The sequence below is a fragment of the Numenius arquata genome, chromosome 8 (genome assembly GCF_964106895.1).
Source record: "Numenius arquata chromosome 8, bNumArq3.hap1.1, whole genome shotgun sequence".
In the NCBI taxonomy this organism is placed as follows: Eukaryota; Metazoa; Chordata; class Aves; order Charadriiformes; family Scolopacidae; genus Numenius; species Numenius arquata.
Window position 1 is genome coordinate 60,620,660 of NC_133583.1, and position 135,746 is coordinate 60,756,405.

The window sequence follows — 135,746 nt, forward strand, 5'->3', positions numbered from 1 at the left end:
TGTCCAGCCCTGACCTGCTCTGGGGAGCATGAAATGCTCTCGCGCTCCATCATGGTGCTTCCAGCGATGTCTTGTGCGCTCCGGGTTGGAGCTGGGCTGGCAAAACTGGACCCAAAGAGCATCCCTCTCAATTTGGAATGAACTTGCTCAGCAGTCCCGTGGTCAGGCAGCTGAACACGGTTGCAGTAGCAACCTCCAGTCTATAGGGAGGGGAAAAAAAATGAATCCCTTTCTGCATGCATCCAAGCCCTTCCCGCTGAGCTGGTTTGGGTTTTTCCAGCTCTCGTCCACCAGCAGCGTGTTCCTCCGTGCTGAGGGAGGGAAAGAAATAAGTGGCTCTAGCTCTAAACCAGCAACCATCAAGCAAAAGGCTCCACCTAGACCCTGGGAATTTGGGAAATGTTTTGGGCTGGTGGTACTTACCAGTTAGAACCCATGTGGTGCCAAAGTGGTGGCGTTGAGGATTTAAACCAAAATACGAGCGAGACAGCAAAACCTGCCTTTACCTCCTACCTAAAATGATCCATAGGATGTAGTGGCTGAAGAAGACCCAAACAGGGTTTTTTTTGGGGGGAGTAGAAAGGATAGAAAATATGGCAAAACTCAGCAACTGCATGTGATGCAGGATCTGCAAAATGCTTCCTTGGAGTGAGCCCCAGTTTAAGGTGAGCCCTTGGGCATCTCGAACTGGTGCCCAAACGCAGCAGTTCGGGTTTCTCTGCCAAGGCAGAAGCTTTCTGCATGATTCATTGGCCTTATTCAAATTTTGAAGACGCTTTAGAAAAAAAAATAATTACAGATTAAATCATGTTTCTGTTCTTCTTGAACTTTCATCACAGGATCTTAAGCAGTTAAAGGTGGAAAAACATGGTTGTGTGTGGAAATACCCTTCCCTAAATGCTGGTGTTGAGGTTGTGAAGCTGTCAGTGATATAAAATTGGATTTATCCAACACTTGTGCCTGGAATCCTGACCCGCTGCTGGGATCTGAGAGGGGGTGAAGTGGAGGGAAATGTGGAAAGGAGGGAGGGGAATGCAGAGCTCCTCCCCAAACCAGTGACCTTAAACCATTTGGATGTCCAAAACCTGGTCTAGTTGGTTGGAGAGACTTCCAAAGCCACCCAAGATCCATCTGCCTTTGGAAAGCCATTGGGGGTGGGATGCTGGCTGCTTCCCGGCTTGGGCTGCGAGCAAAGCTTACGTGTGGCAGTGTTCCCACTTTCTGTGCTGGTCCAATATAGCCATTTTCTGCTTGTTTTACTTCAAGAAGTGGGTATATCTGGGTTTCTATGGGTCCAGTAGGAAGAAGTCAGGTACGTGGCTGGTGCTCCATGGGTTTGTTGGTGGAGCGGGTGGTTCACGTGCAGTGCAGTTGCCAGCTATTGAACAGCCTCGCATATTTGTTTTTAATAAAGTTCAGTCGCAGACTGACGTTTCTGGGGGCTTATGAAGGCTTTTTTGCTTTATCTGTGTGAACGACAGAGGAGTGAGGCTTCCCGTGGTTACAGCTACTTGTTTTTTGCACCTACAGCCTCACAGAATGATTTATTATAACTTTCAGTTTAGTTTTAGGTGTTTTTTTTTTTAATTTCATACATGGTCACTGGGTAACTGCTGGTGCCAGGACGGCCTCCCGGGGTGTACCTGCTTTCCAGGGAGCAGGAGTTGTGGGATTTTGGGGCCGTCCTCAGGGAACAGGGACGGAGCTCCTACCCCACCCTACAAATCCCCATCTCCTGCCCTGCACACCAGGGGGCTTCATCGCAAGAGGTGGGAGGGGGAAATTCCCTGCCACGTCCCTATTTACACTGGATTAGCACTGACAGTGATAATTCTGTTTGAAACCAGTGAGGTACCGGGACTGGAAAATCACATTTTTTGCAGCCCGTATTATGTGGGAGCTGTTCCTTACCCATCCCAGCCTTGGAAAAGCATCTAAGGCTGTGGCATGTCTGTCTTTCCACTTTAATTATGACTTTTTTTGGTGGTGTTTTGGTTCTTGGGGTTGTGTTTGTTTTTTTGTTTTTTTTTTTTTGAAGGAGAGTTATTGATAAAAAAAAAATGTATCTCTTAAAATCCTCCACCTACCTGTGGCAGGGAATTTAAAACATCAACTTGAGATTAATGTCATCGTGTGTGGGACGTGTGGGAATAATCCCGTGGGGAGGTTTGGGATGGGTTGAGGAGAGGAGGCCTTGGAAGGAGCGGGGATGCTGCGGGCAGGATTCGCACCCTCCATGGTCCGACCTCAGCTGCCTCTTCGGGCTCCTGGAGCATTTCATACACCCCATAAATATGTTGGTTTTCTAAAGTCGGATCCATAGAAATCACGGTGCCCAGTGACAGGACAAGAGGCAATGGGCACAAACTTGAACATAAGAAGTTCCATCTAAACATGAGGAGGAACTTCTTTGCTGTGAGGGTGGCAGAGCCCTGGAAGAGGCTGCCCAGAGAGGTGGTGGAGTCTCCTTCTCTGGAGACATTCAAACCCCATGTGGACACGTTCCTGTGCAACCTGCTCTGGGTGGACCTGCTCTGGCAGGGGGTTGGACTAGATGATCTCCAGAGGTCCCTTCCAACCCCATATCATTCTGTGATTAAAGATGCACCTTGTTATTAGAAGCAATAAATAATAAATGGCTATCAGGCTTTTAGGTGCATCCATGCATGTCGCTGGGCATTGGGGTATTGTGCGCTTCCCTTAAAATACTGCCCATCATTGCACCTATCACCCAGGGGGCGCAGGGGAGAGGGGCTACATCCCCTGCCCCGCTCCTGTTACAGGCACCACCGGCTTCAGGAAAAATCTCAGGTCTAAAACATCAGCTTGGATGAGGTTTTGTGATGGCTTACCCAGAATCGTAGAATGGTTTGGGTTGGAAGGGACCTTAAAGATCATCTTGTTCCAACCCCCTACCATGGGCAAGGACACCTCCCACTAGAAGCTTTTTTATCAGCTGAAAATGAAGATAAACTTGGATATTATGAGACGGTATGAAAAAAAAATCTGTATCAAAACCTTCCCTGAACCACCTCCCCGTGGCCAGGGTCTGGGTGGCCCATGGAAGGATGCAGACCCAGCTCTGCATCCTTCTTGAGGGGCTATTTTTTGGATTCACTATTGTCAGGAGCAGCACAATTTAAAATAAAAATAGTCTTCCCCCAGTATTTTGCTGTCAGCAAATAAATTAATAAATGGAATGCTGCTGAAAACAGTCCTGTAGCCATCTCGTTACTGGTGGGGTTTGCTTGGAGCTGGTGGCGTTGGTAAATACGCCTGATAATGAGCTCATCTGGGGCACTTTTAGGTCCCTTCCAAATGTCAAAGGAGGACTTAATTTTTAAGACGGTTTATTGGAGTTTTGCAGAGGTTTGGCCTGTTTTTTGGTGTTAGTGCGGAAGATGCAAAAGAAGCCTGTATAAGTTGTTAATAATAAGGTCATTTATCTTCATGTTTACCTGGCTCCTTCCACCTGGGGACCTCGAGCTCCTTCACCCGGCGTGATCCCTCTGCGGGGAGACAGATGGGTGGAAGAAGCTCCCGTCGGTTTTGTTAAACGCTGCCTGGTAATGAAGCCTTTCTTCAGGTCAGGTCTCCTGCTCTTATTTTTAGTTACACCATTGCCACGGTTAATCACTGCTTTAAAATCGAGGTATTCATTTGACAGCAGACCGTGGGAGGAACAGGCTGGTTAGAGGAGCTGGAAAGAAGTGTCTCATCACCTTTTATTTTGGGCCTAAGTCTTCATCGTATGCAAATGTAAATATTGCAGGTTTTGGGGTGGTGGTTGGGTTTTTTTTTTTTTTTTTTGATGACCAAATTGAGAGCAAGTGACGCGTTTCCCTGGCAGCTTGCCCGGAGTTGTGCCTTGTCCCCAAGGAAGTGGCTCCTGTGTCATGCAGGTGACAAACCCACACCACCAGTCCAGGTGTCCTCTTCTCCACCTGGAAAATCAGGAGTGGGAGCTCCTGGAGGGTCAACACAGATGTTGGCTGCAGCGGGGTGGCCTTGGTGGCTAAGTCATGGGGTGATGGAAGGCTGTTTCTTGGTGTCATGCCTGGACAAGGATTTTGGTGGGTTTTCTTGAGTCCTTATGTTCTGCGTAAACACTACGACTGTAAAATTGGTGTGTTTTTCTTAGGAAATTGTCAAAATAGTTGCTGGGAGTCTGTGGTGCGCGTGGAGGCAATGGGTTTTAAGGAGATGCGTTTGAAAACAGGGTTGTGAGATGGGACCTGCTGTTGGCCATGGCTGCAGCTGGGGAATAGATGTAACAGCAAAGCCTTGCAAAGAAGAGAAGAGGTTTGTGGTGGGATTTTTGGGGGTTTTTTTGGGGGGGTGGAATACCAGCATGGAGGATATAACATGTGTGGGTGTCCCCTGGATGCTCTGTGTGTGGGGAGTTGCCCCATCATCAAGCCCAATGCCCTCCTGCGTGGTGCCAGGGCAGGCATCTGGGAGCACCGTCGTCTCCCGTTCCCAAAAAACCAAAAACGCCAAATCCCCTGAAAATAGAAATCTGGGTGTCGTTTGGGAGGGAGAGCCTGTCCTGGACAACTTCTTAAATAGCACAGCAACCTTTAGAAATGCATCTGGGGTTTTTGTGTGTGTGCCAGCCCTGAATGAAAGCCACAACTGTATCCAGATTTAATTTGCTGACAATATTGATGGAGACGTTTGTGTCCCCGCATCCCTCGGTTGCCACACACCCCGGGGTCTCTGAAAGTTGGTATTAAAAAAAAATAAAATAAATAAAATCTAATTTCTAGGGAAAGCAGGCGGTGAGCAATTCCTGCAGCTGCTTCACGGAGGTTGGTGAATAACCTGTGAGCAACGATTTGCATCCTTCTGATGTCAGATAGTCCTCAAACGCTCAGCTCCGTTGTGGAGGGAAAATGAATTGATGCCCTGTGTGCTGTGATGTGTCCTGCTGATGCTGCCCTTTATTTTAAGGACAGCCTCTGGCTGCTGGCCTGGTCCCCAGGCTTTGCATCCCTGGGGGCTGAACATCCCTGTGACGAGTTGGAAAAGGTTTGGGCTCCTGGCTGCACCCAGCCAAAGCCATGCTGATGGTTGCACTGGGTCTTGCCATGGGGAGAGCCTGGACCTGTATTTATATGGAATATAAAAGTATTTCCGTGGCTCAGGGTGTGTTCCCGCGTGCTGGGGATGCAGTTAAAGGCTGGGGTCTCGCCCTGCACTGCAGGCACAGGTTGTCTGAGTTGAATTGTGCCTGCAAAGCAAAGGGGCCACTCTAATGCCCAGACACAGGTTTAATCTTGGATATATTTAAATAAGCTGGCGCGTCCTCCCTTGCTCTAACGAGTGCATACTGAGCAGGGGTTTCAGCTCAAGGGCTGTGCCATTCCCCAGCCCTTTGAACTCCTGACTCTGGCTGCCACGATGAGTATTTGGGTGGTTTGCAAAGGGAAAAAGGTGCAGACCAAAGGGAAGGGGAAAGAAGTGAAGATCCTGGAAGTCCAAACCGCTCTGGGTAGGTGGGGATGGATGCTCGCTGCTCCGGGGCTGGAGCAGAGCCTGGTAGGACACGAGGGGCAGCAGCCACAAACCCAGAGGTGGCCACTTGGCCACAGGGCTTCCTCTAAGTTCTTCTTCGCATCTAGTAGCTGGAACAGGATACGTATTTTTAGAAAGGTGCTGAATGTTAATTCAAAAACTCCTTAGGCAGAGTTCACCACAACCTGCTCAGAGACTTAATTACCCTCACGGTGGAAAACGTGACTGTATTTCTGAATCAGCCACGGGATCTTGTATTACCTCTGCACACTGGAGTGTAGATCCCTTTATCACCACGTTTCCATTCCTTGAGAAGGTGCTTGGATCCCAACACAGCCTCTTTTGACGTGTTTTTGGTGCCGTGCTGAACAGACGAAGCTCCTGCAGGTGCCCATCTCCTGCTCCTCCAGCTTTCATCTGCCCTGATTGCTCTCCCATCAACTGTGTCCCAGCTCTGGGGTCTCTCCAGAAGTGTTGGGTGCTGGGGTTGGGCACAGCAGCTGAGTAGGACTGAGCCCAGGTGTGATGCCACCTCTCTGCTCCTCTTTGGCACGTCTCTGCTTGATGGTGGGGCTTGTTTTCAGCACAAAACTCTTGATTTCCTTGGTGGTGACCAAGAGCACCGTCACTGGACCCCTCCAGTGCAAGGTGGTGTGTACCGTATCTCAAACAAGCATTATTTACAAGGCTCAGCAGCCTGGGACCTTGAGCCAGGAGTGACCACTCCTACTGTAGGAGAAAATGACCCCAGAGCAATAACTTGCAATGTTTCTTTTTATTCAGACTTATTTGTGATCTTGTTTTAGGCTCTCAAAGGCTTTTCGTCCTTCAGTGCCTTCCAACTGAAATTTCTGATGAGGAGCAAACTTCTCAGCATTTATTTTTTTTTTAAAAAACAAAATAAAAACAAACCATGACCATCCCCCCTCTTCCCCCCCCCAAGTCCACAACAAAAAAAAAAAACCAAACCCACAACAGTTGTTGCTCCCTTTTTTGTTTTCCAAGATCTCCTTTCCAAAGCCGCAGGCAAGAAGCCAACAGTGTTCTGCTCCAGCAGAGAGCAACACAAGTGGCAATGAGGCCACCATCCCATCTTCCTCATTTTTTTTTTTTTTCTTTTCATTTTCTGACAGGGAGAAACCGTTGCAAGCACTTGGAAGATTGTAGTATGTGTCTGTGGGACTTCGCTAGCCAGATAATTTGTATTTTTTCAATAGCTTGGAAGTGTGACAGGGTGGAGTAAATTCACACAGGTAGATGGTAAGGGCCTTTAACGCCTGGCTAGCTCGTTATCAAAGATGGCTTTGTTAGCCCCCTGCCGTGGCAAAGCTCAATGTAGTGGTTTAGTGGCAGTTTGCACTGGAAACTATTGGTTTACTGGGATGAAATACTAAGTATAGTGAGACCACGCGGCCCCTGGGCAGAGCTGGATGTGGATACAGCACCGTGCCTCTTCAGAAGGGACATCAACTCTTTGTTTAAAAAAAAAAAAATCACTTTTCATGTATTTTGTGGTCACAAAGCAAGAGAGTTCCAGCGGGTGACTCCCCCAGCCTTTTTGAAGGGGTTTTCCAGCAAATCTTTAGAAAAACAAATTTCCTGACTGGTTAAAACATAGACTTTGCTTGTGCAGGGAGAGTACTAAGTCTAGTCCTTACCCTGGGGAGCAGCTGGTTTCTGGACACCCACCACTCAAATACCAATCAAAATTATCATCATTAAAAGTCTTTAATTCTAAGTAAACCTTCTCATTTGAAGCCAAGGCTTGTTCATGGCTCAAATGTGCATCCCACTGGGGATTTGTGTTCTTGCTGGTCCCTTGGCCCCATCTCCAAGGGTCTGGTGGTGGTCCCTTCCCTAGGCAGAGGGCGGTGGCTTCCATTGGTGCACCTTGACACAGAAAGCTACTGTACTTGGTGCTGCTAAAGCCCAGGGGCTCTTCCTGCTCCCTGAGCTGCTGCCGTGGCACTGTCCTCTTTCATGGGGGCTTTGTCCAAGAGTGAACGTGCAGTGGTTGTAGTTTATTTGATAGAAAATACTCTGGTCTGGCCTCAGGATACCAGAGGTGTAGATGTGGCACTTAGGGACGTGGGTTAGTGGTGGACTTGGCAGTGTTAGGTTTGTGGTTGGACTCGATGATCTTAAAGGCCTTTTCCAACCTAAATGATTCTGTGATTCTCTTTGGAAAGAAGTTCTGGGTTATTTCTTTTTTTTTTTTTTTTTTGATACAAGAGGAGCTGAGCTGTAATAAATGCTTTTTTTTTTTTTTTTTTTTTTTTGTTAAATTGGTAGGAGTGTCTTCATTGTGTATTTCCTGGGAGCTATGGTCCTGGAGGATGTCCCTGTGCCATAAAGGATGGGACATCTTGGCTGGTGGAGCAAAGTGCTTGAGAGGGATGGTCCCAGCAGGCCCATAGGAGATGCTGGGGGACAGCAGTGAACCACAGCTCTTGCTGGGACAGGGAGCTGGAGAGTGTTGTCAGAAAGCGTAAAATAGGGTAATTTATCCCTGCTAGGAAAAGGAAACCTTGAGAATTGAGGGGAAAAGTGAACAACCAGTCAACTTGAGAGAGGTTTTAAATTATTTCCTCAAGGGGATAAGAAGGGTAATTTATTGACTGAGAAGACAGACATTTGGTAAAAAGACCTGGCATGCATTATTTATGTCACTTTGCACAGAGGATGGGAGCCTAAAGCCAGAAATAAATACCCTCAAATAGGGGGGAAAATAGAAGGAGACGGCAGCAGAGCAAGTGCAAAGCCATTTGCGATAGCAGGAGCCTGGCGTGAGGCTGGGAAATACAAGTGCTGCTGGTTAAAAAGTCAATCTTTATCAAAACTTGCTCTACAGAGGTAGCTGAGATGCAGAATTTTTAAAATAGGGAAGAAACCAGGTAGCGGTGGAGGCAATGGCATGTTGTTAGTTGCCTGTGGTGACCTTCAGTGGTGATGGGTTTGTGGATGGAGCCTGGTGCCTGCGGGGACACCGCAGCGGGCAGTGGGGAGCAGCAGAAGACCTTGTCTCCTGCAGGACTGACGTTGTAACCCCTGGCCATGGTCTTCAGGGCCAGGTTGCTGCAGAAGGAGCCCCTTGGGCTGTGACACGAAGGGTGCTATTGCTGCTCGCTGATGGTCCATCCTCTCTTCTCTGGAGCAAGGTCTGCAATTAGACTTGTAAATGAAGGCAGTTAAAATATTAATGGCTGTCTCAAGGCTCAGTTCCTCACCTCGTTATTAAGCCTGCTGAAAGGCTGGTAACGAGCTTTAATGCAAAGGTTGGTTTAGGTAAAGCATTTTTAATGTTATGGAGATGTATATTAATTTAATTACATATAAGGTGGGCAAAACCAACATGGACCGAAACAGCAGAGTTACTGAGACTTGACATTTCTGCTACCAAGGCCATGGCAGTTGGGAACGTCTGGTTGTTGTAATGGACCAAATATGCCCGTTTCCACATGAAATGCACCTTCGGTGCAGGCTGCTGCCTTCCCAAACCAGGGGAAAATTCTGGGCTGACCCGCAAAGAGCATTTGGGACGCTGCTGTTTTGGGTTATTTGGTTGGGGCTTGATGTGGTTACACCCTCCCTTCTCACACGTTAATTTACCATTAGACTTTTGCCTCTGGGCATGACTCGGAGAACTCAGTAGTTTTGTCTTGCCTTTGGTTTGGTTTTGCTGAGCGAAGGGAGGATTATTATTTCTTTAGTAAAGCAAGCCAACGCCGAATACAAAGTCCTTTGGCTACGAAACAGCAGCAGGTTTCCACATCCCTTGCTCCAGCGCAGTAATTCAGTAATTCCAGGCGCGGGTTTGTGTGCAGTGGGGAAAGCAGGTTCCTCAAATCAGCTCCAAGCTACGTGCAAAAGAATATCCACATAACCAAAACAAAGAAAAAAACAAACCTAATAGTGATTATTTCTTATTTTCCCCTTATTTCTCCCCTTTCTTCTTTCTCACCCCCCCTTCCCTGCAAGTACTTTGGTCTTGAGTCTCTGCACAGCAATAGATAACGTTTATCTTCATGCACAGACCAAGTAGAACTAACTTCAATTTTATTTTTTTTTCCTTTAGTCATCACAAAAGAACGTTTAAAACAAAGATTTTTCTCACTGACGTCTCTCCTGTTTGAGAGGTTTGTTGCTTCCACGAGGCCCATTTCCCAAGTGAGCAGCTCTTCCTTCAGGGTCCCCCCCACCCTTGATATTTGGGGGTCCAGGAGCAGGAGCTGCTCCCACCATCTGGGGATGGAGGGCGAGAGACTGGGATTGGGAGAACAGGGTTGTTTTTCTTCTAGAGGTGTGAAGTCTTCAGTGTAGAAAATAAGATGTTGGTAGTTTTTTAAGAACAAAGTTCAGAAAGATCCATGGCGTTAAATATTAATTCACGTTTCTCAGGTGCCAATTCTTTAGTATATTAAGGGAAAAAAAAAAAAAAGGCTAATAGTAAATAAGAGGTGACTAATGCCCCCCAATTCAGAGAGCTGCTTGTGTCTGAAGTGGGATCCCTGGCACACAACGGTTGGTTCAGCCGCGGCTTGTGGCTACTCTGAATCTTTGAGTAAGAGCGTTCGAAGCCATTTGGCTTGAGGATTAATCGCGGTACGTGAAGTTGTACCTTGGAGGGGCCGGTGGCTTTCCCTGTGTTTGGCCTTTGTGGACAAGGCTGGTCTTGTGGCCGTTGATGTGATTTTTTGGGTGTTCTTGCTTCAGAAGTAATAGCAAACAAATGACTCTGGGCTGTTGTGCGTGAGGCTCATTGAGGAAAACCTGCCGAAGGAGAGAGCAGAGGTGTCAAATACATCTGTCCTCAAACATTTGGGTCTAATCTCAAAGGATGTCCCGCTGGTCCTTGAGCAGGACAGCCGGTGCAGTGTTTAGTGCTGCCGTTGCTGGTGTTTTCTCCAGTTCATGCCTGATGTGGTGGGAGCTCTTCCTGGTGTTACTGTGCCCCTACAAAGAGCACAAACTGAACCACTGCTGAAGTCTTTCCACCGAAGGGCGGTTTGGATCAGGTACCCAGCAGCGCTCCTTGATGGGAAGAGGTGGGATTTGATCTCCATGTTAGCTGCCGCTTTAGAGAGCATCACCCGAGCGGTGGTTTCAGCTCCTCCCTGCTCCGAGCCATCCCTTGATGCCCCACATGGATATGCTCTATTTTCTTCTTTCGTACCCATCTTTGTGCCACCTCACTGCCTCTTCTCTGCTTTCTCTCCCACTTACTGTCACCTTTTCTCTTCCAGCAGTAAATCTGTCTTGTTCTGTGAGGTTCCCGTGAACCCATGGTGTTTCCATGTAGCATTCACTCTGTGGACCAAGTTCTTCTTTTTTATAAAGATGACTCTTGCCAGGACTGGTTTTGTGGCAATTCAGCTCCTAAAACCAACTGAAAGGAGACTTGAGGGCCAGAGTGTGCAGTCCCCTTCCATGCACAACCCTCAGCTCTGTCCCCCCACTGCTGATGGGGTACTTCTAGCAGCTCTCTGGGCTGTGCTTGACCACATCAAGGGAGACATGAGCTCCTCTGAGCTGCAGCCACCTGAGAGCAGAGCTGTCCTGGAAAATCATCATGTTGTCCCCCACCGAACCATGGACCTCTCTGGTGTCACCGTCAGGGGGCAGGCACCCCGGCTTGGGTGGTGGTGTTCAGTGGAGGACCCACTTCCACCATCTCTTGATAACTGTCTCCAAAGGAGGCTTTCATTTCTGTTGCGCCTTTCCTTAATATCCCTTTTTCCCCCTTAGTCATTATAATTTTAAGCAGATGGTGGGCCTATTATATAACTGAGCAGAAGGCTTCCTCACAAAATTTAGCCAAATCGGGTGCTTCTTCAAATAAGACTAAACAACAACTCGTTTCTGGGTTTTTTCGGCCCTCCCCATTCTGCTTTGAGATTAAAGTTATTCTAGGGGGTGAGATCAATGGAAGTCTTCCCTGGTTATTAATAACTTGCTGGAGCCTCGAAGAAATTATAGGAAAGCTGGAAGGCAAGACGTAGTAAAAACAAAGTTGTCCACGTCAGGGTTTGCAGGATGAGGGTTCAGCATCGCTCCCGGCTGTGTGTGCTGCCCTGAGCAGGGGGGGGATGTATGGATCCCATAGGCTGGGGGTCTGTCGGATCCCATAAGGGATTCCTTAATCCCTGACCATGTATTGCTTGCTTTGGGAAGAGGAGGGAAGCGGTTATTAAAAAAATATCCTTGCCTGGATAGCCCTTAGGCTGGAAAAGAGGGAGAAACTTGCAGAAACCCTCTCTCCTCCATCTCTTTTAGAAGTGGTGTGATGGTGGCCACTGCCCTGGTGGGCTTCGTGGCTTGTGGGGCTCCCTGAGCTTCACTTCCTGGTTAGCTCCAGCGTCGTTGGTACCAGGCATGGTTTTAAGCACTGTGCAGATTAAGAATCCCAACAAAAGATAACCAGTCTCATGGTTTAAACTGGTGGTTTTTGGTTTTTTTTTACGCCAAAGGAGGGTTTCCCCACCATCCATTAGTACCCACATGGGGCACAGCAAAGGAGTGTATAATTAAGACAGTAAGCTTAGAAATATTGACTGTGAAATATGGAGTCACACATGCTGAGATCAAGTTAATAAGTGTTAAGTGAACAAATAAAAGGCACAAGCAAATGTACAGGCTACCTGCAAAGTCCTGCTGGCAGCTTCTTGGGTTTGGGTCTTTCTTTTTTAACCTTATTTATGAATTATGATTTATGAATTGTGACAGGGGAATAAGGAACCTCTTGCAGGATTTATTTGAAGCATAATATTAATCCCGCGTTCATATTTGTGTTCCTTCTGTCCACAGGATTGAAAAAACGTACAAGGAAGGCCTTTGGTATACGCAAGAAAGAAAAGGATACTGATTCCACGTAAGTCAATGAGCTATAAACCACATTAATATATAATGATGCTGGGGAGCAGTTGATGCCGGCGTGCCAGGACAGGAAGGAAGTCGGCACATCACAGGCATTTGTCATCCTTGGATCAAGTCTTGTAATAACAAATACATTTAAGCCGTTTCCCTTGTACAGCCGGTGGCCAACAAATAAGGTATTTTTCTCGGTGGCGCTGCAGAGACGATAAAGCCGGTTGTCCACGTGTTTGCAATTTACGGTGACAGTTAGCGGTGATCAGAAGAAAATTACTCCTCGGAGAGTTTCAGCAGATTAATCTCTGCCCAAACTGCTGATTTGCCCGTCTGCTGAGATCTTTTTAGATGCAAATTCCATTTGAACAGATGCCTGTGCAGGCAGCGAGGCCGCAGTGCAGCGCAGCGCTGCATGGTTGGGGGAGGCTCGGGACGGGGCTGATGGATCATGTTCTCCTTTGGTTTTGCTTCTAGAGATGCTTTGGCTTCCTGGGAAAACATCTGGCGGGGAGTTTTTCCCCCACATCTGGCAGGGGATGCTGTGCACGGGTGGAGAACCACTGGCGGGGCGTTGAACCCAGCCTTAGGAGGGCTCTCGGCTGCTGCTGATGTAGGTTTTGGGGTAAATGTCCCAAAACAGTGTGGCAGAGGAGCCTGTGCAACCTGTGTGCTGGGGATGGAGCAGGGGAAAGGCAGCGGGGAGCCCCGCTCCTGCACCTACAGCATCCCCCAGGTGCTCAGTGTCTGGCACAGCAGAAACCCTATGGGTTTTTTCTTCTTTTTCTTTATTTTTTTAATTTGTTTTCCTGAGCTGTTTCACATCTCGGCAGCGGTGGGTGAGGTTTCCCATGCGAAGGGACAGCCCCTGCTGGGCTTTGCCCGCTGCAAAAGGGGCCCCAGAAATGTGGGGGGACATGGAGCATATCCCAAAATGGCTGTGTGGCACCGAGCTGTTGTCCTGCTGGCAGAGGAGAGCTTGTCACCAGGAATGGTGGCTGTCCATCCACCAGCCAGGTCAGGCTGCGGGACAGCCAGGAGCTCCTGCTCCAGCTGTGCATGGTTTAATTTATAATTTGTCGGACGAATGGGCAGGAAACAGGCTGCTTCCCATCTTCTGCTCATGGAAAAAAATCAATGGAACCAGGTCTAGGTCCTGCCTTTAGCCACCACTGTGACCACACGTGCTTGCAGCAGCCTGTTCTTCCTAGAGGCTGGGGAAGCTGGTGGCACACAGATAATGAATCCTGAAGCATTCGTGATGGTAACGAGCTTGAGGAAGGGCTGCTGTGGGGGAGATGCCGCAATTAGCAAGCGGCAGTGATTAGCACGTCGCGGGGTCGCGTCGCGGTCATTGCCCCAAAAGGCTTTGAGCGTTCTCCAAATCCCCCGTCGGCAGCTGGTGAGGGGTGATGGGCTCAGACAAGAACCTTTGGTCACCCCCTGCCATGGCTGGGCCACTGTTGCCCATGGCCTGGGTGGTGGGCACCATGATGTGGGGTCTCTGGAGCTGCTGGTGGGGAGATGCTGGATGTGCTGGGGCTGCAGTGTGGTAGTGAAGGACCTGCCCTTCCTTCCCTCCACCAGCTGAGGGTCTTCACAGCCGCTTCTGGCTGGGCTTTGGGGAGATGAGCAGGAGGTGGCATTCCCTGCACGTAAGGGAAATTCTGCCCCTCTAATCCACCCTGGGGAGACACTACCCCAGTGCTGCCTCCAGCTCTGGGGCCACCAACAGCAGAAGGACACAGAGCTGTTGGAGCGGGGCCAGAGGAGGCCACGGAGATGCTGGGAGGGCTGGAGCCCCTCTGGTAGGAGGACAGGCTGAGAGAGTTGGGGGGGTTCAGCCTGGAGAAGAGAAGGTTCTGGGGGGACCTTGGAGCCCCTTCCAGTCCCTCAAGGGGGGGGCTCCAGGAAAGCTGGGGAGGGACTCTGGATGAGGGAGGGGAGCCCTAGGAGGAGGGGGAAGGGTTTGACACTGAAAGAGGGGAGATGGAGATGAGATGTGGGGAAGAACTTCTTTGCTGTGAGGGTGGTGAGAGCCTGGCCCAGGTTGCCCAGAGAAGCTGTGGCTGCCCCATCCCTGGAGGGGTTCAAGGCCAGGTTGGAGGGGGCTTGGAGCAACCTGGTCTGGTGGGAGGTGTCCCTGCCCAGGGCAGGGGGCTGGACTTGGATGGCCTTTAAATATCCCTTCCAACCCAAACTTTTCTGTAAGTCTATGAAATATGGAAGCAGAGAGGATCTTTGCCACATGCACAAGCCTCTCCAAATTTTTTTGGAAAGAGATTAAACACAAGATAAGGGAGGTGGGAGGCAGACGCGTATGAATTAGGGAAATCCAAAGGTGTTATTCTGTTAAAGCAGAGCTGGACGGGCAGCAGCTCCCCGCAGGCTTTCGATGATGCCCTGAGTCAGACATTAATTTGTGGCAGATCTCTGGCAACGCATAAAACTCGGGAGCGTGTGGGAGGCGGAGGAGCCCGTCTGTTTTTTCATAAACATATTTGTCTTTTCACTAAATAACTTAGCATCCTTAGACAGCGTTTAAATACGGCGGCTGAGCCGGCCACGCCGCTTGCTGTCACCGGGGTCCAAATCCCATAAGCCGTTGGGGATTAGGATCCCTGAGGTGTCTCATCAATTTTCAAATCCATTCAAAAGAGAAGTGACTGTGCTTCTGGCGGAAGAAAAAAAAAATAAATAAGTCTCTAAATGCAATTTTTATTGTCTTCCACAAGAGGATGCGCACCCAGGGCAGGGCTGTGGGATGGGTACCACCTTCCTCCTTGGCCGGGAAAGCGTCATCATCATCAGGAACATTTTATTTAGTAATAACATTTGGTATCTGATAACACAAGGGCACGGGCACCGAGACCCTTGGGTGGGTTTCACAAGGAGCGCGGGGAAGGTAATCCAGATTTGCCGACAATTTCATAATTAAGGCCATTGCTGCTGCGGATTCGTTAAGAAAACCATTCCCACAGTTAATTAGGGAAGCGGTAAGGAGTTTGGGAACTAACGTGGCTGCTTTCCTTCCTTTGCAGGGGGTCCCCGGACAGGGATGGCATCGTAAGTATTGCACGGACCCCGGTCCCTCCTCTCTCTCCTGCTGCGGCCCCTGAAATGTGAATTTCTCCATCAGCCACCATCAGCACTTTGTGACCCATCCCTTCCTTTCTGTTTAATATAGAAAATAAATTTCAGTAAGAAGCTACCAGTCTAAAATAACAGCGGTTTCCAGGTTTTCTGCCAAACTAACATAAAGAAAATACCAACACAGAAACACCTGACGAGCGCCGTGGGCAGAGGGGCCAGGTGTCCTGCTAAAAACCCGGCTCGGCATCCTCGTTTCTGCTCCCGCTAATTGGCTTGGGTCAGACTGGCTGTGCGATGAGCTAAAGGAAAATTGCCAGAACAGCTGTTTCCAATGCCTGTTTTTATTTTCTATATGAAACTGAAAATAAGGAGATACTTGTTTCTTGAATTATTGCTGCTTTTATTTGTGGTGTTAAGTAGAAACACCCCCGCTAGATCTGGGTAGTAGAGGGACCACGTCTCCTTTAGAGGTTTAATTTCGATTTTGCAAATAAGTATGTTGGGTTCAGACTGGGACTGTGCTGGTCGTTATTTCTTGAGCAAACTCGGGCGTTAGAAGCTCACCTTAAAATAAAAAATGAGAGCCCCTCGGGAGGCTCGGCAGGGAGAGCGGTGCTGGGGTGCCTTTTACAAAGCCATACGAAAATCGAGGTGCCAAATTGCTCATTTGGAGAGATCACTCTTTTTTTTCTTTTTTCTTTTTTTTTTTTTTTTTTCTCCTTTTCCTTCCACATCTGACCCAAGATCCTTGGCTTTGGGCTCGCCCTGTGTTCGTAAGCCGCTTGTTAAGAAATAGCAATTTAAAAAAAGGAGCCTGCAGCTCAGGTAGCGCTTTGACCAAGGCTCTATTCAGCAGTAATAAATAAATAAAATGTAAGGAGGAGCCCGGAGCCATTCCCTCCACCGGCAGAAGTGCCTTTTCTTGCCGGGCATGAGCAGAGGGACCTTGGGTGAGCTCGGCTGCCCTCCCAGTTGCGCTCCTCTTGATTTTCCAGGTGGTTTGCTGCTCAAGCTCGGTGCAGGGCAGGACAGGGTCTCCAGCAAGCTGAAGGATGCAGAAATGCCATTTTTTAAAATTTTTTTTTTTTTTTTTGGGGGGGGAGGGTATAATGAAGACACTGAATGTATTGGAGGCAGGGGAATTGGAGGATGGAGACCTTTAGTATATCTCTTCCTCCTGCGACATGTTCTCACTATAATATTTGCAGCAGGAGATGGGATGGCAGCTCCTCTGACTGCTGAATAGAGCCCCATTCCCTGCCCCCACTGAAAACCACGCTTGCTCCTGATGGAGCCGCAGCTGAGCCCTCCTTTCCTTATAAAACCGTGCGGTGTGTTTGCTAATTCCTCGTAACTTATTTTTGTGTGTGGTTTTTTATTAAAAAAAAAAAAAAAATTAAAAATTAAAACCCACCCGACACTTTAACCCTTTTTCTGCCAAACCCCAATCCCTTCCAGCTGCCCAGCCCTCATCCCACTGAGCCACCTTGCAATAGCAAACCCGAGAGTGTGCGTGAAGGAGGAAAAAAAAATTCGGTAAGGAAAACAGTGGAGCTCGGTGTACATCTATGAAAGGGTGGTTAAAAAAAGAGAGTAATTTTTTTTTTTGGTTTGAAATCCAGCAGATAGGAAAACCCCATTTAGGTTCAGTCAGGTGGATGGATATGAGTTGAATAGAGATGGGGGTGAGTACAGATGGACTGGGGGTAAAAGCGGAAGCCCCACATAACTGCATCCAGATTCTGATTTTTTTTCACCTTTCTGCTTTTAATGGGGCTGCTCTGTCCTTGGGCAGCATCAGGAGGACCATTGGGTGAAACCATCCAGTGGTGAGAGCCTGGCCCAGGTTGCCCAGAGAAGCTGTGGCTGCCCCATCCCTGGAGGGGTTCAAGGCCAGGTTGGAGGGGGCTTGGAGCAACCTGGTCTGGTGGGAGGTGTCCCTGCCCAGGGCAGGGGGTTGGAATGAGATGATCTTCAAAGTCCCTTCCAACCCAAACCATTCTATGAAATGGGGAGGATGAGGGAGCTGGCAGCTTCATCCAGCCCCCGTGCCGCTGCCACCCCTGGGATGGTGTGTTAGACCCTTGGCAGGGGTGCTGGGGTGGGGGTGCTACCTCTGGCAGCTGAAAGGAACTGGATTATTATCTAATTTAGGTGCCCAAAATTGAGAACCCAGCCTAACTTCAGTCCCTGGCTTTGGCCAATTTTTTTGGGTGCCCAGAGCAGACCAGCAAAGGGTCCCGCAGGTGATGGATGCCCAAAGCCTTCTTCCAAACCAGCCCCCCCCTCTGTCCGAAGCAGCAATAACCTGTGTGTGTGTTGTCGGTGTGTCATGACGTGCACTAACATCACATCCCACCCGGCTCAGCCCAGACCCCTCTCACCACTGAAACCAGCGTGCTCTGTGCCCGTTCGGCTGCTGAATAACAGAAACCCAGTCCTTCTTTCGGTACCTTCTGCAGGAAGTGTTTATTTCCTGATAAACAGAGGTGCTCGGTGGGCATCGGGAGCCCCTGCTGCCGCCACCTCTCCCCATGGGCTGGAGCACCCTGGCACGCGGAGAAATGGTCATTTAATTTCTCTTCCTTGAGAAATGGTATATGTTCAGCTAATGAAAGTTCAAAAAAAAAACAAACCAAAACATTCTTTTAGCTCTGTGGTATGGAAGACCTTCCAGAAGTGGGAGATGCTGGTGTGCAGGGGCAGAGCAGCGATGCCCACGTGTCCCAGCCGTGCCAATGCACGCATGGGAGGCACTCTGTATTCTTGTTTCCTTAACTTAAAACTTGGAAATTTTCTTTTCCAATGTGTTGCAGAAGAAGACGAATGGAGCCCCGAATGGATTTTATGCGGAGATCGACTGGGACAGATACGTAAGTGTCCCCTGGAGCCTCCCCTCCCTCTGCCCATCTCCCAGCGGGGGACCCTGGCTGTGCTCCCATGCCGCCGTTTTGGCTTTCTGGGTGGCCATAGCCATTTTGGGTGATGTCCAGGTGTTAGTTGTGTCCAGATATGTATTTCGTATCTGCATGTTAATTAAATAGCCTAAAACTGCCCAGAAACTGGGTGGCTCCAATGCCTGATGCCCTGCAGGTGAGGAGAGCGCTGCCCGTGCCTGCAGGACATCGCAGTTACCCGGAGAAAACCCTGGGTTGCAACCAAGCATGGCAGAAAATTCTCTGCAGAAATTGAGCATTGTGAAATCTCACCTGTGGAAAATCTATCTGCTTCCTAATCCTTTGGGGTTTTTTGTTTTGGTTTTTTTTTTTTTTTTTCCTTTTTGTGTGCCCTCTTCAGAATTCGCCTGAGCTCGATGAGGAGGGATACAGCATCCGACCCGAGGAACCAGGCTATATCCTTTATTGTTGGCTTTGCCTCTCGGTTTGCAGGCCATAAGATGAGCTGGGGTTCATGGGCAGGCCACTGGCTATTTTTCTTCTTCTTCTTCTTATTATTATTATTATCCTCATCATCAATTTTCGCCCTTTTTATTTTCCTTTCGAGCTGTCACTCCACAGCTAACACTGACTCCCAGGGGGAATGAGCTGAGGCAGTAGAGCCGAAGGTGATTTTAATTGCCTTTGATGCGGTGCTGTGAAATGAGGAGGAGATGGGAGCAGCACAAGGAGCATCCCGGTGGGAATGACCTGTGGGAGTCTCGCCATGAGGGAGACCCCGATATCCCATCTCATCTGTGGGTGCTGGCCGTGCGGTGCTTTGTCACAGATGATGCTGTTTTGGGGCAGAAATGCTCTACGTGGCAGTAAAGTGAGCAAAGACCAATTTGCAGCTCCCATAATTGTGCCCCGCTAAGGGGCGAGGAGATGTTGATGGCCGGAGCCCCAGTTCTCAGGCTGGCAGCAGGTTTTCAGCTGCCTCTGCGCAGCTGGAGGAGGAAAAGCATCAGTGGAAAAGCAGAATTTCTTCCTCTGCTGCCACTGAGAAATCCTGGTGCTCTGTGGGCAATGGGCCAGGATGGTCCCCATGGGGAAGAATCACAGAATCACAGGAAGGGACCTCTGGAGATCATCCAGTCCAACCCCCCTGCCAAAGCTGGTCCGCCCAGAGCAGGCTGCACAGGAATGTGTCTGGGGGGGTTTGAATGTCTCCAGAGAAGGAGACTCCACCACCTCTCTGGGCAGCCTCTTCCAGGGCTCTGCCACCCTCACAGGAAAGAAGTTCCTCCTCGTGTTTAGATGGAACTTCTTATATTCAAGTTTGTGCCCATTTCCTCTTGTCCTGTCCCTGGGCACCACTGAAAAATGACCAGCCCCATCCTCTTGACACCCACCCTTGAAGTATTTATAAGCATTAATGAGGTCCCCCTTCAGTCTTCTGTTCTCTAGACTAAAAAGACCCAAGTCCCTCAGCCTTTCCTCATCACAGAGATGCTCCAGGCCCCTCATCATCTTTGTAGCCCTCTGCTGTACCCTCTCCAGCAGTTCCCTGTCCTTCTTGAACTGGGGAGCCCAGAACTGGTCCCAGTGCTCCAGATCGGGCCTCACCAGGGTAGAGTAGAGGGGGAGGATGACCTCCCTCCACCTGCTGGTCACACTCTTCCTGATGCCCCCCAGGATGCCATTGGCCGTCTGGAAACCCAGACAGTGATGCAGATCACTGCTGGGCTAAACCTGGGCTGCCTTTATCACTGCGAGCATCATTCCCACGTCCTCTGCCAGCACAGGGATAAAGAAATGATGGGCCCAGTGGGAGGATTTCCCCCTACGCACTGCTCCCACCCTGGGGTGTTTGGGATAAGCATTTTGGGAATGCCTAATTCTCACTTTTCAGGGAGGTTCGACTCTTTGGATGCCAAGGCTCTGCCCTGGCAGCAGAAGGAAACCTTCTTTAACTGTGCTCTACCTACCAAAGGAAAGCACTTCTACTCCTCCAGCGAATCGGAAGAGGAAGAGGAGGCACACAAGAAGTTCAACATCAAGATCAAGCCTTTGCAGGCTAAAGACATCCTGAAGAGTGGGGCGACGGTGGATGAGCTGAAGGCGTCCATAGGCAACATTGCACTTTCTCCATCCCCCGTGGTGAGTCCTCGGTGTTTCTGTCTCTTCCCCTTGTTGCAAAGCCGTGATGCTCCATGGGGCTCATTGAGGGAGCAGGGGGGGCTCTGCCTTAGGTGCCAATGGCTACGTTTGCATTTGTGTCCTTATTTATAGGGTCTAGGCTATATAGAGGCAATAATGTGACTGCAAGGAGAATTCACCTGTATTGCGGTGACGTTTCCAGTTCAAAATGTCTTTAAAATTCCCTTTCCTGCTCATAAAACAAGGCAGCTTAGATCAGCTTGGATCATTCCCTTATTTTCTCCCTTTTCTCCTCATTGTTTTTCAATGTGGTCATCATTCAAGACATAAATTGGACGGGTCTTGCCCTGATTCCCAGGACAGGGAAAGCATCCGTGGGGTTTTTCACACCACTCCTATGGGATGTTGGAGGGACACTTCTTACCCCAAGGATGAATCGGGGGTTCTGGAAGGAAAGATCTTGTCTCCTTAGTCCTTCCGGGTATAAATACCTCTGGTATTCCTAAGGCTTGTCAAGATTTCTGTCGTCTCATCCCAATCTGTTCAGCTGCGAAAAGATACGATTTTTGCCTTTCAGTGGGCTTTAGTGTGGGCTACAGTGTCTTTTGAGATGAAGCTTCCTATGGTTTATAATTAGCCTGTATCTGAAGTGTGAATGAATCTCAAACTCTAAGCGAAGAGGAAATAAAATTACTGCGTTTTATTTCTTTGTGGCAAACCAATGCAATGTCGCCGATTTTAGTGACTTGTCACAGAATCTTTCATTGTCCTTGGAAATACCAAGTCCTTCCGTCAGGGCTCTGCTTCCCCCTGATGCTGGGGGGTCCCTTTAGCACTTCTGGATGCTTTTTGTGGTGTGACCAGGGAGTTTCAAGTCTTCGAGGGCTAAAAACAGCAGTTGGCTGCATTGAGAAGCCCCCCGCCCCCCTCCCCCAAAAAAAAAGACAAAAGAAAAAAGAGGGGAAAACACCACCCAAAAAAATCAACAACAAAAAAACCCCACCAAAATTAAGCAAATGAAGGATGGGGGAGTGTTGGAGACTGGCAATTATTTGCCAAATAGGTGGATAATTTTGATCAAGAGAAGGGGAAAAAGAAAAAACCAACCCAGAATTTCTTATTGCAAAACCAAGCTAATTTTGGTCTTGCAAAATGATGGCCCCAGCAGTTTGGTGCTCACGCCTGTATATGTCTATAATGAAGGAAAAAACAATATTATTTTGGGAGGGGAGAGGAAATAGTGCAACCTTTTAAAAATAGGATGGGGAAAGCACTAAAAATCTATTGAAGGGGCCTATATTTGGTGCATTCTCCTTCCCTCCTGGCTCTTATTTCTGCATCCCCTGGTGGCAGCAGGTCCCTCTGGGCACCGCAGGGCACTTGCCCGTCTCGGGGCGCAGCTGGTGGCTCCAGCAGAGACAAGGAGTAGCCGCTCATTGATTCTGTAGGGCAGCCTGCGGTGTAGGCATCTCAGAGAATCTAGCCAAAAACCATAAAGCAACGTTGTCTCTAGCAATAAATAAAGATCTGTCAAGAAACTATCAAATGGTTCCGCTCAGCTCCCAGCAGTCTGAAGTTCCATGATTATTTTTATTCTTACTGATGTTTTTTTGTCAGTGTTGGGTTGATGGTTGGACTTGATCTGAAAAGTCCCTTCCAACCTGGGCAATTCTATGATTCTTTGATGAAATATTTGAATAGTTTTGCATATGAGGATTAGGCTGATGTGGTCAGCAGTTCTTCTGCACCTTGCCTTTTCCAGGGAGACAAAACCCACAAAATGTGCATTTTTCTAGATGTGACCCCATCCCTGGAGGGGTTCAAGGCCAGGTTGGAGGGGGCTTGGAGCAACCTGGTCTGGTGGGAGGTGTCCCTGTCCAGGGCAGGGGGTGGCACTGGATGATCTTCAAGGTCCCTTCCGACCCCAACTATTCTGTGTCTCCTCTTCTCCGTGGTGTTTTTCCCACTGAGGTCAGGGAGAGTTTTGCCATTGGTTAGGAAGGATTTAGCCCCTGTGTGTGTCAGCGTGGTGTGGTCTGGATCCTGCCCTTTGGGTGTTGGGTCGGGATGCTCTGTGCTTTCCTTGGGGGGAAATCCCTGTCCCCACCACCACCGCTGGCAGAGCACAGCCAGGGCTGGAGATGGTGCTTCCCTGTAAAGCAGAGCAGACGTGCTCTGCTCAGCCCAAAGGGCTTGGGGAAAAGCCCTGTGCCAGGCTGAACAGAAGGAGCCGTGCTGCTTCCCCAGGTCGGCATCCAAACTCCAGCATAGGGAGCCAAAGGGCGCAGATGGGGAGGTGAGCGGTGCCACCGTCGAGCACGCTGGGTCCTGGCAAGTGTCCGGGAAAGCACCAGTGCCTGAGGCAGGAGATGTCTGAAGGAGTTTTGCATCCATGGGAGGTTCCATGCTTTGCTGTCCAGGTCCCTGCCCTTGTCCTGGGCTAGTCTCCTCTCCACAACCAGCTGCAAAGCCCGGCTCCAATCCCTGCTGTGCACTGGCCTCTCCTGGGAGAGAGCAGCAGGATGAGAGATGCCATGTCCGTAGGCAGTGTCCTCCCCATCTCCTTGGGGTGTAAGTTATGGTGCCTTAACTTGAAGACAAGAAGAAAACTGGAGATACCGGTGTAAACTGGTGTCAGCTGCACCCCCTGCCCGAAGCCCAGCAGCTCAGGTCTCGTTTCTTGAGGAGAAACATGCAGGTGGTGCCACGAACCGGACCAGCATCTCCAGACCTCCCACCCTCCTCCCTGCTCTATCCCACCAGCTCCTGCCCGCTTCGCTCTTTGCTCCACGAAAACTCAGCCCCAGGAGTGGGGGCTTTGTAACGGTGTGAAAATATAGTCACCGGGCAAAGCTGATGAGGAATAGCCTTAAATTAAAGCACTTGAGGCTAAAATCATGCTTTTGACTTTTGTCTCGTATGGACTCTTCCAAGAAATGAACCAGGCTGGAAAATGGCCTTTTTCCATAGCTTTTCTATAGCTGACAGGGCCCGATAACGACAAAGCATGTGAATCCTTTCCGTAAGGGGGCTCAGATGCAGGTTTTTATTTCTGCATGTTCTCTCTCTCACTCCGATCTCCTGTCTGAACGGATGGTGGCCCGGCTGGATGCGCCCACGACTCCGCTTCGCTGTGTGTTTACCAGTTACACACCCGATGCTTCCGGTTGTGATACAAATCTTTTATTTCTCTGTTATCCCTTTGTAGAAAATATCTTATATTCTCATTTTCTTCTTTTATTTTTTCTGCATTCTTTTAGAGGAAAAGTCCGGTAAGAAATACTGTTGTTTTTTTTCTCTCTTACAATTTTTTAACACAGTCTCCTGTTCTCTTGTTTGCACGGTCCCTGTTTTGCATGTCTCTAGAGCTGAAATGTAAAATGCAAATAACAAATCTGTTTTGGAAGGCACGGTGTTTATTATTTTCCTTCTCCCTTCATTTAACGTAGAGCGTTTTAAAATAGGCTGCCTTTTGCTTTGGATGTACGTAGTCTGGGGGTGTAGTTTGGGTGAAAGAGCTGGTGGTTTTGGATAAGATGTGTAAGGGCTCAGTTTTATCTGGGCACGTTTTGGGTACATCATTGCACATCTAAAGGTATGAGAAGGCAGAAAAACCCATCGGAGGGTATGTCATACTGTCATATGCGATGGTGATGGCTTCCCCGGGAGAACTGGGCTTTGGACTGTTTTGAGCCCAAAATGGGGAAATCCACCCATTCCAGGGGGTCTGGGGTCCCTCCAGACGCGGTTCTCCCCATGCCCTGTGCCCAGGGTGACGCACCAGCCAGTGGGCTGTGGAGGAGGACCCCCCCCTGGTGCTGGAGGGGTGCGAGAGGCATTGGGGGACTCGGGGCGCTGACCTGTTGCTCTCTGACCAGGTGTCTCTTCTCTCTTCCTTCTCGCTGACCGCAGCGACGCAGCCCGGTAAGTACCTGCACCCCCTGCTTCTGCCCCCCCTGCTCCCGGTCTGGGGGTGCTCATGGGGGTCTGAGTCTCTGCTGGGGTAAAGTGGTGAGCTTAGAGGAAGGGGATTGGGGTGCCGATTCCATTAGCTACCCTCTTGTGTGACCCCAGGTGATGGTGGGACCTTGTTCCCCCCCCCACAACTGATGCAAAGGTGTCCCTGATGATGAGCATCCTCCACGATTCCACCTGCATCCTTCCATCCCTATCCTTGGGCCCCCCCGCTCGTGGTCCTGGGGTACCCCCTGCTCCCCTCTCTGCTGTGCAACCCCAGTCTGGGGGGGGGTTGGCTTTTGCTGTGTGCGGGCACGTGTGTGTTGTGCGGCAAGAGCGAGGATTTCCATTGCTAAAAATACGTTGTTTGGCTTAGATTGATTTGCGGCCGTCAAACGTGAGGATTTGGGGCTTATGCCAAGTCTAATGGGGGGAGGATGTCAGTGTCCCCCATAAGCCACCGGCCATCAGGATGGCTGTGAAGGCAGCACTGCCGGGTGGTGGCTTCAGGTGGCTCAAAACCATCTCAGTAGGGTTTTTCTGCTCCCTCTGTGCTGGGAGCAAAGGGGATTTCACAACGCACACGTGCAGCTGGGCATGTTTCAGCCACCAACAGTAATATCCCCCTAGAGCAGGCAACTCCTGCCACGTCTGCTGGGCTGCTTTGCTCCAGCTGTGTCCCTCCTCAGGTGACAACTGCCATGCGTCCGTGTCCCTCTGCATCCCACTTACCTCGTGTGTTTCTAATTCCAGGGGACGATTAAAAGGAATTTATCCAGTGAGTATTTTCTACAACCTTCAAGAAGTTATGGCAGGGGGGCGGTGGTGGGTATTTTTGGGATGGGGGGCGGGGTTTAGTGTTGCTTTAAAATGGTCCTGGCAGAAATGACGGCACCCAAATGTCTTCCTTAAAGATGGCCATATGGGATATCCTATAGAAACAGTGCGGCTCCCTAGTCCAGCTCTCTGCAGAAATAAATCTGAATTGATAAAACGGACCTTTTTCTGCCACTGTCTCCACAGCAGGCGTGGGATGGGACATGTGCTGTGCTAGTGGCACGCCTGGTGTGAGCCCTCCTGCCAACACGGGCTGGGGGTGGGCTGGGGGGGATGCTCGGGGGACAAGGGGGGACGGCTCTAACCCCACGCTGTCCGTCCTGTGCCGCAGGTGAGGAGATCGCACGGCCCCGGCGCTCCACGCCGACGCCAGACCCCACCAGGTCAGTAGAGACTCCATCAGAATAATTAATTAAACACAGGCGCATCATGCTGATGTGGTTTTGAAACATTTTGATGGGCCGTTGCACGTTTGCGCTGCTGCTGAACGGGAAGCATCTGTTTTCACCTCTGGATTTTGACCTTTTTTTCATGTCAAACCCAGAATAACGTGGTGAATTCACTGGGTATTTACTGCCGTACAAATATTGCCAACCCATCACCCGGCTCAGCTGCTCGAACCCACCTCATCAAAGATGCCACGGCAGGAAACATCGCTTTTATAACTTTTTAGGCTCGTGGGGCAGCCGAACGTTTGTGTTTTGGTGTTTAAATAAGCTGAGTTAACGTTCCGTGGGGCGGGATGCGAGGGGCACGGGGAGCTGTGGGTCCACAGGCGCTTTGCTCGGATGCCGTTGGAGTGAATAAGAAATGAGGTGATGGTGGACACACCACCCCCTCACACACACCCCCCCCGGAATCTGGCCGAACACAAACATGCAGAATCGAGGCGCTGATGGCAGCAGCACCCCTGGTTTTGGATGCACAGCATCCGTACCTGCTGTCCCATAGGAGGGGTGAGGACACCCGCTGCTGGAAGCCACCTCGAGCCCGGTGGATAGGGAGAGCTGGCAAATACCTGCTGTGGGTATATATTGGTTTAGGAGAGCAGATGGACTATTAGATACAGAGAAAAGCCAAATCTCACTAAGAGCGAGCCCTGTGCAGCCGCAGGGCTTGACTCGAGATGTGTTGGACCTGAGATTGGTCCAGATTTTGACTTTTTTTTTTTTTTTTTCCCTTTTCCATGCGGTCAGGGGTAAATCCTGAAGCAATCCCCGGTTGCTTGGGCGCTAGAGGATTTGCACCGTAGCGCTTCGGCCGGTGCTACCGCTCTCCTCTCCTTTTTCTCTGCCCGAAACCCTGTGTTTTGCCAGGTGCCGCTTAGCTTAGGACATAAACACCCTCTGAAAATTCACACGTTGGTGCTGAAATACCAGGTTTGAGTATAAACCCGAACCTCAGGGTATTCCTCTGCCCTTCTCTCGTCCCACAGCAAGAAGACCGGGGAGGACCCCGCTGCGCTGGCACCGCTCTTTGGGCCCCCGCTGGAGTCGGCGTTTGAGGAGCAGAAGTTGGACGGTGGGTTTGGGGGGGACACGGGGTGGTGGCGTCTCCTGGCAGTGACCCCCTTGGGGGATGGCTCATGGCACCCAGCTCTGCCAGCAAGCAGGGGACCCCTGGTGACCGACCCCTGGTGACCGACCCCTGGTGACCGACCCCTGGTGACCAACCCTGCTCTTAAAGGAGGGGGAAGAAACACAATTAAATCAGAACGTGAAGTTGCGTTACGGGCAGCGTGGGTTTGGGGTTTATACAGGTTATATGGAAACAGAGCAAGCGTTTAAGCCAATTAGTTAATTGTGTGGTCTTGAGACAGATCCTGAAAGACAGCAGGATGTTAATACTAATATTTAACGAATATTAAAAATATTGACTTTCAAATGAAGCCCCGGCGATGCCCGTTTACCAGGCTCCGAAGCGGTGTGTGTCTAACAGTGGCCATCATTGGCTTCCGACACCAGGGCAGCATTTCAGCATCACGCTAATTTAACTGATATGAACAGATATGTCTCTCAGTGCTTTCCAGCTCCCCGTGCCCATGAAGATGCCATCTCAATAATGACATTTTTTTTTTTTTTTTTTCCCCCAGAAACGGCATTCCCCTGGACAGGGGTATAAGGACACTTTGCTCCCCCTCAAGCCTTTTTTTTTTTTTTTTTTTTTTTTTTTCTCCCCAGTTTTCCCAAAGCGCAGCGATCTCCCGGGGCTCGTTCTCCCCAAAGAAAAACCCCATTCACCCGCTGGAGCGGTTTGTTCCCGGAGAGGTCTCCTCCTCCCGGCTCCCCTCGGCTATGGCGACATGGGCGCTGCCACTTGTAGCCTCATTATGCCTTGTAATTAATGACTCTGGTTCATTCTTTTAATCAAAACTATGTTTGTGTGCACTTCTCTACATATAGGCTAAAAAGAAAAAAAAGTGCAAAAAGTTTAAATGAGATATAGAAGAGAGATTTTTTTTTTTTTTCCCTCTACAACCTCTGTGACTATAACTGGATCTTTTCATTTTAATGCCTTGGTGTTTTTTCTGTGTATCCTAAAATTCCAGATGATTTTTTTTTGCAATTAATGCAATGTTTCCCTTACTGTAATAAGCCTCCAAACACATAAGCGGCATTGTGTTCTTTGTCAAGCAGCATGAGTGTCAAACTAATTGCGTGTCCTGTCTAAAAAATCAGGCAAGCTCGTAATTACCTAACATTACAGGAAACCCCCTGCCTTTAATTAATGAGAGGATTCTGTCACTATTTATTTTCCTCTCTCTACAAGCCTCAGACGAACGCGTCTCATCTGTGTGTTTTGGTATTTGTAAGAATATAGTTTTATCGATGCCCTTGCATGTGTATTTATTTATTTATTGATTTTTTTCAGCTACTCTAGATCAGCCTGAGATATGGGGTTCGGTCCAGCCCGTCAGCGCCAGCGTAGAGTCCCCAAAGCTACCGAGACCTTTTCCAACTGGAAGTAAGTGACCGTGCAGCTTATCATGGAAAAGAAATGAAATATATACAGAAATTAAATTCAATCTTTTACTTTTCCTCATCCAGACCCCTGGTACTGTGCAATTCTGTAACGTCTTGATTGTATAGAGAGTCAGAGGGTTTTTCTTCCCCTGGCTTGATTCTAGGGGTGGAGGAAGGGCAGGGGATGGGATGGGATGGAATGGGAAGGATGGTACCCAGGGGCTGATAAGGGGTGGGATGGGGTGGATGGTACCCAGGGTGGGAGAGATCATGCACATCCTCTGTCCGGGGCAAGCGGCTTGCATGGAGCCAGCGGTTGAACCCGCCTGCCCTTGGAGGCGAGGAATCCCTGATCGCTCGTGTTAATGATGCGGTTATTTGGCTGGAAAAGTCGGAAGCACCGGTTTCTCTGGCTAACGTAAGAAAAGGCAACGCAGCCCCAAATCCCTGCTTTTCCTTGCAGCTTTCCCCATTGCCTGGGGCAGGCGGGGGAACCGCATCCTTTCCTTCTCCCTAGTGACAAAGCCATTCTTTCCTTATTTCCCTGCTCCTTTTCCCCCCTCAGTAGCCGTTAGCACAACCTATTTGATGCCAAACCCACCCCCAGCCCTGGTGCTGCCGATGGCACCGGCAATGGACCGGCATCGGCCAATGTCCCAAGGCCAGGGCCACCTCTGGCCACATCAGGAGCTCGCGAAGGGATGGTGACACTCGTGATGGAAATGATTGCTGCAGCCACGGTGCCTCCCGGGCTGCTCCTCCAGGAGGTTCGGCCTCGGAGGCTATTTATATCTACTTTGCAAAAAAAAAAAAAAGCCCCTGTAAATCAGCGCTGGGTTAATTAACCACGGCACTCCTCCTCCCGCATCCGTGCGGGATGGGCACGTGAGAAATGTGGAGGCAGATACGTCCCTCAGAGGCTACAGGTTTTAATTAAAATGGTAATTCAGGTTTTTAAAACATGGGGACAATCTAAGATAACAATAATAATAATAACACCAAAAAACATAAAACCCAACAGAAAAGGCCACCGGCAATTGCTTTTCACTCAACGAAACACCATAAAGCCCCGGGCTGCGGGGATGCTCCTGGCCCAGCAATGATCCCTCGGCCACATGCTGCCGCATCCCCCCTTTCCAGCAAACCGTGGGGGTTTCCTAATGCACCACCACGGGTTTTGTTTTTTTTTTTTATTTTATTATTATTTATTTTTTCTTCCCCTCTGCTCTGTTTTGCAGCCCCTCCGCCGCTCCCACCGAAAAACATCCCGGCCACGCCGCCGCGCACCGGCTCCCCTTTGACGGTGGGAATAGGTAAAAGCTCGGTGCCGCGGACCCTCTCCCAGCCCCTGTAGAGCGATCCGGAACTTGGGGAGGGGGTTGGGTCCCTGTGGCTGCGTTTTGGACACAGATTTGTCCCTTTGGCATCCTCTTCCCTTTGCGTTCGCGGTGTGTCAGAGGATGCTGCGGCCGGGGCAATGCTTTAGGAGCGACGCAAAGATGCTTTTGACTCCCCAGCCAGTGTCACCCTGGTGAAATTAGGAAATTAGTGCCCTCTCCTCCCCCCAGCTTTGATATTGGTCACTTTTAGACATGAAAAGCAACACTAGCCTTAAAGTCCTGCTCAAAATTGGGAATAATTAGAGCGCTGTTACTCCCTGGAGCGACGCTGCTTATGAAATAAGGGGGTACGTGGCTCCTGGCTGTGTCGGGGGGCTGCTCCTGCCCTCCCCAGTTCCTGCTGCTGGCATGGGAGGGTGGGAAAAGCCCCCCAGTTCTGCAGACAGGGCTGGCAGATGGGGGTACGGAGGGGAGGGAGAATGGAATGTTACCCGGAGTAAAGGAAGGGACTGAAAGATGTTGTTGAGCGCAGCCGGAGGCCAGAAAGTGCTTATAAGCATAATAATTCATGTCGCTGGCAGGGTGCTGTCTGCTGGGGGGGCAGGTTTGGGGACAGATGGGTGGTCCCTGTCTTTGGACAGGGCACTGTATGGATACAGACACACACACGCCCCCCCACACCTTGGGCCGTTATTAACATCACCATGGAGAAATCCCCCGCGCTGAGCTTACTGCTCCATCCATCAGTATTTCATTCATGTTCCTATATCCTGATTTATTTTTTTTTTTATATTTATGGAAGCAGCCAGACTGGCAGGGTGTCCACCTACACACCTAGATTCAGCAACACCAGCAAACGCAGTGCACAGCCGCGTGTGAGGCTTTATTTGTTGGGTTGGGATTTTTTTGGGATGGTGGTTTTTTTGGTGTGTGTATGGTTGGACTCGATGACCTCAAAGGTCCCTTCCAACCATGAAGATTCTGTGATTTGCTGGGGTCTGGCTGGCTGCACGCTTCAGCCTGTGCAGCAAGTAAAGCAAGTGGCAGAGGTCTAGTATTTTTATTATTTTTTTTTTTCCCCTGTTTTAGCAAAACTATATTTTATTCCCTAACCGTAGAAGCACAGATGGCTCCCCCGAGCGCAGGAGCAGGAGGGGGTGGGATGTGACATGAGGAGCCTGGGGGGCACATTACTTTTAGCAGAATGCACTTGGCCAGAGCAGAGGCTCGGGGAAGAGAAATGCGAGGAAACAGGGCAGGAGAGGAAGGATGGAGGATCTCCCTCCTCTGGATGCATCATGTTTTGCTGATGGATCCCGTCTCCATGTTGGTTATGGAGTCAGATATGGACATTGAGGTGTGGTAGCTCAATTAGTGAGTAGAGCCCTAAGCTACTTTTACCTGCTGCTTGCAACTGAAATACATACACCCTGTCTGCTTCCCTGTACTGCATGCCCAGTGCCAGTGAGCGAGTGCCAAACCAGCATGTTTAAATCTATATATTTATATATATATATATATATATATAGTGGAGTGGGCAAGAGTGTTTTAGGTTACTGGGCAGAGCGCGTAATTTTATTCTCTCTTGTTAATTTGATAATTCAGAGTGATGATAATGACATAATGCTGCTATTTTGACAATCTGTAATGAAGGCTGGGAGCCAGCTGTGAATTTGGGGGAGGGTGGGAGAACCTTTGCGTGGGAGGTGATGGAGGAGGAGGTGGGCTTGGCTTGCCGTGCATGCTCTCCCTCCCGCGGTGTATGTATCTCAACCCAGCCCGGTTCATTACACATCGCACGTGACCTGGCGTAGAAACTCCCTCGCACATGAATTATATTCCCCGGCAGCTTATAAGAAAACATTTTTGCTTTTTAAAGCAGAAAGTAGCTGGCGTAGAGCCCCGTAGAGAATAGTGCGGCTGCAGCTCTCTGGGTGAATGCTAAGTGTGAAATAAACTGCTTTGACCACAGGAGGGGACCAGACAGCAGCAGAGCTCAAACGGGACAAACTTCCGTCCATCAATGACGTGGACAGCATTTTTGGCCCCGTGCTCTCCCCCAAGTCTACTGCTGCTAACGCAGAAGTTAAGTGGGTCAATTTTTCCGATCAATCCCCGGAAAACACGACTCCGGAGTTGCCAGCCCGGGAAAAAACGGGGTTGCCACCGGTGGCAGCGGGCAACCCGGCCGATGCTCCGGTGGCCGAGCCCTCCCGCCCGCTCCCCTCGCCGCTCCAGCTGGAAGAGGTTCACAAGAAGGTTTCTGAGCCGTCCCACCTTAAGGATGATAACGTGGAGCCAGTCGCCTCTCCCAAAGATTTTGGGCTGGGACAAAGAGCCACCCCACCGCCCCCTCCGCCACCCACCTACCGCACAGTGGTCTCCTCACCCGGACCGGGGGCCAGCAGCGGCACGGGAAGCACCAGCGGTACGTCCTGCGGCGTTGGGTGTGCTTTGGTGTGGCCGTGACCGCATCCGCCATCCCCTCCCGCCTGGTTGTGCCTGTGCCCGGCGCCTGCCCTCCCGCCCGGCCGTCTCGTGCTTCCACGTCCAGCGTCTGCCCTCAGCCTCCTGTGTCCTCTCCCCTCTCTGCTCCCTGCTGCGTGTCTCATGGTCGGATGAGTCCCCCTAAAGCTCCTGTGAGCCTCCCTTCCCACCTCTATCCACCCCACCACAAGGTGTGCCATAGGGTTGCCATTGCTGCAGCTCCGTCCTCAGTAGGCTTCAGAGTGAACGCAGGTGGACACATTTCAGGCAAATAATCTGAGCGAGCCCGAGACCCAGGGAGGGGTTTGAAGCTGTTGCAGACAGACAGGTCACCGCATACTGTCACCACGTAACTCTCACCTCAGAGGTGGCACGGGTCTGTGAGAGCCCAGGAGGCCCAGCTGGGGCTGGAGAAATCTCTCACCAGGGCAGAACTCCATAAGTCTGATAGGTTTGTCTGGCAGGTGCTGCCTGCCTGGCTTTACCTGCTTAATTATAAATGCTGCCGTGCTCATTAGGGTGAAGGAGCTCGTCGGAGGTCAGCTTACACAAGCTGCCCCATAGCGTTTGAAAAGGTGCAACCTGATCGTATTATTTTAGAGGCTGACCCCAGGGCGCTTATTGTACCTGTGCAGCCACAACGTGCAAATCCTCGTCCCCACCAGCCACCGTGCTGCCATCCTGCATCCACGAGAGATTGTTTTTGAGATTATTACCCCCACAGAGCCTTGCAGGAACCTCCACCCCTGCAGGGAGATGATGGGTGCCCAACCACTGTCACCAGCCTTATGTGAGCTTGAGAGCCGTGCCATCTGCTTTGGGGGGTTTGCCACCTCTGGGGGGGGTGAGTGGGTCTGCTGGGGGTGTTTCCCCAAGCGTGGCTGTCGCTTCAAGTGTGGCTTTGCTTCCGTGGTGGTGGCTTTTCTGTGCCGGCTGTGGGGTGGGTGGGTTGGGGTCTGTGCAGGGCTGGTTGCTGGGGGCTGCAGTGTCTGAATCCTTGGTGGCACTGGTCGGAGCTGGGACTTCTCCAGGACATCAGCAGCAGGAAACCTCAAGTTTGTTCCTACACTGCTCTCCACCTCGACTTGCTCTCCACAACTGCCTTGTGTGAGCAGAGATCTGCAGGATGGGGATGTGCCGGTGGTTCCATGTGGGGATGGATGGAGAAACCCAGGGAGTCAGGGGCTAGATGGAGCCAGGTTCCTGTGGCAGAGCTGCCTGCTTAGGAAGATCCGCATCTCTTCCCCAGAAATCATCTCCCGTCTCTGCTCGGCCTGCGATGCAGCCCCCTGACACCTCAGCCTTACCCTGCCCAGCGTGGGACAGCGAGCTGTAAAAATGCAGAGTGTTGAAATACTCACATAAAAATCACGTACATCCCGTGGGTGTGCGATGTGGGTCCTACACCCTTCCCACTCCTGCCCTCTCCACCCTTCTGAGGCCCCAGTTGCTGCATTTGGCCCCGGTGGGTGACCGGTTTTGGGATGCCGTGGGGCAGAGCCATCCCTGGACACCCCCCTGCCATCACATCCCACGGTAGCCTGGGCTCCTGGGTGCCACCGAGGCAGGGCTGGGGACCAGCATCCCAGCAGGCTCCTGACTTGGTGCTGATTTACAACACGCTGCCACAGTTTCTTGCTGTAGAAAATATCTAGAGGTACATCGGTCTTCCAGGGACCTCAGATACCTGAAGAACAAACCTTCTTGGATGAAAGCTGATGTCTGGCAGGGCTTTGGCCAGCTGGTGGCTGCTCCTGAGCCGGGGTAGAATGCACCCTCAAAGTCTCCGTCTTGTGCCACTCGTTCAGTGCTGCTAGGTCACTTTCCCTGAATAATTCCTGGTTTGTCAGGCTTTTATTTGGATAAGGAAAGAAAAAATTCAAACTTTGCTTCCCAAATTAGGCTTCTAAATAAAAACGGCTTGAATTTTGGAGTTGTGCAAATGAACAGCCAGGATTTACTCTCTTTAAACAAGCCCATCTCTCACCTTAGCCTTCTGTCATTTACCTCTCCCTCTCGTTTCTGTAGATCTCGTGTTGGAATTTCCTTAATCTGAGCTATCACTGGAAAACCTTAGGTAGCTGATTCTCTTGTAAGCGGGGAAAATAAAGCTAGAGACATCACCTTATGGTCACTGGGAGCAAAACACTCTGCTCTGCAGATCGCAGTGCTCTGCTGTGCTCCACGGAGGCTGTTGGCAAAGAGCAGCTCAGCCTTTGGGGCTGCACAAGGGGGTCTGCACCCCCCCCAGCTCCTGCCGCCCCTCTTGTCTTGGTGAAATCTCCAGCTGCTCTGTACAGCCCCAATTATTGCTGGATTTACCCCAGAAGGAATTTCTGTACGTGGAGGAAAATATTCTGCTGGGTGTCCTCTTAAGTATCTGTAAAATTTCTGTTTAATTGCAAAAAGTCCCCCTTTGCAGCAAGGCAGCAGCTGATGGGGACACGTGAACTCCAAGGAAAGTTCTCTGAAACTCTTCCAGAGGGTTGGGAAAGGCTTGGTGCTCCCAGAGAACCGGATAACCTTGGTCTTCCACCCTTCCTCTGCTTCACTCGGACAAAGCTTTGCCCCTCTTGCTGGGACCCCTCGTTCCCACGGTGGGGACCGACCCTGCTGGCCAGCTGTGATGCTCGGGGACCTGTGGCATCGGCCCCAGGTGCTGCAGGGCTTAAACTCCTTCTCAGCACGTCATTTTTCACCTGCCTACGTTGCTGGTTTTTAGATAAAACTGGGAGATTCCTCCGATAATAATTTGGGGGGGGGGGGAGCCAGGTGCCCAGCAAGGAATGCATCAGCATCAGCAATCCCGAAAAACTCTTCTCCCGTGCAACGTGACCGATGTGGAGCAATGACCAAGGAGACCTTGTGCAGGGTGTGCGTGGCCACCAGGCTCCTGGGGGAGAAGACTTTGCTTCCAGATGGGGGTCTGGGCAGGGACAGCCGTGGGGACCAGCCTGTGGCATGCTGATGGCTCCCGTTTCTTGCAGGTTCCTCCTCCCCGGCTCGTCCCGGCACGCCGCTGGCCGCGTGTGGCACCCCACCGCCGCCACCCCCCCGGCCACCCTCCCGGCCCAAGCTGCCCCCCGGCAAGCCCACCGTCGCCGATGTGGTACGTTCACCAGGGGAGCGTGGCGTGGGGGGGGTCTGTGCATGGCCGGGGTGGGGGGTGAGGGGGGTCTGCACTTGTGCAGCCTGGTGGGAGGGATTAACGGAGCGGGGCAAGTCATTAAGGGCGAGTAACCAGCGGGTGCTGCCTGGGCTGGCTGGAGTTTTCTATAGTTTGTTCACAAATTACATATGGAAAAATGGTGAGTGGTGGTTTGTGGTTACGATAAAGGCGGAAAATGGGTGAGAAAAGGGTGGGAAGGGTCCATCCGTGCCTGGCCCCCCAGGGTAAAGCACTGCGGGTCTGCCCTGGGAAGGGCATCGGGCTGGGGGTGCCCCAGCTGCTTCAGGTAAGTTGTGGAGAATTTTTATATTGATGTTATGGATATAAAGTTATAGAATCGTAGAACAGTTTGGGTTGGAAGGGACCTTAAAGACCATCTAGTTCCAACTCCCCTGCCCTGGGCAGGGACACCTCCCACCAGACCAGGTTGCTCAAAGCCTAGTCCATCCTGGCCTTGAACCCCTCCAGGGATGGGGCAGCCTCAGCTTCTTCAACTTGACCAGGTTGCTCAGAGCCCTGTCCTTGGATGTTTCCAGGGATGGAGCATCTACCACCTCTCTGGGCAACCTGTTTTCCCCCAAAGCATCCATATTATCCCTGAGGGATCTATAAGGACCCAGTGAGCTGCCCCCGAGTGAGCTGGCACGTGGTGGGCACCACTCTCTTCCCAATGCCGGGTGCATTAAATCCATCCCATGGCCCCTGGAGCTCCCATCCTTGGTGGGGATGGGGACTTCAAACACCCAGACCTGCAAGATGCTGGGAATCATCTGCCATATTTCTCAGTCCAGACTAAAACGCCCTTGGCGCTAAAAGAACCAAAGTTGTTCAGTTTTGCCCCAAGCCAGCGGGGCTGGAGGTACAGAGAGTTACAGCTTTCGGGCAAAAGCTTCTGTTTGTTTGATGCAAATGTCGCTGTGCTTATTTTCTTTAACCTTTTGTTATTTTATGTTTTTCTACAGTCCAGGCCTTTTAGCCCTCCTATTCACTCATCCAGCCCTCCTCCGATAGCACCTTTAGCCCGTGCTGAAAGTACTTCTTCCATATCTTCCACCAATTCCCTGAGTGCAGCCACCACTCCCACCGTTGGTAAAAACATACAGCACTGCTGTTCTTTCACCTTTCCTACCTCCGAGCGTCCTCTGAAAAGATTCCTCCAACCTTTGCCTTTGCTCGATTGTTCTCCGGGTTCACGTTCGTTAATTTGCATCAGGTTTTTAAAGGCAAAAAGGGGTTTGAGGAGGGGGGTGATGGCCCAGGAACAGGATGCTGCTAGGGGAGCTGTCTTTGCGGCAGCTCCAAATGTTGGGAACAACGAATGTCTGGTGAAGGTAGAGGTTATCGCTAAGTGAAATGTAATATAAAACGTGCTTATGGTCTGTAAATTCGGTCAAAATAAGCTTTTTTTTTGCGAGGGGTGCTTGTGCCCTGGAGGGGAGGGGGGCTGGAAGCCAGACCTTGGGATCCAGGAGACAACTAATATTAAATCTATTTGAATGTCTTAAATTCATACTTCCCCTCGAAGCGGTAGCGGGAAACGGGGTCTTGGAAAAGGCTCTTCCAAACCCTTAGCTTAACGCGTCCTAGACCACAACAAAGTGCTGCAGTTTTCTTTTGGAGGAATGTCCTGAAAAACATGGGGTTTGCCAAAGCCCCCCAGGGCCTGAGATGAGAAATGCAAATGAAGTCTGGCTGGCAGCTCCCAGGCTCCACCAGCTGGGTCCTCCCCTGTCCTCCCTCCTCCGTCCCCTCTCCGTCCCTTTTGTCCCCTCCGTCCCGGCTGCCGGCGCTCCCTCCATCCCTCCCTGCCATCCCACCCCGCCCCACCGCCCCTTGCTTCCCGCAACTCCATCTCCTACCAGGAACATCCCTCCTCCTTTTTTTTTTTTTTTTTTTTTTTTTTTTTTTTTTTCTTTCTTTTCCGTGTTTTTTATTTCTTTTTGGGCTGAGCACGCCCGGTTTGCGTGGCGGGGAAGGAGCTTTGGCTGCCGTAGGGTTGGCAGATGGGCTCTGCGGAGGGAGCTGAAAACACAGCCCTCCCAGAAAACCAAACCTGGCTGGTGTTCCTGTCTGCTTGGCCACCGTCCTGGCTGCGCTCACCTCGGGCAGCAGCAGCATCGCCACCCCAGCACCATCTTTGATGGCTGGAAGAGGATGGGGGCGGTGGGTGCTGTCCCCGTGGCGCCGGTGGCCACGCGTGCCCACCCAAACCCTCCCCGTAGGTTTGCTGGAGTTTCCCACCTGCGTCTCCATCCTGTTGTTGGCTTCACTCTGGAGGTGTTGTAGATGCTGTAGATGTACCTGTTCGCCGGCTGTTGGTCACCGTCACGGCATGCTGCTGGAAAAACAACAAAAAAAAGATAACGCATTTTAAGCAAGGGGCTGGCCAGCCCCGAGCGTCCCCGGTGTGTCGGCTGTCGGTCCTGTCTGTACCCGCTGTCCTGCAGCTCCGGCAACGAGCCGCTGGTGGTGGCCTTGGCCAGTGCCTGTGGGCATGGTGGCCACGGGGCACTGGGAGCCACGGTGGTAAACAGGGTTTTAGCGGAGGGGAGCAGCCAGGACGAGGACAGGGGCGGTTGTGGGGGCTTCAGGAGGTCAGGAGAAGTGATTATGAATCGGGGGGCTGCGTGCCGGTCCTGAGGGCTGAGCAAGCGATGGCTCCCTTAGGCTCTCGGTTTAAAATTTATCTTTTTTCCTCTCTAACCCATATATTTCAGTGAAGCAAAATTGCTGCTTCATGTTTTTAATGACCTACCTAAGCGGCGGGGGGGGGCGGTGAGAAGCTGTGCCCGCTGGCCCCAGTGGCTGCCACCCTCTCCACAGGGGCTTTCCTTAAAAGAGAGATGAAACCAGGGCTCTCGGGCCACCCCTGGGGAGGGGAGCGGGATTTTGCAGGGATTGCAGGCTTTGCACTTCCAGCTCCATGCAAACCGAGCGGTGGGTGCCGCGTTGCCAGGATTTGGCCTGGGAAAAGCCGGCTTGGGGGGGGGGAGGGAGTGGGGGGGCAGGCAGGGGCAGAGTGGGGTTTGGGAGCCGCTCTGGGAAAACCCAAGCATCTCCCTGTTGGGCAGGGCGAGGGTGGCCACCGGTGCTGGGCGAGCACCCACCAGGCTGCAAGTCCCATATCAGAAAAGGGAGCGCTTCTAATTCCTGGGTTTGTCCTGCAGACGTAGGAAAAAGAGAAGTGAAAGGTGTGCAGGGCAGAGGGGGGGGCTGGGGGCAGGTCTAGGGGTACAGCAGCGGGTTGGGGACCACCAGGGGACCCATGGGACTGGCACAGGGCTGGGAGACCCCGGCCAAGCCCTTGTCCGTCTCCACCACGCTCCCCGTCTCTCGTGTCTCCTGTGGCAAAGTCCGACGGAGTTTGTCCAAGAGCATGTGGAAAAGTGGTTTATTTGTCCTCCGTGCTGTTCTGGTTCGCTTTCCTTGTGGTTGCATGTGCAGTCTGAATAATTTATCGTAAAGAAAGAAGCTGTTATTTCTGTGTCAGCGCCCCTCCCCTTATTTTTCTCGTTAAAATCCTTCTCTGTCTTTTTTTTTCCTTTTTTTCCCCCGTTGACACAGTGCGCTGCTTGGTTTCCTTTGGGAGTCGTCTTTTCATTCTTTTTCTTTTCTTTCCTTTGCGTTTCTTCTGCTTTGTGTTATCAGAAGATGATGCTTTTGTTGACAAACTGCCCGCGTTTGAAAGGCGCTGTGAAACGCCGGCAGGTACTGTACTAAGCAGGGCCTTCTTCTCCAGACCTTTTTTTTTTTTTTTTTTGGCTCGGGAGCGGGTGGCCACGGGCGCCCCGAGTGCCCCGAGCCCCGGCACCCCCCGCTCGCAGCACCTTGCATGACAGTTTCTCAGTGGCAAAAAGGACCGCGAGGTGAAAGGCTCATCACCTCCTGAATCCAAAAGGGTCGATTCAACAGCTCAAAAAGCTAATTTTTTCCACCACCCCCCCCCCCCCACCCCGTCACCCCTAGTTATTTCCTCAGTGCCTGATGTCTAAGTGGCTTTGGAGGCGGCGCGAGCGCAGGGAGCTGGTGGTTGTACTGGGAAAGGGAGAATTCCAGCCAGGCATCTCCTGCTCTGTGTGCCTGTGTCTGTTTGTGTCCTGAAAACGCAGCAGAAAATACACTTACGGCTCATCGCTGTCACTTATTTTGCACGCCGGCGTGGGATGCGGTGGCAGCATCCTGCCGGGGACACGCTCGCTGCCGCCGCTGTGGGACGGCAGAGACGTCGCCGGAGACGAAGAGGAGGCGGCGCGTGTGCCCGAATCAGTGCAGTTAGAATATGCTGGCGGAGCGCGTGGCCCGAGAAGCCTCTTCCACTCTAGACCAAAAAAAAAAAAAAAAGAGAATACCCCCCCCCCCCAAAAAAAAATTCTCCAAAGTACTCTTCCATCTGGGCTTCCATAGCTTTGCTTTCTGCTTTCTGTTTCCTAAGCCAAAACCACAGTTTAAAAGCCACCCCCCCCCCCTCCTTCTCCTTGCACGTGAACGGCTTGCAGCGCCTCGTCCCCTCCCCGTAGCGAGATAAATGACCTGCTCTGTGACTCACACTGTGTCCTTCTCTCTCCCTCTTCCTTAACCTTTCCCATCCCGCTTCAACTCCTGGCCATACAGAGAATGAACAGCCTTCCCTCGTTTGGTTTGACAGAGGAAAGTTTTATTTGACTTTCGAAGGTAAGTAGCGCATAGCAAACCCGGTAACGACTTGCTCCCCTTGCTCTTTGCTCTCTGACTCCCGGGGTTTCCTCCAAAAAAAAACAAAAGAGGCTCCAGTCCGGCTTCCCCTGCGAAACGCTATGGCTACTTAGATGACATCGCAAGTTCGACCAGAGTGATTTGGATTTGATTTGTGCCATTTGTCCCGATGATCCGTTTCCCTGTTTATTTATTTAAAAACAAACAAACAACAACAACAACAAAAAAAAACCAAACAAAAACCACAACAAACCTCAAACAAACCAAAACCCAAAAGAATATTCTCCTACCGAGGCTGCGGTGGACACCAGAGAGCGAAACCGCTTGCACTGCCGAGGAACTTGACTCTGTCAACCAGGGCTTCTTTCTGCTCCCCCTCGCGAGCTGCTCGTTAGCCTGAGCGGGCTGTGGCACAGTGCGGTTAATTAAAAACCAAAGGGCGACGGGTTCTCTGCCGAGCCGGGGCATCCTTCCCCACCTCCCCTCGGATTTTTCGGCGGCGGGGGGACCGGCGCTGCCGGCATTGATAGTCGAAATGCCACCGGGGTGCGGTGGTCGGAGGCGTTGCGGGTTTTGGGGTCTCTCGTTGATGAGAAGGGGCGCTGGGGAGGATGCAGGGTCGGGGGGGGGAGCTTGTTTCGGGGTGGACGGCAGCTCCTCTGAGCAGCAGCACATCTCGGGGAGGGCAGGGACAGAGGCGATGGGCGGATGGCCTCGCTCCGAGAGCCCCGAGGCTTCGGAGGAAGCCTCAACTCGGACATCGTGCCTATATTTTTCTTAAAAAAAAAAAACCCCAAAAGCGAAGCGGGGAGGTTTGCTTGCGGCAGGAATAGGTGCTTTACATCCCGCTGTGAAGCTGCTGTGGTGCTCGGAGGCAGAGCTGGGCTGGGGACAGCCGGGGACGCTGCTGGCTCGGGGCCTGCGGGAGCACGGTTCCTGTGGGGATGGCTCTCCAAATGTGCCATCCGTAAAACGTGTCCCCTCCGGAAAACAGCCCAGTGGCCCGGGACTGGGCCGCCTGGCCACCGAGCATCAGCTGCTTGTGTTTATGGAGCCAGCCCTGCTTTGGTGAGCGTGATGCCGCGGTGGCAGCAGAAGGCAAGTGTCATGGTTTGAGGAATCCGCAACAATTTGTTGTCGTTTGGACAATTATTCTCTCACCTGATGGCCCCTCCCCACGCAGGAAGGGGAATCAGGGAAAAACAAGGAAACCTGAAGGCTGGAATATAAACAGGTTTAATAGAATAAGAGTAGATAATTAACATTAATAACAGTAAAGAACCAACGTTGATCCCGATATTGATATAAAACACCCCAGGACCATCCCCAGCCCATTCCCCAGCAGAAGCCGTGCGCTCCCCGCAGGGACAGCCAACGTGGGACCCTTTGGGAGGAAGGGAAGGGCTCAAGGCTCCGGCACCGGGGCAAGGAGTTCTCTGGATCCCAGCCATCCAGGGGGAGAGAGAGAGAGAAAACTCCTCAGCAAACTTCCTAATTTCTCTGGAATGTGCCGTTCATGGTATGAAATAACCCTGTTGGCAGCTTGGGGCCAGCGCCCGGGTCTCGCTCCTCCTCGTCCCCGCACCCGGGGAGCTCGAAAACACCGGGACCTTGGAACCCGCACCCCAGAACTGGCTGTAAAGGAAACAGTGTCACAAATCCAGACATTAGAGTCTTCTAAAAGTGCAGTTTTCCCAGGCATTAGAAGATAAATTAGTCCCGTGTCACTCAAACCAGGACATCAAGGATGGAGGTGGTGGTGATAGGGGAGGGGCTGGTTTCTTCTTTCTCTCCTTCTTGCCTTTTAATCGGCCGCAGCTCCTGAACCCTAGGGTCCCTGCTCCGATGGTCCCTGCTCCGGTGGTCCTCATTCCGATGGTCCCCACTCTGATGGTCCTTGTTCTGACGGCTTAGACTTTGGAGGGGACTGTGGAGGAGCCGCTTCCTCCTCACTCGGTCCAGCAGCAGCACGTCTAGTGTTCGGGGGGTTTCTTGCAGTTTTTGCACTGTTAATGTTTTTAAGAGGTACATTTGAATTCTTGGGCTTTGTTCTGGTGGTGGGAATGGTCTGGAGCAGGGGGAGGTTTGTCCCGGCTCCCCAGCTGAGCCCTTGGGCAGCGTGGGAAGCGCTGGACGGCACGGCGACGGGGCTGCAGGAGCGTGGCACCGGCTCCAGGCTCTTCTCACAGCCCGGGAATGAGCTATTTCGCTTCCACAGGCTGGATTTCCTGATCCAGCCCTAAATCTTTGAGTCCAACTTTAAAAAAAAAAAGCTAAACTTCAACGTTCATCTCGAGAAAGATCTGCTGAGTGTGGCTTCTGTAACTCAGGGCGTGAAATGACAGAGAGGAATTATCTTTTCTTTCTGAATTTGGGGGTTTTTTTCTTCTTTTGTGAAGTTCCATGTGTCAGCAGAACGCGGGGTAGTCGGTTCGTGTGTGCAAAGACGCGATGCAGCTTTGGTGATGCTCTCCTGGGTGCACGGGCAGGGTCACTGGCACTCTGCGATCTTTTTCCACCTTTTTGTAGGAAAAAAAGGGAAATGAACCCGGTGCGCCGCTTATGGCTGGATCGAAAGCTCCATAAAGGGGATTTTTTTTCCCCAGCATTATCAGGTCATTTTGCCGAAATGAGAAGTTTCTGAACACGACTTCTGAAGCAGTCACTGGAAAGCCAGATTTTTGGTGGAGGCGTGCCACAGTATGGGTTTTAACTAGACTTGTCTCTCAAGTTTCTGGAAAAGAATTTTTGGGCTTAAAATAGAGAGAGCATACTCTTCTCGTTACATTAAAGTTTTTAGTGAAGAAGCTGTTTAGTCTCTGAAGCCATTAAGAGAAGAATATATAGATTCATGGGGGAAGAGCGGAGGGAACCGAGAACCCTGAATGCCAACTACATCCCTGTGATTTTTATTCAAAGCCGGATTAGAAACGCGGAGGATGTTTTGTTGCTGTTGGGATTAACTCGGATTCTCAAAGGCCATCTGAGCCTGGTAACAGAGATACGGTTTATCCCTGTACGTGTGATTTTTTCCTCCTGGAGAACGAAGAAGTCTCATACACGTACAGAGAAACGGTGGAAAAAAATGAGAGAGTGAAAATGAGGGCTACGGCACGTTGGTGTGATACACCTACCCCTCGTTCGATGCTGCGGTGCAGGGTCTAGGCTAAACCCGGCTGTAGTTGGAGTGTGTATGTTTGGAAGGTGGTTTTTTTTTTTCCTGTCCTAAAAAATAATGATTATATTACCAAAGATTGCGGGTCGCTGCTGCTGGTCGGCTCCCCTCCCCTGCCAGGAGGAGTCTGGTGTTCCTCTGCCCGGTGGTACCTCCAGTTTCCCCCCCCCCTCTAGCCAGTCTGCATTGATGTTTTTGAATTTAATCAGTATTTCTGAGTGGATGGGATGGGAATATTCCATGGCTGGATTCGCTGTGCCGGGGCGGGGTGGGGGGGCGTTAATCTGGGTGTGGGGAGCGAGGATGCGCTCTCTGATATCCCAGCAGTGCTGTCTATAGAAAGAATTTATTAAAATAATATATTACCCTCCCAGTCTGTGGTGCTGCCCCAGGGCCCTGCGTGTCCCCTCTGTCGCATATCGCAGTGGGGCTGCGGGAATCGGTGGGTTTGGGGGAGCACTGACCTGGGCACCTGTTTGCCCAGTCCCCGCTGCAGAGCTCGGGGCTGGGGCCTCAGAAGCGGAAGGTTTAGGGACCCCCACGCTGCTTCCCCTGGGTCATTAGGATAATTAACGTGCGTGTGGGGATGGGTCTGTGGTGGGCGGGTGAGATGCTCGGTCTGTCCGTCCCCGGCGCTGGGACAGACGGACGCGGGGCACTTACTGAGCATCGTTATTCCGGGCTGCGGCCAGAATCACTGATTCCCCTGAGTCTCTTAAGAGGGCGACGTTAATTTTTTAGGTCCTTTTAGGCTACATGAGACATTTGCAGGGAAAATCCCAGCACCGGAGAGGCTCATCGGTGGCTCTAGGAGGGAGCGGCTTTGGTTTGACGCATTAACGCGCTGCCTGCACGGGTGCTTTTGTGAGGGGCGAGGGATCTTCAGCTGCGAACGCTGCATTTTTTTTCCACAATTAGTATCTCAAAAGTCGAAGTGTAATTTAAGTGACAGAAGTGCTTTCCCCAGGAGACGTTGCGAATCCTGGTTTCCTGCACCCAACCTCCGTTATTTACTCTCTGAAAATTTGCAGCAGCAAAGCCAGGACCTTATTGCCCGGCGCACAAAAGCCACCGCCGATTGCTTAGATCTGCCCCAAAACGCGACAGGCAACGGGGCAGCGGCGGGAAGCGGCAAATGAAGAGGAGAGGGGGTTATTTTGGAAGATAAGGAAAGCAGAAAAGCGGGAGCTCAGCAGAAACAGGCTGCGTTTGGCTCGGTCGCTTCGCTTTTCCCTCGCTCCGCTGCCTGCGGAGGTGCTGCCCGTCCCCAGCCCACGGCTTCGGCTGGAGCTGGTACCCGCTTGCACGCTCTAATTAAAACCCTGGGCTGAATTAAGAGCCCGTTTCACCTCCCCTCATTCAGACCCTGTAAATGAAGGTAACAGAGTAAGGGGGTGTCGGGGTCTGCTGCCCCTCCGGAGACCTTTGCCATTCTATCTTAGCTGGTTTGGGGGCAAAATAATCCTTATGGATGGACTGTGATTTAAAAAAAAAGGTTCCAAAACGATGTGTTGCAGGAAAAATAGATCAGGCTGAACTGGTGGTGGCAGGGCAGGGGGTGGTGACCTCTCGAGGACTTTTTTGGGTGCCCGAGGGCTCGGCACCTTGTTCGTCGGGTGGGCAAGCAGACGCTAACCCTGGTGTTTCTGGTCACCCTCTTTTTTGGCAGGGAGATGCGAGAGCTTTGCTGTGCCAACAGCCCCCGCTCGCTCTCCGCTTGGTAGTGGGGATGGGGAGTGGGACATTGTGTCCCCCCCGCAGGGTTTCCTGGGGCTTGCAGCCATGCTTTCATCCCCAAATGTTTTTCAGAGACGGGCATTCCTGGCCAGCAAAGGGAAACCTGCGTGTGAACACACAGGGATGAATTATTTCAGAGCCTGGGTAGTGTCTGTGGACGCACAGCGTGACCAAAGCTTCCCCCCCCGCTGCTTTTTTTTAATTTAATAATAAATCATGGGTTGATCCCAGGGGTCCCTGCAGGTCAGAGTTCCCACAGGCAGGAGCTCAGGCAGCGTCGGAGGGGGCAACACGGGGACATTTCCAGCAATCCCGTGTTCCCTCTGGCTAAGGGACAAGGAACCCCCCCGAAACTTCTCTTACCGGGGCCCAGAAACCTACTGCAAAAACTGTCATGCAAAGCCTGCCGTGTGGCAGCCCCCCCAGAGCCATGCCGGGGAGCGGGGGGTGCCCCGCATGCTGCTCGTGGCCGGGGCTCCTCCGTTATTTTCTTCGCTTGCTTTATTTTTTGGGGAGGGGAAATAAATAATTTTAAAATGTTTGTAAAGCCGGGGGGAGTTTTTTCTTAATATTTACCCCTAAAGCAAGGCTGGGGGTGTTGGTGAGCACCCCCTTGCCCCAGCCCTGGGAGGGGGAGTGGTGCCATTTCTCTCTGCACATAAGAAGTGGAGGTTTTTGCTGTGTTTTAGGCTCGTCGCGGGGACCCAGCCCCCTCACCATGGGGGCCCAGGACACCCTGCCCGTCGCCGCCGCCTTCACGGAGACCGTCAACGCGTACTTCAAAGGGGCCGACCCCAACAAGTAGGTTCCAACTGATGAGGTCCAAGTGTCCATATGGGGGGGTCCTGGGGTTGGGACAGGCTTGGGGGGGGGCCGTCAAGGCTTTGGTGAGCATCTCGAGAGATGGGGAGGGAGGAAAGCAAGCTGGTTTAGTGGGAGGGGTCCCTGCCTGTCACGGCAGGGGAGGTGGAACTAGATATCTTTAAGGTCTCTTCCAACCCAAACCATTCTATCATTCTATTAAGCGAGGTGGTCTGGGCTCAGCACATGTGTGCTGGGGTGTCAGTGCGCTGCACCGGGGGGGTCGAAGGTCATGATGCTCTTGAGATGTCCCCATGAGCATCAGTCCCCAAGAACATCGGTCCCCATCCCTAGCAGGCTGCTCGCTCTGCTTTAGGACCACAAGAGGCTCGTTCCCCCGACACGTTGGGTAGGAAGCAGGGGGGCTGTCACCACCCCATCCCTGGCACGAACCCTCCTCTCCTGCTGCATTTTGAGCCCTCCTCCATTTCACACACACTCCCCCGCGTCCGGTGCTGCAGGTGTATCGTGAAGATCACGGGGGAGATGGTGCTGTCGTTTCCCGCGGGCATCACCCGACATTTTGCCAACAACCCGGCTCCGGCGGTGCTCACCTTCCGCGTGCTGAACTACAACAGGCTAGAGCACGTCCTGCCAAACCCCCAGCTCCTCTGCTGGTAAGTCCCTCCCCCTCACCGGCATCCCAAAGGAAAATTTCCAGAAAAACAGGGTGTTTTGCAAACACACATGGCCTGAAGTATCTTCCTTGAAAACCTGCCCTGATTTTTGGGAAGGAAACTCTCAAGCCCTTAAATGTTTGCCTCTGAGAGCAGCCCCTTTGCCAGGCTGAAGGGCATCAGCAGAGAAGAGCAAGTGCTTTGATGGGGTTTTGTGCTCGTTTTTGTGCTCGTTAGACCTCCTGTTTGCAAAGCGGTGACCTCCAGGGTTGCCTCTGCTGTGCCTTCCTGGAGGTATCTGAGGACAGGCCAGAGATGTGTGGGAGGGAGGCGAGATATCTCTAAATGTGGGATTCAGCCCAGAAACCCCCCGCACCCTGGGCTGCATCCCCAGCAGCGTGGCCAGCAGGGAAAGAGGGGGGGATTCTGCCCCTCTGCTCCGCTCTGGGGAGACCCCCCCCAGTGCTGCCTCCAGCTCTGGGGCCACCAACAGCAGAAGGACATGGAGCTGTTGGAGCGGGGCCAGAGGAGGCCACGGAGATGCTGGGAGGGCTGGAGCCCCTCTGCTGGGAGGACAGGCTGAGAGAGTTGGGGGGGTTCAGCCTGGAGAAGAGAAGGCTCCGGGGAGACCTTGGAGCCCCTTCCAGTCCCTAAAGGGGCTCCAGGAAAGCTGGGGAGGGACTCTGGATGAGGGAGGGGAGCCCTAGGAGGAGGGGGAAGGGTTTGACACTGAAAGAGGGGAGATGGAGATGAGATGTGGGGCAGAAGTTCTTTGCTGTGAGGGTGGTGAGAGCCTGGCCCAGGTTGCCCAGAGAAGCTGTGGCTGCCCCATCCCTGGAGGGGTTCAAGGCCAGGTTGGAGGGGGCTTGGAGCAACCTGGTCTGGTGGGAGGTGTCCCTGCCCAGGGCAGGGGGTGGCACTGGGTGGCCTTTAAGGTCCCTTCCAACCCAAACCATTCTGTGATTAAATCATAGAATCATAGAATCATAGAATGGTTAGAGTTGGAAGGGACCTTAAAGATCATCGAGTTCCAACCCCCCTGCCATGGGCAGGGACACCTCCACTAGAGCAGCTTGCTCAAAGCCCCATCCAGCCTGGCCCAGCTGGACCATTAAACACGGTCCCAGCTTGTGGCTGGCACTGCTGCTCTGCGTGATTTGTAGAAAAGCTTTCTTCCACCCAGGCGGGTCACACGAAGGGTTAATTCTCCCTCTGTGCAGTGACAACACACAGAGTGACGCCAGCACGAAGGAGTTCTGGGTCAACATGCCAAATCTGATGACTCACCTAAAGAAGGTATCGGAACAGAAACCGCAAGCCACCTATTACAATGTGGATATGCTCAAATACCAGGTAGGGGTTTTTTTGGTGAGATAAAACCGTGCCAAAAATGCGTGCTGAACTTATAGACGTAAAAGATGGTATTTCCCTAGTGCAGAGTGGAGATAACGTGAGTTGAGGGCATGCTGTCCCGCTAGTCCCTTCTGTCTGTCACTAGATTTTTGCCTGATTTTTGAGCCCGGTACAGAACTTGCTGTGAGAATACGAGGTGTTGTCGCCTCTGAAACCAAATGCGATGACCGCGTTCTGTAAAATGGGATTTCTCCCTTCACCCCTACGGAAACTAAATGTTTTTTCTGTCATTTTGGAAGGTATCTGCCCAGGGTATTCAGTCTACTCCATTAAACCTTGCAGTGAGCTGGCGGTGTGACCCTGCAAGCACTGACCTCCGCATTGACTACAAATACAATACAGAGGCAATGACCACACCGGTCGCTCTAAACAACGTCCAGTTCCTCGTCCCCGTCGACGGAGGAGTAACCAAACTCCAAGCTGTGCTTCCTCCCGCCGTCTGGTAGGAATCCCTCACCCCATAAAAGGCTCTTTTGCTGTCCCTGCCCTGTCCCTGCCTAAAAACAGCTCCGGAGAGGTGTCTGTGGGTGGCATTTGAGGGCATGATAGAGACCCAAAACTGTCCTCTTCTTGTAGGAGGAAGCGTGAAACCCCGCTGTGATTTTTTTTTTTTTTTTTCCTTGCCGTTCCCAGTAGCAAGCACGTGCGCAGGCGGCAGAAAAACAAACCCTTATTTCATGTTTTTGGCTTCTTTTAACCCCAAGCCCAGAAGGATGCGTGGGCATCGCTGCCGTTCGCAGCGGGGAAGGAGGGCACAGCACGGCCCCAACTGCCTCTCGCCCACCAGAGTGGTTCCGAAGGATGTTTATCAATATGGTGACAGGCGCTTTATATACATAAATATAAATATATAGAGATAATATACCTGCAATCCAAGAGCAGAATTTTCCTGCCGGGGTCAATCCCAAGGCCAAGCGCCCCGAGTCGCAGCTCTGGAGAGCGGCACCGGAGCTGCTCCCCACGCGGCCGTTAGCAAAATTCAGATGTCTCCTTCATAACTCCTAGTTTCCTACAGAAATGTTCTTTTTCCTGTGTTTTTTTTTTAAGGAATGCCGAGCAGCAAAGGATATTGTGGAAGATCCCCGACATCTCTCAGAAGTCAGAAAACGGAGGTAATCCTGCAAACGTGCACGTTATTAACTCTGAACACTGAAATTGGGCACTGACCCCCTTGGTCGTGCCCAGACACACGGGTTTCCGCCGGCGTTTGCCGGGGAAGGATGCTATTTAGAGCCAGGAGCTTTGAAAAGCAGGGATACGCGCCCCTGGCACCGTTTTGCCAACTACCTTGGCATCACGGAGGGTGTTAACACACCAGGTTTGGATGCGGTTTGTTTGCCAAGTCCTTTCCTCCGTCGAACCTCTGCATTTGAAGGCCCCACCATGCATCCCGGTGGTGGGGACCGCAGCCTCCCATGGGTCGTTTCTCCACCTATCACCCACGCAGCTCGGCCGCTTCCTATCGCTGGGGTGCCCGAAAAGTTAAAATCTGCTGGGAGGATGAGGATGTTTGCCTTTTTCCCCCACTCCAGGGGATGCTGCTGGGTTGGGTACCACCGTGGGAGCGGGCTTCACTCGCCGCGCTTTGAGCATCTCTTGGCCTTTGCTGGCAAACCTGGCCCTGGGATGCGGGGACATGCCTCTCCGGGCTTGTAAAGCGTCTCCTGCTGGGGGGGGGGGGTTTAAATCGCAGGTGTGGGCTCTCTGCTGGCCCGATTCCAGCTCTCGGAGGGGCCGAGCACCCCAGCCCCCCTGGCCGTCCAGTTCACCAGCGAGGGGAGCACGCTCTCCAGCTGCGACATCGAGCTCGTCGGCGCCGGCTACCGCTTCTCCCTCATCAAGAAGAGGTTTGCGGCAGGTAGGTTCCTCGCCGGCGGCTCCTCTTGGCATGGCAGTGTCCCCGACGGTCCCCCCCAGCCCTGCTGGCACTGCCCAGGCTGTATATTTGTTGACCGCTCAAGCCCAGAGGTGCCACCGCAGCGAGAGCCTTGAATATCATGGGCTCTTTCCTGCTCGGGGGTCCTGCAGATCTGCAGGCAGCGCTTTCATCCCATTGCAGCGGAGAAAGACGAGTATTTTCCCTTTTGCCCCATCCCTGAGTAGAAAAAAGAGTATTTTCCCGCATTCTGCTGGTGCGTGGCAGCAGCGCGGCCGAGGGTGCAGGGGCTGAGAAGGTGGGCAGCCATCCCCTGGGAATCGGGTCTGCTCCCTCCCCACCCCTGAGTTCTGATCCTGTTTCTAGGTAAATACTTGGCCGATAACTGATGGAAGCTTATGCAAGTCTATGGAAAATAATATGGAAAATACCCAAGGACTGCTGTGCGTGGAACGGGTTTTAATTACAGTTTAAGGAAAATGAACTAAATCCTGCACTCGGGACATTTCTGTTGGAAGTGTCGACAACTTTCAGCAATTTTTTTCCTTGGAAAACACCGTCTTGACCAGTCCTACAGTATTTACTTCTAGATGTAACATTGTTAATGGTTTTAAAATGTAATTATTGTATTTGTAAATTGTACTCATTCCAGTAAGGCTGTATTTTGGCAGTTAGACACTTGAGTTTTAGCATTTTACCATTCATGAAATGGATGTAATTTAAACTGTGGTATATAAATTTAATAGTAGTACTGTTGAATGGCACAATGCTTACAGAGGTAGATTACATTTTGTCAATATATACGATTTAAATACAATACTGATAGCTGTTATGAAGGGGGTGCCTCATAAAGAGAGAGGGCAGTAAGGCCGACGTGCTGATTTACTTTTTCCTTCAGTTCTCAATCTGTCTCACGGCGGTGAATAAAAAGCTCTATCTTCAGGTTTAGCTGGTTTAACTCCAGAAAAATATCGCTATAAATGTCGAGGTTCTTCATACAGTCTCCCAGCAAAAAGCAGGGAAAAAATGGCACTTCTATAAAGAGTATTTACGTCAAATTTTCGTTGCAAGGAGCCTCCGACAACGTGTCTGTGATCTCCTACAGCCGCAGATTAACGGTCGGGAGCCCCAGCACTGGCAGTGAGAGGGTCTCTTTGCCCCACGTCCTTATATTTTGCAGAGATGCAGATGAGGAAATAAGCAGGGAAAGAGGCTGGGAAGTAAATCTGAGCTCACAGCACCGTCCGGAAATGTTATTGCTGTTTTTAAGGATGCATTTTCTGAGCAGTCACCAGATTTTCGGTCGCATTTCTGTATTTTTTTGTTTGTTTTTTCAATGTATTTCCCCCATTTTTGAAAGCCCCATGGGTTTAGAAAATGCTTTAAGGACATGCAGCCCCTCCATGCCTTTCTATTTTATACCACTTAGGCAGGAAAGCCTATACATATATATATATATATATATATATGAGAACAAATGCAGCCCATGCCTGACCCTTGGTGGGACACCTGGTGCTGGGGGAGCAGGAGCAGTGCAGGAGCTGCCAAAATCCCGTGGGGCAGGAGTTCGTGATCGTGGAGATGGGAAAATGCATAAAAGTGCTAAACTGGAGGCTGCGGGGAGGGAAAAATTGTCCCTGAGCCAGACCCTCTCTGTGCATCCCCCGTGCGGTGTTTGATGGTTTTTAGGTGATGTCTCAGCCTCCTGCTGGCAACATGCTGAGAGCGTTCATGGCGCTGAGGTAGAGAGCTTGTTTTAATGGGAGAATTTGGGGATTTGGGGAAAAGAAAGAAGGGATCTTTTTGAAATTAAGTGCAGCTGCCGTTCAGGTGCACAGAGAAGCACAGGAGCGTCCGCCAAAGAGCGTGCTGGGGACTTTAGAAACGTGTAAAGTGACAAATAGTGATAATTTTACAGTCACAAATGTTGCCAGGATAAGGCTTGTGCATTCGCGTTGGAAAACTTAGGCTGTGCGCGTTGGGCAGTGCTTGCTCACAGAGCAGTTCGGAGGGACGGGAGAAACCAGAAGTCCCTGCCTATCTTAAAAGAAAATAAGGAAATCTGGAGGTTTTTTCAGTCCTGAGATGACTCCCAGGCAGAGGTGTGGGTGACGGGGCGGCTGGGCTGCGTGCACGCTCACAAAAGGCAGCGACACAGAGGTTAAAGCACAATTCAGTTATGCGACTTCATACATCTTTGCGGGTTTTGGAAGTAAACTCCTGGGTGGAGCGTTCAACTCCGTTAATAATTTTTTCCCCCTGCGATGGAAATATGTACAAACGGTGTCACCTACCCCTCTCTGCCAGGGCAAAATCTAAGAATCGGGTTTTGCGTAATTGGTTCATGCTGTGTACAATTGTTATAAAGTCATGCTTCCAAGAGAGATCTATGTCATAGTCCTGAAAATAAGGATTTTTATAATGTAAATATTACCAGAACGTAGATATTTTACTTTATATTTCATTTGAAAGGCAAGGTGTTTACATTAGCGTTGGGTTTTTAAACGCTTTTTAAACAAAAGAAAAACCCATAACCCAAAGCTCCCCAAGCTTTTGTGCTATCCCCCCAAACGGTGGCCACTTTTTCAGGTGCCTGGGGGTGCCGGGACGCAGCCCCCGTGGCCTGGGTGGAGAGATGGGAAAGTCCTGCACCTTTTCTGGGACAAACTGCCTGGCAGACCCGAGTTCGATGTGCTTGCAGCCCCGCGGGGACACTGTCCCCCTCCAGGTGACACAAACCAGCTATTCCCAGTCCGCAACCCTGGGACCAAAACCGGTGGTTTGGGACAGGATTTTACATACTGCTTTTGGTATTTTTTTTTTTGCATTTTTGTCACATTTTTTTCATGTTGAACGGCATGTCTCTGCTATCCCCCCCAGCACGACTGCCCTCCGGGGCTCCTTTATGAGGACATGCCGCTCCGCGTTGATGCTTTATTTTTCCTGCCCTGTCTGAGGTCTGAGCAGAGCAGCAGAGTGCCCCGGGGATGCTTATTTTGTCCATTTTTTGTCTTCCCATACGAGCGTGGTACCCCAGCATTACCCTTACAGCAGCCTTCCAGTCCCTCAAGGGGCTCCAGGAAAGCTGGGGAGGGACTCTGGATCAGGGAGGGGAGCCATAGGAGGAGGGGGAAGGGTTTTAAGCTGAAAAAGGGGAGATTTAGGTGAGATGTGGGGAAGAACTTCTTTGCTGTGAGGGTGGTGAGAGCCTGGCCCAGGTTGCCCAGAGAAGCTGTGGCTGCCCCATCCCTGGAGGGGTTCAAGGCCAGGTTGGAGGGGGCTTGGAGCAACCTGGTCTGGTGGGAGGTGTCCCTGCCCAGGGCAGGGGGTGGCACTGGGTGGCCTTTAAGGTCCCTTCCCACCCAAACTGTTCTATGATTCTGTGATTACCCCAGGCAGGAGGAGGGAATGGACCAGTTGCGTTTCTGAAGAGCAGGAGGCTGGTCTTCTTTCCGCCTGGCTTTGAGAAGGCGTCAGCGGAAAAAAAGATTATGGGCAGCAGCTTGGGATGTATCGGATTTAAATTTAAAGCAGCAGATAGGGATGTTTATCCCCCATTCCAGCTTCTGGAGTAGTGGCGAGAGCCCCCCAGAGAGGGCATGGGGGATGCACTGCCCTGTTGCAGTCAGGGCACTCTGCAGGCTTCACCTCTGCTTTTAGGAACGAAAAAAATGTGTATTTCCAGAGAATTTGGTGCTCCCTGCCCGCTAGCAGAGAGCAGTTATGTCAGCGGGGAGTTGAAAAGGCAGCAGCCTGTAAGTGACCTGAATTTCTAGAGCTCGACATCTAGAGGGGTCTTTTGCTAAGTCTGGCTGAGGCTAAAAAGGGGGCTCAGCCTTCCAGCACTGCTGCCCCCCCCTAAACTCAGCAGCACTCAGATCTCACCATATGTTTAAACAAAACAAAAAAAAAGGGGGGGGGGGGATAAATAAAGGAGGCATTTGGATAATAACTAGGTGTGATGCGTGCACAGAAAGGCTTTAGCTCGGTTACTTGCGTGGACCCTTTTCCTTTGGAGTGTGTCCTCAACCACGTCTGCCCCCCGAGAGGTTTTCCTCCGGGATCCCGGGAGGGAGCGTTTTTCCCCAAGGACACCTGCAAACTTGGGTCTTTAGATATTAGGAGCAGGAAGTTTTTATTTTTCCTTTTTTTCAACTGTTCTTCTATTTGTTGCACACATACATGATCTCAGCCAGCTTACGGTGCTCCTCACAGGAGGCGTTTCAGACCAGTTTTTTCTACTTTAGCAATATTTCTTAATAACGATGAATTTTCTCAGTAGAACAAAATACTACCAGATTATAAGCATTTCAGTTGGTGTTCATTAAATATCACTTCCCTGTTATGAAGCTGCTTATTTTTGCTTTAAGGCCACTGTCCGTTAAGCTCCTGTTCCTACCCTTTTGGGATTTATCTATTAGAGGGGTTTTGTTAAATTTAGAAGGAAAAAAAAAAGTTTATGTTAAAATGACATCCCTTTTCGGCCAGGCAGGGAGGGGATGGGGAGGAAAGGCAGTTTCCCAGGCAGGCTCCATCACACCTTTGCTGCGGGATGCTGTCAGGGTATCTCTCATGGCAGTGCCCGGAATTTGGGCTGCATGGGGAAAAAAAACAGAGAAATATGCTGCTTAAACTAACGATTTTTGAAGCCACACACGTCTGCAGGTCTGCCTTCTCCTTTTAATGTGATCACAGGGCTCCGGGGTAGCTGTTTAGTGCCCAGTCATAAAAAAATTGGTCAGCTCTTGCACGGGGTGATTGTTTTCCCACCTTGTCCCTGCTGACACCTTGCCGTGCTGCCTGCGCCGCCACAAGTTGTATTTGTGTTCGTTTACCTAATTCTGGAGGATTCAAACCACCACAGAGATTCCCACAGCACGAGCATCACGTAAAGAACCACCGCTTCACTTTCTCCCAGCGGAAGCCTTTTTAAATGGCTGGACTGCGATGAAAAGGAGATATATTTTCAAATGACCTAAGAGTAAGTCAAACATCTTTTAGTAAAAACATTTAGCCCCATTTATCCCTCCTCAGACCTCTCCCTCTCCTTCGGCAGCGGTGTGATTCCTGTGCCCACCGGGCACATGGTGTAGTTCTGCCTCGCAGAGGAATTCTGCTCCATTTCACCTTTTTTTTTTTGGAAATACGACCCACAGGTGTGTTGCCCAAACACCCAACATCTGCTTGAGAAAGCCACTTCAATACACTGAATATGGAGTGATATTTTTTTTTCCCCTGCCCTTGTGTTGGTTTTATGTGAAAATGTCATGGTTAAAAAACTTCATTTTGAAGCTTACCGTAACCAAAATATGTAACATCATCACATTGTACTTCCCCGGTAAGAAACTACTGTCTCAAAGATTTCATTTCATAGCCAGAATTCTTCTTTTCTTCTGTTTCTCACAATTTCCCATGGGAAGTAGCCCTTGCAGAGCCAGGGAGTTTTTATGATCATCAGTATTTTAATTCTTATTTCACTGTAAGGCTAGAAAAAGATCTGCTCTTCAAAGGTTCTCACACAAGCAGGACTTCACTGCAGGCCAAGCAGTATGGGATAAAACATGCCAGGTTTTAGTGAGGCATTTGGAATATCTTATTCCTCCGTTTGAAATCTCTTTCTTTTTCCGGACACGGGGCAAATGGCTGCAGAGAGGCCGTCCTGCTCTTGGGTCGTAATCCACCCAGCAGGGGGTTTTCCACTCCGAAACGCTCCAAGGTTGAGAAAATCACCCGGTTGCTTTGAGGGGATAAAAAATATGGAGATATTAGTCGTGGTCTGAGAGAGGAATCGGGTTGGGTTGTGGATTGAAGCTCCGCTCCCGCGGCCACGGGCTGGGGATGGAGGGCACCGGGCGCAGGAGAACCTCACCGTGACACCTCAGAACCCAGAGGAAGCCCCAGAAGTGAATCGGCTTTCCCAGGGTAGCGCCCTTTATCATTTTACAAACTCCCTCGTGTATAAAAATGTTTATAAATATTTGTGGATTAAGATACACAGGTCTATTTTTAAGATTTAAGTTAAATAAGTTAATTAATGGCTGGCCTTTTTTGCCTAAACGTGCAATGAGATATATTATACTTTTAGTCTACGATGGCCTAGGTACTGCTTAGTCTGTGATGAAAACTTTGCTGCTTACCTACTGTTCTCAGAGAAAAAAAAAACTGTAAAAGACGTACAGGTTTGTTGCACACGGACTATCGCAGCAGCAAAGCTTTGTATTTGACCACTGGTAATATGAATGTGTTGTATTGACTTGTTGAAGATAATCATGAAACAACATATTTTAAATGTTACTTGCCTTATAGATTAGAATACGACTATGTGGATATCATTTTTTTGTAAATAATGTTTTTTATAAATGTCTCTCCTCCATTCTCTCCCCGTCACCCATTTCACAAAATCTTGAATATGCAATTATTTACCATGCATAATGTTGCAACAAATAAATCCCCACGTCAGAACAAAGTTTATTAATTCTATACATAAGAACCACATTAAATACCTGATTGAGTTGCAATTTAAATGTGATTTTTTTTTTTTTCCTTGAAAATAAACAGAACCATAAAACACTATTTTTTCTGCCTGAACTTTGCTTGCATGTGCGTGGGGGGGGCTGTGGGGACATGAGGGACCGTGGCTGTGTTGTCCCTAAATGAGGGTTCTTCACCCAAGCAAGCGCCAATCAACGTGCTGAGTCGAGATATTTGGTTTTATTCCAATTCTGCAGAATCGGGTGCCGGGCATTTAACAACAGCCAGCACACCACACGTTTCAAACCGCCCAATATTTATAACGATAAAATACAGCTGATTGGTCAATAAAGATTCATTCATCACTCCTAACTATAAATATGCATCTAAGCTCATGTTTAAAACATTTATGGAGGTTACCTGATTAGCTTGCTCATTATTCACAAAGGGGTATGTATTTTAGCATTGTAATTGCCCGAGGTTAGTTTGGGTTACACTCTTGGCTCGACTTTGGTCCAGAAGTTATGATTTTTTGTTATCTGATATATAAGTCACCAACTGCAAAAGAACAGATAAGACACACCGTTTCGTGCACATCCTATTCAAGGTTAAGTACCTCCTGTGATGTCTTAACCGTGTCCCAACTGACACTGCTTGATAAAATTTTAACTTTGTTCTTCAGACGTCAGCTGTGGGGGTTGAGGGGACCCGTGGAGGCCACGGGGACATGTCAGGGCTGTAGGGACACCTGGGGGCTGTAGGGACACCTAGGATCTGTGGGGTCCGTGGGGATACACAGGGATCATGGGGACCTCTGTGGGCTATAGGGACATGTGGGGACCTGTGGATGCTGTAGGGGCACATGGGGGCTGTAGGCACAAGTGGCAGCCAAGAGGATCCATGGGGGCTATAGGGAGCTATGGCGGCTGTAGGGACCTGTGGGGGCTGTAGGCAGACATGGGGACCTATGGGGTCCATGGGGACTTATGGGGGCCCTGGGGACCCACAGGGGCCATGAAGATGTAGGGGGTGTGCAAACCCATGGGGACTATGGAGACCTGTGGAGGTTGCAGGGACCCCTCAGTGAGGGAGCTGTGGGGACACATGGGGGTGCGTAGAGGCCACAGGAGCCCACTGGGACTTGCAGGGGCCCGTGATGAGGGCCATATTGGGGTGGGGACGCACTGAAGGTGATGAGGACTTGTGGAGACGCACAGAGACCGTGGGGACCCATGGCGACTTGCAGGGACCCATGAAGGCTGTGAGGACACATGGGGACCTGTGGAGGCCATGGGGACCCATGGGGGCTGTAGGGGGCACGCGGGGGACCTGTGGAAACTGTGAGGACCTGTGGAAGCCATGGGGACAGATAGAGGCTCTAGGGACATTCAGGGACCCGTGGAGCTTGTGGGGACCTGTGGAAGCCATGGGGACCAGTGGAAGCCGTGGCGCAATGTAGAGGCTGTAGGGACTTCCAGGGACCTGTGGAGGTCATGGGGCCTGTGGGGGTTACAGGGACACGCAGGGACCCACGGAGGCTGCGGGGACACGGAGGCGGGGGGGCGTGGGTGGGTACGACGACGACATGGCAGCCTCTGCCGGCGCCACCGCCTCGGGCTCGACATGCAGGCGGCCGCCAGCACCACCCCGCGGCCGCCGGGAGCCGGAGCCGGAGCCCGGAGCCCGGAGCCGGGAGGCGGCGGGGCGGTGCCGGCCTCCTCCTTCCCGCCCTTCCGTCTCCCCTCAGCAGCTGTGCGGGGATGCATGGCGGCGCGGCCGGCAGCGACCCCCGCTCGGGTAGGTGCCGGGGCTGGGATCTTCGGGGCGGGACGAGGCGCTTTTCCTCCGCCTCCAGCGCGGTGGGTTTTTCCCTCAGAAAACCGAGCTTAACCTCATTCCTCAGGTCCCCCCGAGCGTTTCCCGGTGGCGGCGGTGGATGATATCCTGAGGGATGTGGTGGGGAGCTACCTGAGGGAGCAGCCCTACGAGCCGACCCGCTGCAGGGACTTGGCCAAGGACATGGCTGAGGTACCGCTGGGTGCTCCAGGCGGCCATTTTGTCTTCACACCTCGAGGGGGTGCCAGGGGGGCGGCTGTCGGGGCGGGGAGGCCCCCAAATGTAAATATGGAGCGTAAAACAAGTGCTGGGGCAGGCTATCAAGGTGCACCAAGGGTTGGTCTGAGATGGGTGGAGGCTTGGACGAGTTAATGATGAGGTTTGTTTGAGCAGCTTGGCTCTGGTCAAGCACACGCTTCAGTAAAAACTCCATCCTGTGGTTGCCCTGGCCAGAAATGCCATTAATAACTTTTAAATCTGTATCAGACATTTCCCTCCAGTTACGGTAGTGTCTGAGTTCTGCACAGTGACACGAGTGCAAGCTCCTTAGTTAAATCCAGCCTTACTGCTGAGGAAAGACTGTCCTGACCCTTTAGTCTTTCAGCTGATTTGGCCCAGAAGAGTGTTAAAAAAGTGGTACTGTCTGCTCTTCCTTTCCCCCCCTGTAATCAGCGGGTAACTATGAACACATATGGTGGAGAATATGGTGTTCACGTACAGTAACTCCTTACTGTGTGTGCATTTCTGGAGTCCAGCAGGAAGGTGTGCGTGGTTTTAGCACATGGAGGTGGTGGTTCTCTCATGAAAGGACCACAGCAGTGTACACGCTGCCTGCCCACAGGGCTGGGAGAGTTTGCCGTACATGTTTCAAATGCTGCAGCTCAAAGATTGTAATCAGGATTGTTGCAAGGGCTCCACAGGGCGATGCTCTCACTTCCCTGTCCCAGAAAACCGAATCCCTGAGCATCCCCTGCAAAGAGAGCTCACCATGTTGTGTCTAAACGTGTTTTTCTCTTGCAGGTTATTAAAGCTCGGGTAAAAGACCTTATGGTCCCGAGGTACAAGATCGTTGTGGTGACACATATTGGGCAGCTGAATGAGCAGGGCATGCAAGTTGGAAGCCGGTGCCTGTGGGATCCTGCGAGCGATACATTTTCATCATACGTGTTCAAGAATACTTCACTGTTCGCTCTTGCCAATGTCTATGCTGTCTATTTTGAGTAAGGAGGTAGCTGAGTTTAACAGCAGGAGTAATGAACATTCATAGAATCACAGAATGGTTTGGGTTGGAAGGGACCTTAAAGTCCATCCAGTGCCACCCCCTGCCCTGGGCAGGGACACCTCCCACCAGAACAGGTTGCTCCAAGCCCCCTCCAACCTGGCCTTGAACCCCTCCAGGGATGGGGCAGCCACAGCTTCTCGGGGCAACCTGGGCCAGGCTCTCACCACCCTCACAGCAAAGAACTTCTTCCCGACATCTCATCTCCATCTCCCCTCTTTCAGTGTCAAACCCTTCCCCCTCCTCCTAGGGCTCCCCTCCCTGATCCAGAGTCCCTCCCCAGCTTTCCTGGAGCCCCTTGAGGGACTGGAAGGGGCTCTAAGGTCTCCCCAGAACCTTATGTTTAAGGGCAGTTAAGTGTGTGCCGGCCCCTTTGAGCTCCCCAGTGTGTTTCCAGTCTCCCTGGATGCAAATTAACTCTCCAGTAGGTCAGACCCTGGGTGGATGTTACTGGAAGCAGCTGGAATAAGGAATAACTCACGGCAGCTGCCTGCCCAGCCCTGTGGCTAGTGCTGGCCCATCCTTGGTCTGCTGTGGCCACTTTGCTCTCATCTGTGCAGCCTTGGCTTTATTCTGAGCCTGGAAACAGGTTTTTAACTACCCGTATTTCACAGCTGAAACCTGCTGTAGCATTTTCATAAGGAGGAGAACAAGCATATAAAAAAATTGCTTATTTTATCACATTTTATGCACAAAGCTGAAACTAGAGCAGTAGTTAGATGGGAAGAAATGTTTGTACTCCTGACTAAAAGTTTAACCCACTGCGAACGCTTTGTGGACAACCCAACCTGCAGCCCTTCGCTGGTTTGCGCCACGTTTAACATTCAGCTTTTACTCCTTAGCGTACTCCAAAGAATAAAGCGACAATTCAAGAAGACGACTGAAATAACTGTGGTTTATGTCACGATCATTTTAATACGGGAGAGCCGTCACATGGAACCCCGCCAGCTGATGGGTTTCAGCAGAGGGAACTGATCTCTCTCTCGCTGCAGCCGATGCTGCAGCAGGACGTGGTCAGCAGTTTGGCGGCTTCACGCTTTTTTAAGGTGGACGTTTTCCTGCTGTGTCGTGAATCCCGCTCTGTCCCGGGCTGGACGTCGTGGATTTCTTCGCTGTTGGTCTCCAAGGCTGCCTGCTGAGAGGAGTCGGCATAACCGTTGTTCTCTTGTGAGAAAGGCAGGGGATTGTCACTCTCTGCCGCATCGAAACTCGAAGCTAAAAATAAAAAGTTGTGGAGTTGTGAGTAGTTGATAATATTTATCTTTACTAGAAAGACAGAGCAGCCTCCAGCCAGGGAGCTGGAAGTATTGTCCTGCGTGTTTCTGATGGGAGAAACTGAGATCTACCAGACTTCTCACCAGGACAGTATTAAACGAGATACGTGAGGTACCCATTCATAGAATCACAGAATGGTTAGAGTTGGAAGGGGCCTTAAAGATCATCCAGTTCCAAACCCCCTGCCCTGGGCAGGGACACCTCCACTAGAGCAGGTTGCTCAAAGCCCCCTCCAGCCTGGCCTTGAACCCCTCCAGGGATGGGGCAGCCACAACTTCCCTGGGCAACCAGTTCCAGTGTCTCACCACCCTCACGGTAAAGAATTTCCTCCTAATATCTAATCTAAATCTCCCCTCTGCCAATTTAAAACCATTACCCCTTGTCCTGTCGCTACACTTCCTGACAAAGAGTCCCTCTCCGGCTCTCCTGTAGGCTCCCTTCAGATACTGGAATTCTGTCATTAACGTGTTAAAAGCCCAGTAATGTATGGGTTTATATTGAAGACTGGGTTTTTGTAGGAGCAGTTGCCTTGTCGGCCTGACACCGATGTGTTTGCTTTGAAGGGTAAACCCATGGTTTGATGTGTCTGGCCCTTGACCAGGGTGTTGTGGGTTTCCTGAAACGCAGATTATTATGTCAAGGTGCCAGGTACCCCACAATTCCAAAGTTCCGGGGTGTTCCCACTTAAATTGCACACTTAAATGTAATTCGTGTGCATTTTAACTATCGCGGTACAACTGGGTGCTGCCTTGTGCGGTTATAAAGGTATAGTTATTATCTCGCTTGGTTTCTTCTCCTTTATCAGACCCTCAGGTGGGGTCTTGCAGGTGCCATCGCTTTTTATGTTGGTTTAAAGCTGCTGCTACAACAGAATTTTCCAAAAAGGCGGATGTTACTGCATGGAAAGTGTGGAAAGCGGCTGTTCCTGTCATCTGCCTCTTTTATTTTCTTTTTTCTACTTCTTTTAACCTGTCCGGAGTACAGATTTCTAGCAGTGCATCTAAGGGCCGAATTTTCTATCGGAGATTAGGTACAGATTTCTGTCTATAATATAAATACATACAGCACCATGGGAAGGTACTTAAATCGCAGGGTATATATTCAACAGACTTTTCATTATAATATTCTTAAGTTGTAATAAAGTTTCTGGTTTCTAGTGGGGAAAGCGGTGTGTCCTGCTGAAGACGGCGCTAAAAAACTTGCATTGGCTGCAGCGGAGCTCGTCTCTGGCAGAGAGATTTTCACTCATAGCCTTGGGCTTAACGCGTGCTTCCTCACGTTGGCGTGGGAAATCTTGATCTAAATGTTGTTTATTTGGCAAAATAGCACCCTAAGCTGAGCCAAAAAGCATGAAGCGGCACCACTTCGCTCGCTGGGTCCCAGCGAAGCCTGTGGTTGAGGAGCAGCGGAAGCCGAGGGTGATTTGGGTCTTCCGACTCTTTGCAGGGGGTGATGAGCGTTAATTAGTACTTACCAAACAGGTAGTGATAATCAGTCAAATGCCTTTTCCAGCGAGAGCCGCCGCAGGTGAAGACGACGGCTCGGATGAAGTCTCTCCCGCAGAGCCTGACGGTGTTCCCTTCCCCGCGTCCCTGCTGTGCCACCACCAGGAGAGCCAGCAAGGCCAGTGCCACCACCGAGCCCCTCATGCTGCGGCCACCGGGCGCTGGCGGGGCGGGAGGGAGCTGCAGGACCAGGTGGGGAGCTCTGCTGAAACCCTCTCATTTATACCCACGGCCCCTCTGCTCCGCTGGGTGACGGCTCATTCCCAGGATGACTTCATGTTTGCTAAAAACAAGCTAATCGCTCGTTTCCGGTGATGTTTTAAGTGCTTTGGGATTTGTGCTGGGATTTCGGTTGGGTATTAAAGACTTCTTAAGGCTGCGTAACTGCTTTACTATAGGAACACATGTAGTATAACAAGTTTATAGGGTATGGGCTTAGGTTAATAGCGTTAATGTGTATGTTCTGCAAAAACGAAAGGGTGTTTATTACCTGATTTGTAGATAATGGGTTCTGTCTCGTTGTGTTTCCCACACAGCCTGTTGCCCAGCCGTGCCTGTTATCACGGTGTAGGCAACGCCGGCGCTTCTCCTCTTAGTGATCCCAAACTAAAAGCAAGTTAACAACTTCCAGTGATGTCTGCAGTTGTGAACCTCTTTGTTACCCTCTTCTCTTGCCAAACAGCCCCTTGTCCATCCAGCAACGGCAGATGCTTCCGAGGAATCTGCCAGTGCCGGGCTGTTACCGCAAAATCGTGTACTGATGTTTTTCTGGCAACTGTAGGCTGGACGTGCCTTCTGTGATTGCTGCTGGGATTGATAGGATGCGATCCTGCCGCACACAGAGCGTTTGAGCACAGTGAACTGACTGTAACGAACCTGAGGGTGGCAGAGCCCTGGAAGAGGCTGCCCATAGAGGTGGTGGAGTCTCCATCTCTGGAGACATTCAAACCCGGCTGGACATGTTCCTGTGCAACCTGCTCTGGGTGGACCTGCTCTGGCAGGGGGTTGGAGGAGATGATCTCCAGAGGTCCCTTCCAGCCCCTTATCATTCTGGGATTCTGTAACTGCAGAGCAGTGGAGTTGTTTGACAGCTTGTGTCCTCTGGGGACAGGCTGAGAGAGTTGGGGGGGTTCAGCCTGGAGAAGAGAAGGTTCCGGGGAGACCTTAGAGCCCCTTCCAGTCCCTCAAGGGGCTCCAGGAAAGCTGGGGAGGGACTCTGGATGAGGGAGGGGAGCCATAGGAGGAGGGGGAAGGGTTTGACACTGAAAGAGGGGAGATGGAGATGAGATGTGGGGAAGAACTTCTTTGCTGTGAGGGTGATGAGAGCCTGGCCCAGGTTGCCCAGAGAAGCTGTGGCTGCCCCATCCCTGGAGGGGTTCAAGGCCAGGTTGGAGGGGGCTTGGAGCAACCTGGTCTGGTGGGAGGTGTCCCTGCCCAGGGCAGGGGGTGGCACTGGGTGGCCTTTAAGGTCCCTTCCCACCCGAACCATTCTGTGATTCTGTGATGTCCCTGGCAGGTACCTGGATGCAGGGAAGAAGCTCCACTGCAGCCACTGGGCTCAAGTGGTCTCTGCAGCGAGGCCTGTGGACGTGGCCCTTGCCTAAAAAGACACAGAGAAGAGAGGGAGAGGCTCTAAGCGAAGCACAGAACAGGGACAGATCAGCGTCCTGGCTGTCTTTTTCCCTCTGGCAATATCTGAAAGAGAGAAGTGGACTCACTAAAGCAGCGCAGAGCAGTCCGTGCCCTGGGACTGGGCAGGCTGGTTGTGCTGCCGTGGGTGGTGGTGGCTGCAGTTGCTGTAAGCTTCTATAAAAAATTCTTGCAATAAAATGCCTTAAGGAAACAATTTGTCAATTACGAGGTCAGAAATTCTATATTTAAGAACAAAATACATGAGGAACTTTGGAGAGCTTTAGCACTTCCTAGCACCACAGGTGTTTTCCAGCACCATAATGTCACAGTTAATTAGTTTACACCATGTGCAGGGTGAATTACGACGTGTAACAGCCTTGACAGAAAGCCCATTTTTTTTTACTGGTAGCATCCGTAAGTAAACAGTCATGACCACCGATGGAAAATATATGGTGTATTCTGTTCAGATTTGTAATAATGATTAACACATGATTCACCTTAATGGGTGTCTTTCTTTGAAATGCACAACGATTAATTTTATGCCGAGGGTAGGCTTCCCTGCGCGCGGAGGGAAGTGGATGTTAATGCATCACAAATGATCTTTAACTTCAGTGATGTGTTTAAATGTTGGAGGTTTTATTGTCAGGCTGACGAGAGCCTGGATGTTCCGTGTGTCTATAAAATAGATGTCTGGCTACAGAAGGCTTTCTGGAAACGCTTTGCTGCCTGCTCCCTGCTGCACCGTCGGGCCAGAGGGCTGGAGCCTGCGTCTTAATTACTCGCCTCTAGAGATGCTCTATATTTTCTGTGAGCAGTCTGAAAATCCTCTAAGGTCCAGCTGGTGGCTCGCTGGGTGCTTTTTTTCCTGTTTCTTCCGATCTGTCCCCAAAAAAGACAGCCTAGACAGCCTGACGTTGCCTGCTTCCAGCCAGCAAGGCAGGCCCAAGCAAGCCTTCCCAGCAGATTCGGGCTTTCCCTGCTGGGCTGGGCTGGAGGAGGTGGTGGACCTCAAAAAACACAGATCATAGAATCATGGAATGGTTTGGGTGGGAAGGGACCTTAAAGCCCACCCAGTGCCACCCCCTGCCCTGGGCAGGGACACCTCCCACCAGAGCAGGTTGCTCCAAGCCCCCTCCAACCTGGCCTTGAACCCCTCCAGGGATGGGGCAGCCACAGCTTCTCTGGGCAACCTGGGCCAGGCTCTCACCACTTCCAGAGGTGCCGAAGTCACCCCTCGCTCCAGGAGCACACTGCTACCTCCTGTGAGGAGCCGTCAGGAAAGCGTTGGTGTGGGACTGAGGGAATTTAAATGGTGATTAGGCGTTACCCTCATTTGTCAGGGGTTGAAAGGTTGGTCTCTGCTTTTGCCTGGTGTGGGATGATCTGCAGCTCACAGATCTGATGCCCCTCAAATCTCAGCTTTTCTCCTCAGCAGTGTTTATGGGATGGCAGACAAGGTGGCTCTGATGAAAAGTCCCTTGTTTCACTCTGTGATTTCACAGGGAAGATACAGACTCCATCTGGGAAGGACTTTGGGCTGTATTATGGAGTGGCCTATGCAAGAGGTGATTTTTGCCACTTTTCGAGTAACCCAAGGAGAAAAGACCTTGGGAGGAAAAAACCAAGGAGAAAAAACCCAAGGAGACAAGATGACTGAGACCTTTCCATTCCCTTATCTGTATTACAGGGAGGGCCATCTGTGTGTTAATAGTTTGTCTAATGAGGGGGGCTTCCAGGGGAAAATTTAGAGCATTTGAAGGAAGTTTCTAACCAGTATGGCTTCAAAGAGAAATTTAATGATTGGAAAAGAACAAAGGGTTTATGTTAATCCTACAATAAGCCTTTCTTGCTGTTTACCAACTGAGAAGTGGTATCGCTTAGCTACTGTTAAATCGCTACAGCAGGACCAATTATGTCACCTGGAAAAAAAAAAAAGAGAGGAAAAAAAGAGCTGTACGACAGTGTAATCGCAGTACAAGACGTGCAGAGATCCAAAATTCCTTATTTACGAACTGAGAACAGAACTGCGTGTGCAGTGAGCACCCAGGAAGCAGGCTAAGGCAGGTTGTGTTACCTCAGTCTTTGGAATTGCCTTAATACTATGCTTACCTCTAACAGTGGTCCTTGAAAATAGCACTTTTCGGCAGGCCTGTTTGCACTGCATTCGTAGCATCATACTTAGCAGCATACACACATACATCCTGTTTATAAAGGAAATCAATTCTCAATACGATACACATGTGGTAGCTGTGCTTAGATGTGATTGCCCCTGGATTCTCTCCCTTTAGGGTTAGTTGCAGCACGGAGCCTGTCGTGCTGAGCCTGGGACCTGCCCGAGGCTGGGGTTACCGGAAAGGAGAGTGAAGGAAACGGGTGATGCTGGCAAAGCGGGGCTCTGGCTAGTGAGGCTCTGTGACTTGGTGACCAGTTACGCCACGTGCCCAAAGTCTGGAATTCAGCATTGATATTTTCAGTCCTGTTCTGGTGACGTATCCAGAACATTATCCCTATATTCTTATTAACTGAAGAACTTCTCTGCGCAGAGGACTTGGGCTGCTTCGTGGTGGTTCGTAGAAAATAAATTACTGGGGTTTTTTACTAAGTTTGACAACAATGGCCTCACTTTTAGTTTTTAAGGGAAACATCTTTTTTTGCTCTGTGGTTTACAGCGCTTGGCAAATGGGGCCGGTGATTACCAGACTTTATAAATGCAGTGCTGACAATTGTGACTTATTAATCCTCCATACCCTAGGAATGAAGCTTAGGTTAACATCAGCATTCTTGTTCTCTCCAACTTCAGTGGTTTGCACCACATAACTCAGAAAGGATTTTAAAAAGTACCAGTCCCACTACAAACTGGGAACCTGTGTCCAGTAAGCCCAAGGGAATCGCTCAAAGCTGGAAGGATGAAGGGAGCAGTGCAGTTCAGTACGAGGCCACCTGGAGGAGGGATCCACCTGGGGCTGGAGGACCCTGGGTGGCACCAGGATTTCGTACCATGGAGCAGGCTTTGGTATAAATTAGCACTGATTTGTGCAAAAGTGAACAGAAGGGATTCCCAGTTGATACCAGTCAGCTTTTACAGTGCTGCTACATGGAATCTATGTGTGGGACAATGGGAAAGGAACCTGGTGGTCCAACGACGTGAGACTATCTTGTTGGTGGCCAGGAGAGGGCACGTCGTTCCTGCGTTCTCAGCAGGTGAGGGCATTCTGCCAAACACAGGCACCTGCAGACTGCATTTTAGAGGAGGCTCCACCTTCCTGCCCTTGCCCTGAGTGTCCCTCCCAAATCCAGCTGTGGGGAACTGCTGATCAAGTGAAACTTCAAGTTTCTTACCTTTTGACTTACCCATTCCTAAAATTTCTAGCAGTATGGCATGCAGAAGAGCAGGAACCTCCTCAGGTATTAATCTGGTTATCAAATTCTATCTGATTCCATTTATTTCAATATTTATTAGCTAGATCTTTAACAGAAAACCCTTGAAGTGGACCTCAGAGGTCCACCACCTTCTCCCAGCGAGTCGTACCTTATCAGTGCTGGGAGCAGCCAGGTTCTGCAGCTCAAACACACCGACTTCTCCTTTGCTGTCTCCCACCAGAAGGCAGTCAGTGTTCGTGGCAAAGAGCACAGACATGAATTTCTCTCTTGGGCTGGCAAGGCGAGAGATCACAGGGTTCAAGCTGCAACCCAGCAGAGGCAAATATTAATGGTGACAGAGGTAAATCTGCGTTTGCCTGGAGGGTAAAGTCTAGCAGTAACACAGATCTGATAAATGTTGCGCGTTTTACTTATTATGTTCTAGATTAGCGCAAAAACTAAGAAGTGAAGCAGTGTTTTATTTGGTCTCAACCAACTCCCAGCTGCTATTAACTAAGTTGCCTAAAATCTGCCCTATTGCCTAATGAGGGTGGAGGGGGGAGTCTATTAATATTGTTATTATATGAATAATTTGCTTTTTGCTACCGCAAGATTTAGCAGGCCTCCTGCTCCAGCGCTGGCTTCATGCTGTCGTTAACACCAAACAGTGCAGCCCAGCAGCAGAAGGCCACCGATTAACGTGAGATGTGCACCTACTTTACAGCAGTGGGAAAAAGCGAGAGGTATCTGAACTTCTGACCATCTTATCTTTAGTGGTTTCGTAGTAGCTCAGTTCTGTTATTTTTCCTTGTAACTATAGGAGCGGTAGAATCTATGATTTCTGCAGTTTTACCCTTTATCAGTTCCACGAGGCATCCAGCTCCTTTTCTTGTAATCGCAATTCTCTGGTAACGACCATCTGCTTTTACAGAATGAGTATTGCAAAATGCAATGCTTTCAATAACTGAGCAAGCAAAGGGCGCGGAGCTGTCATGGTCTGATAACAATACTGACGAGGCAATAATGCCTGGCCTTTGGGCCATTAAGTTTCAGAATCTTCTTTGAGAAAAGTAATTACTTACATGCTGACACCCAGATCCCAAATTTCGACTCTGCTTTCATTTGCTGCGGCAAATACAAAGACTGATTTTGGAGACCACGTAATGTCGTGGACAACAGCGGTGGTGGAATTGAAGGTTAACATGGGTGTCTGCGAATCCTGGTGCCATAAAATGATGCTCCAGTCTGCGGAGCAGCTCAGGAACATGTCCGTGCTGAAGGGATTCCAAGCGACTTTGTAGACAGGACCCTTGGTGTTCAGAAAGAAGGAAAAAAATAACTTTGTGTTGTTCTGGAGCTACAGCCTCACAGGATGGTTTTTAGTAGTGACCTTTCATGGAAATCCCTGTCCTCTGACCTTAAGAGCAAACCCAGCATTGGGTTGTGTCTACCCACAGGGAATTAGGATGTAGCAGGAGTGAATTTAGGAAATTAGAACGATAAGGCAGGAGAGAATTTAGGAATAAAAAGCATTCAGCTGCTTCTGCCCCTTCAGCAGTTGTCAGGAGAAGCTGATGCTGAAAGGGCAGCTGCTTGGGTGAAGCAGAGACTTTAGAAAAAAGAGTTAAAGTTCCATTAATGTTCTGGCATCTTTCTCTCAGAGGTAAGACTGTTTAACTGTGATTTGCAGGACAACCAAATTACCAATTGTTTTCTTAAGATAGAGCCAGAACTAAAGCTTTACAACAGTTTCTGGTACAAGTTTCCATAAATTACTTAAAAAATCCTTATAGTTTAGAAAGTAATCCTGTAAGACTGTGATGCTTTAACTATGAGAAGTCACTCCTAATATAAGAAAAATTCAAGTTTCTTTTGTTGCAGATGTTTTATTTAGTAAATATAAGTGAAGTAACTATTGCATTTGTGAACTTAATTGAACAGTTTCTGCTGTTAGTACTTTTTCTACGTCTCGCTCACCTTATGGCCTCTGTATGTCTCTAGAAACTGCTCACTGGATGAACAAGAACACTTGTGGATATAACCCTCTTCTGTTCCAGCAAGATAAAAATTAGTGTCCTGAAAGAAAGGTAAATTGTAAGGTAAATGCTGTAATTTTTGACTTCTGAAAATCTCGGACTTTCTGCGATCCACACAGGCAAATGTGTGAATCCTTCAGATGCTCTGAGGACAAAATACTCAGCTGGATGAGGAGGGGAAGCGCAGCCATCAAAGTCCTAGATTCGGGAGAGGCTGACGGGTCAAATTCTCACCAATTTAACCAGTTCACAGGGGAAAGCTGCCCTAGAGTCTGGCCCAAAGCAGATGTGAGTAACATGGCTGAGGTAGAGCTGTTCACATACAGGGATTGTTGCTTGGTTTCCCATATCATCCATTTTGGGTAAAACTCTTACTAGCTAAGAAGTGATTTGTTTCAGAACTAAATATGCTTTAAATACCAGTGCCAAGCCCCAGGTTAGTGCATATTGAAGTAGCTCCAGCTGAGGATCTCTCCCCTGCACAGTTCTCCTGGATAATACTTTAGCCAGGATGGCCTTCCTGAGCCTACCTTTGGATGGAAGTCAAAGCACATTCCAGCTGCCAGTTGAGATATCGGAGCTTCACTTTTCCTTTCTTTCTCACCCGGTAATTTCTTCCCCTCTCTTTCTGTTCGCTTTATTTTCATCAGATCTGTGCAAATAGCACGAGTTTTTGTCAAACGGGCTTGTGACAGTGCTATGAATAACTTGCGCTTCTTTGGAACGCTCAACAGCTCTTAAATGTTTTGTGTATGGTGACTGGTGTAAAAAATGTCACCTGAAATAAAATGAAGCAACTGCAATTTTGGAAAAGCCGCAGGGGAGACTGCTTACCGGTGCAATCTAGTCTTTTCTGTATAAACCACAAGGTTATTCGGCCATCTGCTGAGATACAGATTAATCTCTCTGCTTTGCCCTCTCCTGTTGCACCTCTGTCCTGTTCCACCCACCTCAGTTGCCATACAGGACCCGTGTGTTTATTTGTGGATTCACTGGGACAAAAGATGCACAGGATAAATCATATATGAACAAAAGACAAGACAATATATTTGAAAAAATAATTAACCTTTCACTTTGTAATGAACGTCAGCTCTTAGGACAGAAATTTTGTTTAGCTTTTCTTTTAAAAAAAAAAGAAAAAGAAATCTGAACATTGGCTGTTTTCTCCAGGAAAATGTTTTTTATCAAACAATTTTCGATATTTAGTTTCAGGGCACTGTTCATGTGCTGACACACCTTTCATTGATACCCGAATCATGAAATCAATCTACACCTTGGAGGAGAGTGCCCTAGGGCAAATATCTCCCTGATCATCCCCTCCTCCCCTCATTTCCTTCTTAATTCTGCTTATCCCTCACCTATTCTGATGTTCTCTCCATTTTGGGGTAAGTAGAATCAGTGAGAAAACACCAAAAGCTACCAGTAGTCTCCCATAAGGATTTATTACTTGGGGCAGGATTCTCCTAATTAGTTAGTACATGGGGTATAAAGCAATACGTGGTGGTAATTTGTTGCACTTTCTTAAAAAGTCAGAGCATAGTACTCATTTTTTCACCTTTCCAATGTGAGGAACTCGCTTTGTGTGCACAGCAACATCGCAGAGAGTTTCTTACCCCAAGTAAGCACCAGTGGTGTTAAAGCAACGTAAGCATTTATTGGCAGAAATAAGACTAGAGAATGATGGCAGTGTCTGAGGGCATTTATGCATTACCATAAATTTTTGTGTCTGCAATTTTGCTTCAGAAACATCTAGTATTTGAGAGTATTGAGTGTTCATGTGGGCATTTCCAGTCAGAACTGGAGGATACTGACCAAAGTTGGAAATGAAAAAATTGTGCAACATCCCCGAGCAATCACTTATCAAGACTCTCCCTATTCCCTCAGCTTCTCGCTTGTGGATATTCTTTCATTTGTTATTTGCGGAGACGTGAGCGAGGTGGGAGGAGGTGGGAAGTCATGGCCTTACCCGCTGTCCAAAAGCGCAGCGTCGTTACGACTCCGTACATCGTAGATTGTGACAGAACCATTGTACATTCCAACTGCTAAAAGATTGGGGCTCGCCATAGAGAAATCCAAAGCAGTAACACCGTGCTCGCACTGGAAAATACGCTCTGGCCACTGACCAGTAGAAAAACAGAAAATTATTTGAAGTTAGTTTCTTGATTTACCTCGTTCTTCTCAACACTGGATATGGAATTACCAGGCTCTTCTGGAAAATTCAAGTGCTGATGACCATAGTGACCACTTCTAGACAGAAATTAGGTACTATCTTCTAAATGGTTTGGTTTATTTCTTGCTACAAGTGATAAAATTAGGAAAAAGTAAAGGCTATGCAGAAATATGACACTGTAAAATAAGTTAGATGGGCCTACTCCAACCCAAACACCTAAAAATCAAGTTCCCTAAGATTCAGCTTCGTGAGTACAGTGGGAGGTTTTGGTTTGCTTGATTTGTGGGGTTTTGTGTTTTGTTTTTTTTAAACAAACTGGGCATTTTGGAAAATTTCTCCAGAAAGATGTTTTCTATCTCGTAATGTGAAGGAAGTGTATTTTCCATTTATTTCCAATTACAGAAATTTAGCTGAAGGTAAAATGCAATCTGATGTACGTCGGGTAATCTGTAAACCCCTGTTTTCGTGACATTTCTCTGTGCAACCAAAGAACTGATTCAGCTCTTTTCTAAGATTAAATCCTTAAAATCACTGCACCGAGCTCTTGAAATGGGAAAGAGCAGAGTTAGTTTGCAAAGAACTGTATTTTGGTGGGCATGGCCAGACCTTATTTCTTATTGTTTGGGACTTGAGGACTGTGGTGACATCAGGGAATCACAAGAGTATTTGCTTGTTGACATGATAAATACGCATCAAAGACTCAACTCTGCATAATTTAAATTAGTCTAATACACAATTTTTGGCAAGTGAAATTCATGGAACAAATAAAACTGAAGTTGTGTAACTTGACAGCAAGCAGGTGATTTTTACTGTGTTGCTTTGTAATTGAGATTTCCAAGATCTTTTTTAAAATGGCTAGTTTAAAAAGTGTCACTTTTCAGATGGATTTGCAAAGACGTAAATGTTACATTTATGAAACCTACTGTCTTTTTGACAGCATTATGAGAAGTTAGATTAGATAATTATATTTAATTATATACTTTTTAATTGTGATCTTCAGCCTAACAGAATTTAATGGTACAACAGAAAATGGGTTGGAAAGGATAATCCTTAAATTTAAAATACCAATGTTGTCTGTAATGAGAGTGTGGAAGTATTGAACAAATGGTCTATAGAGTTTTGGAAAACAAAAGATAAACGGATTTATTTTCACGTTTGATGTGCTCGAGACTTTTCCAGTCTAAAAAGTAATTTCTACGCAACTGGGTCTATCCACAGTAATAACAAAACAGATTTACAGCCTTGGCTGTAACCTTTACTGCAGTCGGAAACAATTTTCCAGAAATGCGTGGTTTGGGCTAGCAAATTCAGCGTTACTGGCTAGCTCTTGCTTTTTGAAACAGGAAGAGGGAAAGCAATAAAGCAGAAAAATGCATTGAAGGAAAAAAAAATAATAAGAAACCAAACTGGCTGTTTGTTACCATGGGGTTCTTCAATGACCAGCAGCAAGCCAGGCCTTTCTTCTGTTCTTTAAAATCAAACGCTCCATAACCAACAGCTAAAAGATCCTAAAAGCACAGATTAAGAGAGAGAACTTGAAGTTCAGTTGTGTCTTTCTAAAAGGCAACTTTCTGTTAACAGTGACTCTCAGTGCAAAGTCTGGAAAAATAATGCTGGTGTCATATGCAAGTAGAATAACACACAAGAAGAACAGCATTTCAGAATTTCTAGAATACTGGTTTGAGGAGAAGTGCATTCGTGGTCACTATCAGTTGGGTTTACAATCTCCCTGCCCTGGCCATCATAAAAATATGGCCCTTTCCAGAGATTAATGTACATTATTCTTCTATAACCGTATTTTAATGTGCAGCATTCAATGGAATACATAATAATACTTCCACCGCCTCAAACTCCTTGCTTTTAGCTCTCTATGGTGGGGTCCAATGAATTCCGTTCATTCCTTTCCACAAGCAAGAGTGAGAAATAGCAGCAAAATTTTAGTCTTCAACTCCATTAATTTTTTCTTCCTGCACAAAACAACTTGTCTGTGAAACTTTAGGTATTTGTTTGCCCTATGATTCTACAACTGAAGTCTATAAGTGTGTCCAACTTTAGAATATCCGGGGATGTACTAACTGAAATGGTCTTTATTTTCTCTCTTGTTTTTTCCCTTGGGGCAATCTTTTGTGTTTCTCATCCTCAGCTGCTTTTTACCTTCCTTCCATTCATTATTTTTGTATGGCAATAAGAGCTCTGTTGGAAAAACTGAGCCTTATATTACTCTGCAAGTGGAAACATCTGGGTCATTCTCGCCTCCCCTGAAAGTGAATTAAATAAACTTGGGCCAGATGCTCAAAATCTGTGCCTGTTGTTGTGTATCTTATCCTAAAAGTTTGATGAACGCCACTTTCTTGGGATCTAAATGGTATCTAAACTACCATTAATAACTTCCATCAATGGTGATAAAGCTTAGTAGTAGGAGTTTAAAGTTCAGCTTCTAATTCTGTTGCAGACCAAGTCTATTATCTTAACATTGTTGTTCAGGTAATGGTAAACTGACTTATTCTGAACCAATTAAAGCTGTTGTCACCCATCTGTAGGAAAAGCCTAGCGCAGCTGTAGAATAACATACCAATACTGTTACCTGGAAGGACAAAATGCAGAGAGGGGGATGCAAAGACAACCCACCTGACTGTAGGGATGGATCCATCCCTCTGAGATCCTTCCCGACAAAGTACATCAAAATCAGGAGTTTTTCTACACTAACAATTGCTTATACCATTTTTTCAAACAGTGTAGAGGCAGTGATTTGTTAACTCACAGGGTTTACTTTGCTCCAAGCCATACTGCTCACGCTGTGACCCTTCGTTAAATCACAAATATATGACCACAGTCGTTCCAGTCTGGGCGGTACAACTTCTTCTAGGCTTTTATTTACGTCTGACAGAATTGATGGGTTAATGAACGCTTCCTTCTGCTCTTCCTTGTCCTTCTTTTCCTTGCCCTGCTCTTTCTGTTTAGCTTCTTTCACGGCTGCTGCTGTACCTGTGTCTGAGGTAACCTCGGGATCTAAAATGCACAAATACGGTAAAGTCTGAGGAGTAACATTTCACTTGGGTAACTCCAGGCATTCACATCAGAAGAAAAACTTGCCCTTGCAGAAAAAAAAAAAAAGAAAAAAAAAAAAAAAAAAGGATGATTTGAGGAATTAAGATATCCTAACTTTAAAACTGTGGCTAAAATGTTGATAGGGACATAAAAAATGTATGTAGCCAGTTAAACTCCAGGTGTTTCAGGTGTTTAATGAATGGATTTAGCTCCTCAGCAACAAGTTAGGAATTTATATCCACCCCCCACCAGGAACGTTTCTAATCTCTCATATTTAAAATTCTTGTTTAAACAGGGATTTTTTTTCAAGTTATGTTCTAAATTTTAAAGAGCCACGCTTAAGTATTGATGCTGGAACACAGTAGCTAAGTTACGTGATGCTGTAATAAGTTCATTGTCTGGAAAAATTAAGTGCGGAGAGTATTTTTAGACTGCATTTGCGAAGCATTTTGTTTGTTTGTTTGTTTGTTTACTCACCCCTCTATTTTATGTAATGTGCAATTCATAAATTTGTCTCAGACCACTGTTAACAAAATAAGAACACTCTAATTGCCAGATTGTCAGACCAAAAGCCCTCCTGGCCAATTTGGAACTCCTGTAAAAGGTAAAATATTACTTAGCACTTGGGACCAGATAATGGCTCTTACAGTCTGCAGTGAACGTACTTTATGTTAGACACCGAACATGTATCAGGCTAAAACTTCTGTTTGCTATCAGTCTCCTTATAAAAATAAATAAAATTGTAAAGGGCATTCCAATGCAAAAAAATGGTTGGGAGAAGTAGCAGAATTAATCTGTATCTTAATGGTCGGGAAAGAAAATATTTTCCTAATATTTTGAGTAAATTTCTAATTTCCCCTGACTAATATTTTGAGTAAATTTCAGTTTCTCCTGAAGGAGAGGTGGGCCAGCTCAGAACCCTTTCATTCAATTCTTCCACCAAGCATGGTAGGGATGTCGGTTAAAGTGAGGGTAAAACTGCAAAGTTCATGTTGAAGTCTCATAAGCTCTCCTTTCTTTTGTCTATTTCTTAAAGAACGTGAAGACATTCAGTGAGGGACATAACTCCATGACTTTGAATATCAAGCAAAAGCTTGTGCTGGAAACAGGGTACCAATAACAAACAAACCTCTAAGGACAGGAAACTGCCGATAAGCTGCGAGTTTGGGTTGAAAAATGTTCTCCATGAGAATCCTCTCCATGAAAAATAAATCCCGCTGAAAGTTTTCCGATGTTAATATAGCTCCTGAATGGCATTCCTCATCTTCATGGACAGAATTTTCCAAAACCACTGTAGGAGAAGTTGTGCTGTCTGACAACAGATAATATGGGGGAAAAAATCCAGTTTTAACATGATAATACTTTGCATAGAAAAGGTAAAGGGATAAGAAGTCTCATCCTCCTGCAAAAAGCATAGAAGAATCTATCCTCATCAAAAATTACTTCCACTATGAATTTCTTCTTGCTTTATTTTATTTTCTTTTATTGATGATGAGATACTTCTGGAGTTCTTCACAATTGGCGTTTTGCTTCTACTGTCTTAAGTTAGTACCAGCAGACTTTGTCAGTGACTGTTTATCTTTATAAAGACCATTTATGACAGCGTTGTACAGAAAAGGTCTTGGTGCAGAGCTGTCCAAGATTCTTTAGCAAAATCGTGTAAGTGCCAGCCAGGCAGGCCAAGCACTTTCTTCATTTTCACCACACAACACAGTGATATGCACAGTTTAGAAGGATGAAAACGTGGCAGAGAGGTAAACATGGAAAAACTTTACCTGTGTCGGAAGAGACAGACGCGGTCTGATGGTGCTCTTTGGTTGTATGAAGTTTGCTGCTTTTCCCAGTTGTGGCTCTGGTACCTTCTGCTTTGGACGTAGGTTTTATTTCCAAAACGTTAAATGAATCATACAAGTCCCAGGAGGTGACCGTCACCCCTAGAAATGAATCCCACTGGGTTACACAGGTCTCTGGTTTCAATACATTATTATAAAGCGCTGTGTGCAGCTGAGCAAAGATTCGCTTTCTATACTACAGCCCAACTCTTTGGCAGAGGGGCTTTGGAGCCGAGGGAGGGTTGGACAAGGCTGTAGCAAGGCACACAAAAAAAAAGGGGAAGGTATGTTTTCAAAACAGATTAATATCTATTTTACTTCTCCTTTTGATTTTTTTTTTTTCCCACTCATTTTACATACGTTAATGAACACAAAGGAGAAACGTTTGGAACAGCTTTCCCCATAGTTTTCTTTGGCCTCCTACACAAAAGAAACGTCCAAAGCTCAGCATGTCTAAAACCTAGATATTCCTCTACAATTTTTTTTCAGGTCGAACATTTTGTAAAATTGCATCTTTCTTGGGAGAATGCCAATATTTTCTGCTTTCCCCAAGATTTTGCATCTCATAACAGAGGTTCTCTTCTTTGCGTTATGGCAAATAGAAACCAGCGTCACCGAAAAGTTAAGGGGAGGAAAAAAGGGAACTGTGTGCTTTCGTATTTCAAGAGAATAGTTGAGTATTGAGTGAAGTTCTGCCTTCTAAGAGGCCCTCTCTGCTTGCAGAGTGCTGGGACAGGCAGGACACGGCAGCTCTCAGGGGATTAATGACTGTTTTACTGCAATGGATACAGAGTACTGGTACCGATATTCAAGTATTGAACGCTGGGGACAGAAAAGGCCACCACAAATCACAGGAGCCTGTCTGAACTTAAAGCTTTGGAAGTGAAAGTTGAGGAAACGTCTTCTCCTGCTTAGAGATGAAAGGAAAAACCCTTTCCTCGGTATCCAACCTGTGTGCGGGGAGTCTTCTGAGGTCCAATGAGCTAGCTGTATGCTAGAGTTTTCCCAAACAAATATTTAATAAGTAAATTAAATGCAATAATAAACCCAAGGGTACAATGTAGTAAACGAGAGCCCATTCTTATTAAATACCCTTTCCTCTGTGGTACTCGGGGGGTTTACCTTTATCTTCCATGATGATTCGGTCACATTGCACTTCCTTGCTCTTTGCGGCTCCATTAATGGTTTGCATCATTTTTTCTACAAAGCGATCATTGCCGGGTCTATTTTTGCAAATGTCAGCATAAATCTTATTCCGCTCCCTTGATAAGAGAAAAAGAAGTGTATATGGACTTTCTGAAAAACATTTGCATTTGAATTCTCGGTGTATTTAACCACAAGTTGAGCAGGAGAGGATACTCCATGTCATAAATGTACTGCTTGGGATTTTTTGGATTGCTGGATTTTATTTCACTCTCTGTAATGTCTTTCAGCAGCTATTTCTGACCTTCTGATGCTGTTCTAAACCAGAAATGGCCTGTAGAGGTAGCAAAAATCCCTACTCCAACTACCTTTGGAGTTCCGAAATATGTATTTCTCATCACTTGGGAGCGAAAGGCAGTGCATCCAAGAGACAAAAATGAAACTAGCACATTTCTGTTTCCTCCAGCCCTCAGGAATGGTCAGTGGGAATTGTGAAACTTTTCTCTATTATTTTTATTTTGATATTGTAACAGCAGACACGGATTATACCCAGTCTTAGCCCAACAGCAGGTTGCTGTTCCTATGCAGTTGGCAATACATGCTGCGTACGCCCTCTCCATCTGATTCGTAGGATGCTCTTCCTCTTCCTTCTTCCCCAAAATCACACCAGTGTGATTCACAGACAGTGGGGGTTGGAGTCCCACCGTGAACTTTGTGGCTATACAGGCAGAAAAAACCTCACTTATCTAAGTTGTTTGACTTGCCAACTGCAGTAGGCTGCAGCGCAGGCTTTGGGGCTTAAAAAAGCTGTGTGACAAGTCTGACATCCACCGTGAAGAGAACTTTGCCGCGCTCTGTCCCAGTCAGCTCCTGGGAATAAGCCAAAAAACCTGTGTGTTCTGGGTTAACTCCCTACCAAAGCTCATGGTAGTCCAGGGAGGGGGGTCTGAAGTGGAACCACGTGAGAAAAGGAGGCTGAGGGAAGACCTTCTTGCCCTCTACAACTCCCTGAAAGGAGGGTGTAGCCAGGGGGGGTCGGTCTCTTCTCCCAAGGAACAGGCGACGGGACAGGAGGAAATGGCCTCAAGTTGCGCCTGGGGAGGTTTAGGTTGGATATTAGGAAAAATTTCTTCACTGAAAGGGTTATCAAGCCTTGGAATGGGCTGCCCAGGGAAGTGGTTGAGACACCATCCCTGGAGGTATTTAAAAGACGGGTTGATATAGAGCTTAGTGACATGGTTTAGTGATGATTTTTTTATCAGAGTTAGGTTGATGGTTGGACTCGATGATCTTAAAGGTCCCTTCAAACCTGGGCAATTCTATGATTCTATGAGATGCAACAAAGGGGAGACACAATATTTTAACAGCCACGGTCATGCATGGTGGGGTGAGGTTTCTTCTAGCTGGATGCACTGAGAAGAGCTTCTGAGGAAGCCAAGGCCTGTCTAGTTTATTTATATCTTCGTTATTAAGAAATGATTAGCTGTAAAGCTACGCACAAGAATCAGTGCAGGGGTTTGCAATTTCTCACTGTTTTCATTAAATTAAATGGTGTAATTCATGTACACTGTGCTGCATCTTCCCTTCCCCCCAGCCCCTGCATGGTTTTTTTTGTCACCATCCCCTGCTTTTGCTAATCTGCCTTGATTTATCAGTGAAAGAATGTATGAATTTAATCAACAAGATGGAGCTGCAAGGAATTTGCTGAAAGAGGGGAGATGGAGATGAGATGTGGGGAAGAACTTCTTTGCTGTGAGGGTGGTGAGAGCCTGGCCCAGGTTGCCCAGAGAAGCTGTGGCTGCCCCATCCCTGGAGGGGTTCAAGGCCGGGTTGGAGGGGGCTTTGAGGGACCAGGGTAGGGGGTGGCGCTGGGTGGGCTTTAAGGTCCCTTCCAACCCAAGCCATTCTGTGATTCTATGAATTTAGGCTCTCAAAAGAGAGACCCAAGCCCAATATGGCTTTAAACGGAGGTGAAATGGCAAATTGTAGTAGTGAGACCATTGAACCACGTGTGAGCAGCCTGTTCAGGGCTGTGTGATGAGCAGAAACTGGGTGTGCTGAGCCCACTACACGCGTGTACATGACTCCTGACGTACGTACAGAATTCTTCCAGCCTCTTCTGATTCTACAGACACCACCACAGATGGCACGTCCAACATCCAGATAGTTTCCGTCTCTGTGAGGTAAAGATCCACACTCCTGTCTAAGTCTTCTTTTGTCAGTTCTTTTTTTATCCCCTCTGGCCTCACCTGCACATCTGTAAAATTACAGGAGGTTAACAAGTGAGACCTTTTCTGCTCTACGTTTAAAAGAAGACAAATTAATTCTAAAAGTAGCGTAATGATCAGGAGCCAAAACTTGTGAAGCACTGAGTTCCTTTGAAGTGCTGAGCATCTCACATCCACTGACTCAGTGTCTCACAAATCACAGTGCTCTGAAGAACAGTTTAATTCTATAATTACCCAGTGTATGTTCATTACCAGACGAGGTAACAGTTGTATCTTGTTGAGAGCCAGGTTCTGCTGTTTCATCTAGTACGGACTCGGTTGTTGATGAGTTTGATATAGAAGTGTGGCTGCTTCCATGTGTCCTTTGGCGACAAAGAAATAAGCAGAAATCGTATGTGAGGGTCCAGATGTGAGTTAGCAAAGCGCTACAAAAATAGCAGTGTTGTTATCAGGATAAACCCCAGAAGGCTGTAAGAGCACGCACAGCGATGCCTCCGTTGCAAAAGAAGTCATGAAGGCTTAGGAAAAAAAATAATGAAATGGTTCGAAAAAGACATTCCTCTGACAGCATCTCCCGAGGCATTAAAGAGCTGATGGAAAAGCGGCTATTGAGCTCTCGGATTCATTCTAAGCATATAATAACGCAAAGTGTCGGCTACCTACTGTGTGATCAGCGCTATCTGTGGGCACATGTTTTCTTGGACAGAATTTAGGTCCTTTGGTGCTTTGCATGTGCTCAAACGTCATTGAAATGCACAAGAAACTCATTTGGAGGGATTAGCTCGTTTAATAAAAAAAAAAAAGCGATGTTCATAGAGGGGATAGCTGTGATAACTAGAAGTAAAACTCAAACCTTAGATACAGTTGGGAGGTTTGTCAGCAGATTTTCTCTTCCTCAAAAGTGAAGTGTGAGCAATAATAAATACACCAAAGGCATTTGAAGAGGACAATTTTTAACATTTTTAATTAAAACTAACATTAAATAATTTCATTTTGTCTTTTAAATGAAGAGCTCTTGTCTCCAAAAAGGATGTGTTCAATTTTCAGGAGATCTTTTGTATTTTTAAATCTTTTTTTTGTGTGTGTGTGTATTTGCTCCTGGTTAACATCCCTCCCTCTGGGATTATCCTTTAGAATAGCCAGCCTAGGAAACACGGCAAAAAGATAGTTCTCAAAGGGAAAACTCTTCTCAGAAATCACAATGGCATTAACTTTGCCGAAGAAAACAGTAAGTAATATTTTTCTTTAACTTGTATTTTTTTCCAATGCTGACCTTACTAGTCTTTTAATGCCTTTAACTAAATAAGTAGCATCTCCTCTCCACGCGATTTGAATGCACACACACCATTTGACAGTGGTATGGTTCATTGTTTTTCATTTTGAACACAAATACTTATTTACCTTCTTTTGCATGACTTAATTGAATTTGTCAGCCCGAAGCTAAAACGGCTCAAGTCCATTGACTTTGTTTATTCCCTCTGTACCCAAGGTTTGGAAATGAAAGCTGGTAAGTAGTGAAACACGTAATTTAGCAGTTTTAACTCAAAAGTTTCTGTATAAGAACAATGTTTGAAGTGGATGCACATGATCACACAGAGGTAACTTACTTAGATTAGTTTAAAAGAGAGGATTCTTATTATATTAACAATATTTTGATACCTTAACTGAAAGAGTCAAGTTTGTAAAAGGGGTTGTCTGTACTTGGTAAGTATCACTGCAACAGACAAAATACTTTAAAATAAATTTGTAACTCTTTGGTGAAACCAGGCCTTTTGTTTCCAAAGCATTTTTCCATACCCACAGCTCAGAGGATATTGATATACTCCAGTTTTTGAAAAACAACCAAGCTTGGGGAAGGCAGAAAGCATCTCGGGTAGCAAAAGGGAGTATATTAATGAGCTGCAAATGCCGGTTCTCGGCTGTACAGCCTTGCTCAGGCACCCAGAACACAACCTCCTCTGCCTTTAGGACAGTGTTTTGTCACATATCTGTGTAGAGGTTTCTGTATGTTGACAACAGAGTATAATTATTAGCCCTGCACAATTACTCCAGCTCTGAAGAGCAGGTGCGTGGCCGCTGCAGGGTAGGAACCCTGTGAGACGGGGTTTAAGAGACAGCCCATTGACTTACCTTGAGAAGGCACCTGAATTGGCGTTCTCTCCCCATGTCCGGTGTGTGAAAAAGGAGTGAAACCCAGCTCCTGTGGCCCCAAAGTGTGTGCTGGATGCTAAGGGCTTGCCCTGCCTGGGTACAGCAGCGTTTGGGTCTGGATGGAAGAGCGGATGGGGCGTCACATCCTTTCCTTTGTCATCAAACACCTGAAGGAATATTTAAATAGTGAGAATAGTTTCACTGTGTTCCCAAAGCAAGCGACGGTGATGACACTAGTCTCATCTGGAAGAAAAAGAAGACCCTGAGCCAGGCAGGAACCTGACAGAACAGGTAGGTAACCCCTCGCTGCTGCTGATGCCCAAGATACACGAGGACAGTGGCTGGGGGAGGTTGAATTCCTGCTTTCCCTTTCAGGGTTCAGCCTTGAGAAGGCTGTCACCTTTGCCTGGGACTTCTTTGGAGCTCTCTGTATAGAAATGGCTGCAAAATACCTGGAAAAAACTACATTCGTCTCACTATCTAACCCACTTCTTCTTGGTCAACCTTGTTGTCTTTTCTGGCTTATTTATTCTATAATGACTGCCAAGAGGGGCTTATTGACTGCGACTACTCCTGTCAAATTACCAGTACAGCAAAAGCAACGAGGGAAACAATTATACATTTTTTTTTGTTACACTGCTCAAAAGATTTTATTGTAAGAAGGTATTCAGTAAGGTCTTTAAACGACAGATTATGTTTCAGGAATCTTCTACTCTTTAGTTAGAGACACACAGGTGCTACAGTCAACGTATCTCAGATTTGAAAGCAAGTAGTTCTCAGATTAGGAGGAGAACTGTAATTCAATTTTTTTTTTCTCATTCTTGCAGATTGTTTTTGGACACAAATCACCCTCATTTCAGAATGGATGAAGCTCTTGGATCACTTTCTTTCTACACAGCTCTCCACCTTCAGAGAGTTCTTTGGTCCTCCCTCTCCCACTTCTTTTCCAACAACTTTTAGCATCTGCAATAACTCACATTTAAAGCTTTTCAGGAATAGTGTGAATGGCTTCTCACCCGTATGGTGTACTTGTTACCCAGGTGGGACACCCTTTCCAAAGTTCTGCTGTCAGAACCGCTGGATTGGCTTCTGCAACTCGCTGCTCTGCTTGCAGAGATGACACTCAGGATGCTCACTCGCCTTTGGATACCAGAACTTGCTCCCGATCCTTTCCTTACCCTGAAATCAGCCATAGACATTCTGTTTCAATCAACAAAACACAAACAACTGCATACAATCACCATATCGCTTACCCTCTAACTTTCAGGAATGATTTAAACCATTCAGGATGAGAATCCTGAAATAGCACAATTCCTTCAGAAAATCTCTGTTCTGCTTCTAAGGAGGCTTGCTTTCTCTGAGGGAGGTGATTCTACTCCTCTGCTCTCATGAGACCCCACCTGGAGTACTGTGTCCGGCTCTGGAGTCCTCAGCACAAGAAGGACATGGAGCTGTTGGAGCGGGGCCAGAGGACGCCACGGAGATGCTGGGAGGGCTGGAGCCCCTCTGCTGGGAGGACAGGCTGAGAGAGTTGGGGGGGTTCAGCCTGGAGAAGAGACCTTGGAGCCCCTTCCAGTCCCTCAAGGGGCTCCAGGAAAGCTGGGGAGGGACTCTGGATGAGGGAGGGGAGCCATAGGAGGAGGGGGAAGGGTTTGACACTGAAAGAGGGGAGATGGAGATGAGATGTGGGGAGGAACTTGTTTGCTGTGAGGGTGGTGAGAGCCTGGCCCAGGTTGCCCAGAGAAGCTGTGGCTGCCCCATCCCTGGAGGGGTTCAAGGCCAGGTTGGAGAGGGCTTAGAGCAACCTGGTCTGGTGGGAGGTGTCCCTGCCCAGAGGACTGGGGGGGCTTTAAGGTCCCTTCCAACCCACACCATTCTATGATTCTTAAGTGGTTATGTGGAGGAATAAGGTGGACGTGGGTGGGGGTAACGCGTGCTGTAAAACAAAAGCCTACAAGGCATTTTACTGGTCTTCTGAGGTGAAGCTTACAACCGGGAACTGATGTGGTGATAAAAGAGGGGAGAGATGCTGTGGCCGTTCCAACCGGCACACCGGCGGGGACTCCCCCCCACACCCCCGCGCCCCCTCCTCCCTGCCTGCCCGCCTGAGGGAGATCCGGGGGGCAGCCCCCGAGCCGGGACAGCCCTTGCCGGGACCTCGGCCACTCACGGGAGAAGCCAGCGGCCGCCGGCGGGGCCCTGCATGGCGGCGACGCTCGGGGCCGAGGAGGGGGATGCAGGGCGTCTCTCGGTAACCATGGCAGCGCGCCCCAAGACGCGGCGCGGCGATTGGCTGGCAAGGACGGCGCCGCCGATAGGCCCCCGCCCGCCTGAGGAGGGACCCCCCGCGCCTCACCCGCGGGGCCGCGGCCTCCCCGTCCCCGGGCCCCTCTCCGCGCCCGGCGGGGTCCGGCCGCCCAGCGCCCGCCTCGCCCCGCCGCCACCGCCCCGGGGCGCCCGCCCCCTGCCCAGCCCGGGGCTCCTCCCCTGCCCCTCAGGGCCTCGGCAGACCCCGCTCCCCCTTTGTCACCGAAGCACAAAGGTCCTGGGCGGCCCGGGGAGGCGGCAGCTCCCTCCGCCCCGCCGTAAAGCTCGGGCCCCGGTGGCGGGGATCGGGGCAGGTCTGGGCCTTTTTTTTTTTTGGGGGGGGGGGGGTAGGTTTAGGGGTATTGGCGTTGTTTGGGTTGGGTTTTCTTTCGAGTCAGCAAAGTTGCATGCGTGGGGGATTTCTTTCCAGTGTGTGAAACGCGCTTCGTTGGGAAAACGGGTCGCAAATGAGGTCTGAGAGGGGGGCGAGCGGCCTCCCGGGCCGGGCCAGAGGGACGAGAGGCCCAGGCTGTGCCCCGGGAACGGGGCAGGCTTTCCCCCGGTATTTAACGGGCTGTATGTAATCTCTATATCGCCACTTTTAAGAGCAATTAAAGAGCACTTTTAAGGAGCTCTCCCCATCGCCCTGCAGGGCTCTACCTGCCCATCCCCCAGCCCTAGGGCAGCGCTGAGGCTGGGCGGGCGAGACAGCCGGGGAAGGTTTTAGGGGAAAAAAGAGGCAGAATCAGGACTGGGCATCTGTTTTGTAGGTTGGGGTTGTTTGGTTTTTTTCTTCCTCCCTTTACCTAGCGTTGTTGGTGTTATCCCACCCAGTGTCACGCACGGCCGGAGCGGGCCCAGGGCTGTTCCCCGAGGACCGCGCTGTGTGCCTGGCCGCCGCCGAGACAGCTTCCGCGCTTCCCCTCGTGAGTACGACTGCCGGGCCGGGAGCCGGGGGGTAGGCGGTGGCACCGGGACCGATGGGCGGCCGCTGCCGGAGCCGTGAGGGGCCGGGGCGGGCACGGGGAGCGGAGCATGGCCGGGCGCCTCAGCGCTGACAGGGCGGGGGCGGGGCCCGCGGCCTGAGTGACAGGGGAGGGGGCGTGGCCTACGCCCTGAGTGACGGGCGGGGCCCAGCGTTGAGTGGCAGGCTGTCTCGCCGAGTAACAGGGCGGGGAGGCGGGGGCGGGACTTGAGTGACAGGAGCGGGGGCGGGGCCTGTGCCATAAGTGGCGAGTGGGGGGCGGAGCCTGTCCCCTGAGTGACAGGTGGTCTTGTCCTGAGTGACAAGGCGGGGAGGCGGGGCCCGCGGCCCGAGTTACAGGAGAGGGGCGGGGCCTGTGCCCTGAGTGATGGGTGGGGGCGGAGCCTGTGCCCTGAGTGGCGGTGGGGGCGGGGCTCACACCCTGAGTGACAGGCAGGGGGTGGAGCCCAGTAATGAGTGACAAGCAAGGTCCTTTCCCTGAGTGACGGGCGGTGGGTGGGGCCCTGTGTTGTGTGGCAAGTGGGGCCTTCACTGTGAGTGGGGGGGAAGGGGGTGGTGCTCACGCCCTGAGTGACAGGCAGGGGGCGTGGCCCTGCGGTGAGTGACAAGTGGGGCCTTCACCCTGAGTGACAGGCCGGGGGGGCGGGGCCTGGCATTGAGTGACAGCCGAGGTCCTCAGCCTGAGTAACGGGCAGGGGTGGGGTCTGTGCCCTGAGTGATGGGCGGAGGGGGCGGGACCCTCTCCCTGATTGGCAGGCGGGGAGTAGGTCATCACCCTGAGTGACATGCGGGGCGGGGCCTGCTCCCTGAGTGACGGTCGGGGGGGCGTGTCCCTCGCCCTGAGTGACAGGCAGGGGGCGCGCCCGTCAGCCTTCCCGCTCGCCGCGCGGAGCTGTGCGCGCTGACGTAGTGCGCGGCGTGCCCCCTCCCCTCCGCCCGCCCCCTCCCGCCGCTCCCCGGCCGCCGCCGCCGTTCAGACCGTGACCCGCCGGCGCCGCTCCCTCCGCCGCGGCGGCGATGTGAGCCCTTCCCGGCCCTTCCTTCCTCCCTCCCTCCCCGCCCCGCCGCCGCTCTGCCGCCGGCCCGCCCGCCCGCGCAGCGAACATGGCGGAGGTGAGAGCGCGGCGGCGGGGCGGGGGCCTGCCCCGGGAACTTGTTGCGCGGGGCCGCGGCCGGGCGGAGCGTCCCGCAAGTTAGTTGTGGGGCCCGGGGGAGGCCGTTCCTCGGCACCTCAGACCACCCCCCCGTCGCTATCCCGCTCCCCTCCGGGGCCTCTTGCCCCGGGACGGGGAGCCTCGCCCCGGGGGGCCGGGCCCGCCTCGGCGGCGGGGAGCGGGGGGGCCGGGGAGGTGGAAGCGGAGCCTCCCCCCCCCGCTCAGGGGCGGCACCGGGAAGTGGTCGCCGCCGGGCAGGGGCCGGTGCCTCGCCCGGGGAGCCGGGGCTCTACCGGCAGGAGCCCGCGGGGGGGATGCTGGAGAGGAGCCCGCGGGGGAGCGGGGCCTGGGCCCGCCGTGGGACGGGGTTCGGCTTGGGGGGAGGGGAGGAGATGGGGGGGCTTTGCCTGCCGTGGCTTAGGGTGGGTGCAATCCCTTCGGGGGGGGGGGCAGGGATGCGCCTCTTGCCGGCTCCCACCGCCTGTCCCAGCGTGGAAGAATCGCCTCTCCCCAGCTTTGATCGGAGCACCGTTGCTCAGGGATAAAACATATATTTATTTTCTTTAAATTTATTTTTGTCGTTGTTAAGACAAAGGGCAGCCCTTTCAGGCTCTTGGGAGGGAGACTTTTCTCCCGAAAGAGGGAGAAGGGCTGTCGAGGGGAGTTGCAGGAAATGGGGAAAGGCTCATTGACCTCTTTCCTTCTGCGGGAGGTACGTGTTTGGTTATTGAGGTGGAGGTTTGTGCAGCCCGAGAGCATCTCTGGCTACTTAGGAGGCCACTTAGGACAGATGAATAGATATTTCCTTAAGTTTTCTTCAAATTATCCTAAGATTCCAATCTTAAGATAATTTGCTGCTTGAACAATGTTGACAAATGAATTGGAAATGCTTATTTGAAAAGTCTGCTATTAAAACAAAATGTTCTCTCTTCTGTGGGACAAGCGTTTCACGCAGCCAGACTTGGGGGGTGTGTGTGGAGGTATCTGGATTAGAATATTTTACAGATGAGATTTCTTCCCTTGAAATTCCTGAATATGTGTGAATTTTAACTTAATTTTATCTTTCCCTCCCAAATGAAAACTATAATGAAGTATTCTTCCTCTAATTGCTACAAAATGCACTAATTTAATCTTAGAAGTTAAAAGAATCTGCCTGCCTATGTTTTTTCTGTATCTTGAGTGGCAGAGAATCACAGGGCTGATCCCCGAGTAATTTCTTGGCTGAAAAAACGTGGTTTCTGTCATCTGTAAAGCTGGAGAGACGTACTGGGGCACAAGCTTATCTAGACATCGCAGTATTCGGGATCTTTGCTTCAAGTTTCGCCCATTACTTAGAAGTTTTGTTAATTAAACACAGCATTATTGTGAAATATTCACAGTAGCTCTCTTCTGGTGGGAGCTGAAGTTCGCCATGTTGCTAAAGAGCCACAGGCAGGACGCTGAATTACTTCCTATCCTGTATTGTCACGTACTTATATTGATGTTACGGCGGCGATAGCGTTGAGAGTTGTGGGGGATTCGTGCTGCAGAGAGCAATAAAAAGTCAGTGTGGGGTATGGAGGTCAGGCAGGCTTTGTTTTTCTCTTTATGGATGCCGTTCCAACGAGTAAGGCTTTTATTACATGTTGGTCTTGATATTTTACTGAGAAAGGAAGAGGTTTTGTGTGGGTTTTTTTTTTTCCCCTCGGCATTTTGCTCTTTTTGAAGCAAAGCTAGGATGAGCTCTTCGTCCTATTTTGGCTTCTTTATTTCAGGTTAAGGGGTTAGAGCAGCAGAAAGGGGCTGTGGAAGCTTTGATCCACCTGTGGGATGATTTGAGTGGCAGAGTGGTGGCAGCAGCAAGGTCTCGGCAGACGAGGGGCCTGGGACCAGCCTGGGTTTGAAAACGGGGGTGGGAAGTAGGGCAGCCCCTTCCTCTCTTCCCCATCCCTTCCCCGGCGGAAAATCTTGTGCTGACTCTTAGGAAGGAATGCACAGGGACTCATCCTTGGGTCGAGAAAGCTCCTAAAACATTGTGTTCAAAAAATTCAGCCAGGCTTTAATGCTAGGGATATAAACCTCAAAAAATAAAGAATATAAATATGCAACGTTTTGAATTTGACAGGAAAGCGCTGCAGGCGGGAGCTCTTGAGCTTTAGTAAGTAAATGAGTCCAGAAAGTGAAACTAAATTACCAAAAAATGCTGTTTCACTTTTGTAGACGCTTACCATTTAAAAAAAAAAAAAAAATTTTGAATATATATTAAACTGGTTTAAGATTTGGGATTAATAACCTGTGTTAGGGTTTCGTTTTCCTTTGAAGCACGCTCATGGGATTGCTTTGAGTCCTAATATCCCAACGCGTTAGAAGATTGTTCTCACCATAAATCGGAAGGAAAACATCTCTAACTTGAGATGAGCTCAGGCTTTGTGAATATTACCCTCTCGTGCATTAAGCTGCTTAGTTGGTCTTTGTGGTGGAGTGAATGCTGATACATCGATATTTTTTCCAAATACGAGTATTTTCACGTCTATTGAGAAGAAAAGATTTTTTGACTGAAAAGCTCGTTTGGTAGTTGAAAGAGAATGGAGTTTTTTGTTTATTCAGCCACTATAATGCTTGAATAAAATGTAAGTGAGAATGAGATCTTCTGATTCCAAAAACTTGAGTTTTGGGGTCAGACTTTTGTGTTGAACTAAATACCTCCTGTAATTCCCAGAAGCGCTGAGTTCCTGCTGGTTCTTTATTTTGTTCCGTGATAGGATGCACCGGTCAGGTTGCTACAGGCACTTGCCAGGACACTAACCAGGCAAAACTAATGGGAAATTATGAGCGTTTGTGCTGTTTTGGGGTTGGTTTTAGTGGTTTTTTTTACTAACTCTGAAGAATAAGAGGAGTACCAAGGCTCCTGCGTGGGAAGGAGGGTGGTCACGTTTGGTGGGAGGCGGGATGGGAGAGGTAGGGACATAGAATCCCTGACTTTGATTGCTATAGCTTGAGTTAAATTCCAAGCTGATTTTAATTATGGGTTGAGAGGGAATGGACAACAGCTCCTGGCTGTCCAGAAAGGGAGATCCTGCTCCTTCTGCTTTGGCCTAGATGCTTCTTAAGCTCCTGCTGTGGGTTGTTGCACCTCACGAGCTGGGAAAGGAGTGAAAAGCTCCCTGCAGGGTAGCCAGTTCTATCAGTTAATGGCAAGATCCAGCAGAGACTGGAGCCGGTGTGAGGGATAACGTGGGGCAGCAGAACCAGATCAGCAGGAGGATGATAACATTCCTCCTTCCAAAAAAGTCAAGCCATGAGGTTGACTCAGCTTCTCCTCAACCATTCGCCTTGTCCAGTGCAGCTCTGACTGGTCAGTATTACTGAAAAATACCCTTCTCTTCCTCCCAGTTCCTGAGAAGGCAGTCGAGTGCCTTCGCGCCAGCTCCTGTGGGGTTAAAAATTTGAATTAGCATCCTAAGGTGTCAGGCAAGTGTGGGAAGAAGCAGGAGAATGTGTGTCTTAGAGAGGACCACTTCTGCTGTCAGTGGGTGCTTCCACTGACTCGCCCTGATTTCTTGGAGTGCGCTTTAACGGTGTTTGCATTTCTGAAAGTTTAGTTGCTTTTGGCCAGAAAATCGGGTTTTATTAACACGGTGTGGTGGTGCTTCAGTAAGTCATCTTTAAATTCCTAGTATCTGTTAAATTTCTCCTTTTTTTCTAAATGTTACGCTTCTTTCAGTTGAAGAGTTTTAAACTTCGTGAATGTAACTGAATTCTAGTTTCCGTTTGCAGCTTGAAACGACTTGAGGACATAACATTTAAGAAATGCATGATGTAATAACCATTCCTAATAACCTTTTTTTTTTTTTTTTTACATTCCTAATCTTTGTATTTTTATTAAGCTATGCTATTACCGTAAAACAATATGCATAAATGTGTAATAGCCTCCCCTGCAGGAAGCAGTAGTAAAGTTAACACCGTCACTAATGTGGTTGCAAATGGAGATGTTTTAACAGTCAGGGAGGACAGAGCTTTTGAGTAACGCCTGGCTACAAAATAAGGTCAAAATAGATTAAATCAAGGTTTCCTGCTGACTGATCTAAATCACGATTAAAATTGGTGATTCACATCAGTCCATCCCATTGAGCACAATTATATTTTTATTTTCCTTGTTTGATCTTAGTTTTAACTAATTGTCTTTTTTTTTTTTTTTAATTTCATTTTGGAGTGGTTTTTGTAGAATACTTCTCAGAGGTGACTGTGAACGTAATGTATATCTAGGAATTCAATTTTCTGCCTTCCTTGGTGAGAATATAAACTCCAAAGTGGTCGGTTATAGTCCCAGATTGTGTTCCCTCGGTTTTTCTGACAAGCTATTGAAAGGAAAACAATAGCATTTAGCATTCTGCATTTCTCGTCTTGGAAAAGATGGTGGTTTTCTGTCATAATAGAAGAGTTTTGTGGACTTTTTTTGTGTGTGATAGAATATGGAAGTTTGTGGGCTTACTGCTTGGGACTTAGAGTTCTTTCTAATACAGCAAAGGGGTTTTAGGTAGACAGTGGAATTGTTGAGAAATTCAGGTTCTTTTGAGCTCTCTCCTGGCCAGAAGGCTCAGTCTGCGTTAAGACTTCACTCCTAATCCATTCGTGTCACAAATTGTGCATGAGAATGTTTTCCTGTTGTGCTTGGCATACAACTGTGTCTGGCCTCATCTGAAATCCTACCGTAGGGCATGATCACTCCATAGACTTCCAGTTTTACTTAGCAAGATACGGGGGTGTTCAGCCTGGAGAAAAGGAGGCTGAGGGGAGACCTTCTGGCTCTCTACAGCTCCCTGAAAGGAGGGTGTAGCGGGGGGGGGGTCTGTCTCTTCTTCCAAGGAACAGGCGATGGGACAAGAGGAAATGGCCTCAAGTTGTGCCAGCGGAGGTTTAGGATGGATGTTAGGAACAATTTTTACACAGAAAGGGTTATTAAGCCTTGGAATGGGCTGCCCAGGGAAGTGGTTGAGGCACCATCCCTGGAGGTATTCAAAAGACGGGTTGACATGGTGCTGGGGGACATGGTTTAGTGATGGTTTTTGTCAGAGTTAGGTTGATGGTTGGACTAGATGATCTTAAAGGTCCCTTCCAACCCAGATGATTCTATGATTTTGAGATTTTAAGTTGAGGCTGATGCTATACTTCGTAACGTTGGTTCTTCAGGGATGACCACCCAGGCCTACAACTGGTGGTTCCTTCTTCCAGTCATCTCCTCTGCTGGAAGGAGAATGAGAATCAGTTCCATTTTATTGTAAATACGTTAAATTAGCATGTGGTTTCATCAGCAGCGTGGCCACGAGCTGTTGGACAGAAGCTGCTTGTACCACCTTAAAGCGGGCTACCTCTTCGTTTGACTTGGAGCCCTCAAAAACGTAGCTACATCTGGCCTTCAGTGCTTCTTGGAGATGTCTGTGCTCACCTTGGGCGTTCAGGTTGGGGAGGTAGGTAGTCCTTCTGGTTCAGGAATCTACAGGGGGATGAGAAGCTGCCCCAACAGTCTTAATGTCATCGTTTGTCCTGCTGTGTTGTCCCCCTGGACTTTTAAGGTGCTGTCTCCTCTTGCTGGAGGCTTCTCCTTCTACAGCCAGTGTGGTGGAAAGGGAATTTTGCTCCTGCTGTGGGATGATAAACCTCTGGCAGGAGTGTGGAGCAGACAGCAGGTTGGAGAAGGGGAAATCAGCCCAGGGAGAGCCATCACCCGACATCCTTCAGCCTTCTGCGCTCCCCTGAAACACTGCTTTTTTTTAAAAAAAAAAAAAAAGTAGCAGCTTCTACATCTGTCAGGGTTGCAATTGAAATACTTTTCTGCTTAAGAATTTTCACTAGTATATACAATATTGCAGATGTCCCCAGGTTGATACAGTGACTTCTCTGGCAAAACCGACTTAAAAAGGCTACTTAGGCTGCAGTTTGCTTGCCCTCAGGTGAGCCACTGCAAATTTAGGGAGCTCTGTTGCAAACCAAATGTCTGAAAGATGCAGGGTAACATTATCCCCTGTGAAATACAGTGTATCGTCTGCTTCCCCTTCCCAGCCTTTTCCTGGTGAGGAGATTTAGGTAGATGGATATAGGACCGAGTCAGCTTCATTAAAACCCAACCCCTGGTTCTTGCCAATTTAAGTGCTCTGAAATAATCAGGCAGTTTCTCCAGAAAAACCGAGGCTGAATTTTTTTGGTTCTGTGTTTTAATTATTATTATTATTATGTAGTAATAAACAGAACCAAACCTTACCCGCTATTTTTCTCAGAAGCAGCAGTCTGGGAAAGGGAAGTGAGCAAGTAAGTAGTTTTTCAGAGCTCCCTGCAAAATCTCAAGCCTTAAGACTATGAGATAATTTGGGGTGGAAGGGACCTCAGGAGGTGTCTGGTCCAACCTTTTGCTCACAGCAGGGTCTGCTCTGAGGTTTGTCTCCAGACTGGTATTGAAAACCTCCAGGGAAAGAGACTGGGCAACCTCTTCTAACGCTTGGCCGTCCTCATGGGAGGAAAAATTCATCTTTATAAGTTCTTAAGTGGAATCAAGTCTAGGAAGGGAATGGCCACCAAGTCAGGGGACCTTTGCTAAGGTGGTAGTTTCTAAGCTAAGGCTTAGATGTACACAGAGATGTGTGAGTTGAAACATTGCACTTCGTCTTTATGTTCTGGAAGCACAAGAATATTTTCATTTAGCACCCAAACTAAAAAAAATAAAACTCCATGTATATAAAGGCTTCCATTACATGTGCAGGAGGGCTTGGATGTCACTCTGGTTTTGGCTGTGGGAGTGTTAACATATAAAACTATTAAATGAGGGGTTTTTTTCTTGCTTTAATATATTGCTGCTTTTTTCCCCCAGGTAAAAATGAGGCAAACCATTCTGTGCCACCGAGGTTATTTTGATACAGAGCACAGGGAGGGAGGGACAGGCTGGAAGTGTCAGGCTACCACTGAAATACCTGTTTATGAAAAGGGTCGCGTGCTCTCTTGAGTAAAGGAAGTTCTTCGCCATTTGAACTGGTCGTTTTCTCCAGGCCATCGTTTCGCTTGGCTCACTGGAGAGTTTCTTCAGTGGCTGACACTTCTTGAGACTTCAACAGTTCGGGCATGGGTCTTGCACGCTTATATTTTTTTAGCTGACAAGCTCTTATTCTCGATTTGAACTGCAGGATTAGCATCTAAAGCGTGTGTATTCAGGCAGTTTTCAAGAGGTCTTTGTATTCAAAGTATTTTTTTTTTTGTTGTATTCCTGTAACTGTATATCTGCGTTTTGGGAATAAACGTGAGTCGTTACGGACAGAATGCATACCACTACTTGCCGAGCAGTCATTTACTTGTAATTAGTCTGCTTAGTGAAATGTAGCTTTAGTGGTGTTGAAGCCACGTGCATGTATATTTGTGAGATTATTACACGTACCCTCTACCCGCTGCTCACACTTCATTCTTGGGGGTGTTATATAGCAGGCAACGCTGCTGTGTTTTAAGGTTTGCTTGCCAGTTTAATATATTAAACTTTTCTCTGCCCAAAACGATGCTGAAGCAAGTTAACCCAGAAATTAACTTTGGTATTTTCCTGCAGCAAACTTTAAAAGACCTGAGCATCTGCTTGATGAATTTGTCAGGCTTACGGCTATCGATATAGACAAAATTTAATTTTAGTTTTTAACTGTTTTATATGACACTTAAAGAGCTATTAAAGATAACTGAGTAAATTTGAACAGGATGTATATTTGTCACTGTCTTGTAGAGACTGCAGATACTGCTAATTTTAAGACGTTCCATTATTAATCGATTATATTAAACAGCATGAAAGACATTAGCAATTACAACAGGAGTTTTGTAGGTAGAACTGGAACCGTGTAGTGTCCCGTCAGTTCTGTCCAGGTGTTTCTTTGCAGGCTGTAGGAGAAATGTAAAGAGAGAAAAGCTGGTGCATCACATCCACAGTTTTCACGTTTTGGGTTGTCCCATTCCAGTCCAAGCAGCTTGAAAGCGTTGGAATAAGATGGGAAAATCTCCTGCAGAAATGAGCACTGCCTGGAGACACCCCTCTGCTTCTGAAGTAGTGGGTTCAAAAATAAGCTGAATAAAACTGGTGTCTCCAGAAAGCTGTTTGCATTAAATAAACCTGTCGTGATGCCAATTCAGTTTTCCTTCTACCATTTGACTTCCATCACAAATGACAGTAATACAGACATCCCAAAGTCCATCCAGTTTTTGTTGTCAGAATAACACTATATTTTTCTCTGTGTGATATTTCTGCTACGTTCATCACTTGACAGCCCAAAGGTGTCAGAAAGAGGATGGCCAGCTTCAGCTCCATGTATTCCCATGTCCACACACTGGAGAATGTATTGGATGCCATCTTTTGGCTCGGTTACTGCTGCAAGTGTCACTAACCTTCTGAAAACACCTACTCTGCATGTCTTTCCCCGGACTCCTAAAAATACACATGGAATAAAAACAGTGACAGATTCTTTTAGTGTCATCCAAGCCTGATGTTTTGTTGCTCGGTGTCTTTTCTTTTTCTCTTTGCCATAAGGTTGATATTCTTCCTGTCTCAGAACTGGTGTTTCCTTCCAGTTGCTCCTCTGGAGCTTTAAGAAATGTGCTCGACACTGTACCCACACAGCAGGATTCCCTCGGTCACTTGAGTTTTTCTTCATTGTCCATGAGTTAGGAGTTCAGGAATTATTTTTTGTTCTTTTGAACCCGTTATCTTTTCTGCCAGTGCTATGCATAGACCAATCTGAGTGTGTCAGCCCATATGTTGTAAATATCCCATAGTTTTTCTCTGCTGGGCCTCGGATACCATCATCTTCTTAGAGGTAGCAGCTCTTTGTTCCCACGAGTGCCCTTGAGGCAAAAAAAAAAAGTGCTTTGTACTTCTCTGAATTACTGCAGCACTAAGGAAGGGGGGTATCCTTTTCAGAGGAATTCCTGTTATATTGACATAGCATAGCTGAGGACTTCAGATCTGAAGATACCCATGTAACCGTATGATCTTTGACCACTGCCAGAAAATTTTCATAAGCAAATGCCCTCAAAGCCATCTGGCCAGAGCCGGGATCACTGGGAGGCAAGGAAAAAGGACTGAATAATCAAGAATAGCAGGAATTGTCTTGAAACAGCTCTTTAATCATAGGATGCTCTTTCATCTTATGTGAAAGGGTTATTCCTGGTCTCCTGCCAGGCACCCTTCTCCACGTGTCTCCCTTCAGACTCACGCTCTGGATTGTTTGCAGCATGTCTGGTGACTCCAAAGGCCCAAGATGAAGTCGTTTGGCTCGCTGGTAGGATGGGAAGCTAATGTTAGTTTTCTTTGAGGTCGCTTTGCTGAACCAGCGCATGCTGGAGCTTCCTGGTCTCTGGACCTGGCGCAAGTGGCAGTGGTGGGAAGAGGTCAGGCTACTACTTTGGGCGGCAGCTGGCCATTAATCCAGTTGAGGTGTAATGTGAGACGGCCTCTAGCTGGAAATAGAAGGCAGACAACGATTGACGGTGCATCACTTAGACTAGAAACGGATGAAATGCAGAAATGATAATCCTCAACCCAGGACAGACTGGGTAGGTATGGTGGGCGAAGCTTAGGAGAAAGGAATAGAGACCCCAGAAGCTGTTCTCCTAAAAGCTGCCTGTGAAATCTGTGGCAAAGAATGAACTAGCACCTCTCAAGGGCTGTTTCCATTCTGTGAGGTAGCCTGAAATGGGCTTAATGTTTCTGGAAGTGGTGGGATTTTGTAGATTTTCTGTTGCGGGTCTGTATTTTTTCTGTCCTAGGATTGTACAGGCTATATATTTTGGAGTTGTTCAGAAGTCACGGGGATCATTCAGAACTCCGGAGGCATTGCAGTATTTCAGCGATGCTTTTGAAGCTGTGACGGCGGTTATTCCTTTAGCAGTTATTTCAGCCCATAGGGAAGGCCATTTGTTTCCTTGAGCTGTCAGGGCTTCTCCATACAACTTCAGAATGCTGAAAGCAGAACTTTGATTCTTAAACTGTGCCTGACTTCTATGAGATCTTTTTTGCCCCACTATGGTTTTGTGTCTGCTCAACAGGAAGATGCTTCATTGTGGTAGGCTCTGTTGCAATATATATTGGAGCACTGAGTTACAGAATTGTTGAAGTTGGAAGGGTCTGGAGGTAGTCAAGACCCAACCCATTGCTCAAAGCTGGGTCAGCTGGAACAGGTTGCCCAGGACCATTGCTCGCCTGGTTTTGTGTACCTCCAGTGCAGACACTGCAACCTCTTGAGGCAACGTGTTCCCATGTTTCATCACTCTTACAGCAAAATAAGCTTTTCCTTATGTTTAAATGCATTCCAGCTTGTGCCCATTGACTCTTGTCGCTGGATGCCGTTGAGAAGAGACTGGCTCAGTCTTTTGTACATCCTTCCATCAGATCAGGTCCTCCTGAGCCATCTTTTCTCCAGGATGAATAGCCCAGGCTCTCTCAGCCACTCCTCCTATGTCCCTCTATCAACTTTGTGGCCCCTTGCTGGAGTAGCTTTATTCTGTCCATGTCTCTCTTGAAATTGGAGAGCCCAGCACTGCTCTGTGGGTAAGGACCAGGAGGTCCTGGTGGACACTGAGTTGACCATGAGGAGCCATGTGTTCCTGTGACAAAGAATTCCCCCAGCACCCTGGGCTGTGTTTGGGTCAAGGGAGGTGATCCTGCCCCTGGAGACCCATCTGGGGTGCTGGGCCCAGGGCTGGGATCCCCCCAGGGCAGGAGAGACAGGGACAGACTGGAGTGAGTCCAGCAAAGGCCACAAAGATGCTGAAGGGTCTAGAGATGTGAGGTCCTGAGATGTGAGGAAGGGCTAGGAGAGCTGCTCAGCCTAGAGAGGAGAGGGCTCAGGGGGTCTCATCCCTGGGTATTGATGTCTGATGGGGGAGTAGAGGAGGGAGCCAGACCCCTCTCAGTGGTGGCCAGGGACAGGACAGTAGGCGACGGGCTCATGTTGAAAATCAGGAAATTCCAGTTAAAAAAACTTGTTTTATTTTAAGAATGATTAGAAACTAGATCAGATTGTCCAGGGAGGTTGGGGAGTCTCCAGCCTTGGGGGTATATAAAACCCGACTGGATGAGATTCTGGGCAAGCTGTTGAAAATGCATATACTAGGAGGTGCTTCCTCCACAGGTGAAGGACTTTGCCTTTCTCTGTTGAACTTCATGAGGTTCCTGCTGGCCCGTCTCTGCAGCCTGTTGAGATCCCTCTGGCAGCACACTCACCTGCTGTATCCACTGCTCCTCCCCGTGTTGTGTTGGCTGCAAACAGGCTGAAGGTGCTCTCTGTCCCATCGTTCAGGTCCCTAATGAAGGTGTTGGACTTCCTCATCCCCTGGGACTTCAAGTGGGACTGAAAGAACAGGCCCCAACATTTATACTTCAATCACATAAAAATCTGTGCACATGCACATGTACATAAAACCATGCAAGGTATAGATGAACCTGCTCAGCAACCTGAAGGTTGCTGCATGAATTGGTGAGGAGAAGCTCCACGTGCCCTGTTCAGCCTGGAGAAGAGAAGGCTCTGGGGAGACCTTGGAGCCCCTTCCAGTCCCTAAAGGGGCTCCAGGAAAGCTGGGGAGGGACTCTGGATGAGGGAGGGGAGCCACAGGAGGAGGGGGAAGGGTTTGACCCTGAAAGAGGGGAGATGGAGATGAGATGTGGGGAAGAACTTCTTTGCTGTGAGGGTGGTGAGAGCCTGGCCCAGGTTGCCCAGAGAAGCTGTGGCTGCCCCATCCCTGGAGGGGTTCAAGGCCAGGTTGGAGGGGGCTTGGAGCAACCTGGTCTGGTGGGAGGTGTCCCTGCCCAGGGCAGGGGGTGGCACTGGGTGGGCTTTGAGGTCTCTTCCAACCCAAACCATTCTGTGATGATCTGTAGGCACAGAAACTGTTTCCCAGCTGAGCCCCCCCTTGAAATGCCTCTGTTACATCAAAAAAATAACTGGGAAGGCGAGGAGCGGTTATTTAGCCTTGAGCATAGTGTTTGTACGAGGTTAGTGAGAAACTGGCCATGAGTAGGTGCAGGTTGTATCCTGGAAAGAAGGTTTTTTGTCAGCAGGAATTTTAGTTTGTGTAAAAGCCTTTCAATAACGACACATTGTAATGGTTGGGCCGAAAGAACAGTTTTAAGATGGCGTTTGCAGAATTTATTGTTTACTAAGTAACATGTTTTATCCTTCAGAATAGGTTATCTTCAGGGCTTTCTAGGACATGAAATCCAGCTCTCTACTCCTACGAGGACATTCATTTCTGGAATAATCTTTCACCAGAAGTCATGGGGATACTTTTTTCCCTTTGTCTCTTTACCAGCCCTAATTCTGCTTTTCTTTTGCCATCTCAGAGCAACTGGGTGTCCGAGTCAGTTGGTTTTGGCGAGAGCAGCCTGTGTTGTAACGATGAGTCACGCTTTGGATGCTGAGTTCCCGGAGCTGGTGAGGGGTCTGGAGCACAAGTCTTGTGAGGAGCGGCTGAGGGAGCTGGGGGTGTTCAGCCTGGAGAAAAGGAGGCTGAGGGGAGACCTTCTCGCTCTCTACAGCTCCCTGAAAGGAGGGTGTAGCCAGGGGGGGGTCAGTCATAGAATTGTCCAGGTTGGAAAGGACCTTTCAGATCATGGAGTCCAACCACCAGCCCAGCAGTGCCCAAACCCCCACTGACCCATGTCCCTCAGCACCACGTCTGCCCGGCTTTGAAATCCCTCCAGGGATGGCGACTCCACCACTGCCCTGGGCAGCCTCTGCCAAGGCTTCACAACCCTTTCTGTGAAGAAATTTTTCCCAATTTCCATCCTAAACCTCCCCTGGCTCAACTTGAGGCCGTTTCTTACAACTTTGTTAATTTGTACTGATAATTGTGTATTGCTTATTCTGAATTACCCAGTTCTGCTGGTTTATCCGGCAAACAAAACAGACCAACTAGAGATCGGTCAGTGCTGGCTGATTTCGATACTCAACTTTAGCTCGGTAAATGCTAATAATACTGTATAGTGGAATTTGTAAAGATAACCTTTCAAAGAAAGATTTTTAAACTCCAGTCGTTAACAAAACTTCCTATGGCATTGTGCAGCATTTGCAAAAATGTTTTTAGTGCTTAACATGAGTTTCAGGCTACTTAATTGTGCAGAGAGGTTTTCTCTTGGCTTTTTTATGTTGTACTGCCTTTTAAAGCTAATAACTGCCTAAAAAGCTGATTCTTGCAAGTCAGCACTGGAACTGCACGTAAACTGAAAACATTTTTGGATGTTAGTAAGGACGGGAAAAATAGGCTGTAGACCCTCCACCTGAAGGCAGCGTATATATTCTGTATTTTCTTTAAAAGAGCAAAAAATCCTTGTCTGTCCTGTCTTCTGTCCCTTACTCGAGATGTGTTTTTACCTTTATTTACTCCTTCCTGCTTGGCACACTTAAATATAGTTTGAATTTTTGGTTGTACATTGTAGACTCTCGTGAAATGTAGGCAGACGCCTAAGTGAATTTTGGCCATTGATTCCTGAGTAGGTGTATTTCTCCTCACTTTGAAGAGCTGCTAACCTAAAAGAACTTCATAGTTACACAAAATCTTTTAAATTTTAATTTTTCCTTGGCTACACAGCCAGGTTCTTCGGGTGGAAGTCACTTGTGCAAGTGACTGCTTGGCCTTACGAGGTGAAGTCAAGGAGATGGAAAATGCTTTAGAAAATCATGGAATAATAGTACAAATTTTTACTTGAGTTTGAATTTACCAGTTTCTAACATGATGGTTTAATTTTGCATATAATTCTGGGTGTACAGATCTTGCAATTCTAACAGGAATATGGTATTACACGTATGCACAGGTGTCTATTGTGAATGTGCAATTGAAATGTTTCCAAATTATTTCTGGGCCAAAAGCAGGCAGTTTTTTACGAAGACAGCATTGTATATTCGGGAATATAACGATATCCGTGAGACTGGACAATATCTCATTTTCCAGAGGGCGGCAGGGAAAGGAGCACTGCAGGTCTCTGAAGTAACAAGTCAGTTTTCCTAACTTTGAAAAAACCACTTCATTAGGTTTGTTCCTGAAAATAGTTGAAACATTTGCTTGAATTTTCAAACCAAATGAGGTTTGTGTGTCTGACATGCAAATTTCATCCCGGGATGTTAACGATCGGCGAAGCTGTAAGCAAGGGAAACCAGAATTTTATGAAAGAAGATGTTTATTCTGATTATAAATGTGAGGTTACCAAATATGGGAGGCCAAAGGGTGTCTCTGTTCCATAAAGATTTTTGTGGAAGTCTCGTTTTTTTTCAGTATTTCAAAAAATATATTTGTTTTATAGTCTGTGATCGTATTAATTTGTGTTATGAACATACTTGAGAAGAAAGTCTGGCTTGCAAAATAATTTATTTTTTTTCCTCACAGCTGGATTAGGGATTAAGATTAAATTGCTTTTTCCTTTTGGTTTATGAGGAGTTCTCATTGTGATTTGTGATTACCTTTTAAAAGTAATTTAAAAAGAAGAGGGAATTTGTGTATTGCAAAGTGTGCAGTTACAAATAGGAAGAATAATTTCTCTTAAACTGGGCTTCCACTGTAAATATAATCTGGCACAACCTTGGTTATGGAAAAGGAGATTTAGTATATGGAATTTTTATTTTTTATCAGCATTAAAGGAACAATTGGAACTGAGCAGATAGAGATGGAGAGAAAATAGTATTTCCCCACCTGGCAATAGCACCGGTTTATGCCATACTAAGCTGATTGTGGAATTTGCAATACTGTTTTCAGAATGAATTGTTTTGCTTTATTTTATACCTTCATCAACTCAATTATTGCATCACGAAACGGGCAGTTCCTCCAATTATTTGTGCTGAACTAGTGCAGCAATATTGATACATAAAGGAGCAAATGAATACTATTTACCTTAAATTGCTCTACTGTGTTTGTGTTGCTTTATTTCTAAATATATTATTTGCAGTGACTTGCTTTGTATCAGACGAATTATTGAATTGAGTTTCTATGGTTCAACAAAGAAAAAATAATTTCCTTTGTTTTCTTTTTTAGCCTTCTGTTGAGTCTTCAAGCCCAGGTAAATATGTTTTAATATTTCCTAAATTTGTGGGGGAAGAGGGCACCCTTGAAAAAATATTTTTGCTGGTCTCTTCTGGTTAGTGATCTAAGGGTATAATGTGATGAATAGGTTGGTGGCAGTACTGGGTTAAGCGGTCACTGCTTTCTTCCAGTCTGTACTGGCTATCTAGTAGTCAGCCTAAGTCTAAATTATGAATATTTGGGGTTTTTTTTTTTTGTTCACTTTTGTACCACTGTGCTTACTGTTACTTATTTCCAAGGGTTTTGGCATCCTAGTAGTGGAAAAGCTTTCCACTGGTTACTTTAGCTGGACTGCCATTGTCTCTCGAGCTCTTATTTCTTCCAGAGAAATAATTAATTGCTTTAACACTTGAAAAGTATAGTTAAAAAAGTATATTCAAAAAGAATATTCAAAAAGTATATTGAAAAAGTATATTCAAAATATTGTTAACTTTAACCCTTATAGTCAACATCTTGAGCCCTTAGTGTGGGTACGCTCTTCAGGCTTTCGAAAATGAAATATAATTGTCCGTGGAGACAAGTGGAAAAATATTAGTGGAGTTAGAATTAGAAATCAGGTATCGCTGAATTACAGAAAAATGCTGCATCTACCAAACCATTCATCCATTCATTTATTTTTCGTTGTCATGAAATATAACCAGACTTCTTTACAAAGGACGGTGAAAAAACCGCGCGGGGGAAAAAATAACTAAGGATTTTGCATCAGCAATAAAATCTGCATAACTGTGAAGCTGCCTTTAAGTTTAAATTCTGGAACAGTCATTAGATTGTAGTCATAAACAAGAAAGCTTGCAAAGCAGCAAGGAAACAGCAGCCCTGAGTTTATATTTTATGAGTGTTTCTGCTCCCAGTAGAACTCTTGAGTCAGACAGGTTTATGATTATTTAGGAATTAGGTCTTCAAAAACTGAATATTTTACAAACATTTAACTAGGGGCCTGATGTCCGGATATATAGTCCTTTGGGAACTGGCTGGTTAAACACTATCTCCTGGTTCTTTTTTCCACAATCTCTTAGAACCCAAAGGACATAATGAATAATGAGATTGGCTTTCCCGAAGATAAAACGATCGAAGGATCTTGAAGATATTCTAATTTCTCAGTGTAATTTGAGTATTAAAATGTCACCAAACTAAAAAAAAAAATAAAGTAAACTCTGTGAGGCCATGATCTAACTAAAAACATTCTTTAAAATGTTTTCTATCAGGAGGTTCAGCAACATCTGATGACCATGAATTTGATCCATCAGCTGATATGCTGGTGCATGACTTTGATGATGAACGGACATTAGAAGAGGAGGAAATGATGGAAGGAGAAACAAACTTCAGTTCTGAAATAGAGGATCTTAACAGGGTAGGTAGCCTTAAGGAGTCATAAAACATAACCGCAGTCGCACACAAAACATACGCAGGTTTTTTCCCTTATATTTGGAATTTTTAAAAAAAAGTTCCTAAACCGCTAATAGACAAATAATACAGATGGGGACAGGGGCTGAGATACATTTGCAGTTCTTAAAAGTTGGGGAAAGGAAACTGGTACATAAATACTTCATAATGTGTAACGCTGTGCTTGTTTAGTTTCTTTTTGCATATATGTGCTGGTGTAGGATTTGCATTTTAGAGCTAATATAAGTTAAAGTACACTGACTAAACTTGTATATCCCAGTGTTGTTACTTTCTAAAGCATTTGCATTTGATTACTGCATATACATTTTCATTTTATTTTTTAAAATCCCATAATTTTACATTTCTTTTGCATTTTTATACAAACCTTTGTATGATAATTTAGAGGAGTTATCTTCTTTTTTAAGGCAGAGGGAGCAGAGATGCAGATGAAATGATTGGCTCAAAGCAAAGAGTTGTCAGCAGAGCTGAGATCGGAACTCACAATTATTATTAATAGTGATAAATAAAGCTTAAAATGTGTATCTTCTGAAATAATTCCATAGAAGATTTATTTGGCCTTTTGAGGTTATCCTGTCACTTATGTATTGTCTTCGATCACTTCTCAGGCAGGAATAATATTCTTAAATTGCAAACTGGGTTCATTATAAATGCAAAGTAATTTGGGTATTGTCTGTGGCCTCGTTGGCTGAAAAGGCTTCCAGAACAGATCATTAATGATTCTCAGATGCATATTCCATGTATAATCCCTATTTATTATAAGTAACTATGCCAATATGACTTTAAATTAAGTTCCATTTAAACTACAATTTGGGTGTAAATGATAATTTCTTTCTGGTAATTTCAGGTTTTGATATTAAATGGTAAACATAAAGATAAATAAATAGTTTGTGAATCTAAATACGTTTCATCTCGACTGACTGAGAAGTGGAGCTCCACGTGTATGTCATGTGGGTTTTAAGGTGAAAATATGTGGGTTTTTTCCCCTCATATTTTGTGAAGACTCAACATCTGGTTGTGTAATTCTGTCACCACATCCCAATGCTTGGTTTATAACTGTATTTCAGCCATCAGTTTATTCCCTCGTATCTTGGGCATCGGGGCCGGGAGTTTATAATTTCTCCGTGTGTCAGCTCTTTCGGGATCAGGACGGCCAGCGATGCTGTAACGTAGAGTCACACTCTTTTGAAGTTGCGGATGATAGGCGATCTAAACCTCAAAACTATTGCCAAGACAAGTTCTATCCTGTCTTTTTTCTTTCCCTGGTATTATTTCAGATTTTCCTGAAATTTGCCAGCATTTCGTGTTTCCCCCAGGCAGCGAATGTGCCTGATTTACTAGTTCAGCTCCTCCAGAGACGAGGTGACAGTCGGGCTTTGCGAAAGAATTTTTGAACCTTAATGGTTTAACTCCCGACTGTCGTAAAAACGGCGCCTTCCTCTGAGGGTGAGGATCTTCCCTACTCACTGGTGGAAGCTCTGGTGAATCTGTGATGAGTTAGGACTTGACGCTGGGCAGCATCCTGCCTTTATCTGTACATTTTTGTCTAAATGACACTAGGGACCTGAAGTCTCCCTCCGTGCTGCTCTAGTCCAGGGGACAGGGCAGAAATCACTGCCCTGCATTAGGACACGTTCCTGCCTGCAAAACCTCTCAATATCTCAGCTCTCTGTATGAAGCAGTTCCTGCTGACACATTTTACCTCGTGGTTTTTTTTTCACGAAAAGGTTCAAAATACTACAATTTTTTCAGGTAGTTTTTGGGCAGTAAAGGGAATACTGATGTATGTTCCGATGAGGAATTGCCCCTCTGCTCTGCCCTGGGGAGGCCCCATCTGGAGCACTGGGTCCAGTTCTGGGCTCCCCAGTTCAAGAAGGACAGGGAACTGCTGGAGAGGGGACAGCAGAGGGCTACAAAGATGATGAGGGGACTAGAACATCTCTCTGCTGAGGAAAGGCTGAGGGACTTGGGTCTTTTTATTCTGAAGAAGAAAAGACTGAGGGGGGATCTGATCAACACCTATAAATACTTCAAGGGTGGGTGTCAGGGGGATGGGGCCAGTCTTTTTTCAGTGGTGCCCAGTGACAGGACGAGGAAATGGGCACAAACTGGAACATGGGAAGTTCCATCTAAGCCTGAGGAGGAACTTCTTTCCTGTGAGGTTGGCAGAGCCCTGGAAGAGGCTGCCCAGAGAGGTGATGGAGTCTCCTTCTCTGGAGACATTCAAACCCACCTGGACACGTTCCTGTGGGACCTGCTCTGGGTGGACCTGCTCTGGCAGGGGGTTGGACTAGATGATCTCCAGAGGTCCCTTCCAACCCCATAGCATTCTGTGATTCTGTGAGGAGTGTGTTCTCCCTGTGTCCTGAAGGGGTGTGATGGAACCAGACGTAACCTGCCACAGGGAATTGATTGTGTTTTGGTAAAATAGTAGCAGACAAGTGCCGAGGGAGAGATGGGACAAACTGGTGCCCTTTTAACAAGCTTCGTGGCCCCATTGTGAGATTGTTGGCACACGAGGTCTGCTGTAAATTTATAAAGGATTGGGAAATAACAAAGTTCCCCTGCATAAAAACCCACACATTTTTCTTAGGAGCCAAATACTTCGAATTTTGACTGTCTTTTCATTTGGGAGTGGCCTTTTTTAGTACATGTGATCATCTTTTCTCTGGTTTTGCTGTGTTATGTTTAAAGCGCACACCTTTAAGCTGCAGAGCAGATGCAGGATGTGAAATACTGTCGTTAAAAATCTCCAAACTTTGTTTGGATGTTTCTCAGGAAAGCGATATGCCAATCCAGGAGCTCCTTAGCCGTTACGGCTATGACGGTACCATTCCACTCCAAGAAGATGATGATGACGAAGATGATGAAGAAGAGGAGGAGGAGGGAGAAGATGATGATGACGTTGATAATGATGACAACAGTGGCTGTAGTGGTGAAAACAAAGTAAGTGTTTACATTAATTTGAAACTGATTTTCATACAGCCATTCTGTCCTCAAGATGCCAAATCACAGCAGAAGTAATTAATAATGTAGTTGATTTCCGATGCTTTGTTGTACTGAACTCTAGTGTTTATTCTTAATTACCTGTCTGTATTTCTCTTCATTGCCCTTAATTTCATCTGTATCGTTCCAAGTGCTTCCTGTGGCAAATTAGAGTACGTGTATACATACAGCATCACGTAAAAAGGGACTATAATTATCCTTCAGAAATAGTCTTACCTCAAAACGGAGGTTTTAAATGCCTGAAGGCACCTTTCTAGGTACAGCTGAACACTTGCTTCAAGTTGAAAAGCCGATCTACTGAAAGTGAACAGTGAAGTGTAGAATTGAATTAAATTTGTCTCTGAGTATTGGAGATCGCTGCGAGTTTTCTAGAGTTTTAAATGGTATTTTTTCAGCCTGGCAGCCCTGCTTGTACTTAAATTGTTACCTGAATCTAATGCTTCAGGTGTCTTTGCAAAATGTAAGGTTTTGAACTCAGCATCTTGAAAATCCTGTTCCCTGTGCTCTTAAAATAAATTTCCTGATTTCGGAAGAGTCTTTTCTCCACGCGTATGTCATACGTATTTGTAACGATCCTGTCCTGCCGTGGGCACAGCCGTAACGTCCCCCATTACTGGTGCCATTCAGAGTTGCATCCTGAATTCCATTAAAATATCAAACCCTTTGTGTTGTCAGTAACATAAAAAAAAAAAAAGAAAGGCTTAGGCATTAATGGAAGCTGCATTACCTAATCTGGCTTTCAAAAGGATGCGTTTTGTTCTTTGATATCTTCCCCATTTTAGAAGCTCTGGAATGTGACAGGGAGATGAGGAATGACATCTCTGATGCAGAAAATGAAGTTCTTGGGATTTAAAGGCTCCCACGGCAGATGCTGTAAAAGATTGTTGTTTGCGTTGCGTAGCTCACAAAGAAGAAAGATATATAGTTGTATTACATCGGAAAAAGTTCAGGAAGGTGGAAAAGGGGGAGAAACTTGCACAACGTGAAGGATGCAAAATTAAAATAGGACACAAAAGGGGTTTATTTTGTGGTGCGTGGCGGTGTTGCTGAAGTCCCACTTTCTTCCTGCGTCCTTGCTTCTTAATGACTTCCTGACACAACTTCCATCCTCTGCCTTCTCACGACCTCCTCCGCAGGTCTCCAGGTCTGTTACTGCCTGATTTAAGGCACTGCCTGTCTTTCCTCTCAAATGGCTGCAACCCCGGTGGCTGTCAGTGCTGGAGGAGTCCCCTTGGTCCCTCTGTAGGACACTCACCCTCGGTGGGGGGGGTACTGGGCGCCCAGAGCCCGAGCTGGTGTTACGCTGGTTTCCCTCGGGGTAGAGGAACGAGAGCTCCAAAACGCGTGTGTGCTCTTAGCAGAGAGGCAGGAAAATACATCTGTGGGGGAGGAATAATTTTATAAATCATTCAGGCTTTCTCTGCAAGTGCTCGTCTTTCCGCAGCTTATTTAGCTCTGCTGCACTTAGCTATTTTCTATTTTTAAGCTGCTTTAAGCTGCACATGCGATAATACTCTGCTCCCTGGTAAAGGTGCACATAAACATGTGCTGGGCCTAACGCTTCTCTGTTAGAACTAGCGAGTTTGGGTGCTTACAAATAGTCATAAAACACATAAAATATATCGACGACATGCATTGAAATAGCAAACACTAATAGATTTTTTTTTAACCTTTTAATTTTCCTTAGTTGTAATCGTTGCCATAGTTGTGGTTTTATTCTAATTAAAGAATCACAGAATCACATTCTGTGATTCTGTGATCCTTTAATTAGAATAAAACCACAACTATGGGAACGATTACAACTGAGGAAAATAAATATAGAAAGAATAAATCCTTATTTATCTTCTAATAAAGAAACTCATTGTAATCTTTGATCTTCTAATGACTCAGTGTACGTACTCGAGTCTACTGATAGGCTGTTCCTGTGGGGTTGAACCACACTTGTCGACACCAATTTTTATGGAAGGTCCCATTTTCATTTGATTGAGGAAAGTATAGCCAGTAAATAATCTCCCCCCGCCACCACCTTTTAATTGAAAATTCATAAGGAAAGGTTTTAAAGACCAAAGTAAAATTTAAAGTTAAATGAGATTAAATGAAAACCACAAGGATTTGCTTGACTAATTTAAAAAAAAAAAAAACCTAGGCGTGTTATTTAATTGTGGTTCATATTTTTGATTTGTGTGTTAGAGTCTGAATGTTAAATCGATCTGCTTAAAATCCTGGTCAATAAACAATACGAAGTGTTTACATATTTGTTGTGGCTCAGTCTGGACAGGCCACAGTCTCTCCAGTCACTTGAAGTCAGATAAAAGATATTTGGGGTTGACATATTGACAATTTTGGGACTGTTTAGTATGAGGAAGAGGAGGCTGAGGGGAGACCTCATCACTCTCTACAACTACTTGAAAGGACACTGTAGAGAGGTTGGTGCTGGTCTCTTCGCACAGGTAATTAATGACAGAACGAGAGGGAACGGCTTCAAGCTCCAGCAGGGTAGGTTTAGACTGAACATCAGGAAAGAATTTTTCACAGGAAGAGTGGTCGGGCATTGGAACAGGCTGCCCAGGGAGGGGGTTGAGTCACCATCCCTGGATGTGTTTAAGAGATGTTTAGATGTGGTGTTGGGGGATATGGTATAGGGGAGAACTTTGTAGTGTAGGGTAGATGGTTGGACTCGATGATCCCAAGGGTCTCTTCCAACCTGGATGATTCTATGATTCTATGTATTTTGTAAAAAAATATTGCCAAAACAGTGTTTGTGACACACAAGGGATAAGCTGATCTCCCCTTTGCTTTTTTATATTTCAAGGAGGAGACCATCAAAGATTCATCAGGTCAGGAAGATGAGACACAGTCATCTAATGACGACCCAGCACCATCTGTTGCTTCTCAAGATCCACAGGAGATAATTCGCCCTCGTCGCTGTAAATATTTTGATACAAGTATGTACAGTTTAGTGCTAAGCACAATAATCTCGATATGATTTATCTTTGGTGGAGAACCACTCTAGTTAACGGAGTATTCTGTTTCTGAAATATGCATCTTGATCCCTATAAACATTTGTTTGTTCTCTTTCATCGCACTGCTCTTGGTTATCATTATGCTCAGATTAATAAGCAAAAAAAAGTCCTGTTTTTAGCTGAGTGCTAAATCTTCTCTGCAGATCAGGGTCTGTATAAAGACAATAGATATTCTCTCTTCTTAAAAGAAGGGATTAAATTTGTGGAAACATTTAGATTTCTACACTTTTGAAAAAAGCAGGCTCTCAGACAGCGTAAATCCTTTCTTGACGCTGCTCCGAGTCTTGTAACACTCCAGTTTACCACCCTGCAAACTGGTCTGTAGAGGTGTGCCCTTCAGAAAAAGCTCCTTGTTCATGGAGACGGGGTGCAGTAAGTGTTCAGTGTGGTCTTAGCAGTGTAGTTCCAGCTGCCGGTTCAGGCGGAGGATGTAGGTAAAAACATTTGCAAGCAGGACATGCGCTGTTCCAACTAGATAATTGCCACTCAGTGTGTGATTACCATGACAGAGCCCAGTGGCACCAGTTTAGGTACCCCATCAAAGAAGGTGAGAGTAAAAACTGACATTTACTAGAAACACAATCCCCGATTTCTTCAAGATCACCAATACAGAAACCTAAAGCAGTGAAACTTGAAAAAGGCCAGCAGATTGTCAGACCCGGAATAATGAAGGGAGAGATAATGGTGAAGAAAATGTGCTGCGAGAATTCCACGTTTGATACAGTTGCCAGCGTTGTGGACTGATTATTTTCCCCTTGTTTTGTTTAAAAGTTGGGCTTGCATCCGTTTGAGACTGTTGAGCTTGTGTTATGTGGCTGTCCCTTTAGAAGGCTCTCATTTCTGGGGCAATCTTTTACTTAATGGGATCTGAACCTTTTAGCACAGCAGGGCCATTTGGACAACAGGTATTTTCTCTTTCTTTCATGGAAGTCCCTCGACAATGGGTGAATTCCTACTTTTCTATGTTTTACCAAACAACAGTTAAAGCAAAGGTTCCTTATGACACCTTGTACTTGATACTTATTAGCCGTGACATTGTAGAAAAGTCATTTTCTAATCAGTAGTTTATTTTAATCCAAAAAGGCCTCAGCATGTAGCTGTGCAGAGGATTGCAAATATCTTAAAGTAACTCCATTTTTTAAACAAAGCAAGTGGATTGCATTAGGTTTTGGGGTTTTTTTTTTTGCAATGTTCAGCTGTGTATAGGATGTAATTTAATGTACAAATAATTTTAGTGCTGATACTATCACAGGCTATACATAAAGTAGCCTCTATCATAAAGAGCTTACCATTCTTGTCAGTCTTTATCTCAAATAATCTATTTTAAATGCTGCTGTGCATCTCTGAGCAGCACATCCAAGCCTGCTAAATCCCGGTAAGACTGAGAAAAGACCAGTTGCTGATTTCTTACACCTTTAAGTCTACCTTAAATTCAGCGACATTTGCTATAAGGGAAGAAGAACAGCAGTAACTAAACCAATTGAAAATGGTGCTGAAGCCCAAACGGATGCTGAACATCCACATAAAAATACTTTGAGAAAGTAGCTGTTTGTAGTAAATTTGGCTGCGGATCCTCTCAGCTGCTTCACAGCTGGGTGAGGGAAAGGAAATTTTAATGAGGTGGTAGTAAAATTGATGGATGTGTTCATTTGTGCCTTAACTTTTCGGAGCCTGTTGTGTAGCTTAACCCATTCTAAATGTGAACATTGGTTTAAAGCCATCAATACTAAAATATGTCGTATTGTCACTGAAAGTGCCATTTGCGGTTGTGTGGAGTTAGCTAAGGTGGCAGTGGAGGGGGGTGGGATGGGAGGCTGGGCTCCTCCTGTCCCCTTGTCACCCGGGAGCTGATGTCACATCCCCAGTTCCCTCACTCAACTGGAGCTTGGTGTTGGCGTCCACGGGCCCCGTCACAGCTCATCTCGTGTAAATGTTTGAACAATTTCTTGCAGATAGTGAAATAGAAGAGGAATCTGAAGAAGATGAAGATTATATTCCCTCAGAAGACTGGAAAAAGGTAAATACTAATGAGGGCTGTTAAAAAAGCCTGTAGTTCCTGGATAATGGGTTGCTCTGTTACCTGGTAACTGAGAGCTCTATAGAGCACCCAAACCCTCTCCAGTTTTTCCCCATAAATATAAGAGTCTTGATGGTAAGAAGTGTTCAAGACCTCCCCAAGTAGTCAAAAAATCCATTTCCATGTGGTGCCTGTTAACTGTATTTTTAGATTTTGAACAATGAAAGTTTTAAGGGGTAAAAAAAAAAATGATGTGGTCATCCTCTTGTTTGCTAACAAAAACCATCACGGCTGCAGTTGCTTAACTTCTTGTTTCTGTTATTTCAAAACAGGAAATCATGGTGGGCTCGATGTTTCAAGCTGAAATTCCAGCTGGCACATGCAAATACAAAGAGAATGAAAAAGGTGAGACTGGGCACTATTACCATTATCACTATGTGTGAGATTATTTTCTAATGGGGAGAAGGAAAAGAGTTGATTGATGTCCTGTGTCTTGCAAAAGAAAAAGAGCTCCTTCAAGTGAAAAATAGAACCATCATCTCAAACCGTAGGTCATCCTGTGCTTCACCATCAGAGCTTGAGTCTTGGAAGGGGAAAAGAAAGACTATATTGCTGACCTATTGCCTTTTGAACCCTTGTATTCTAATGTGGTGATGTACACAGGCTTTGCACGTATGTTAACCTCCTCACCTAGTACGTTTAATTTATATAAACCAAAATAGGTAATAAAGAAATTGTGTTGCTGGAATTGGATTAACACATTAAAAGAGGCAAAATGGTACCAGCAGCTTTGATTTTCACGGTTTATAACTCTTCAGTCGTTATCAAAGAACCTCTTGTTCTACTTCTGGGGTTTTTTTCCAGGACCTTTTCCCCCTCCCAAGCAGAGCCTTTGGCTGTGTGCTGTCAATGTAATCGAGTCAGGAAAGGTAGATCCAGTTTAAACCCAGCTCTGAGCTTAAACGCAAATTGTCCTGCTCCTTCAGCCCATTGCTAAGAATTTGTTTACACTCCAGGTCAGTTTGAAACTGAGTTTGTAGTTTTATGTAAGTTAGTTTTTAAACTAATCAGCACAAAACTCAGTGCTTTCCTAGAATCTGAGTACACGCTCAAGTAGTAGCAGTTGTTTTGCTTTGAGTTCAGGTTGTGGTTCCTACACCGTAGCCTGATCGAGCTAAAAACCATCAAAAAAGAACGTTACTCCTGCTATTGACTCCCACTGACACGTTCCCTCAGCTCTGGACTCCGTAGCCAGAGAGGCTGAAGAAAATGTAATTTAAAACTATGTGAGAAGTCAGGAGCTTCCATGAAAAACAGAAAATGGCAAACTTAAAAACCATCTGCTTTTTAGCTAAGAAGAAGTTGTTCTTTGCACGCTTTCCTGCTTCTGGCTAAAAATAGAGCTCGAACTATGTATTTGCCTGGGATGCAGTAAATTCTGCTTTACTGGTCACCTGCTTTTCCTGGTATTTACTCAGCTCTAAATGGCTTCTGGCCTCCAATAATAAAAAAGATATAACTGCTTTATGCGCTGCAGTAACCCATATAAACCAGGTTTTCATAGTCTTGCACACAACTCTTTATAGAACGGAGAACCTACGTCATGGGCAAAAACCACTGAGGGGAAAAGTTAAATTTTCACTGATCATGCTACGGTTATTGTAGTTTTATATACCAGGGGGGGTTATGCCTTCTGCCACTTCTTTCCTTTCTGCTGGTTTTTTGATATAATCATTGACAGGACTCCAACAGGAATATTAATGAAGCTTAAAAAGTTAAAAAATAAATATCTGAGACTATGTATTTAGAACTTTGTTGTACATATTCCATCATTTTAGTTGTAGTCTAATGAAGGGGAAATTTGAATTGTAAAATTCCCAAGCACTGAGAGGGCCAGTCCTTTCCTATCCAGCCCTGTAAAAATGCTGGAACTCTGAAGAATAACCAAGTTGCTTTTCAGAACGAGTTCTGACACGCTGTGGTGGGGAAAGAACGACTGTGTAATTAATCTACACTAAGCTAATTAGGGTGGACTGGCTCTCTCCGTATGCCTGCAGACCGAATTAGCTGCTACTAAACAATGTCAGGTTGTGAAAAATGAACAAAATTAAAAGTCTTTCTTTGCAAGACACTTAATAATTTAACTTACTACTTTTGATTTTTTTATTTGTAGTCTACTTTCATGTTAAAAAGCATTTTTTACAAGTAGAGCTGCATCCAGCTGCCACCCTGACCTTTTCACCGGCACCGACTGCTACTCTCTGTCCCCTCCCTGTGGTGACCGTGCTTTCCCAAGGGATCGCTCCTTTCCCTTCTCAGAGGTGCTCATGGAATCAGTGTTAAACTTACTTTCTTGCTGATTTTTGTAAACTTATCTTACATTGAAGACCAGGCCACAGGCAAGGTCTGGACATTTTCCTGATTCTAGTTTTTTCAAAAACCTGAATTTTACTTTATTTTGCTGAAGTAGTATTTTAATCCTGCAGAGCTTCTGGCTCTTGAAAAATAAAAATAGGAGATAATTCAGAGGGTGCGTCATTTGGCCACACTTCTCCCCTTAATTTCAGTTCACTGTGGCTTCCCTGCTCTGAAAGCTCATGCAAAAGCTCTGAAAAAACAGTAGAGATTTGGCAGTATTAAAACCCAGTCATCGATTTGTTTTAGAAAGTATTTCTTGGAAGTCGTAGGAAGGTTTTAGTAACATTTCCTTTCAGGAGCTGTTTGACTTTGGAATGTCCTGGCACCTGGGTGTCATCGTCCCTGGAGAAGCCCCAGACAAATTCACAAGTGGATGGATGCCTGTTGGTGCTCTAATGATCTTCCAGGGTTTCCTAAGCGCTAGCTTCATAACAGAGAAGAAACTCCTATATTGTTGTTTTAACTTGCTTGTCTTTTCCCTGCGGTTAATTCAGTGTATGAAAACGATGACCAGCTCCTGTGGAATCCCGACTTCTTACCAGAAGACAAAGTGATCGAGTTCCTCAATGAAGCATCGAGGCGGACGGGTGATGAGAAAGGCCTAGATGCAATTCCTGAAGGGTCACATATTAAAGACAATGAGCAGGTATACAAGAATAATTAGGATTTGTAGTTTCATATTCCAGGATGAATTATCCCTTTATTTCATTTTACTCCCAAGTGTTAAAATTGTGTTTGAAACAGCTTTATTATTCCTTGTGGAAACAGAAATATGATGGACTTCTACCTCTCAACAAATATTCAGCCATTAACTTGGGCTTAATGTTGCTTTATGCATGAGTATATATATTTTTTATATATAAATGTGTATGAATGAGTTCTGTTCTTTCAGCTACAGATTTTTTTAAAGCTATCTGAATGCATACTTCTTTTTTTCCTTCATATAGAAAAACCCCATCGATTTTACAAATGTATGCAGTGGATGACGATGTTAAATACTTTAACATTTATATTTACACATTTTAACACATATATTCTTGGTTGTGCAATTAGAAATTTGGAAATATAAACAGAGGAAATAGGTATTTGTGCTGTCTTAAATTATACTATGGTCATTCAAAGAGGGTTTTTTAATCTTCTCTTAATGGGTAGTAGTGATTTCCTAAGTGTGCTTTTGTGGCACAGCATAAATTGAACGGTATCTGGAATGTTTAATGTGTGTCTTTTCATGTTTCCAGGCGTTGTATGAACTAGTTAAGTGCAATTTTGATACTGAAGAATCATTGCGAAGGCTGAGATTTAACGTAAAAGCAGCCAGAGGTGAGTGTATGCTGAAAAGTTAAGTTTTTATTGTTGAACTCTCATTTTATTTTTTTTTGGAGCCTTAAGCATTTCTTGTTTTGCTATTGATCTTTATACTCGAAGGAACAAGAAACCAAGAAGAGAAAGCACAAGTTATATTCCTTGCACATTGATCTGTGGGTTCTGCTTTCAAACCTGTGGCTCCTCCAGAGTTCGCTGTGCAAATCACGAGGCAGGAACGATCAGAGAAGATTAGTTTGTTCTCCCACTATTTTAACCCTTATGTATTTGCGACCTTAAGAATCAATAAGGCCAAGTTATATTAAGTTCTTAGAAGTGTGGCTGAAAGTTATTAGGGGTTTATTCTGGCTTCAGGGAGGCCAAGAATTCCCACCCAATACTGGGAGCAGCAGAGTCTCTTATTCTGACTGGAATGAACAGCCTACTGCTCTTGCCAGCAGTAAAGGAGATCTCATTCCTCATTCCTTTTCCCCTGCTTCTTCCAAAACCCAGCAACCCATTTGAAGCTTGAAGCCCTTTGTGCTGTGTCCTGGCTGGAAGGAAACCTGCTTCCTGGGTGGAAGACTGGGTCTCTAAGCGCTTTTTTCTGCTTCCTATTTATTCCCCCCGTGCGATGTTACAGAGTTACAGAGGTCTGGAGTTACAGACCCTTTATAACAGCTCCTTAAGGCAGCCAAATTTCCCACCTACTCACTGGAAAAGAGACTTCTCATTTTTTGCATTAGTAAGTGAAATTTCTGGAGGTGGTTCTCCTTCAGTCAGCAGATGGCGTAAGGAATTTGAATACCACGTATGTTTTCTGTCACTTTGCTTTTCTTTTATTGGCCACGTGCTTTTTTCTTAAGTATGTTTTTTTTATTGCATTTCCTTGTTACAGAAGAACTATCTGTTTGGACAGAAGAGGAATGTAGGAACTTTGAACAAGGACTGAAAGTCTATGGCAAGGATTTTCACGTGATTCAGGCAAATAAGGTAAACACTGATTTGAAAGTGTACTTCTCAGGTTTTTTTAAAGCAATGTAATTGTAAATAAATTCTTATCCTCAATTTCCTTCACAAATGACTGTATTTACTTCTAGTTTTTCTAGGTATGTGTCCAAATTGGTTTGTTAAAGTCCAGAATCCTCTATACCTGTGGCTATAAAATTCAGAAAAGTGTAAAACATCCTGCTGTGCCTACACACGGGAAGATCTGCTTCCCCAGGGTCTTATTCTGGTTTTTAATAGACTGGTGAAACAAACTGGAATATTCCTCCTGAAGCTGTCGCTTGCGGCACCTCCCGATATCTTCACTGTTCTTACAAGCACTGTTAAGCTTTGCATTTTAATTTCTGGGCCTCCGAAATTTTGAGTCAATAGTTTCCATTATTTCCTATGTTGTATAAAGAAGCATTGACTTTGAATTTTACACCTTTTGATTTAAATGGTAGCTTTTTTTTTTTTTTTTTCTTTTTTTTGGCCAAAACTGTCTTGAAATTCATCAGAATTTGCCTGGCCCGTATTTCCTAGGTACGAACAAGATCAGTTGGTGAGTGTGTAGCATTTTATTACATGTGGAAGAAATCGGAGCGTTACGATTTCTTTGCGCAGCAGACCCGATTCGGCAAGAAGAAATACAATCTTCATCCTGGTGTAACGTAAGATGTGCATCATTTTTATGTGTTTTTACATGTTGGGTCTAAATCTTTATTTTATACTGCTCTTTATACTGTCCAAATTTGCAGCAGGAAAACAGCCAAGGTGTAAGAAAAGCTGACTAGTGGGTATAGTATCATTTCTAAAATGCATTTATTTGGAGTAAGACCAACTATTATAAGCCTAATTATTATAAGGCAAATAACCACTATTTAATTTAGTTTGTTTTCTGTTTAAATGTTTCACAAATGTTAACATTTCTGCAGATACGTGGAGTTTTTTAAATGCTTGCTTTACTTTAACTACACGTTTTATACAAGGGCATTAGTCACAAGTGTTGGACCGCTGAAGGGAACTCATGGTGTGACACCAGGGGTGGCCATCTGTGGTTTGTAAAGCAGATTGTCACAGAGAGGCACCCAGAGCCCCTGAATTTTCTTAACCAGGTGTCAGGGACTGTCTGTCTCCCCCTCTTCTGCCATCTGGGTTGGGTTTTTTTTTTTCCCATTCTTGCCCAAATTAGTAGACGTTTTTGGTTGTTAATCACTTAAAACATTCTCCGATTCTTTTGGGGTTGACTGCATATGGTGCTCAGAAGTGGCGTTAAGGATTTACTTGTCTATACTTTTGCAGATAGATGTGGGAATTCAGGGTGCGGTAGCGGTTCCAGAATAATGATGTGTGAGGCTGTGCTGCTTCTGGAGTTAATCCAGACTAATACCGTCCCTACGAGGGCTTTACCAACTAGCTTTGTTTAAATCTTTCATACGAGATTTACTATTAGTGACCTAAATTGTAGGTCTCTAGTAGATTTCCAATATGGAAATGTCTTCAACTCTGAAGTTTTCCGTTCACTTTCAACATTATCCCTTTTGGGGTTGTATGTGCATGGAAATTATTTACTTTAAAGGGGCGTTATTGCTGCCGCAGGAAATTGGAAGGGCTTGGTAGGAACCTGCCTGAGAGCATCACCCTGGAACCCCAACCCACAACATCGCAGTGTATCCAGGTTTTCGCTTGTGCGTGATCTTGTGGGATTTAGCACAAGCATGGGATGAATTTATATAAGCTGGGTGCAGCAATTAGTCGATAAATACCTAATTACTGTGGACAAACCATACATGGGCTAGTTTATACAGGAGATCTTGAAGTTGTTAACTTTGCAAGATAAGTCTGTGCGGTTCAAAAGGCGTAAAATGGGAATTGGTCACACTTGGGATATATGCACTGAATATTTTTGCACAAGTAACACTTTACACGGCAAGGGCGGTGGTGAATGTGCTGTTTCTGTCGTGTTAGAGATTATATGGACCGTCTGCTGGATGAAAGTGAGAGTGCTGCTTCCAGTCGAGCTCCGTCCCCTCCTCCTACGACGTCCAACAGCAGCACCAGCCAGTCGGAGAGGGAAGACAGCACAACCAGCAGCAGCAATCAGAACGGTAAGTGTCCCTCCTGAACCCTCCTAAACGCAGCTGATTACCAGCCAAATGAGAAGTTCGGCTCGCTTTTCTAAAAACAAGCCCATTTTAATATGGAATATTCACTTGCCTGCGAGGGTGGTGAGAGCCTGGCCCAGGTTGCCCAGAGAAGCTGTGGCTGCCCCATCCCTGGAGGGGTTCAAGGCCAGGTTGGAGGGGGCTTGGAGCAACCTGGTCTGGTGGGAGGTGTCCCTGCCCAGGGCAGGGGGTGGCACTGGGGGGGCTTTAAGGTCCCTTCCAACCCGGACCATTCTGTGATTCTATGATTCTGTATTTTTCCTACTAGCAGCTACGTGTTTGTATTTAGCCAGTGGTCACATATTGAAGATAAATCTCCACTAGAGTCTTCCTTTTAAGTGTCAACAGCCTGTTTTGGTCTTCCCCATGCTGTTCAGGGGGTAATGCTGACTTGGCTGACTTTGTGAGCAGTCCCGTGCAGGATACTGAAAACAACTGAGATGGGAACTGGGCTGTCACACACACCGGTGTTTCTCCAGTGCTGGTCTGAGGAGCACCATTAGCTGTTCTTACTAGAGGTTGGGGTGCTGAGGGCAATTAAGGGTGGGATAGGAGCCAGGGCACCATCACTCCTGAAGTGAGAAAACCTCCAAAGCAAGGGATGGCCATTGCGAAGGAGCTGAAGGTGGTAGAGAGAGGAGGGAGGAGCTCGGGGGATGAATCAGAATGTGAAAATCCGGTGGATGCTACAGACAGTGCCCAGGTGAGGACAGTCCACTGCAGCTGGCACAGTTAGGGGACATTTTCTTGGCTTTTATTGCTTTTGAGGGCTTCCATAAACTCCATCACGGCAAGTCTGTCATTTGTATGCAAATAAATCACTTGTTCATCACACAGTGAGGATACGAAGAACTGTATTGGCTTTTTAGCTCAATGGGAGTAATCAGGATTCTGCTTTATTGAGCTGTCACAGACTGTTCTGTCACTGCTTACGCTTCCCTTCTCTTTCTTACGGTCTTCCTCTGTCCCGCAGGGGTGTCTGCTAACGGGCCGGGCGAGATACCAAATAAAGACGAAGCGAAAATGGAAGGGTTGCATGTAAACGGACCTACCAGTGGCAAGAAAACACCTCACACGGATCTGGATACAAATGGGTATGAAACTGAAAACCTTTCTGTCGACCCCAAACTTGCTCATCCAGCTTCAAGAAACGAGAACGATTTTGAAGAGAAAAACGAAAGACCTCTAAAAAGAAGAAGAATTAACAGCAATGGGAAAGAGAGTCCTGGCTCTTCAGAGTTCTTCCAAGAAGCAAACTCACATGGGAAGCTTGAAGAACTAGAAACTCTGGATGACTGAATACTGGGAGCTGATTTTATTCCTTGGAGTAATTTTGGGTGTCTAAAATTTTCAGGGTTGATGGGTTACCTTACAAAATCCAGTTCCGTCAAACAATCTGCTGAGATTTTTTTTTTTTCTAATACCTTCTAGTTGGCTCTTAAGATCTGATTATTTGGGTTGTTTTTTTTTTTCAGTGCTGAAAAGCAGTAGGAGAATATTTCTGTTTCTCAGAGCTGGCGACTGTAGTTCTGGGAGCCGTGTAAGGCTTTTAAAAATATTTGAGGAACAAATCAGTGAGTTTCTGTAAAAAAAAAAAAAAAAAAAAAATACTCCCAGCCTAATAGGTTAAAGAAATTTCTACAGCATTTTAAGCGTTGTACAAGTGAACAAAGCATCCTGTTTGAAGGCGGGGGCTGGTTCAAGAGTTGCAGGAAGTTGAAAATGAAATAGAGAATGGCAGGAGGCGCGTGAGAGCAGGCGCAGAGACCCCCGCTCCCGCCAGCGAGAGGAAAAGCCTCGTCCCGTCGCTAAGGAACCCTTATGAATCCTGAAAGTTATGAGCACAACTATTTTTATATATAGAAGTTTTAAAAGGTAAATAAACCAGGTCAGGTTTGTCTATGTAAAATTGTTGACATCAATGATGTCTTTCCATATTCTTTATCTGGGCTAAAGAAATACGTTCTGTATTTTTCCAGATTTCTTTGTAGCCTTTGAAAGATTTTTACAGTACTTATGTCTTGATTGAACTGTCCTTTCTTAAAACGAAAGCTTGTATAATTTTTCTTAACTTGTACAGTTGGTAAACTTTTATGAGAGAATTGATATCCTGAGTCTAACGTTGGCTTCGTTTTATTTTGCTGAAGTCTTTTCTAAAAAAAAAAAAATGAAACCCAACAAAAAAAAAAAAAAAACCAACCCCAAACCAAATCAATTGACTTAAAAAAAAAATGCTTCTTAGTCACCAACATGTTACTTTCTTCTCCGAAAACAGCAAACAGTTATCGAGAATGGTTAGAAGTAATTTGATTTTGAAAACATGAGTTTTCTTCTGGTTTAGGGCAAATAGCGATGCTCCAAATGTGTTAAGCACGATGCTTGCGTTGCACAAATTTTCTCGCTTTCAATAGACATTTTCTCATTTTATTTTGAGCTGGGATAAATCTCACGTCAGCCAAACGCTTAACTTTACCAACCCTTGTTGGCCAGGATCAGGTGATGGATTATCCGTGGATTTCTTTTGCAGTCTTACCTGTCGTTTTTCCACATTTCCCTGAGCGCAGGAAAGGGCAGGAAAGGGGTGATTCTGGGCGTCCCGGACGTGCAGCTGGAAACCTGCTGCCTGATCTTGAATTTCTGAAAATTAGCGGAACTTGGATGGATGGGCTTTTCGGTGGGAGCAGAAATACCACATACACGCCCTTGGTGCAGCGTATACACGTATATAGAAGTGAGAGTAGGTATGGACAACTATTTTAAGATTAAAGTGCAAGAAATGAAAATTCCTTATAAATTTGTGTGAGGGGGTGATGCTCACGGTCCCACGAGTGTCATTTGGACGTTGTTGAAGTAGGGTTTACATCCATGAAATAGAAAGATTTTTAATACCGGTCTTTTGATATTCTTTTTTTTAAGCCACAGCTACACATCGACTATATTAAAAATAGGAAAAATTGTTGATTTGTATAATTTATAACCTTATCTCCTCCTCCTGTGGCTTACAGGTGTGTCGTTCATTTTTTAATCGGTTCTTTTTCCTTAAAAGTTTCTGAGTCTTCACGATTCCAATTATAAATGGGATTTAAAAGGTCCTATGGTTCGAAACTGATGCATCAACCTAAAAAAACTGAGGGTTTTGGTTTTCTTCGTGTACTTGGACTTTATGGTCATTAATGAGCCAAATCCTCTGGATGGGGCCCGGCTCCGACCTGGTGAGGAGTTACTGGAGTGTATGAACCTGCTCTTCCCAGGCATGGCGAGAGGGAGCCGTTCTAAGCTGCCGTCAGAATTAGACGGCAATTCACGTGGAGAGGCACACCAGTGAGGTTTGTTAATTAATTGGTTGACGCAAGCCATACATTAAGTGATGGCTCTTAATTGTACCATGTGGTTTATTAACGGAAACCCAAAGTATCACAGCCTTTTATCAAGGCTGGGCTGGAGACAGTTTCAGGCTGAGGGTGGTGCGAGCGCTTCTCCAAGTCTTTGCAGCTCGAGTCCTATTTTCACTTTTATTTTTTGGTGCATTTTTTTGTTTGCGAGTTGGAAAATCCTTCCAGAACTTTATAGGAAAGTTTCTAAGTCAATCGTCTCAGGCTTGTGTGTGAGATACAGCACTGTGTATATTTTTTCAGGAATGTTGCTTTGGTTTTTGGTTTTTTTTTTTAATTATTTTTTTTTTTTTTTGGCTATACGTAGAAGAGACCTGACATTCCATAATAACAACTATGTAATGCTCAGCTAGACTTTTAAGACTATTTAATTATAATTTACATTTTGTTTATGCTGGTGTTTTATACTTTGTTCATGTTCTTCGAAATGCAGCCACTATAACGTGATAAGTCATTGCACTACTAAAGCTATTTAAAATTCTAGAAATAGAGTAATTTTGATTTCTTTTCAAGAGCTTTGGGGCCAGTTTGGAGCCCGGAAGCGTTTGGAGGTGGTTCCGAACTGGGTTGAAGAGATTCACAATTTGCACGTGACACTGGGACGTGTTTTTTGGGCTCAGCCGGAGCCGGGGCGGGGGGTATGGGATGAGGGTCCTGGATTCAGCCCGTGCTTTTAAGACCGGGAAGAGAGAATCCAGTTCAACACAGTAAACCCTGGCTGGGCTTTCTAAAGGAGTAAACGTGGAATTGAAAAACAAAAAAAACAAAACCAGAAAAACAACCAACCAAAAAAGAGCTACAGACACACACACACAAAATTTACAAATTAGTTTTATACATTTTGTTTTCCACACATAGTAATTTTGCACTGTTAGTAATTCCCTTCTCTTACCCCCGCTCCCTGTCTGCAATTCTGAAAAAAGAAAAAAAAAAAAAAAAAAGCTTATTAAAATATTTTTTTAAAACATACTGTCTGCATAAAAAATTCCTGAGTTTCTCAATGAAAAATTCCTTGCCGAGAAGGGCGGGTGGAACGTGGCAGCAGCGCGGGAGTGACTCTGGAACTGCTGCAGGGGGGAAGAAGACCCCCCAGGAACAAAAAAACCACCCTTTTTCTGATGAAACTTTTGAACCGTTTCTTTCTAAAATCAGGTGGTGCCGCCCCAGGGGACGGACGGGACGAGGAAGGGCAGTGGGTTTTATTTCTAAGTCAAAAGCCCGGTAAGTCCCCGGTTTTATTTAATAGCTCCATCTTTGATCAGCCCGGTGCTCCGGGGGGGGGGCCAGCCTCTGGGCAGAGGAAGAGGAGGAGGAGGAGGGAAGGTCAGGGGTTTATTCGAAGCCAATACAAAAATACATAGGCACATAAAATCCTTTTTTTTTTTTTTTTTTCTCATTTTTTGCTGTCATCGCTGACGGAGGTACAAAGCCCGCCATACATTCAGATAAAAAGGTCACCCTTTTAATCACTAAAACAGTCATTTGTAAATAGATTCGATATAGAAAAAAAAAAACAACCCTTTTTAGTCAATTAATCGCATAGAAAATACTGTTGCAGGAAGGCTGTTGCCTTTCCCGGTGTATACAATACCAGCCAGAGCCCCGCGCTGGGGGGGGGTACCCGGTTACAAACAAAATAACCTCGAAAAAATACTTTCCCCATTTGGACAACGAATCTAACCAGCAGATTGAAAAATAAGCAAAAAAAACCAAAAATAAATCATCACTTTTGACAGAATCGACATCCCGACAGCGACCGGCTGAGTGCAGCCAAATTACAAGCAAAAAAAACAACCCCTGATTTGTAAATATTTCTGTTGAAGCGGCTGAAGGGGGGGGGGGGGGGGGGGGGGAGCTGCCACGAGCCCTAGCACCTCCCCCCCCCCCGGCTACTGGGAACCAGTACGGGGACCAGCAACTCCCCTGGGATTCAGATTTTCCAGCACTCTTACAGAAATTCTCTGTAACATATAAAAACTTCCAATATTAAACGCTTCCAGAAACGCGGCTTCCCCAAACAGCAGTTACAAATTTAACAAACATCCTCCAGAAATAAATTCTCTTGGCGAGGGACGCTATTTTCTTGGTAAAAAGGAATGTATAATACTAGTTTTACCAAATTATTTTTTTTTTTTTAACCAAAACTATAAACAACTCTTTTTTAAACCAAAAGACAATCCAAAGAGAGACTTAGAAAGAAGTGCTGTACGACAATCTCTAAAAAAAAATAAAATAAAATCAGTTCACGCTGCCTGACATATTAAAAGCCCCGTTTTTTTTTTGTTTTGTTTTGTTTTTTTTAAACGGGTCACAAATTGAAGATGACTTCATCAGAGAAGCGCGGGACAGGGCTTGGCCGAGGCTGAAGTGCTGGTGGCCCACGTGCCACGTCCCCCTGGGGACGCCGGGATTCGAGTCCCAGTTGTGGATGCTCTGGACCGAGAGCTGGGGCTCTGGGTGCCGGGGGGGGGGGGACGACACATCGCCTCTCCTGCAAACCCCGTATCTACCCCCTCTTTGGGTCCCAAGTGCCCTGTGAGGTCCCTGCCGGCCCCAACACGGCCGGCAACTTGCCCAAATCCAAGGAATTCCGAGCCCGGGGTGGGGTTTGAGGGAGGCCGATGGCCCCCTGAGCTCACCGGTGCCGGGTAAAACCATCCCTGAGCCTTGGAAAAGTGACCTCAGGCCGGGGGGGGGGTGTGTGTGTGTGAATGGCTGCAGGGCTCTTGGAAACCAAGGGGGGGGGGGGGGTAAACCCAGCTTTAAGAGTGGGTTAAAAGACACAAAAAAACCCAACCAAACAAAAAAAAAACCCCAAAAATAACACGTTAAGTTCAGAGGGCGCTGAACGTTCACCAAGAGGGTTTTGACCCAAAGCAGGAGCAGCTTTGCTGGGTGAGGGGGGGGGCGAGGGGGGTACACACACCAGTACCAGTACTGGTACACCAGTGCCCCCCCCTCCCCTGGGGTGAGGAGGGGGTCCCAGATGAGGACCGGGTACCGGGGTCCCAACCTCCTGCAGCCCCCGCGGCACCCACGGAGCCGGGACGCAGCCCGGGATGCTCGGGATCCGGCCCTCGGAGCCGACACAGTCCTCCGCCCTTCAACCCTCCGCTGCCAAACCTCAGCTTGATTAGAAACCCGTTAATTCCTCACCATCAGGCTTAATTAAGACGTATTCTTGGCCGCGCGGTCAGTTTATCTTCCCCATAATTTGTAAAGGCAGCAATCTCGATTGTGCGAACGAGGAGCATCGCCGTTTCGCCGTGGCGGCCGCTCCCTGGATTCCTTCCCGCTTTCCTGCCCACGATCAGCGTGAACAGAAACAGGGTGATTCCTGAAAAAAAAAATATAAAAATCGCCTTTCCCGGGATCACACGGAGCTTTTGCCTTTAATATCCATCTTGAGGCCGGCTTCCGACTGCTTGCTCATCTGCTCCTCGGTGAAGGTGATGTAGGAATACACCAGGCTTCCCGCAATACTGCAAAAAACCAACCAACCAACCAAACAAAAGGGATGAGGATGAGAATTAAAAGGGATGAAGATGAGAATCGAGGCATCAGGGCTCGGGACACGCTGCCCTTCCCACCACCACCTCCACTGGTTCTACAGCCCTGGCCTGGGCAGCCACACCACCAAAGAAAAGTCAAACCCAAAGGTACGGCAACGGCCAAGGATCTGCTTCAAACAGCAACGGGCAAGAAAATTCGCTGGTTTTCCTCCCAAGACGCGGGATTTTGGTTCAACTCCCACCCGAACGCTTGCGTAGCCCCAGTCCCCGGCATCGTGCTGAATCCCAGAATGATAGGGGGTTGGAAGGGGACCTCTGGAGATTATCTAGTCCAGTGCTGGACCTGCTCCAGCACTGGAGGGTCACGGAATCACGGAATTGTCAGAGTTGGAAGGGACCTCTAGAGCTCATCCAGTCCAACTCCCCTGCCAGAGCAGGGTTGCCCAGAGCACATCACTCAGGGCTGCATCCAGGCAGGGCTTGAAGATCTCCAGAGAAGGGGACTCCACACCCTCCCTGGGCAGCCTGTTCCAGGGCTCTGGCACCCTCACCGGAAAGAAGTTTCTCCTCATATTTAAATGGAACTTCCCATGTTCCAGCTTGTGCCCGTTGCCCCTCGTCCTGTCACTGGCAACCACTGAAAAGAGTCTGGCTCCCTCCTCCTTCAACCCACCCTTTAGACACTTGTAAACACACACAAGGTCTCCCCTCAGCCTTCTCTTCTCCAGGCTGAGGAGCCCCAGCTCTCTCAGCCTTTCCTCAATCAGGGAGATGCTCCAATCCCTTAATCACCTTCGTTGCCCTTCGCTGGACTCTCTCCAGTAGTTCCCTGTCTCTCTTGAACTGGGGAGCCCAGAACTGGACGCAGTATTCCAGTTGTGGCCTCACCAGTGCAGAGTAGAGGGGGAGAATGACCTCCCTCCACCTACTGGCCACACTCTTCCCTACGCAGCCCAGGATTCCATTGGCCTCTTGGCCACAAGGGCACATTGCTGGCTCATGGATAGTTTGCTGTCCACCAGGACTCCCAGATCCTTCTCCTCAGTTGAAGGACAGGAAGAGACTTCTCACAACAGAGAAATACACCCCAGACCAGAGAGGAGACGCTTCCGAAAGCTGTGCTAAAATACCAGGTGAAATAACCCCAAAAAGTACTTCTTTTTTTTGCTACCTTTTTTGAACACACGCCCCCACCCCCCCCGCAGTGCTGCCTCCAGCTCTGGGGCCACCAACATCAGGACGTGGACCTGCTGGAGCGGGGCCAGAGGAGGCCACAAAGATGATCCAAGGGCTGGAGCCCCTCTGCTGTGAGGATTTTTTTTTTTTTTTTGCAAGAAGCCTTTAACCAGTCAAAACCATCTCATTTTCACTTGTACATCATAAACGAGAGCTGTACATGCCCGATGTTCTTACCTGATATTTAGACCAATGAAGTTCGTCCATGTAAAAATATAGTCTCCTCCAAAAAACATCCCAATATAGGTTATTAAAATATTCTGCAAAGGAACGAGATTCGAGGAACAAGAGTATGAGTTTCTACATCGCTCCAGACAACGTACGCTCTGTGCGCTGAAGCAACACCGAGATGGAAACCTCGGACACAGAGCTGGAACGGGCAAGCGGTGGAAATCCTTAGAGCTGCTGAGAAACCCCTCCCAGATGGAGATCGTGGTTGCTGGGGCAGCGTCATGTTGTCCCTTGTCCCCAGACCAGCCCTAAACCCAGAGTAACGCCCAGGAGCACCCGTCTGGTTTTGCAATGGGGCCATCGGGCCGAGGTGACCGGGAGGATTGGGGCTGTTTCGGGGCGTTGTGCAGGTCACTTGCCCCAGGGAAGCTGAATGCACGGACCACAGAGGGACATGGAGCTGTTGGAGCGGGGCCAGAGGAGGCCACGGAGATGCTGGGAGGGCTGGAGCCCCTCTGCTGGGAGGACAGGCTGAGAGAGTTGGGGGGGTTCAGCCTGGAGAAGAGAAGGCTCCGGGGAGACCTTAGAGCCCCTTCCAGTCCCTCAAGGGGCTCCAGGAAAGCTGGGGAGGGACTCTGGATGAGGGAGGGGAGCCCTAGGAGGAGGGGGAAGGGTTTGACACTGAAAGAGGGGAGATGGAGATGAGATGTGGGGCAGAAGTTCTTTGCTGTGAGGGTGGTGAGAGCCTGGCCCAGGTTGCCCAGAGAAGCTGTGGCTGCCCCATCCCTGGAGGGGTTCAAGGCCAGGTTGGAGGGGGCTTGGAGCAACCTGGTCTGGTGGGAGGTGTCCCTGCCCAGGGCAGGGGGTGGCACTGGGTGGGCTTTAAGGTCCCTTCCCACCCAAACCATTCCATGACTCTATGACACAGGGGGAAGCAGGGAGGCTGCAGATGCCCCGAGGCTTTTGCTGGAATAACTCCTGCCAGCAGCAGCTCCAGCCACACGTCCCAGCCACGCAGGGCTGGCACAAGATGACACCAGCCACGTGGAATTGGGGAGAGACGTGGTGCCAGGCACGTCCCGAGCTCTCAGAGCCCCCACAACAACAGCCAGAGCTTCACAGGAGCCCCACGCGATGGTCATCGCGGCCACTGGGAGCAGAGGAACCACCTACCTTAATGCAGCCAACTATTGTAGTTGTAAGCGCAGAGTTATACTGAGTGCAAAGAACCGTGGAGTACATCAAAATAAACCTGCAGGAGGAAGAGTCCAACATCAGGCTCCGGGACACGCTTTGTGAGCTGCCATTCATCTCAGCACACCCCCCCTCCGTGCCCCCCCCCCCCTTTTTTTCTAGAGCGATATTTGTACCATTTTCTGGCTAAACCTGCACTGAAACAGGCTGGGAAATTATTTCCATCTGCCAGACCTCTCCCTGTCGGGGCTAGAGATTTATATATTTCATTTTTTTTAAAGCCAGAATGGTTCAGGCCCCCAAAACGCATGACTTGGGGAAGAAAGATGCCTCCCTGGCACCCAACCGCCCGTTTCACAGATGCCCCCCCCGCCCCCAGCCCTGGGAGGGGGGCGGGGGGGGGGTCAGAACCCACCGCCGCAGCGTCTGTCCTTACCCCATTACACACGACAGCGTAAACTGCACCACGAAGAGCGTGTCCGCCCAGCCCTGGTACGCCATGGCCTGCGAGAAACACAGCCCGACCCTCAGAGGAGGAGGAGGAGGAGGAAGAGGAGGAGGAAGTGCAGAAATTCACAGCAAGACAAGAAACAACCCCCCGACACCGGCTTTCAGATCACAGCAGGAAAAAAAAAAAAAAAAAAAACCAAACCAAAACCCACCCCAACCCCAGCGTGACACCCTGGGGCTGGGGGAGGGACGGCTGCCCAGGGCAATATCGCCTCCAGCACCAATCCTGGGAAAAACAGGGAATAACAGTCCTACAGGTGGTCTCTTGTGGGGGCATGGAGATGCTGGGAGGGCTGGAGCCCCTCTGCTGGGAGGACAGGCTGAGAGAGTTGGGGGGGTTCAGCCTGGAGAAGAGAAGGCTCCGGGGAGACCTTGGAGCCCCTTCCAGTCCCTAAAGGGGCTCCAGGAAAGCTGGGGAGGGACTCTGGATGAGGGAGGGGAGCCCTAGGAGGAGGGGGAAGGGTTTGACACTGAAAGAGGGGAGATGGAGATGAGATGTGGGGCAGAAGTTCTTTGCTGTGAGGGTGGTGAGAGCCTGGCCCAGGTTGCCCAGAGAAGCTGTGGCTGCCCCATCCCTGGAGGGGTTCAAGGCCAGGTTGGAGGGGGCTTGGAGCAACCTGGTCTGGTGGGAGGTGTCCCTGCCCAGGGCAGGGGGTGGCACTGGGTGGGCTTTAAGGTCCCTTCCCACCCAAACCATTCTGTGGTTCTCTAAGTGGGAAGCAGCAAAGCAGGCATTTCCCAGCCAGCTGCTGTCCTGTGCTGCCCTCCTGGCCATTCCTCCACAGCAAACCCCAGCCCTCGGACAGCACGTCCCGGGGGGAATTTAAGCTCCAGGGACGGTGCTGACAAAACGGCTGAAGGAAGTTTGCATTTCACAGTAGGGCTTTTTTTGGCTTTTTTTGTTTGTTTTCAAGTTACACTCCATGCAGCTGAACCCACGCAGGTCTGGGGATGACTCTGAGGACAAAGCTCCAGCAGCAGGAGATGGTTTGCAGGGGGTGCTGGGGACACTGGTCAGAAGGAACCTCACGCAGCTGAACAAGAAGCAGCACAAAGTCCCATCCCTGGGGACGAACATCCCCCTGCCCCAGGACATGCTGGGGACCCGATGGGACACAGCTCTGCAGAACAGCCCTGGGGTCCTGGTGGACACCAGGGTCACCATGAGACAGCAACGTGTCCTTGCTGCAAAGGAGGGGAATGGTGTCCTGGGCTGCACTGGACTAAGTCCCACCAGCAGGTCGAGGCCACCCCTGGAGTGCTGGGTCCAGTGCTGGTCTCCCCAGTGCAAGAGAGACACGGACATACTGGGGAGAGTCCAGCAAAGGGCCACCAAGATGCTGAAGGGACTGGAGCATCTCCTCTGAGGAGCTAGTGGGAGAACTGGGGCTGCTCAGCCAGGAGCAGAGCAGGCTCAGGGGGTCTCATCCATGGGTACAAACCCCTGCTGGGACGGAGAGGACGGAGCTGGGCTCTTCCCAGCAGTGCCCAGGGACAGGACCAGAGGCCACAGGCACAAAATGACACACAAGAGGGTCCCTCTGGACATCAGGAAACACTTCACTGCGAGAGTCACCAAGTGCTGGCACAGGTTGCCCAGAGAGGTGGTGGAGTCTCCATCCTTGGAGATATCTAGAACCTATCTGGTCATGGTCCTGGGCCACCTGCTCTGGGGGACTGGACCAGACGAGCTCCAGAGGTCCCCACCAGCCCCAGGCAGTCTGTGGTGCAGTAAGAGGAGGTGAGGGCAGGACAGGGTGATGGCTGGTCCCCCCCCCTCCCCTCCCAGCCCGGCAGGGACCAGCCCAGGGGACAGAAGGGCTGCCAAGCGCAGGGAGACCCTGCCCGGCAGCTGGGACGGTGCTTTCCCCCAGGGACACGAACTGCCAGCCTGGGGGGGGACCCTCCTGGAGGAGGTCATAGAATGGTGGGGGTTGGAAAGGACCTTTGGAGATCATCTCCCAAAGCAGGGCCACCCAGAGCAGGTTGGACAGGGCCACATCCAGGTGGGTTATGAACATCTCCAGAGAGGGAGACCCCACACCCTCTTTGGGCAGCCTCTTCCAGGGCTCCGTCACCCTCCAAGTAGTTTTTCCTCATCTTCCCCCCCCCTTCCCCCCCAGGGAATTATCTCCAGGGCTTTGCTCCCCACCACCACCAAGCCCATTTCTGCCTCGTGCAGATCCCAGCGTGACCAGGCACCATCGTTACCTTTGATGCTCGTTAACGAGCTACGAGATATAACACATCCACGCGCAGGAGCGGGGTGGGAGGGTTTCCTACGTGACACCCCCCACCCCCATCCCCATCCTGTCCCCCCACCCCCCCTCCAGCTGCACAAGAGGGTTTTTCATCAGGCTGCAAACGTGGAGTTTCCTGGCAGCAGCCCCGACACAGCGCATCGCTGTCTGCCCCCGGCTGCCAGGAGCTCGCCCGGGGAAAAAAGAAGTTTATTCAAGGGATTAAAAAAAAAAAAAAAAAAAAGTAAAAAAAAAACACAAACCAAAAAAAAAAAAACCAACCCAACCCCCCCCCCCCGCAAAAAAAGGCGATTTCTTCACGGGCTGAACAGAGCAACATTTTGCTCCCCCTCCGCCAGCTCCTGCTTCTAAATGAGCACTTTATCCCCAAATAAATCCCACTGAGTCACCCTTTATGAAGGGCAGGGTCTGAGCTCCCCCCCACCCCGTGCAATCCCTTCTCCTCCCCGCTAATCGCGGCTCATTATCCTAACGACTGCTTACTGGGGCTCCTCATTAAGCTCCTAATGAGGAAAAAAAACAAAACAAAACACCCCACCAGGTTCTCCCTGCCTGGGCACAGCTTGGGGAGGGGAGGGGGGGACAGGAGGGGACAGGGGTGTCTGCTGGGCCACCAGTGGTCACCCACTGGGGAGGGCAACACCTCCAGCATTTGCCTTCCCTGCCCGTGGAGAGGGATGAGAAATGAGCCAATGGAGTACGGAGCTGCACATAAGTGAGTCTAATAATAATAAATAATAATAATAATAATACAATATAAGTTTCAAGTTTATGGAGCCACATGTAAATCAGAGGCTGCCCTGATGGGGCTGCAGGGACAAAGTGACCTCCAGAGCGATTCAGCCCAACCACCGCCCCACGGGAGGGACAAGAAGAAGTCTGAAGAAGCCTAATTTATTCTAAAAATACTCCACTCCTTTGTTTTAAGTAATACTTGGTTTCACTTATTGCTCTCGCACTTCCCCATTCCTCAAGCCTTACAAAAAATGGAGCAATTCTGTGGATTTGAGAGCCCAACGTAACTCTGATGGTTACTTTCTGCTCCTTTCTACCCCAAAACCCAGCCTCACCCCATCCTTCGCCCCAGCCCCCTCCCTCAGACCCTGCCTAATTCATATTTGCAAATTAGGGATAATGAACGACTTCAATTCCGCATTTTGAGCGTTTCCCATTTTGCCCAAGAAAGCCAAGTTACAGAAAAGTGCATTATAACAGCAAAACGCAACCCATTTTGCCCCCAAGGCACCGTGCCCCTAAAAAATTTGGCTTTTGGGGGGGAGGGAACCCTACCTTCTGCGCGTCTCCGGTGAAGTAGGCGATGGTCAAGGTGGGCAGGATCATGAACAGGGCGTTGTAATAGAGCAAACCGTATTTTCCCAGCTCCTGGAAAACAAGAAACCATCTGTGGATTTCCAACCAGGAAACATAAAACCTTATTCCAAGGGGAAAAATAAGGGGGAGATATCCTCAATCTTGTTATCGAGGACGGGGTCTTGGGAGCTAAATCCACCTGGGGCTGTCAGGGACAGAAGAGTTGGAAGGTTTGAGGCTTTTTTTAATGTATAATAATGAAAATGTATATATTTTTCTAATTTTATAGATAGATAAAATTTATAATATATTATATTATTATATATATAATATATATATCTCCCTGCTTTGCCCCCTCAGATGCCAGAGCAGGCGCAGGGCTGCGATGCCCAGAAGGACGCCGATGCTCAGCCTTACCTTAGAATCCAGCTTCTGCTTCACGTAGGCACCGTTCGCAGCCGTTAAGGCATCGTTAATGAGGATAAAAATATATCCCTCCAGATCGAAGGCCAAGTCAGCGCTGGGAAAGGGGAAAAAAAAAAAAAAAAAAAAAAAAAAAAGAACCCAACACCATCAGTTAAAAGCTTTGAGCTGCCCAGAGATTCCTTCCACCTTCCGTTTGGGCAGAAAGTTGTCAGAAAAAGTTAAATCGTGGGAGGAGGGACTGGGATCGGGCCGGTAAAACGTTCTTTCCTACTGGAGAGCGTGTCTGAGGGGAAAAAAGTCAGCGTTTTCTCTCTCTCTCTCTTTTCTCAGGACACACCGTGGGGCTTGACCGACCTTAGCGGGGACCCCTGTGACAGGGGAGGGGGGGCAGCAGGGTGGGGGCTCACCTGGCAGCCACGAAGGCACCGAGGATCATCGCGAACACCGTCATCTGAACGCTCCAGGAAAACTTCTTCCTGCAAAAAAAAAAAAAAAGGTGGAGGAGAACACGCCATCGTGCACCATCACATCCTCTGGAAGTATTGGGAGCGCTTCGGAGAGCGGCATTTTCCTCCCAGCAACACGGGGAGGGGGGGAAAACCCCCGAGCAAACCACCCCGTGCGGAAGCAGCAAGTGAAAACAAGATAATTTTCAGGCAATTATCTCCGTGATTAAAAAAAAAAAAAAAAAACACCAACACCACAACATAAAAAAAAGCCCCCAAAACCCCCCAGCCTGGCATCGACGAGGTGCAGGATTATGGGATGGAGGGTTCAGGTGGGCACAGGGCGCTTGGCACCCACGGTACCAGCCTAGCCGTGGGGAGGGGGCTGTGGGCACACGGCGGGTGGGTTTTTGGGGTCTCTGGAAGCTCTGGCAGGGAGGGGAGCTGGGGGGGGGACAGGCACAGCACCCTCCGCTTCCAAGACTGCGCTGCACCGGCCGGGCAAGCGGAGACAGAGCACATCCATCCCCCCCCCGCCGGGTATGGGGCCTCGGCTCCCCCCGGGCACACAGCGTGGCGGGGAACAGGCTCTGCAAGCCCCCCTGAACACAAGGGGACCGGGCCTAGAGCCCCCCCCAGACCACAAAGGGACCCGACCCAAAAGGCTGCCCCCTGGACCACAAGGGGGATCGCACTCAAAAGCCCCCCTGGACCACGGGGATCCCGGACCCAAAGCCACCCCCCTGGACCACAGCGGAGACCGGACCCAAAAGCCCCCCACCCCGGACGACAAGGGGGACCTGACCCAAATTCCCCCCTGGACCAGGGAGGGACCCGACCCAAAAGCCTCCTCCCCAGACCACAAGGGGGATCACACTCAAAAGCCCCCCTGGACCACAGGGATCCCGGACCCAGAGCCCCCCTCCCGCCCCCGGGACCAGTGCGGGGACCAGACCCAAATTGCCCCCCATGGACCACAAGGGGACCTGACCCAAATTCCCCCCCTGGACCACAAGGGGACCCAAATTCCCCCCCTGGACCACAAGGCGGACCTGATCCAAAAGCGCCCCCCCGGGCCATGAGGGGACCTGACCCAAATTCCCCCCAAGACCACAGAGGGACCCGACCCAAATTCTTCCCCTGGACCACGAGGGGACCCAAAGCCTCCCCGGAGCACAGAGGGACCTGACACAAATTCCCCCCCTGGACCACAAGGGGACCCAAAGTGCCCCCCGGAGCACAGGGATCTCAGACCCATAGCCCCCCTGGACCACAGGGATCCCCCACACGCTGCCCGTTATCCCGACCCCTTCCGCCTCCCCCAACTCCGAGCGGTGCCCGTCACCCCGGAGGAAAAGGGCGCAGGGAAGACTCACTTGAGCAAGAATCCTTCGGCGAACATGGTGAAGAGGATGGAAAACCTCCGCAGGACGGTGAACATGGGCAGGCTGCCAGAGGAAGCGTGGCGGGGGGCAAGGGGGGGGGGGCGGTTAGTGGGCTTCCCCCCCACCCTGGCTCGGTGGCCACCCGCAGAGCAGCACTCCCCGGGATACAGGCTCCGGAGAACAGAGCCACCGGTGGGGAGCAGCATCACTCCCGCACCCCAAAAATATACGGCTTATGTCAGACTTTGTCAGGGTGGGGGGCCCCAGGGTGGCCCCAGACCCTCACCCACGGTGGGCAAGGGACAGACCCCCCCCCTCCCTCCCCACCCGCTGCCGGCGGGGGGGGGGGAAGTGTTGGAAAACACACACGTGGCTCGTTTTTGAATGGTATGGCCCCGAGCGGCTCCCGGTTGGGTCACCCACACCCCCGCAAAGCCTTAGGGCCCATCAGCAGCTCCCCACGAACACCGTCCCCCCCGCCCCCCCCAAGGAACACCCCCCCCCCCCCCCCGGTAGAGAAAAGCCATCCCTACTTCAGTTTCTTTGTGCTGAACAGTCCCGTGATCTGGTTCCCGAAATACAGGAGAGGTAGAGGAAAGGTCTGGAAAATTATAAAAGGGATAAAATGAGGGGGGAGGGGGGGGGGGGGGGTTGAGAGACCGGAGAAACTTGGGGAGCCCCCTCCTCCCCCCCAGCACCCACCCCCACTTTATAAATACAAATTAAATTATTTCCACCCCGCCAGGGAAACGGGCACAAAACCACGTGTCCCAGCTCCTCAGCCCGGAGCCGCTCGGTGGCCACGGGCTCCCTTGCTCCTGGGCAACCAAAAGCCCTTTGGTGGCCACGGGGGGGAGGGGGCTTGGTGGCCACTGGGAAGGGACGGGGGCGGGGGGGGGCTTACCCGCCGGGGGACATGCCGGTCGAGGTCGGGAAACTTGACCACCCGCAGGGCCTTGCCCGCCCAGAGCACCGCCACCGTCGCCAGCATCTGCAAGAGAGTGGGGGGGTCAACCTACAGCCCCCCCCCCCCCTCCCAGCATGGCAGGGGGTCGTGGGGGGGGGGAACACAGGGGACGGACCCCACTCACCTGGCCCAGCCCCACGCACAGCGAGGAGGGGAACCTGCGGGCAGAGAGCAGAGATCAGTGGGGGCACCCATGTCGGGGGGGGGGGACACACACCAGCAGCCACGCACCCCCCCGCTCTGAGCACGGGGAGGGGGACGGCAGCGCCCCCCAGCCCCCAAACTGGCAGAGCCCGTGCTGGGCACCACTCACGGGATGGGGGGGCTCCCATGGGGGGCTGGCAGTGACCCCCAGGTGGGGGGGAAGGAGGGGTGCGCATGGGAGGGGGGGGGCCCAGCCCCACAGCAGAGGGTGCCGAGGGGTGTAAAGGACCCCCAAGGGGTGGGGGGGGCATGCATAGGGGTGCCCGGCTGCCAAGGATGGGGGGCTAAAAAGGGGGTGCCTACTAGTGCATGGCGCCTAAGGGAAGGGGGGGCACCCACAAGGGGGCTGGCAGCGCTCCCCATTGTGGGGGGAGAAAGAGGGGCATGCATGGGGGGGGGCAGCCCCACAACACGGGGGTGCCGAGGGGTGTAATGGACCCCCAAGATGTAGGGGGGGGGAGGCCTACATAGGGGTAAAGAGGGGGTGCATGCACAGAGAGGGGGGGTACACGGCACCCAAAGATAGGGGTGCATGCACAGGGGAGGGGATGGGGGTAGAGGCACGGGGGGGGGACACACACACACGGCACCCAAGGATGAAGGTCCATACATGAGGAGGGGTATAGGGTACCCAAGGATGGGGGTGCATGCACGGCGGGGGGGGGGGGGGGGCTACAGGCATGAGGGAGGGAACACATGGCACCCAAGGATGGGGGTCCATGGATGGGGGGGGGGGGGGGATACACGGTACCCAAAGATAGGCGTGCATGCACGGGGGAGGGGATGGGGATACAGGCACGGGGGGGCACATGGCACCCAAGGATGGGGGTGCACGCAGAGAGGGGTGGGTGCAGGCATGGGGGGGGGGGGGGGGGCGTGCAGGCTCACAGCATCCAAGGAGGGGGGGGGGGGATGGCGGGGGGGTCTCGCCCCGACGGCGGGCTGCACGCCGGGGGTCCGCGGTGCCGAGAGCCGCCCCCCCCCCCAACAGCAGCGTTGATGAAGGCGGAGGAAGGGGGGGGGGGGCGGGGGGGGTGCCGCCCCGGTGCCCAGGCCCCGCGCCAGGCCGTACCCGTAGGTGGTGAGGACGCTCTTGTTGACCACGACGATGAGGAAGGAGCTGAGCCCGTAGAAGGCCGCCGCCAGCAGCTTGAGGCAGAGCGAGAGCCCCGGCGCCGCCATGCCCCGCTCCGCATCGCCGGGCGCGGGGGCTCCGGCGGGGGCTCCCCCCTCCGCCCCGGCCCGGCGGCTGCGCGCCGACACCGACGACATGGCTGCGGGGGCGGGACGGGGCGGGGGG

The 135,746-nt window shown here is 48.6% G+C and overlaps 6 protein-coding genes across 6 annotated transcripts; 3 read left to right on the forward strand and 3 right to left on the reverse strand.

The window, feature by feature from the left end:
• Positions 1-11,106: 11,106 nt before the first annotated feature.
• Positions 11,107-50,026, forward strand: SGIP1 (SH3GL interacting endocytic adaptor 1). Its single transcript, XM_074151828.1, has 25 exons — positions 11,107-11,153; positions 12,263-12,385; positions 15,423-15,447; positions 18,291-18,347; positions 18,772-18,826; positions 20,338-20,513; positions 23,774-23,785; positions 24,426-24,437; positions 25,224-25,248; positions 25,639-25,690; positions 26,743-26,828; positions 28,179-28,271; positions 29,509-29,583; positions 31,583-32,038; positions 35,085-35,206; positions 36,229-36,355; positions 38,915-38,974; positions 39,878-39,937; positions 45,560-45,671; positions 46,193-46,348; positions 47,569-47,701; positions 48,001-48,203; positions 48,809-48,873; positions 49,455-49,619; positions 50,004-50,026. The coding sequence occupies exons 1-25, from the start codon at positions 11,107-11,109 to the stop codon at positions 50,024-50,026; spliced, it is 2,520 nt and encodes an 839-aa protein (XP_074007929.1).
• A 7,827-nt stretch (positions 50,027-57,853) lies between these two features.
• On the forward strand, positions 57,854-59,168 carry DYNLT5 (dynein light chain Tctex-type family member 5). Its single transcript, XM_074152589.1, has 3 exons — positions 57,854-57,905; positions 58,012-58,136; positions 58,965-59,168. The coding sequence occupies exons 1-3, from the start codon at positions 57,869-57,871 to the stop codon at positions 59,166-59,168; spliced, it is 366 nt and encodes a 121-aa protein (XP_074008690.1). The 5' UTR covers positions 57,854-57,868.
• Positions 59,169-60,181: 1,013 nt separating this feature from the next.
• INSL5 (insulin like 5) lies at positions 60,182-62,147 on the reverse strand. The gene is made up of 2 exons (XM_074152599.1): positions 61,973-62,147; positions 60,182-60,417 (listed from the first exon to the last, which is right to left on the reverse strand). Exons 1-2 carry the CDS (start codon positions 62,145-62,147, stop codon positions 60,182-60,184), a joined length of 411 nt encoding a protein of 136 aa, XP_074008700.1.
• Positions 62,148-62,742: 595 nt separating this feature from the next.
• On the reverse strand, positions 62,743-83,808 carry DNAI4 (dynein axonemal intermediate chain 4). Its single transcript, XM_074151829.1, is given in 18 exon segments — positions 62,743-62,832; positions 63,524-63,603; positions 66,987-67,318; positions 68,078-68,304; positions 68,973-69,071; positions 69,562-69,683; positions 69,866-70,023; positions 70,998-71,149; positions 72,623-72,709; positions 73,963-74,210; positions 75,379-75,561; positions 76,025-76,183; positions 77,204-77,343; positions 79,325-79,481; positions 79,705-79,814; positions 81,583-81,770; positions 82,620-82,782; positions 83,774-83,808. Coding segments are annotated over 18 exon segments (2,730 nt in total).
• A 403-nt stretch (positions 83,809-84,211) lies between these two features.
• Positions 84,212-119,580, forward strand: MIER1 (MIER1 transcriptional regulator). Its single transcript, XM_074151586.1, has 13 exons — positions 84,212-84,836; positions 101,065-101,089; positions 102,318-102,463; positions 105,292-105,459; positions 108,332-108,464; positions 110,495-110,559; positions 110,892-110,964; positions 113,472-113,623; positions 114,216-114,297; positions 115,178-115,272; positions 115,810-115,937; positions 117,235-117,374; positions 118,405-119,580. Exons 3-13 carry the CDS (start codon positions 102,365-102,367, stop codon positions 118,728-118,730), a joined length of 1,461 nt encoding a protein of 486 aa, XP_074007687.1. The 5' UTR covers positions 84,212-84,836; positions 101,065-101,089; positions 102,318-102,364; the 3' UTR covers positions 118,731-119,580.
• Positions 119,581-122,225: 2,645 nt separating this feature from the next.
• Positions 122,226-135,718, reverse strand: SLC35D1 (solute carrier family 35 member D1). The gene is made up of 12 exons (XM_074152047.1): positions 135,519-135,718; positions 134,367-134,400; positions 134,180-134,266; positions 133,809-133,876; positions 133,267-133,338; positions 131,852-131,920; positions 131,436-131,538; positions 130,998-131,090; positions 127,373-127,440; positions 126,916-126,994; positions 125,749-125,831; positions 122,226-124,305 (listed from the first exon to the last, which is right to left on the reverse strand). The coding sequence occupies exons 1-12, from the start codon at positions 135,716-135,718 to the stop codon at positions 124,197-124,199; spliced, it is 1,065 nt and encodes a 354-aa protein (XP_074008148.1). The 3' UTR covers positions 122,226-124,196.
• Between the last annotated feature and the right edge of the window lie 28 nt (positions 135,719-135,746).

Bases quoted from the DNA above. Each gene is read 5' to 3' on its own strand.
- SGIP1 (XM_074151828.1), top strand. From the start codon at position 11,107: ATGGACCTCTCTGGTGTCACCGTCAGGGGGCAGGCACCCCGGCTTGG. The intron at 25,249-25,638 runs GTGAGTATTTTC...CCTGTGCCGCAG, and splicing joins GATTAAAAGGAATTTATCCA to GTGAGGAGATCGCACGGCCC. The intron at 45,672-46,192 runs GTAGGTTCCAAC...CCGGTGCTGCAG, and splicing joins AAAGGGGCCGACCCCAACAA to GTGTATCGTGAAGATCACGG.
- DYNLT5 (XM_074152589.1), top strand. From the start codon at position 57,869: ATGCATGGCGGCGCGGCCGGCAGCGACCCCCGCTCGG. The intron at 57,906-58,011 runs GTAGGTGCCGGG...CTCATTCCTCAG, and splicing joins CGGCAGCGACCCCCGCTCGG to GTCCCCCCGAGCGTTTCCCG. The intron at 58,137-58,964 runs GTACCGCTGGGT...TTTCTCTTGCAG, and splicing joins TGGCCAAGGACATGGCTGAG to GTTATTAAAGCTCGGGTAAA.
- INSL5 (XM_074152599.1), bottom strand. From the start codon at position 62,147: ATGAGGGGCTCGGTGGTGGCACTGGCCTTGCTGGCTCTCCTGGTGGTG. The intron at 60,418-61,972 runs GTAAGTACTAAT...TCGATGCGGCAG, and splicing joins TGATTATCACTACCTGTTTG to AGAGTGACAATCCCCTGCCT.
- MIER1 (XM_074151586.1), top strand. From the start codon at position 102,365: ATGCTGGTGCATGACTTTGATGATGAACGGACATTAGAAGAGGAGGAA. The intron at 108,465-110,494 runs GTATGTACAGTT...AATTTCTTGCAG, and splicing joins CTGTAAATATTTTGATACAA to ATAGTGAAATAGAAGAGGAA. The intron at 117,375-118,404 runs GTAAGTGTCCCT...TCTGTCCCGCAG, and splicing joins CAGCAGCAGCAATCAGAACG to GGGTGTCTGCTAACGGGCCG.
- SLC35D1 (XM_074152047.1), bottom strand. From the start codon at position 135,718: ATGTCGTCGGTGTCGGCGCGCAGCCGCCGGGCCGGGGCGGAGGGGGGA. The intron at 131,091-131,435 runs GTAAGGCTGAGC...CTTGTTTTCCAG, and splicing joins AGCAGAAGCTGGATTCTAAG to GAGCTGGGAAAATACGGTTT. The intron at 125,832-126,915 runs GTAGGTGGTTCC...GTTCCTTTGCAG, and splicing joins CAATAGTTGGCTGCATTAAG to AATATTTTAATAACCTATAT.